This window comes from Camelus dromedarius, chromosome 7 (assembly GCF_036321535.1).
Source record: "Camelus dromedarius isolate mCamDro1 chromosome 7, mCamDro1.pat, whole genome shotgun sequence".
NCBI classification, from domain to species: domain Eukaryota; kingdom Metazoa; phylum Chordata; class Mammalia; order Artiodactyla; family Camelidae; genus Camelus; species Camelus dromedarius.
In genome coordinates, this window is record NC_087442.1 from 16,503,124 (window position 1) to 16,618,451 (window position 115,328).

The window sequence follows — 115,328 nt, forward strand, 5'->3', positions numbered from 1 at the left end:
GGTTGTTTTGTTACAACAGCCTGAGCAGACTAAGACAATGTTCTACAATCCATTATCGTTATTTTCTCTAATCGCAAACTGTCCCAAATTTGGCACTTGAAGCCAATTTTAGTGTCCCACCAGACTTTGGGCATTTTCTCCTTTTCTGCCTCAAGATGCTCTAAGCTCACCTGGAATCAATGATTTTCCCAAACATCCCTGGTTCTGGGGAATAGTGTTGGGAACTAGGTGTGCTCTTTATGACCAGCTTATGGCTTCTAGGCCCTTTCAGAGGACAGAGCCAGCGTGGGAATGGGGGTGGGGTGGTGCTGGGATGAAAGAGAGAGCAAAATACACACACACACACACACACACACACACACACACACAAAACACACACACTCATACAGATATCTCCAGTTCAAAACTAGTAACACAGGGTTCCTTATCTTCCTCTGTTGTCTCTTTTCTCCCATTGAGAGTAACCTAATTTACAGTAACATCAACAAATTTGCTCATTTTTTTAAACCTATGAAATTCAGAGTTACTTCTTAAAAATAGTCTCAGGAACATTTTCATCTTTAAAAACTTGAATTTAACATCAGTGTTACCAAATCATCCCCACTTATCCCACAGAAGTTACACATAACAACTAACAGCCCTCTAAACAGCAACCAGAGATAATGCGACTACACAGAGAACGCGAATTGGACAACTTAGTGATGGCCGTTTCTCCAGAATATCAAAGAGGACAAAGTTCAGAACAGATTACTGTGGCTTCCACATTGACTGGTTGAAGTCTATTTAAGGTGTTTTCCTTCTCAAAATCCTGTCTGATGTTTGGCACTTGTTTGAAAGCGATCCAGTGGGGAGAGTGAGAAGATATACATTAATAGTGGTCTTAAGTTAATGAGGAGGTAGTGGGTGATGGGTACATGAGTGTTCTTTGTGCTATTTACACTCTCAGCTTTTGTGGATGCTTAAAAATTTTTATAATAAAAAGATTTTTTTAATGTATTCCTATCAAATCAGAGCAAGCATAACCTTAAATGGCCCCCTCCAACTCAAATAATTAAGGCAAATAAGATGTGGCTCTATTATGTGAAAATAGAAAGGGATGGTGACAATTAACTTACCTTTAAAAACTTTAAGGAACTTTAGATTTTTTTGTCTAAGGAGCTTTAACTTTTTTTGGCAACTTGAGGTCCCATTGTCTTAAAGGCTAGACTATACAGCTATATTATCTTCCAAATGAGAAAACTTCACAAATTGTGGGAAAAGAGTGATTTTTAACCCTATCATTTTGCCAAATAGCTTTGTCATTAGAGGAGGTTGTATGATTAAAATATTCTTATGGTTTGCATGTTTCATATTCCACTTGGAATCAGTGGTTTAAAGTTCCCTCACGATCTAACGTGGAAGCTCTCAGGCTACAGCGTAATGTGGCACCTGCCAGGGCCAGATCTGCTGAGGCAAGGTGTGATTTCATACAATGGATGGGGTTCTGTAAGTGAGCCCCAAGCTTGCAAAATCCAATTATGCAAAAGACAAAAACAGGAAAGACTATCAGCCTCTGCAGTGTTGAGGCAATTTTGGTGTATTTCTGAGGGGAGAAGAAAATATGAGAGACTTTCCAGGTAAAAGGGAAGCTGAACTTTGAAAAGAGTCTTGCCACTTGGGAAAGCATAAAAACGAATTAAACATGACTCTGAGGGTGATGAATCTTCTGTCTAGTAAAGCTGGTGCCCCTATTTCATTTTGTCATAAACAGAAAGGTGCTAGGAAAATTAAAAAAAAACAACTATAACTACATAGTATGAAGAGGGCAAGTACATGACCTCTGACTTTCTAGACTCTCCTGGGAGTGTCATCATGATTAGGGCAGCTTCTGCTTTTGGCCACCAAGTTGGCCAACTGCTGCCCAGTGGTGACTGGCTTTAACCGACTCACATACTGACCAAAAAAAGCATTTTAGCCACAAAGTTATAGAGCATGGGGAGGCTTCCCAGGCCAGCTAGAAGACAAATGACCACTGCCATTAATGTGCACAGGTAGGGACTGCATTTAAATAAATGTGGTCATGACCCAAGATGAGAAATAATCTGCAAATCTGGGGCAAAAGAATCTGGCTAAGCTTGGAAATAGCCAGATCATGATAAGAAGTCTTCCTTGTATAGCTTATCAGGGAAACATACATGACATAATGTATTCTAACCAAGGATGCTCTGTTAATAAAGTGCTCGGATTAGTACTAGACGATGCAAGAACCTCCATTTTCTGAGGCAGAATCTCTGTTCTTTCAGAAGACAAACTCTCAGTGTGCTGGGATACAGTACTCATCTGAGACATTTAAAAACTAAAACTCTAGGAGTAGCATTTTGCTACAGCCCTTACTGGACTCGCATGGAACAATCATTTCAGTCTGGGCGAAGATGTGTCTGGTTGGCTCCAGGGCAAGTCCAACCTGGCAGCAGAACGGGCTGCCCCCTCCAAGGACCAAATTACTAGATAAGTTACTACCTCTTTAAGGAAAAAAAAAAAAAAACCCTCCTTTTTTTTTTTTGTCCCAGTTAGACATAGTACAGAAGGATTCCAAGATGAGGATATAGGAAGCCTTCAAGATACATACATCCAAAATTCTAAGCCATGCAACAAAAACAGGTTCACTCGGTGGTCTCAAGACTGAAGTGCTGGAGTTGTTAAAAATAATTTTACATAAAAGTTTTCATAAATAGCTCTTCATTTATTTCAGCCAAGATCTCAAAAAACAATGAAACCAAATTGTACCAGAAAGTGTCAGCAAAAATTATCCCTATCTTAGGAAGCCTGTGAGATTCCAAGGTGACTGGGTGTGAGCACAGCTTTGTGCGCAGAAGCACATCATGCTGCCGGGGGTCCTCTGGCGGTGGACGTCTAGATGCAGGACAAGGGAAGGATCCAACTCTAGGATCTTGAGCTGCGTTAAGACATGATCACCACTTGGGCTGGAAAATTCAGAGGCCAATTCCAGAGAGGAAGCTGTCCAAAAATGGTCTGAGTTGCAACTTAGCCATAGGTTTGGAATTCTAGGAAGATCTGGAAGTTGCATTCTTGGTCTTGATCTCTGAATTCTAAAGAGCGTTATTTGGTTAGGCAGCAGGACTGTGAAAAGAAGAACTGCCGTGGAGAAACCAGAAGTCAGTCAGAAATGTAAAGCATCCCCACTCCACGTCCTTATGCATCACAGACGTGGGTGGCTGTGAGCAAACCAGGTTCATCTCTTCTTTTCAGCCATCTTCATCAGCAGATGCTCTAGGTCTTGATTTAAGGATCAGTGGAGACCAAGCAGTAGCAAGCGTTTAAGAATTAGTTTCCTTCTAATGCCAGTTTGACTATAAAATGGATACAAATAAACTAATCCACCAATGGAAAACCGTGAAAAATTGGTGACATCTCTTAACAGCTATTACAGTTGTAAATTGTTTACATGACTTTATCATTGAAATATATTTTACTTGCTTTGAAATAAGGTGAGAGCTTAAAGGAAGGATGACTTACATATCTAAAAACATTCTGCATCATTAAGATTGATAAGCAGCCAATTCTGTCTGTGGCCTACCCTGAATACTCCAGTCTACAAACCATAATGTTATATCTCCAGCAGATAAAGAACAAATGTATGTGACAAGTGAAAAACATTACACTCACTATATCCTACCTTCCCCCTGACCTGACCCTTCAATTTATAGAGAATTAAGAGTATCTGTGTGTTGAAATAAGCACAACTGTTTGTGCTACAGGAAGAGCAGAGGTTAGTTCAGGAGCCTTCATCTAATATTTATGAAACATACGAAAACACTTGGGGGTATCACTTTCAGTCACATTCCTTATTTTTAAACCAATTTTAAGTACCTGAGGATCAAAGTTAAAAAAAAGAGAGAGAGAGAGAACACAAGCAGCTATAGCTGTCTATATGCTGCTGCTTCTAGCAGCCAAAAAGGAATTCCACCAAAAGTCAAACAGGATGTTTCCAGACTAGAGACAAGGCAAAGGGCCTTGTTGTTTGTTGTTGGCTGTCTTGGAGGAATCCATCTATGACTTTCCCATTTAATGGGCCTCTGGTCTTAACTGTCAAAGCATCCCTTTTCCTAGAGGAAAAGACTAGTAATAAATACTTCAGTATAGCATATTATTTAATATCTTCTTACTATCATCCCAGAAAGTCTCAGTACAAGTAAAAGTAATCTACTTATTGGAGTACGTAGTGCCTGTCCATGGTGACTCAATACTGATTTACTGAATGAGGAATACCTTAAACTTTACCTCCACTTGCTGCTCTCCCGTCTCAGAAACTTATGACACTGATTAAGCCCCACTGGTTACTACTTAGTGACTAATTCAAACGGGGCCAGCAGGAGCTAATGCATAAGGCTTATGACATAAGCACTCAGGCATCCTAAACCCTATATCTGGGCCACATAAGTTACCTAGTTACCTATACAAACTCTAGCCCACAGCTTAGATCTGAAAAAATCAGGAAAAATCAGAGGGGGAAAAAAAAAAGAGATCAGCACCCATAACACACTGCATGCTACTCCTTCTGCAGCTATTCGGAGCCCGCACTTGGGAAAGACTTTATTTGTCAGCTCGTTTTACTTTTCCTTGATCGTCTACTTTCTTAATGGCTGCCTGGATAGCTTCTTGGTCACCCAGGAACTGGTGAGGCCCAACAGCATGCAGGTTTGCGTCCAGTTCCAGGAGAATGGGGACTCCAGTAGGAAGAGTAATGTTGATAATGTCTTCATCTGAGATACCTGAAGATGAAGAGAGGAAGGAACAAGGCATTAAAGACAATGCAGGAGGAAGCTCTGTTTAATTGTTTAAGTGCACATTTACTTAGTCCCATATTAACTGCATGTTTGGAACCACAACAGATACTGTGAGGGATTCCAGTTATGGTTGCTGGAAACCAAGGACTTCCCATAAGTTTAAAAAAAAAAAGCTAAGACAAAAATTCACATTACATCAACTCTTTGGACAGTAAATACCTTTTGGGGGCCACCTGTTCTTGGTTGTCTTCTATCTAAATTTTAAAGGAGTGAAAATTATTCTCTCCATAACTACATTTGTAGAACTGGTTTTCCACAGAAATCAATCTTGAAAAATCTGAAAGTGAATTAGGAAGGTTTTCTGGTTTTTTCCTTTTATACATTGTCCCCACCTTGGCTAAAATTAACCTCTGGATGTGGTTCAGGTGATTAGAAAGTTGTTGGTCTTCCAACACTGAGCGAGCATGCAATGCCCTGGGCTAGATCCAGTCAAGGAGGAACACTTCCTAGATGCGTAGGAAGCACAGTCAAGGGGAATTAGGAAAGGACTGATTGGCAGGACTTGGGAACAGGACTTGTTCTCTTGTCATACCTTAACATCCCACCTGCTAGGAGAAGAAGGTATGTGTAATGGACAAGTCACCTTCAATTCTTTTTTAAATAATCTGAATCATAGGTTGTTCAACTTTGACCAGAAGAGTTGGAGTTGTAGTAAGGGTAGTAGCAGCAGTGGTGGTAAGATGTTTATTATCAGTTATGAGTGCTTTTAACAATAAGCAGCCAACACGGACTGAGGACATTCCACATGCCAGGTCCTCTTCTAAGTACTTAATGTGTATGAACTTATCTGATCATCACTGCAATCCTAGGAAGATATGCACTATTATTTTTCCATGTAGCAATTTCTGACACAGAGTGGTTAAACAAGCAACTCAAGATCACACACAGTAAAGAACAAAGCTTGGATTTAAACCCAGGTATCTGTTACTACTGTACAATGTCATGCCTTTCAAGTTTCTCTGAATAAAAAACCAGGAAAGAGAAGAGAGGAGACCTAAAGAGATGAAGTTAAGTTAATTAAAAGGCAACCGAAACTATTCAAATTATCTACTTTAACATACACACTTATTACACAGACTTCTAAATTCTAACCATATGATTCTGCTCTATGTTAACAAAAAAGACCTAGGTAGATCAAGTTCTGAGAGCAGTTCAAGGGTCCATCTTTACTTGGAAGGTGATGATGGCAGAATAAGTTATTAGCAGTTAACTATCAATACACCTTGTCATTTTAATTAACCAATGGTCATAACTATGAACACTAGCCACAGAATCACAGTACTGGGTTCCAACCACTAGGGTGGTTCTTTATTAGAATTTCATTTCTAGGTCCAGAAGAGCTACCTAAGAACTCTTATACACAATCATATACTCAAACAGCTATGAAACGATAGAAGGAATCCTAACTTGGAAGTCAGACCCCTTCCAAGTACACAACCCATCTTCTCCTCTGCCGGTCCCCTTCAATATACTAACTCGTATATAGTTTTAGGCAAGTAACTTCTCTGGGCCTCCATTCCTTCTGTCAAGTTAAGAAAAGAAACACACACTCTTCCTCTACCACCATTACAAAGGGTGTAGGGTAGGAGGAATGGACTTAAAAGAGAACATGCATGGCGGGGGTGGGTATAGCTCCGTGGCAGAACACGTGCTTAGCACGCACGAGGTCCTGGGTTCAATCCCAGTACCTCCATTAAAAAAAAGAAAGAGAACATACACGGAACAGTATAGCACAACAAGTGTTTCTTCTTTCTCTACAAGGAACTCTCTTCTAGGTAGAAGATTTAAAGGGTAGGCTACTAGGGGGTAGGGTATAACTCAGTGGTAGAGTGCATGCTTAGCATGCACAGGTCCTGGGTTCAATCCCCAGTACCTCCATTAAAAAATAATAATAATAAATAAATGAATAAATAAGCCTAATTACCCCACACACACAAAAATAAAATAAAAATAAAGGGTAGGCTACTGAAATACTACTTTGTCCTGCTAAGCCCCTATCCCCACACTGCAACCGTACACAAGATTACCATTCCAAACTAAAGCTGGCAAGAAAAGATAAATTCAGACCAGACAGTCAGCTGTTTAGCTGGGAGATGACTGCCTTGGCTTCTAAGAGCCCTCTGGCTCTGTCAGGTCAGATCTGTCAGCCGGACACATCCCTTGAATACAGCCAGAATGGAATTCAACAGCATGCAGTTCAGAGCGAGGTGACCACCAAGGATATAGAGAAACTGGAATTCTAATACACTGTAAAATTAAGCGTATAAAATGCTGGGGAATCTTTGGAAAAACAATCTGGCAATTCCTCAGTGAAGCACAGAATTACCTACCATGTGACCCAACAATTTCCTAGGTATAAAACCAAGAGAAATGAGTACATGTCCCCACAAAAACCTGTACACGAAGCCTCACATAAGCATTATACGTAACAGACAAAAACTGGAAACAGCCTAAATGTCCGTAAACTGAATGGATAAATTAAAAGCAATATATCCATACAATGCAATAGTATTTATCAATAAAAAGGAATGAAGTGCTGATACATTGCTAAACACTGATGACCCTTGAAAACAGTACGCCAAGTGAAAGGAGGCAGTCACAATGGAGGACATATTGTATGATTCCACTTCTATGAAATGTCCAGAATAGGCAAATCTATAGCGACATAAATAGATCTGTGCTTGCCTAGGGCTGGAGGGAACGGGAGGACTGGGAAGTGACAGCGAGGTATAGGGTTTCTTTTGAGGGTAATGAAAATGTTCTGAAATTGACTGTGGTGATAGATGGACAACTCTCTGAATATACAACTCTGTGAAAAGCCACTGAACTGTACATTTTAAATGGGCGAACTGTATGGCATGTGAATTATATTTCAATAAATCTGTTTTTAAAAAAAACCCCAGAAAACAGATCCAGAGAAGTTAAATAAAACTGCTCAAGTCACAAGACTGTCAAGGTAGTAAATACTGGACTTGTTTTGTTTTTAATTCCCAAATCCCAGGACTTCAACTCTGGTCATCTGACTTGTTGAGAGCTGTTTCCACCACAGCATAAGGAGAGAGGGGAAAGTTTGTGTTCATGCACTGCCCTTGTGAAAGGCTGAGAGCTAACTGGACACCAGCACCCGGTATTCTCATGTTTTCAAGACTAGTAAAGGGAAAAGCAGATTTGTCTGATCCCCTTGAAATAGCTAACACACTGGGATCATGATGGGAGGTTTAGGGGTTGCAGTCTATGACCTCAGAAAAGAGTTCTAGGTCTTTGGGGGACACATGGAACTCATTTGACCATGGCTTCATTTCAAAGCAGATCTAACAAGCCCTTTCTTTAAAAGCACCACTCTCAAGCTCATGTCTATGGCTTAGATAACAACCCACTTTTGTGCAGGATCATATCAAAGAGTCAACTAAACAAAGGCCTATATACGAGAATTGTAACATTTCACCTATAAAGAAAGGAGAGCTCAACAAAAATAGAAATGTTTCCAATAAACAGATTAAAGTTGACATTCCACTTTAATGACTACTCAAGCCATTCACACAGCAGACTAATTACTTATAAATATTTAAGATACTTAGACTAGTTAATAATCAGTCAATAAGACTTAAGCGACTGCAATTTTAAAATAACAAATTAGGAAAAACCACAATGAAGCCATTACTCATTACTGAATTTGGGCATAAGCCACATTCTTTGTCCTCAGAAAGTTAAGCAAGCAGAACTCCTAAGGCTAGAATAATGCATCTGCACTGGATTAAACCAAACTGAATCAATACTATATTATGTAATATCATAGTACAAACTCATTAACTGGAACATCATATAGAAGTTAAAATGAGTGGCCAGATATCACATCCTTCGTCTGATAACTGGCTTAAATTTTTTAATACAGCATCCAAGAATGTTCTGAAGGGAAACATTTACTCCTGCATCAACCCCTCTCCATCACTCCCTCTCTGTAGCTAACCCTTCTCCAACTCCCAACCATTGTCTTTAATTTTTTTTTAATTTTTTAACTTATTTTTGGGGGGAGAGGTAATTTATTTTATTTATTTGTTTGTTTATTTTTAGTGGAGGTACAGGGGATTGAACCCCAGACCTCGTACATGCTAAGCATGCACTCTACCACTTCAGCTATACCCTCCCTCAACATCATCTTTCATTTTTGAAACATCATGTAGAAGCATCTGGGAGTTAACTGCAATCCATTTAAATGACTGGGATATTTCAAGCAAGAAATAATGAAAGTTCAGTGCTAAGTCAAAGGAGTAACTCAAAGCCAACAATTCAGATTTCATTTTCTGCAAACAGAGCTAACTTCAGGAAGTTAAACCTGTACCTAGGATGACTCCCCTGAGTCACTGTAGCAGGAACAGGAACCGTGGTCATTAAGATCATTGCATGTACTCTATGGTAGCATTCCCACTTCACCTTCTGTTAGAGGTAGCTGTGCAAATGCTCACTTCTCCCACCAGGATTATAAGTCCCTTGAGTACAGGGACCACGTTTTCTCCACCCTTGTGTCACCCATGCTCCTAGAATAGTGTCTTACACACTGCAAGAATTGAGTAAATGCTTGTTCAACTGTAAGGAACTCTATCATGTGTTGGCTGCTAGGATCCAGAAATTATTTAGCTTTATGATCCAACAGTCCAACTATATGTATTATATGAATCCACTTCTTATCTATAAATAAAGACTATTAGGAATAAAATATTAACTAAAAACTTTAACCCACGAAGCCTCTATGTGAAAGCACTTGGAGGACTTTGTCAGGGGTATAGGATTGGCTCAGTTTTAGAAAGAGATCAAAATGGAGACGTTTGTGCCTCAGAAATTATGACTGTGTGTGTCCAATTCTAGGTGCTGTATCCGTACCAAAGAATAGTGCAGTTCCTGATTTAATGGCCCCTCAGCACACAGCTGAAATGAACGAATCCGAACTCTCTGAGCTTTCAAATTAAATCTAGTCTTTCACTGTTGAAGCCTTGATTAATGATTGTGTTTCCTTTATTATCTTACTAAGAGAAAAAGAGAAGGTTAAAAAGGCTGGGAAAAAAGGTTATTTGCATTTAGTGCTCATAAAGTAAACAATTCAAAATAAATTTGTCTTCTATATATTTTCTTTGGTTTTCTCCAAATTGTTTGCTCAAAATCTTTTGAGTATCAAGAAACAAGAGAAAAGATGCTCAGGGAGACAGATTTGTTACAGGACAAGAGGAAACTCCAAATCTATAATGTATATTTTGGGGAATTACAGAAAGAGAGAAACAACTCATTTGGGATCAAATCATTCTACTGTGAGTTGCTACCCATGCCCCACTTTCCTTTCCCAATCAAATAAGTCACAATTCAAACCCCCACAATGGGCGATTTGTGGTAAGAATTCTGTATTCCTCTATGGCCAAAATAAGAGTTGACACAAGATTCTGAATTTCATAAATGATTTTCCTATTTGTGATGATAATTCTTTTAGGTCTGAATGTTATATATGCACAACTTCAAGAACAATTGGAAAGAGGTTATTTGAATAGTGTAACATGACAGATAACAACCTCTAATTTAGAATAAGGAAGAGGGAAGAATCCATTGTTCATTGAATTTTATAGTTAAATGGCCTACAACTTTTAAAAATGAAGATTTCTATAAATCATTACACTGACAGTAAGAGAAAACTTAACCATACCACTAGATAAGAACTAGCTTCACAGAAGAGAGGCCTGACTTCGCTGCTTCTGAAAATATCCCAAGATGAAATGCCAAAGGTGACGGACTTGTCAGTCCCCGTCCCCTTGGAAAGTGCTGGCTGACTTTTCCTCCTTGACTTTCTAATTCCACCTCACCACGTCTTTGCCTTCTTATGTGTGCAGCTGCACACAGTTCTTCAGTGGTCAAGTCTGCCCATCCTGCACACCACTCTTATGCTAAACTTGAAACTGCCCAGTCCTGTGCTTGAACCCAGACTAAACAACTGACTTCCGCTGGCGAGATGCAAACTACATCCAATGTTTCAGTTCAGTACCTGGCTGTTCCTTCACTGTGGGCCAGCAGGAAACAAACAGGAAGTGATTATGCCAACCACAGAGAAAGAAACACACGCCCGTCTGGAACACTATGGAACAGGGTGCTGTTAGATGCTAAACCTGGGTTAGGAGTTTTCATGGTGGTGCTTTATGAGAGCTGGGCCCTGCTTTAATCTGGACTTGTGAGTGCAGCAGAGGTTAAGTGTTTCAGTTACCAAAAGTCAGGAAAGCAGTCCTTTAAGTAGGAATTTTCTTACTGTAAAATATTTCTTATGTCTGTTTTAAGTCTCCTTTCTTCTAAAGGGATTAAGAACTACTATCAAGTTAAAAGTAAAGCAATCCATGGGACTACACCAAACTGAAAAGCTTTTGCACAGAGAAGCAAACTATCAACAAAACAAAAAGGTAGCACTCTGAATGGAAAAGTATATTTGCAAACGATACATCCAATAAGGGGTTCATATCCAGAATAAACAGAACTCACACAACTCAATACAAAAAAAACAACCTGATTAAAAAATGGGCAGACGACCTGAATAGACATTTTCCAAAGAAGACATACAATGCCCAACAGATACATGAGAAGATACTAAACAATAACAATCAAATAGGGAAATTCAAATTAAAACCACAATGAGATACTACCTCACAGCTGTCAGAATGGCTACCATCAAAAAGACAACACGTAACAAGTGCTGGCAAGGATGTGGAGAAAACGGAGCCCTGTGCACTGTTGGTGGGATTGTGAATTGGTGCAGCCACTGTGGAAAACAGCATGGAGGTTCTTCGAAAACTTAAAAATAGAACTACCATGTGATCTAGCAATTTCATTTCTGGGTATTTATCCAAAAAAAAACAAAAACACTAATTCAAAAAGAATATATGCACACCAATGTTCACTGCAGCATTAGTTACAATAGCCAAGATATGGAAACAAACTAAGTGTTCATTAATCGATGAATGGATAGAGAAGATACAGTGCATATTATGGAATACTACTCAGCCATAAAAAATTAAACCTTGCCATTCCTGACAACATGGATGGATCTAGAGGATATTAAGATATGTGAAATAAGTCACAGGAAGACAAATACTGTTTGATCTTATATGTGGAATCTAGAAAGCAAAACAAACAAAAGAAAATGAAAACAAACTTACAGATACAGAGAAAAAAATGGGTGGTTGCTAGATGGGAGGGAGGTCGGGGATGACATAGGTAATTAAGAAGTACAAACCTCCAGTTATACAGTAAATAAGCTGTGAGGATGCAATATACAGCATAAGGAAAATGGTCAATAATACTGTAATAACTTTGTATGGGGACAGATGGTTTCTAGACTTAACATTGTGATCATTTCACAATGTATGCAAATACCAAGTCACTATGTAGTACACATGAAGCTAACATAATATTGTACGTCAACTATATTGCAATAAAAACAAATAAATAATAAAATAAATAGAAATAAAGCAATCCCAAAGTTATATATAATTTATAGAGAAAGATATTCTATAATTTGATAGGGTAGAGACCTTCCTCATGAGACAAGAAGCCTATCCCAAGCACTGATGTGTGGTTCCTGTGTTCGCAATTCTTATACATGAGAGTCACTAGCTCCGAATCAGTAACCCTTGCCTCTCACTGTATCATCTCCTGCATTGACTCCAGGAGGTCCTTGCTGACCTGCTCCTAGACTAGGTGATTGTGAGAAGAAAAAAGGACAGATGGAAGACCCAAGTAAGACTACAGAATTTGGGGACAAACAAGCAGAAATAGTTCTGGTGCAGAAAAACCTTTACTGGAGGAGCTCACAACCTGAGTATAAAATTTCACAGTCCGCAGCTGATACATAACTTCTTATGAAGAAGGACTTTAATAGGTAATTCCTTAAACTGTCCACGGTTTAGGTACTCAATAAAGTCAGCACCAGTTACTCCTCCAGAAAGCCCAACAATGCCCTCCAGGTCAGTTTCCAAAGGCAAAGGTACAAAGCAACCCATTTAATTCTACTAATTGACAATCAAACTCATCTAGTCTATTGTTTGTGAAACAAAAGGCAAGGTCCCCATTGGGACAATGGTCATCTCACTGGATAAATGCAGGTCTTTTTAAATTAAGGAATAATTTACATACAGTAAAATTCACCCTTTTTAGTACAGAATAGTCCTACCCTCCCCTCCAATTTCCTTGTGCCTCTTTGCAGCCTCCCCTCCCCCCACTGATCTGTTTTCTGACCAGACAGTCTTGCCTTTTCCTGAATGACATATAAATGGAATCATAAAATGCTTAGGGCTTTTTGTTTTGTTTTGCTTTTAAAAAAATCCCATAAATTTATTTTCTCACAATTCTGTAGATATCAAGGTGGGTTTTTCTGTTTGTTTGTTTTTCTTTCTTTCTTTTTTTTTTTTTTTCCCCTGGGGCCTCTCTCCTTGGCTTGTAGCTGGCTGTCATCTCCTTATGTCTTCACATGGTCTCCTCTCTGCATGTGTCTGTGCCCAAATTTCCTTTTCTTATAAAGACACTAATCATATCAGATTAGGGCCACCCTAATGGCCTCATTACTTCTTTAAAGACCCCATCTCCATATATAGTCATATTCTGAGGCATTGGGGGTAAGGACTTCAACAGGTGAATTTTCAATAAAATGCTTTTTGAGCCTGGTTTCTTTCACTCAGCACAATGCAGTTGAGATTCATCCATGGTGTTGAGTCTATCAGTAGTTTGCTCCTTTTAATTAAAGCAGTTTCTTTATGCAAAATAGCTTAGTGATCAATGATTGCTTAAATGAAAATTTAAGCATATGATCTAGCTACACTAAGCAGCAGAGTAAAACAAAGCAATGAACCACAGCTTTCCAGTGAGTTCAGAGACTTGTTCTGGTTCTTACAAGAAATCAGATATGTATGTAAAATGCCTAGAACTGTGATTAGCACATAGTGTGCACTCAATAAAAAGGGCCACCTTGTATAGCTGTATTAGGGGGTGCCATTCACACACCACAATGTTAGGGTAACAGCAATAATAATTTAAGACTCAATTACTTTTCTATGGTTTACCTGCCAAAGATGCTTTTGACTCAGCTTCTTACCATATAGTATTCCAAACAGAATAGATCAAGGAAGGGCTACTTTTCAGAACAAATTTTAAAACAAAAAAGCCCAGGTGGTAATCGTGTATGGAGACTCCATGAACTGAGTTTGGGTGGAGCTGAAGACTCCAACTAATTATCCGGATCATGGCTAAGCCATCTGAGGTCCACCTGGGTTTCATTTTCCTTCAACAGCACCTGTCGTCTTCTCCACAAATGGAAGATGTGTCAGGAAAGATTTGACTGTCTATAGGGTAAAATCATAGCACCAAATAGTTGAGAAAAAAAAAATAACATCTTAAGAACTAACAGTCTCCGTTATTGAGATATTTAACAATCTAGAGTAGCTGAGTAATTCTAGCATATTCTTAGCAGAAAGATCTTAAGGCACTTGGAGATTTCAGAGTAGGCCAATATCTTAATTAGTTATCTATCATTGTTCCTACCCCAACTCTACAGTCTTTAAACAATAAAGTGTTTTTATGATATAATAGCATGCTGTCATTGATTTGATGAGTTACCACACTTCTTCCCAGCAGAAGGTAAAATACATTAAGTCTATTAAGCAGTTTAAGGAAAAGATGGGAAAAATTGCCCACTTCCTTGGAAGACCTTGTTTAGGGGAGAATTTTACATAGACATACCTAGAAAACACGACTAGGGATCAGATCAATCCACAACACATTTTTAATTTTGTGACAAATGCAAAGAATTTAGCAACTTTTGTATTTATAGGAAATATGGAATCTGGTCACACCCATTTCAAAGATTCAGTCTTAATACAGGTGAAAGCTTTATAATAAGGTGACCAGATAATTTATCATCCAAGCCAGGGCATTTTTGAAAGTGAAAAGAGATGCTATTAATAATCACACTGGGATAACAGGTATTAACCAGAAAATGGGGAGTGTATAGTCATAAAAATTTATAGTAAAAATAAATTGGTAATTAAGATGGAAAATTTTATGACATTTCTTTAATGCAATAAACACATACACACACAAATAAACTGGTCAATAATCCTTCCTATAAAGCAAAAATCTATTATCTTTCCCTTAAAGTAAGAAAGATTTACTGAATTTTTGGAGTCTTAAAAAGTCAGCATCCAAATTCAATAGAATATTTTCTTTTGAATTGGGAATTTATCAAGTACCACATGAAGCCCTCCAACACGAGCTCTGGAAAGCTGGACATGCAAGACAAGAGGACTGATGTTGGAATTCCTACTCCAGTGAGCATTTACATCTAGAATAAATTTTAGAAAAGCTGAAATGTCACTAAATTAACAGAAATGACATGGAAGAAATAACATATACTGTTTCTTCTAATCTTTGGGAAAATCACTTATGCTTAGTTCTTAAAGCTGTGATATGAATACCTGGATCTTATTTTTCAATATACACTCTAAGAGAAATTCCACTAGTAGAGATTAGCATTTAGAGCACTCTTAAGACAAGAAATGATAATTATTTTATGATGTAATCCTAAAATCTAGTGCAGCTGTTGGGGGAGGATATAGCTCAGTGGTAGAGTGCATGCCTAACATGCACAAGGTCCTGGGTTCTCTCCCCAGTACCTCCATTACAAATAAACAAATAAATAAATACCTGATTACCTCCTCCCCCAAAATAAAAAAATATCTAGTGCCGTCTACCTCAGGAACATGAAGTAATTCTTCCATGTTAGGCATGGAAGTTACTATAGGGAATCATAGCAACATCAAAGAACTTGATGAACCATAACAGTAGTACCACCAGGGGGGTACTCTAGACCAAAAAGGAACAAAGTTGTTCTCATATCCAAGATGGGTGAGCCAGGATTGCAAACCACTCTTGTTTTCTTATGGACAAATTGTAATCGTTACTCCTCCTCATTTGTTTCCCCAGCTATTGGCTTGTGTCTAATGGCATATTCTGGCTTTTCTGCCATTTTTACCCCTGAAAGTCTACCATCCTCCCTGGCCACTAACGCTACCATTTCCATTCCCTTTTTCCCTCCATACACCAACCTTCTCCTCTCTTGTAAACATCCGCCAGCCTTACACCTTTCTCTACACATACTTCCTACTCTCTTGGTACAATTCAGCTCTTCTAACGCGAATACCACTATTTTAAATCAATTATTCCCTAAATAAAAATATTTTCTATATATCCTATTTATAGTGATAAGAATAGGAATTATAATTTAAGGTTGCTTCTATTTCACTAATCTCTGAAAGGTAATTTAGTTCTATACATCCAACTTAAAAAAAAAATACATACCTTTAAGAAGTTACATGAAGCTTGAGGACAAGTGCCTGCTAATTTCTCAGCAATCTCCATAAGTCCATTTCTGCCCCAGTGGTTAAAGCTGTGTTTTAATTTTTTTCTTTATTCTATACTGTGCATCCATGCATGACTACTTTGTTATCTATCACTTCCATGTATTTGCCCTAAACTATTGCTTTCTAGGCCAATGTCAAGTCCTTTCATATTTAACCCTCACTGATTAAATTATTTTGTAGCTTTAATGAGATAATTTACATACCATACAATTCACCCACTTAACATGTACTATTCAATGGCTTTTAGTGTATTCAGAGTTGTGCAACCATCACCACAATCAATTTTAGAACATTTTCACCACTCTGACAAGAAACCCTGTACCTACTAGTAATTACTGTTCATCCCACCTCTCTTCCCTCTCCACCCTAGCCCTAGGAAACAATCTATTTTCTTTCTCTATGGATTTGCCTATTCTGGAGATTTTATATAAATATAACACTATAATATGTGACCCTCTGTGACTGGCTTCTTTCATGTAATAATTATTTCAGGGTTCATCCATGTTATAGCATGTGTCAGTACTTCATTTTTTATTGCTGAATAACACTTAATTGTATAGATATACCACATTTAATATATCCAATCACCCGTTGATGGGCATTTGGATTGTTTCCACATTTGGCTATTATGAATAATACTGCTTTGAAGGTTTGTGTACAAGTTTTTGAGTGGATATACGTTTTCATTTCTCTTAAGTATTGTTATGAGTTGAACTGTATCCCCCCCAAAAAAGATATGTTGAAGTTAACCTCCAGGACCTCAGAATATGACCTTGTCTGGAAATGGGTCTTTATAGAGGTAATCAAGTTAAAATGAGGCCCCTGGGGTAGGTCCTAGTCCAGTATTATTGGTGTCCTTATAAAAGGAAAAACAGACAAAAAACAGACACATGCAGAGAGAACACCAAGTGAAGACAGAGGGTTGCACTGATGCATCTGCAAACCAAAGAATGTTAAAGATTTCTGGCAAACAGCAGAAACTACAAGAGGCAAGAAAGGATTCTCTCCTGGAGCCATTAGAGAGCGCAGGACCGTTGATTTAGGACTTCCGGCTCTAAGAACTATGGGAAAATTAACTGTTGGTTCAAGCCACCCAGTTTTTGGTACTTTGTTAAAGTAGACCTAGGCAATGAATATAGGTATGTACCCAGGAGGGGAACTGCTGGATCATATGGTAACCCTATGCTTCACCACAAGGAACTGCCAGATTGTTTTCCAATTTGATTTTTTCAATAAATTATTAATGGTTTCAAAACCTCCCTCAAATATATAGAAAGTCAGCTTTTCTGTGGGTTACCTTGCCCTCCACAGGGAATTCTCCCTCCGTCCCCACATGGTGACAGTCTTCTTCACCACCCTTTGTTAAACCTTCCTCGTTCTTTCAAAAAAGAACAGAAACAAACAGTTAAATCACCAATGCTAGCAGGGGGGATATCTAGAACAGGCTCTGGTTGCGGCTGCAGAATAATCTAAGCGATCTAACCTGAAGACAGGTAAAGAGTAAATGGTACTAAACAGCGTGAAATTGTCCTTGAAAGATTTCCTAGCTGAGATGGGGAAGAAAAGAGGATCCTGAAGGAGACAATGGTATTTTTTTAGGTAACGGAGCCTGGCCGCAAAGAGATCTCAGTCTCATCTCTGGAAAAAAGGTGTTGGCCTGGTGAGATGGAATACATCTTCTAGCAGAAACTTTAAAATTCTGAATTTTAGTGTTGCTGTCTCAGGAGGAGCCTCAACTCCTCTTCAAACAATAACGTACTACCATCCAGCAATGACGAAGTGATGTGTAGATACCTAATCAAATATCTGACTATTCTGAACAAGGAAGAGTAGAACCCTTTATATAGTTGAGTAAATAAAATACACACACACACACACACACTCACACACACAAACAGATCAAGCACTATGTCTGGCCAACAAAGTTTTTAACAGCCAATGAAGTCTGTATATTTTAGATCTCTGCACAACTAATGCATATCAGGTATATGAGTAATGACTGGGCTCTTGGCCATGTTATAAAAATTAGGGGGAAAAACACATACAGAAAGGTTTACATTAAAATCTCATAAAGACCACTTCATTTTGTTAACAATAACCTATTTTCACTTATTTCACAATGTCAACCTTTTCATTTTTTTTCACAGCCTTGAATAGAAAAGTAAAGCAGACTGAAAAGGAATGTTGGAGAAATGCATTCTAATGCATTCTAACTGCTGACAGTGATGACAGACAGGAAAACACCAGACAGAGCAGATCACTCAAAATGCACCACCGTCCAGGATTATTCAGTGAAGGGAGAGAGGGGGGTGAGAAACCCCCAGAAGGCATCAAAGTGCGATCACAGTGTAATCACTGGTGCCCAACATGGCAAGCTCAAGGCCTCAGAAGAGTTCGTTTAGTTCATGTTACTTAAAAGGAAGGTAACAATACAGAACCTTTTAGAATACAACATCAAGGAGTTAAAATAAAATTAAGGCTCCTGATTATCTCCAGTAAGCCATCCTTTTACTTTCCTTCCCCCGAACTTTCTTCCAATCAATGGCTAATGGTCTGGGAAGAGAAGACTGGAACAAACCAACTATTCAGAAAACCTAGGTCTGAAAACACAGCCATGACGGTTTAAAGTTGCAAGAACGTGAACAAAACTCAAGCCTATATAATTTTACTTATCTTGAAAGACTCAAAAAAAAATTCACCTGGGGTACCATTTCTACAGAAATTTTTTCCCTCCCTAGCCTCCTCTTAATCTTGTTACAACAAAAGCCACGTGATCTTTTAGATCAGTGGTTCTCAAAGTGGAGAACCCCACGCAGCAGCATCAGCCGCACCTGAAAACTTCTTAGAAATGCGAATTATCAGGCCATACCCCAGGCCTACTGACTGAGGAACTGCAAGGGTGGGGCCAGCAACCTGTGGTGGTGGGAATGCTCCCTCCCTCCAGGTGATTATGATGCCAATTAAAGTTAAAGAATCACTGCTTCAGATAATACGGGTAAAAGGCCCAGGATTTCTGATTGATAGAACAAAATGATTCTTAAAAGACTTAAAGGACAAAAGGTAACAGGGAAGAAAACTGTGCATTCTTAGCTCAGAAACCGCGTCCTTTCTAGATTAAGGCCCAACCATAACAGCAGCAACCTTTAATAAGCAGTAGCAATAAAGATGGTTACCTTCCAGATGTTTCAGGAGTGCCCTGCTGCTATTCCCATGTGCAGATATCAGAATGGTTTTACCACTTAACACTTCAGGAGCAATCCTTTCATTCCAATAGGGAAGGAGTCTCTCCAGCACATCCTTTAAGCTTTCGGCTCGGGGCAGTCGATCCACAGGCACATCGCACACTTTATACCTCCGGTCGTTGTAGATCTCGTGGTAGTAAGGATGGGTCTCGTCAATGGGCGGCGGGGTCACGTTATAGCTTCTTCTCCACAGCCTCACTTGTTCCTCGCCGTGATTCAAAGCCATCTGCTCCCTGTTGAGACCGATCAGGGCTCCGTAGTGACGCTCATTTAGACGCCAGGAGCTTTCTACAGGAACCCACTCCTGCCCCAGCTCTTCCAGGATCAGCCAGGCTGTGTGGATGGAGCGATTAAGGATGGATGTGAATACAAGATCAAACTCGAAGTTCAGCGCTTTGAGTTGCTTCCCACAGTTCCGAGCTTCCTCCAATCCATCATTGTTGAGTTTCTGATCCACCCAGCTACAGAAACGATTCTCTTTATTCCAAGCACCCTCTCCGTGCCTTAACATAATCAGTTTGTACTTGGACATCCTGACAGCGGAGCTTCCTTAGTGCTTTCAAATAGGCCAGTGTTCAGTGACAGCAATATATCTAGAAAGAGGTGAAACAAAGTCTTAAGTTATAATCTTCATTTGACTGACTACCTGGGAGTGGAAGCACAACTTTACAACAGCCTGTTTCTAAAATAAACCAGAATCATTCCTTGAACAGTTTTGACATCAGACATCTGGCAACTCACACACACTATAGCACACAGGAGCAGAGTCTACAGAGAATTAATTACAGGGAACCTAGATGACTTAAATTTTCTGATGGCTGGATAGGTTAATTGTATGACACAAAACAACAGGACACTTCATTCTAATGGTATGCTGCGCTTCCACCAGATAAAAAGGCAGTTTCTGCTTAGAGAAGAAAGGATTTAATTGAATGAGTTGTGAATGTCTAAAAGGATGACTAGTAGCTGGTAACTCCCAGCTCTTACCAGCTGACTCGAGATTGAAGGCATCCTTTTCACCTTGCTTTTCCTCTGGTGGAGGAATAAATATTTACCAGTCTCACCTTAGTATAGAAATTATTAAACATGTGAATTCAATAAACAACCACGTTCAGCTGGTTCATCATTGATTGGTGGCAACTAGCTCTCCAGTGCCACAGGCTATACCACACATAAGAAAAATCTAAGGTTCAACATTCGAACAAAGAGATTTAAATCGACATTAACACTCAATATGGTACTCACCTAAATAATCACTCACCTGCCTCAAGATAGAGTTTTTGGCAGGAATAAATCCTTAATTTGATAGCAAACAAGCTATCAAATTAAGCAGCTGAGAGATGCCGCCTGTAGAAACAGATTACCAGGAGCTGGAGGAGTGAGAGGAGGCACACTGATAACGGGGTTCTGTCTCCTCCTCCCAGCCCTTCAGCTGTCCTACACATGCAGCCTCATCTCAGCAGAGAAGGCTCTAGTAAAGGGGGGCAGGCAATCCTAAAGTGTTTCTGAACTCCCTCAGTTAAGCCACTGGCCCAGAGATCCGTGGGGCCACTCTGTCCCCTGGAGAATCTGCGGCCTGGCTGCATGGGCCTGGCTCGCTCTCCTTGCAGTGGACAGAGATCTACGCTGACAAGTGTTGCTTGTTTACGAGCCCAGCACTTTTCACCTCCAGTCCAGTGCTTTCCACGCTGGTGAGTACAGATTATGGGAACATCAGGGCCTGGTCTCCTGCCACTCTTGACAACTCCCATTAACCAGAGATTTTCTGTCCACTTAAACTGTGATTCACCCTCACTTATATAACAATCAGTGACAAAGTTAATTGGAATCTAGATCTAGTTACTTCCTTTCTTTAGTAATTCCTAGAGATTCTGGGGAGCAGGGCAGGGGGAAGTCTTTAAAATAAGGCCTCCTATTTCGGTGGAGGGCCAACAGAGGACCTGAGGGAGGGAGCAGATTGAGCTGATTTGCAAGTGGTTGAAAGGCTACAGTGGTTCAGTTTATGACTTCCCTTTCTCGTCAGGCATCAGGTGTGATGCTTTATTTAGTGCACGTGGAGCAGGGAAGCATCAGGTCACTAGAAGTGCCTGGGCTCAGGGCTCAGGTGAAGGTATCTTGCAGAGCTGAGAACTTCCAGAGGCAAAGGAATGCCTCCACCCTCAGCCCAGATGGGGCATCAAGTGGCAGAAGAACAGAGAATGGGATGAAAGACTACTGGGCTGTGTTTTGCTAGGTGATTACTGGTCCCCAGAAGCGGAATAATCATGAAACTAATGAAGCTCAAGCTTCAGGGCCCCTCACCTGAATAGATCCCTTCTGAGGCGCTGGGAGAGACCAAATGATGAATTCACATGGATGTGAGAGACAGAGGGAGAGAGAGTGAGAGGGGGAGAGGGAGAGGGAGAGGGAGAGGGAGTGTGTGTGTGTGTGTGTGTGTGTGTGTGTGTGTGTGTATTTAATCAGCAAAATACATTTCTGTATTGTTTTTTCAAAGAGCCCGCCCCAATCCACCAAGAAGTAGAAGCTTTAGGCCCATCAAAAACTGGATGCACCCCCATGCAACATCTACTGTTTTGGTTTAGTGGTGGTGGAGGAGGGGGATGGAGAAAAGAGAAGCTATCAGTTGTTCCTCTACCTCAGCCCTTACTGTGTCTTAACAAGCAAGACGCTCTTTACACTATACAAAGCTATTTTCCCTTCAAATGAAGAAGCCATGATGGACAGATTCTATAGGCAGAGACCCTTCATCTTCTTTTGATTATGAACTATGTGGAGGGGAAAAAATTGTGTAGCAATAACATCACGAATCCTTGGGTGCCTATCACCCAGCTTTGCAGTATTTAACCTGCTATATTTGCTTATTTGTTTAAGAAATAAAGCATTTTGTTTTTACCACGTGTGTGTATACACACACACACACACACAGGAGCAGAGAAACAATCCTACAGCCACAAAGACTCTACAAATACACACCCTTCCCTCACTCTGGAGTACAGAGGGCTAATACAGGAATAGGTACCAAACTAGTGCATCTGTCTCAGGTCAACAGAAAGTCACTTCCCTCTCTCCTCCTTGCTATCAACTGACTTTTCCCATTTAATTAACTGTGGAATATTTACAAAGGAGCTCTTGCAGTTTACAGTTTGGCGTCTTTATGATTTTAATCATTGTGGAAGCTGGTATAACAAGTATTTATGAAACACACAGTGCTTTCATTTAAAGTTTAAGGCAGGGGCTGCAGGTCTCTGTGGTGCAGTGCCGCTGGGCTACAGAGGTGGTGGGAACACTGGTGAACTGCAGGGAACATACATGCTTTTCCAATGGATGCAACTGGTGTACATGGATGAAGCTTTTGTATAATCTAGCCTCGCTGAGTACAGACCATTCTTAGATCTTTTCTGGAGAACAGAGAGGTGTTGGGACTGCTGAAACTGAAGACAGGCGAGGATGCAAGACTTAGAGTCAGACCACAGAGAACCTATGGATTCTGTTTTGTTTTTAGAGTAAATAAATGTCTTTTTTTAAAAAAGTGATCATTTCAGCTCCTAAAAGCTCATATAAAAAAATAAAAGGAGTAACTGCTACTTAGTTCCAGCCCATTACTCTGTGATACTGATGGACTGGGGTTCTCAGGTCTTCCAATCCTCAAAAAAACTGGAAATGTGAATTTTTGTGATATCCCATATAAATACTAGCAACTAACTTGAATACATTTTAAAAATGTGAGTTAAACCAGACATGTCTGCTAGTGTGTGACCTATGACTTAAAGGGAAAGCTCCTCTGGGCCACAGGTAAATGGGGAGCCTGTCCCCCACCCCACCTCCCCCAGGAGCTGTCGGACGCCGAGCCTCCAGGCTCTAACCCCAGCCTTCCTGTGATGTTGTCCAGCACACTCTTTCAAAGGACAGACCCTTTAATCCCCATAGGTGCCAGACTTCCTTGTCCCTGACTCTCCCTTCACTGAACCTTTGCCAGTGCCCTGCAGAGTCCCTGCTCTGTAATCAAACTCCTACTCAACTTTGGACTCTTCTGGAATGTTTCCTCCAGCTCTCAGCTTTAACCAAGCTGAAAATGAACTGAACACAAAACCATTCCCAGGTGTCTGCTTCTCCCTTTAGTGGGGGTGTTCATGCCTCACCTCCTGGGGCAGAGGTAGCTGATGGGCAGGGTCCTGCCCCCTCTCAGTAGTATTTCCTGACCAAATGCCTCCACCCCCACCATCTTTGGGGCAGGTGGTAGGGAGCTTTGGTTCTGAGAGTCTTGAGATATTCAGCTGCAGCCCTCTTGCTCTCATTTATTAGCTACAAACTTCCTGAAAACTGAGTACCCTACTTAAAACCCTCGAATTATTTTCTGTTGATCTTAGGACACTTCAAAATTCTTAATGTGTCCTGCAAGGCTTCAGTTTTCTTTTGTTTCCTTGCACATGTCGTGTTCTTTCTGGACTCAAGACCCCTGGATCCTACACAGAAGCCTTGCCCGACACCCCTCCCCTCCACTGCCACTTCAGTCCCACCCTGCTTTGGGGAACCACTAGTTATCCTTTAGACCAGCTATGTCTAAGCCAAATGTAAAGCCAGCCACATATGTAATTTTAAAGACTCTAAAAGCCATATTAAGAAGCAAGAACAGGTGAAACTTTTATTATACATTTTATTTAACCCTGTAGGTATCATTCCAACATATGATCTATAGAAAATTCTCAATGAGGTATTCTACCTTCTTTATTCCTTAGTAAGCCTTTGAAATCTGATGTGTATTTTACACTTAAAGCACAAATCAATTTGGACTAACCATATTTTGAGGGCTCAATAGCCACATATCACCAGTGGCTACTATTCTGAATGGCGCAGCTTCAGAGCTCAGCTTAAATGTTATTTCCACTAGGCTAGTGGTTCTCAAACTCTAACGTGAATCAGAATCACCAAGAGAACTGGTTAAAACAGATTGCTGGGCCCCACTTCCAGAGCCTGAATGAGGAGGTCTGGGGCAGGCCTGAGAATCTGCATTTCTAACAAGCTTCCAGGTGATACTGATGTTGCTGGTTTGAGGACGATGCTTTGCGAACCTCTGTGGACATCTCTGCCCTTCCTTCTCATCCACTGGGAAGTGGTCAGGTGCCTCCCATAGCACCCTGCTTCACGACACTGGGTGTTGTTGTGATGGGTCACTCGTGACAGATGGCCAGCTCAACATCCGTGTGCCCTGTTAGGCTGTCAGCTGCATCATGGCTGGTCTGACTCACTGCCCCAGCTCTAGAATCCAGCATGACACTTGACACTTACTAGGTACTTAGTAGGTGTGTTGACAGAATCAAAGTTGGCAAAAATGATTAGATTGTGTTTATACCGCTGAGGCTTGACAGTTTTGGTGGTAATTGCCAAAGCAAAAACAGTCAGTTGGCAGACCTGAGAAGTCAGGAAGCTTTAACTCAAGAATCCCAGTGTATCTGATGGCAAAGTCAGAGCCAAGATAATCATCCATTATAGTTTTGTATCTGTTGTATCTGTTACAGTTCAGGATGTTCATGAATGGCCACAATTATCTCCACAGGGAACAGAGAGACTCTGACTGACTTGTCCAAAAACACAGCCCCTGAGTGGAAATGGAGCTGCGATCCAGGTCCTCTGCCCCTGATACCTGGGCTCTTTCAGTCTCACTACGGAAGATGTGAGAGCCTGGGTCTGAGGATCCAGGCTCACTGGGCTTCACTTACAGGAGCATCTCCAGTGACCGCTCGCCATTCCGATCCGGGCGGCCACTCCATGAAACTCACACAAACAAGGTGAGTATAACGGGGATCTCAGCTTATGCCTGCTCTTGAGAGGAACCTCAAAGTACAAATCAAGTCGGGCAATAGTCACCCCATCACACCGAGAATTATAACAGTTCTTTTTTTAAAAAAATCAAGCTTTGGGTTTTTTGGGTGTTGTTTTTGGTAAAGCTCACCACGCTGGAGTTGGTTTTAAGGGTTCTCGTTTATCCCTTGGCAAGGGTTACTGGCACTTGAATTAAGCACTAATTTTAGTCAATGATTTACTCATGCCCCCAAAGGGCCACAGAGGTCACTGAATTACCATACCCCAGGGGTCCTGCCTTTTTAAAGTATGGTGTGGCTCAAAGAAAAAAGTTACTAAACAAACATATCTTTTACAGGACCCTGCATTGCATCTTTCTGCCTCTTCCTCTTTGCTGTTTTCCCTTTCTTCTGTTCGTTACTTTTTTTAGTCCTCTGACACCTAAATTACACCTGGCCCACTCTCCTGAAATGGTCTCTCAAAAAAGACTGCTGATTAGTTATTTCATACTAAGCAGAGACCATCTTCACTCAGGACTCACGCTGCTTTGGCCCCTCTGAAGCTGACTACTTTCATCAAGGGAAAAAAAATTCTTCTAAGATTTCCGTGCTGCATTTTTCCCAGCTCTTCCATTGTCATGCCAGGCTGTTGAGTCTCTGTATTTTCCACCCGCCGGCAACAGTACTATGATGATGAAGACAGTGCAAGACACTATAGCAGATAACTTTCATGGAGTGCTCACCATGTGCTTGGGGCTATTTGAATCCTCAACCCCCATTCTATGGAGAAGTTACTACAACTAATCCTGTTTTACAGATGCAGAAACCTAGGAGAGGTTAACGTGCCCAAGGTGACACAGATTGTCACTGGCAGAGCTGGAGTTCAAGCTCAGGCAGGCTGGACCCCAAAGCCTACACATATGCCTTGAACCACTCTGCTACAGTGCCACATTGGCACCCAAAGCTCTGTCCTCCGTGCTTGGAAACTCAACTTTTCTCACTACATCAATCACATTAAAATATTTGATTTATACAGTGTCAGCCCCAAATACTCAGTCTGCCCAGTCTGGTCAATTAACTCATTCTTCGAACATGTGTTGCAAACCCTATTTCAACATAGCATAATGCTAGGCCTGTGAGGAATATAGAATCCAACAGGAGTTATGTCTCCAAGGGCCTAATGGGGGAAAGGTGATATGTATGTGTCATTAAAGCAGAAAGTAATTCACACCATGAGAAAGCACTTCATTTATGAGGGAGATGGCAAAGGGGAGATTTGTCTTGAATATGGCTCCAAAGGACATGGCACTATTTAAGCTGGATTTGAAAAGATGTTAAAGATTTAGATTTACAGAAAAAAGAAAAGGAATTATAGCTTAAGAAACAGTGAGTAGAGGCAAGGGATGAGGTGCTTATGGAGAAAGGTGAGCCATCCAAACTGGTTTGCCTAGAACAGTCTTGCTTTAGGCCTGTTTCCCCAGCATAATTATTATAGGGACTCTTTCACACTTGAAGTTCCCATTTGGAAAATTATATGATCACCCTAAACTAAGTATAGGGTATAACAAAGAAGTAGGAGGAGTCTAGTCTGGAAAGATAAGACTGAATAGTGGCCCCAAAAGGGCCTTGTGCCAAAGAACGTAGGTTCTTCTATCAAAGTATTGGGACGTCATTAAAGGTTAAATAATGTGTATTTTAGGAGGATCATGAAGCACTTACGAGTAAGAGATGGGAAAACCAGGGATATGAATATATGTGAGGATTTTGCCACCATTCTGGTAACATCTAATGAAGACCTGAACCAGGATAATGGCTGTTGAGATGGAATGAATGCGATGGATGTGAAAGACACTCCAGCTTAGCTCAGACGTGGGCAACTTTTTCTGTGAAAGGTCAACTAATAAATTTGTTTTAGGCTTTGCTAGCTGTGTGGTTTCTGTTACAATCACTCAATTCTGCCACTGTAGCTGAGAGCAGCCATAAACAATGCATATATGAATAAATCAGGCTGTGTTCCAATGAAACTTGATGTATGGACAAAGAAATTAGAATTTCATATAATTTTCATGCATATGAAATATTGTTATTCTTTGATTTATTTCAACCACTGAAAAATGTAAAATCCATTCACATCTTGTAGGCTGTACAAAAACAGGTAGTGAGCCAGAAGGCCTTAGTTTGCCAATCCCTGGCCTAGCTAGGATTACTAAAATCTACTCAGATCTACTAATCACATTGGCATTTTGCATCCTGTCACGGGATAATCCCAACATTATTAAATCACCTGATTTTATTCTTGGCCAGAACTGCATATACCTTGAATAATGGAATCCCATTCAGAACTGTTTTTATACCTCACAGAAGACAATATTGAGCACATTTAAATCAGTCTGAGCAGTTTATTTTGCGTCATCGAATTATTAAATAATGGGTTCAAGATAGAACAATGAGGAAAAAATCATTTACCTTGCTAACCAACTTCAAAAATATAATGTCATTTTGTCATGCTTTACTTTTATTAGACATCTTTATAAACTGTCACAGTGTTTCACACTTCAGGTGAATATACACTTGCTCATGAATAGGTGCTATGCAACTGCCTTGGCAAAAAAGAAACAAATAGGCGATTCAAAGAAAACACAATTTGCAGGTGACATATTTTCAAACACCGTTTGATGTATATATATATACACATATTTTTCCATATAAATTGGCTATGGGTAAAAAATATTCTTTCCAAAAATGCCATCATAAAATTGAGTTATGTTTTGAGATTAGCATCCTTTTGACGAGGTAGGGATGGATGGAGCGGGTAGGTAGGTGGGAAGGAGACTGGCACACATGCAGGCCATCACATTTACTGAGGTTACTTCTACAATATTTCCAGAATTCCCAGGTAGTTTCAACAAATGTAGCTAACAATCTTGCTGCTGCCTCTTACTCCTGCTGCTCCTCATTAAACCGTATAATTTCACACGTCTCCCTTGCCCACCATAACTGAGGCTTGTCCTGTCTTCCATGCTACTACTCCTGGGACATTGCTTCCTTCTTTCCTCAGGTGTTTGAAAAGTAATAATGTCTAATACTCTAGTGTGGCAACCTATGAACAGGTGGGGAAAATTATAGGATAAAGACCAGCCAAAAAATTTAGTTTGTTTTCTGTTTCCAAAAATGGAGTAAGAAATGTGATCAATGATAGAATGTTGAAGTAATAGGAAATAAGGAATAGAGAGCCAGAGTTGCTTTGATCCAAAGTGTACTCTTAAATGTTAAACATTCAAATGCTACCCCAGACTACTTGGCTTTTTCCCTGGTCCAAATCTTCACTGCATAGCTCTGAACATCTCTTAACATCCACTGCATTGGGGCTGTAACTCTATAGAAGATAGGCTGGCTATATTTGAGGATATAAGAAAAAGAGGTTAACTATGTTTCTGATAAATTAAAAAGGAACAGTTTTTAAGGGAAATGAAATCAGGAGCTCAGTTCTTTAGATTCTTAAAATATGCCTTTCCCCAAATCCAGCTCAATATTAAAAGTCCAAACATGGCTGTACCTAAAACTACCTACTATTCCATCAACTATTACTGTTCCTAAAGCTTTATGGTAACTTTTCCATTTGTATTTGCATTATAAGGACATCTCTTTACCAGAAGCAAATGCTATTACGTACAGGTGTTTTCCAGACCCTGCATTCTTCAACTTTATACCTACTAACAGCTGCGACCGACCATTTGTTACGAAGGTAATAAACCATAGCAGGTAGACCCCTATTCACAGGGAAGAGATATACAAGTGTAATGAGATGTGTGTGTGTGCCTGGGGCATGTGGCTTGTTTCAGCCTGCATGGCATCACTGATGTGCACAACACCCACTCATGACACCTACCTTCCTATCTCTGGTTACTCATTCCCCCACAGTAGTAGCTTTTGTCAACACAGACTGTTTCCACCAAAACTCAAAAGTGTGAAGTCAAGAAACCCAGCCATTCATTAGTCCCAGCTCTGTCATCTTGACCAAGTTATTTAAATTATCTGCTGGACCTCAGGTTCCTTATCCATAAAGATGATGATAATGCAACTACTGTTCTCGAGGGGCTATCAGGAAGACTAAATGAGATTATGGGGAAGCCCTCTACCAAAGAGTGAGAGGTATTCTGAGTTGAAGGGAGCAGACTTTGACTAACACATGAAGACTGACACAGACCTCAGGCCATTGAAAATGATCCTACCCTGCTAATGATATGAGCAGAAGCAAAAGCTGGGAATAAAGTAAAATGAGGGTGGGTAAAGAGAAAAGGTTAAATTAGGTGGAGGAAGGAGGAATGTAATCAAATGTTGTGGGTGTGTTTCATGGCAGGGTGTTGATGGTAAGATACAGTCCTAGAAGCATTCCAAATACTAAGCGATATTCTACAATCCAAATACTTCGGTGAAGTGGCTAACATTTATTTCACACTTTATAAAGTGTGTTTTTTTCCCCTATTTGTGGCCAAATTTCAATGAGAGAGTTTTGTTATCAAGTGATACTCTTAGTCCTATTGCCCCATATAAATATCCCTTCACACCCAATTTCATTTCAAGGATGTTCAAGACCTATCATGGCTCAGACATTTGCGTGTCCTCTGTTCTCCAGGCATCAGACCCACAAAGAAGAAGGCATGGCTGAATTTAAATGTCATCACTTAAAATGAAATGTGCCACTTCATCTCAACCAACTGTAGAAGGAAAAAGAGGAAGAGAGACTGAAAGATCTACCCAAACACCAGCAGCGGCTGCCTCTGAGTGACAGCATAAAGGATGACTTTTTCTGCCACGTTACACTTCTGTACAACGGTCATTCTGGACACTAGCTAAATTTTCTACAATGATCCATTTGGTTTGGTTTAAATATGGACGCAAAAGGACAGGTACTACCCTTGTAGCTGGGAACTTTTATTTACTAACAGATTGGTTAGGAATTTACTGCAATAAGATTTTGCTGATGTACTTGTGGTGGCAAGTGTCTAAAGGATCTTTATTTTAAAACAGACATTGAACACAGGCATGGATCTTGGAAATAATGTAGTCCAACATCTGCTTTCTAAAGATGCAAACATTAGGAGTCAGAGAATTAAAATGGTTTAAGATCACACAAATAGCTTCATGACTAAAATCTAGGTGTCTTGACTTCCAACGCAGAGCTCCTTCCACAACACCATTTGTTTGAATTATGCTTCTCTAAGGTCCACCACAACTGAGTGGCATCTATGATGTGTGAGGTGCTACAGGAATACAAAATTGGATAAAACCTAGTCCCCTGGACTCAGGGGAGACACGTGTTCTGCTTTCATTATAGAAAACCTTAGTAGCTGCTGGTGAAAGATAGCATTTGATTTTTTTTTTTCCCTAAAAGTGTGCATTCAGTCAGTTAACATTCTGGTCCCACGCACAAGCTATAAACCCTCCATAATTTGGAAGGGAGGAGGTAGGGGAATGAGAGTTACAGTAAGTTAGCTAACAACCAATTATTCTTCAAAACTAAACTGTGAACTTTACTTCTGTTATGCATTTCTATTGTCCTTCCCTAGTACCACAGCCCCCATTCCTTTGAAAGGAGAAGAAATAGACTTACTTTTTCATTTGTAGTGGTTCTAAGAACCTGTGATTAAGCTCCTTGTTTGAGCCCTACATGAAACCATTGCATATATTCACCTTTCTCTTTTCATGAAGTTCAAGTTTTTTCCTACCTACTGAGACTTTTAGGGCCAGGTCTGCCATCACCCTAGATAGAGTGGCATGGCCCTGAAAACACACCGAGCTTCCTTCCAGGAGCCCTACTATTGAAGGGGCTCTGTCACCCCGCGCCTCAGGCGTCCAGAGGAGTTGAATACAACGCTCCCTTCAATTCCTATTTATTCTTGCCGTCAAAGACACCACTACCAAGGCGGAACCCCTCTTTCAGCTGACAGGCATGTCACCCCCCAGAGAGGCTTCTTCTGAGACAGGGACAGATGAGAGGGGCCTGGGAAATAAGTGAGGGTCTGACGCGCTAGTGCCCGACTCCCACCGAAGATTGAAACGGGGGAGTGAAGGAACCCGCCCTCCCGCACTCCAAAATAAGCCACCCATCACTGAGAGACGGAAACCTTCGCAACAGTAATATTCCAAAACAAAACCACTCACCTGCAAAAAGGCCACCAGCAGCCGCCTCTCCTCAGAACCTCTAAGCAGCCAGTGCCTCCCAGGACTCATAACTGCTGCCGGCATCGACTCTCTTTTCTAGCCCGGGAGCCAGAAGGGGCAGGACCTACGGCTCTGACTATTGAATGGTCGAGCTGTCATTCATTCACGGCCCCGCCCTAGTCCCAGGAACAGGTCGAGGTCTTTTCCGTTTTCCAAACCCCGGAGTAGAAAGTGAGGCTCTGATTGGCTCGCTGGGGAAATGAGCACACTTTCGGACCAGTGAGGAACTAGCTTTGACGCTTGTGGGCGGGCTTGGGCCTGAGGGAAGTAGGGAAACAAAGCTGGGAGCGTCGCCCGGGCGATAGGAAAACCTTAGGAGCTCTGAGGTGGTTGAGGTGCTGGAAAGCTTCTTGCGTCGTCAAGGAAATACCTGCCAATGTAGAGAAGTGTCGGCGGAATCTTGGAAGTGATGAGGTGACGCCTTCCTTTACTCTTGGGAAGCTGCAACTTGGGGTTGAAGGTGGGCACTCCTCTCAGAGGAAGGCTCCCGCTTTCCTCGTGGTTTTAAGTCTTAAACGGTGATTAAAGCGAAAGCCTTTAAAGTGCCCTATTTATGGGCAGCAACTCGCCCCCTCTCTCAGTACTTTTATAGGGATTCCCCTTAGGCAATTCCCTGACACTGTTTTGGTTAGGGGAAGAAGAGAGCTGCGCGGAATGCACCTGAAGTTTATAGGACAGATGAAGGGAGGATGGAATGAAATGAGTTATAAATTTGGAAGCCGCAATTACTGAGCGAGAGAAACCTCTGAAAATACCCGAAGCTTCTTGGCACGGGACCCAATAAGCTTCTGTGTAGGCTTGAACTACCACACAAGGCTTTGAAGCATTAGTGTCAGAACTTTTGGGTGGGCGAGAAAGACGATAAGGAATGGTACGTTTGCCTGACCACATGGGAAATTCCCCTTCTTGATTTCAAGAAGCTGTCCTACATAGTGTTTAGTGTCCTCTTTCAAAGTTTTCCTATTTCATCCTCATAATAATTCCAGTTAGTATGTGACCGCCAAGCAGGTCCTCAGAATAAACGTAAAGTTTGAAAAGATAATTTCCACATTTTTAATTCTGTGACACACTATGCATTGAATATGTTAAGACCTAAGCATCTGCAGTGAGTTCTATATCTCATTTATCCTTCTTAGAGTGTAACAATTCCTCCTAGGATCTCAAAGAGCAGACCCTTCATTCTGGGAGATCACAAATCCAAGGCCTGACAGATTCCAGCAGGTTGATAGGCCCCATCTAGTGATTGTTGAATCCAGCTTGTACATGATTAACTAGAGTTTAGATCAGTAACTGGAGGAGGGAGCTTCCAAATCATATACATTTATCTACGTCCTTTTCTCTGTACCAGATGAGGACAGAGTGAGGGGAAAGCTTTTCTACTACAGTGTGACATCAAAGCTCCCTGCTTAGAGTGCTCACCATCCATACTCTGGAGGATAAAGATTGTCATTCACAAGGGTCAGAGTCTTAGAGCATTTGACATTTAGGGATACTTACTCTGGGCTTAAGGGCTCATTGGATTTAGTTTTACTGTAGTTATGGATACCCATGGAGCACTAGCTTGTCACATAGAACATTAACAACACCAAGCATCACCTACCTTTTAGAATCTTACTGTACAGGTGAAGAATCTGAAATTTAAGAGATTTATAAAGAATTACTTAGCTGGTTGAGGGCAGAGCCTGGACAAGCATCAAGGTTGCTAATGCATAACTCTGGGAAAAGGCTTCCCTTTCTGCTGCCTCCTCCCCACCAGCCCCCACCCCCCCAAAAAAGCAAGATTAAAGAAAAAATCAAGATGACTAATTTGAAATGTTACTTCCATTAAGACCAATAATGAGAATTTAATTCTGATACAGCAAACAGTATGAATAGTATGAAAATAACTCAGTGTCTTAGTTCACTCCTTCAGACAACTTTTGGCGTAGTCCCACTTTCATCCAAATAAGAAGTGAAAATGCCAGAGAATGTTACAGCCATGTTGTCTTTCTGTTATGTGAGTATATAAAAAAGTCAGTATTAACACCTTTGTTAACACTAATACTTTAAGGATTAGTAGCAGATTGTCTTATTCAAGACTTGAATAAAATACAATTTTATGATAGCATATATACTGGGCCAAAGTAATTTCACAGCTGTTTACACAGAGTCCCTAGCCTTTGCAAGTAGGGTTGAGATGGCCCATCAAGCATCAAAACATCATCTATGGACCTAGGCTATTATGTCTTGGCTCCCTCCTTCTCTCCAGCAAACTCCATAATTAGATTGTCCCATATCTCACGTGCAGGACTGTCTCCTTGTCTTAACAGTCTTAACATCATGATGTGGTTGTTTGCTGCTAGTATCTAGTCTGCCACCACACCCTACCTTCTTCAGGGCCTGGTTAAAAATCTGCTGCCCATAATCTAGTGTAGTAGGCCCATATTTGGCTTCCACCATTGACCTGTTAAGTATACAACCCTTCTACCCTAAAACCAAAAACCAGAAATGCTGTTAGGGATCAGAACCTCAGAAGGGACTTTAAAGCCATCTGTCCCTTCATTTCACAAGTTAAAGCATAGAATGCTCATCTCAGAGAAGTGCAAAGAAAGACGGATGCCATTATGAAATAGTTTTGCAATCTCTGAAGTGCCTTGCATCTGCCCCTTTCTTGCACTGGGAACTTCGACATGTCGTTTGACCTCAGCTTGCATCTTTATCTGTGAAACAGGGATAATCGCTAAGTGGCCATTGTGAAAATTAAATGAGATGATGAAGTATGTACCTGACACATGGAATGTGTTCAGGAAGTGGTAGTTATTCTTAACAACTGCAGTACTAATAGATGTAAAGTGTTTTAACTACTTACAGGTACTCTTGTTTTGAGAACGTCAAGAAAGTCTGGGCCTTGTACTTTCCTCCCCTTTCCTGCTCTCTGCTCAGGTGGAGACCTGGCCTCCTGAAGAGAGTATAGGACAGGAATTTCCTTAGTTATCTTGCTGCCACTCACAGAGGTGACTGTCAGGATGTGAATGCTGAAGAAGGTACAGACCCACTCTAGGGCCAGGAGCCTCTAGTATTGGGAAGCCTGAACTATATGAAATTTCCCTCCTGTACGTGGCAACACTGAACCAGGTTGATTTTTTCCACTTTCAATTCTGGGGAGGGAGGATTAAAAAAAAACCCTTTAAAGTGTAGGACGAAGGAAAAGAGGAGGAAACTTGCAGAAAGTCAAAAGAGGCACTTTTTCCTTTTACAAATTCTTTATCCAGCTGCTCAGGAAAAAAACTACCTTTTTTTAAATGCTTGTTTTCCTGTGGTAGTGAAGAAAGCAGTCAATTTTTGACCCGTAGAGTTGTTTTTCAAATGCTATATCGTATTTACATATTATACTTTATATTAAAAATATTGTTTAGTGTATGAGGCTTAGAAAAAAAATTTAAAACATCCGTAATCCTACCACTCAGAATTTATTGTTAACAATTTTTATTTCCTTCTATTTTCTTCCCTATAAATCAATTATTTAAAAAAGACAGGAACCCATAGCATATACACTGTTTCGTGGCAGTGTTTACTTAATTTATTGTGAACATCTCCCCATTTATTATGAACATGTCATTTAATGTTGTTCTTCAATTACAGTTCCATTATGTGACTGTGCCTTTAGGTATTATGTCTCACAGTTCAACCAGTCTCCAGCTCTGAGGCGTTGAGTTTGCTTCCATTTCTCGAGAAGATTCAGGGACTTAAATGGGCTGCTGCTTTCCTTAAATGACAGGATGCTCTGGGAATGTCTGTTGAACCAAAGGCCCGACTACTGGCCCCAGCCCTCCTCAGAGAGGCTGAGAAAGCAGCCGAGCATTCTCTTCTCTGTGCCTTGGCACTGCAGAGCTAAGAAAGCTGAAGTCAGGGAAGCCTGAAAGCTCCTGGAGGGTTGCCCCTTCACCCTTGCTCCCTCTAGAGTTTCCTGTTCTTTAACCCGAAGAAAAGGTGTGAGGCAAGAGAAATTGGAGCAGGTGCTGAAAGTCAGAGCTCCATTAATAAAACCCCACGAAACTCCTGGTGTATGTGTCTCCATTTTACAGATGAGAAAAGTAGGGCTCAGAGAGAGAATCCTGACCTCTCCCCACCATGCTTCCCACTGCTCTTAAAAACTGGTGGATATAACTTCATTCCTTTTTTTTTTTCTGTGAGAAATTTGTTGTGTCCCCTAAGATTTATTGGCTGTCTGTTAAAAAAAAAAATCTCTCCTGACTGTCCAAGAATTTCTTCTGCCTCTGGATTTCCCGAGTTGGCTTGTTCTTTGTCAAAAGAATATGTCCTCATTCCTTGATGAAGAATCCGATGACTTAGCTTTCTTCCTCCCCACATACTTGCTTGTTTTCTTACAGAAGTGATCTCACTGTATACGTTGGAAGGTCAAACTCATAAAAGGAAGTTAGTATAAACCCTACAACAACTTAACATTACAGATAGTTCCTTAGCTTTTGGGATTTAGGAAGTATGCCTATAGAGAGAGCAATAAGCCCATTTTTCTGGTTCGGTTGTAAACTATTCTGAAGGAAGCTCTAAAAAAGGCTTTCCAGAATTATTTAGGGCCATGAAACATCATTAAAATGGGGGTGTAACTTCCCAGTATGACACTTGGAAGGCAGTAACACTTACTTGTAAGTAAGTTTCTGGAATGTTTTGTTAAAGCCTCTATACATAATCTAGTCAGACTCAGTTTCAATCAAGAAGATACCTTTTTTCCAGCCTCCATCCCCCCTTCCCTCCCCCCCCACCACATACACACACAGTATACCCACACCCTAGCCCAAGCTACCCACCTCTTACCTGGATTTTCTCAGTAGCCTCCTAACAAATCTTCCTGAATCCACTTTTGCTCTCTTTTAGGCAGCCAACGTGATATCGGTATAGTATCTTTGTGATCATGGTACAGCTAATCCCCTCCTTCCCCCAGCTTGCAGCGCTGCAGTGCCTTCCCACTGCCCCTAACAGCCGCCTGCTTTCCACTTCCCGATGGCTGTTAGGCCTTCGCACAAGCATTTTCTCTACCTCGAATGTTCTTCCCTCCCAAGTAGTTAAAGTACAGTACAGGGATTCAATTTTCCTAATTCCCAGGCTGAATCTCTAATGGAAGTGTGTTCCTGGGGGACTCGTAGTTATCCAGCAGGCGGAACACGTGATTTGGAGGTAGTGCAGGGGGTGAGAGTGTGGGCCTCGGGACCCGTCTGCCTGGGCTCCAGTCCTGGCTCTACTCCGTGCTAACCGCATGATCTTGGGCAAGGTTTTTTTTAACACCCTTACCTTCTTTCTCCTGTTGTATAATGGTCCATAGTAAGGGTGCCTACCTCATAAAGTTGTGTCATTGAAATAAGTTAACTCATGGAAAGAGCTCAATACATTTTAACTTTAAAAAGTCTCAACAATAGATTAAGGGCCCAATATAATTTTTTATGTGTAAAGTGAAATCAACCTTGCTAATTTTCTCTTGTTTTCTTGTGGAGAAAAACAGATACAACAAGCAACTGGGAGGCCCTCCTAGGGCAGCGAAAGGCTGGTCCTAACAGATAAGGCTTCAGGGCCTGCACTATGTAGGAAAAGACATACGATTACTTAGTCAAAACAAGTGCCAGGCCACAGATGCTAGTGAGTTAACATGAAGCCTAAGGGGTTTAAAAAAATACACAAGGGGGAAAAATTAAAGAAATCTAAAGTAGTATTTAAAAAATCACAACAGCAAACAAAAGACAATCTATTTAGAGATGAAATCATTTTTAGCTCCTAAACTAAGCCATTATGTAAAATATCCTTTCCTTGTGCTATAAACATTTTGGAGGCTACCTGAGGTCCCAGGATTTTTTACCACAATGCTCTCTAGTAGCTTTGAAAGCTATCATTTCTAGCTACTTCTGGGTACTATTTTGTACCTAAATGACAGAAGCTACTTTACCTTCAATCTGTGACTCCAACACGAGTGAGACGAAGTTCTTTATATTCCCCATTTAAATCCTCACAGAATCCTTATTAAATAGAGAAAATAGTTTGACTGCCTTCATTTACCAGTGAGTTTTCAAGTAAAGAATAATGAGAATATATCATTTGTTACTGATCTATAACCATCAGTGAGTACCAGCACCTGAGTTTTGGTCTCCCTGTGCCAGTTAAGGAGCCTAACTTATCTTTGCTATCATCTCTCTGGGAGGTGTCAGATAAGAGGAATAGGTAAATCACGTGTTGGCAGCCACAGGATGTAAAAATTAACAAGAAAGGCTATTTTATACCTCATAGTAATGACTTAGAAGATGAGTGATGGCAGAAGCTCCAAAGCTTGATGATTCTTGGTGAGGTGACATGCTGAAATTCAGGTGGTTGTGATCCATGATCGTTCAATGACAGCTGAATGCAATGCCAGGTGACCTACATTTCTTCACCTTTGAAACTTTAAGGAAGTATGTAAAGGCCAGGCATCTATAGCTTGCTAAAACTTCCCTACTGGTGAAAATTATTTCTAGGGCCAGTAGGAAAGAACCTGTGTTCTCAGATCCAAACCCAGCTATATCAGGCAAAATATTAATAACAGACCAACTTTTAACAAAATATTAGTTAAAATTTTTTTAACCAAAAAGGGTAACTTTAGCAAATATATGTATGTATTCCATACATATTTCATTATGCTTTGTTGCATCTCTACCTTCTCTAAAAATGGGGGAGAAAGAAGAGCAGACACACAGACACACACAAAGGAAAAGGAAGAATGAGAAAATGAGTCAAACCTTCAGAAATGCACAGGATCTGGTTTCAAGCAGCAAATCAAACCAGAAAGTAGCCAGTTATCCACTGAACGTCTACTAAATGATTAAGCACTTGTATTAAGAAGTTCTTAAACTTCCATTTTGAAGTTTTGAAGAAAGAATTAACAGTATCTTTAGTGCCTACCATAAAGCGTACCAGGAGCAAGAGCATGGCCCAGTAAGAGAGAGACCAACTCACGGACTATTAATTACAGTCCAGTAAATATGACTGCAAGTGCAAGGATTGAGTATTCACAGGGTGTTTTAGTGGATGGGGGGAGGGGGAGTTTTTAAGCGTGTGTAGGGGAGGGGCTGAGGGTGAGAAGAATTTGGCAGGGATGCAAGACATTTATATATATAATGGAAGAGGTGAAGTCTGGGCAGTGTTAAGAAATGAGTAGAATTCCAGTCAAAATCCAAAACTGGATTGTGGTAATAGCTGCACAATTGTATTAAACTTGCTAAAACTCATTTGAAGTCTATGCTAAAAATGGATGAATTTTGTGGTATATAAACTCTACTTCAAGAAAACTTTTTTTTTTTTTTGCAAGAACATTGACTTTAGAAACAGACAAATGTGGACAAATTCCTGGCTCTGCAGTATACTAGCTGTGTGGTCTTGATCAAGTTAGTTAACCTCGTGTAAAATAGGAATAATGATATGGTTATCGGGGTTGTTGGGAAGATTAAATGGGATGGTGTATGTAAAGTGCCTGCTACATTATCACACTCAGTGTGAAATAGTTACTCTCCCTGGGGTGCTTAATGAGTGTTTGTGCTGATCACCAGACACCTCTCTTTGCTGTGTCTTTCAAAGGGTTTGGGAGCAGCTGTAGCTTCTTCTGACTTCCTTTCAGTAGAACTTGACTCTGATGTTCACCCCACCCACCCACCCGAACAGTTACTCTCTATTTCTCTTCTTCCTTTGCTAGCTGAGCACAATGTTACCTACACTTCCAGTGGTATTTCTCTGTGCCTTTGCACATGCTGTTCTTTCCGCCTGCATTGTGTGTATTACTTTCTTCACTTAACTAACCCTTAATCATTCTTTTGTTCATTTTTCAGGATTTTTAAATTATGTAATATTTCAAATGTACAGAAATTAAAGAATAATATATGAACACTGGGCAGCCAACACACAGTTTTAACACATCTTAACATTCTGCCATATTTACTTTAGAACTTTTCATGTAGTCAAGTCTTTGGGTTAGTTTACTTTTTCATTTGGTTTTTTTTTTTTTTTTTGAGATGAGTTGTGTTGGAGTAGGGTCTAGAATCAAAATATAATAATTTCTAAGATGGACTACACATTGGATTATGTGTATCAACTTTTAAATATTAGATTTTCTTTATTCAGCAAAACCTTTTTTGTTAATAGTGATCTCCTATATTTTTTATATCACTTCATTCATAACATTCAGTAAAAGAGTGATCATTTTTCACAAGTTCATCAGGGAGTGGAAGTGGGGGCATTATGTGGACCTGATAGCACCGTCCCATGGCATGAGATCTAAGTTTCTTGGGGACACTTTATGTCACCTTCCATAATACAATTAGGCTTTTATTCCTGATTTCAGTTTTGAAACAAAGTTATTATGGTCAGTCCATCTAAAATGATCCAAGGAACCTGCTAAAGTTATGTCAATTAGTAACTTTTTCTAGAAAGACTGACAGAATTAAATAAAAATGCAGTAGCACTGTAAGGCTTTTTCATATTGTGTGTATGTGTGTGTCTGCACACGTGCGTCTTTCTCATTTTTTATTGTTGTTAAAATATCTACTGAACAACTGTAAAGTCTTTATTTGTCATCCTTCCCTTTAGTCAGAATTTTGTTCTTTCTCTTTCCTGTCTTCTTTTTTAAAGGATACAAGGCTCTCTTTGCTTCAGTTCTGTGTATCTGGTTCTCTTTTCACCATCACATGGCCTTGATTTGACCATACAACTCATTATATAACCTGACCATTTAAATGATACATTTCTTTCTCCATCTTTGTGGGACAGGTTTCCCAATGTTTCTATATTTAGCCACATCTGCAACTTTGCCAGGTAACAGAACATGGCCATGGTTCTAAGGTAAACCTGAAGGTTTTCAGGCTTTGAAAGGGACCTTTCAGAGACTCTCATTGGGAATTTTTAGAGCTGTCCCCTTTCCTATTCTCCTTAGATTGTTTTCTTTTATTCCTTTAGTCACATTTCTTCTTCTTCTTTTTTCCTTGGCTCTCTTGGCTTTCCATTTGCATCTCCATCACTAGCATTTTAGAAGTGAGAGTCATTGTCCTTTGAGTTTTCTCTTGGAAATTTTTTTCTTGTTTTTCTCGGACCTTTCTTCTGAACGCCTAGATAGCTGCTGCTGCAGCATCGCCTCCCCCTATTCCCCTTTCTCTTCCTCTTTCCTCTCTTGAAGTGGGAGCTGAGGTGGTGCTCTTCAGTCTCTACCCGTGTGTGTTCACGAGAATCTGGTTCAGGAGGGTTTAAGGAGAGTCCCCAGGTGCTGGAAGCTCCCACTTCTCCAATCTTCTCCCTCACTAGAGGCTTTCTTCCTGTCTATGAGGTCAAGCCACAGCTTGACACAGCTTGAATAGCCATCGTTGTAGGTGGCAAAAGAGAAGAAGATGCCCCAGGGCCCAGAAGACCACCCTTGCTTCCAGAGAGGGGACAGTGGAGGTGGTTTTCTATGACAGTACATTTGAAGAAAATATAGGTGAAGTGAAAAAGTAAATGAAAACTATGTAACTTACTAAAATTGACTCAGGAAGAAACAGAGGATCTGAACTGTATAATCAGTAAAGGAATGGAATCTGTAGTATAAAATCTTCCCCTGCCAAAAAGAAACAAACACCGGCCAATAAAGTTTTATAGGTGAGGACTGCAGGAAACACTTATTATGCCCAGTGCTTTATACTCCTTTCCACGTGGAAGGAAATGTGTTGGTGTAACACAGCTGGCATCTTTTTAACCTTTTCACTTATCTTCAGGGGAATGGGAAGAGTTTATCTAATTAGTGAGTACAGGAGTAAGCTTTGAGTGCATCTAGCCTCACCCTCCTTTGGAATTGTCTTGTTTCAGAGAGAAAATTCGTGAGTGATCTTATCTGTAAAGCCACTGCCCTGCGGGCGTGTTAGACCTCTGGGTCTCGAGCTGCCTGTCTGGGTGGATGGTCTGTCTAGGTCTGTCTGAAGCTTGCTGTTGCCTCATACTTGAACCACATTATCCAACAACTTTATAGCATACAGCTGTATTCTGCTTTCTACGCTTATGACACCTATCTATTTCTTTCCATACTTAGTTACCAATTCTACAACTTTGGATTGGTGAAAAACTGTTTTGAAAACTTTATGTTGAACTAAATTTAGACGAATAGGAAAGTTGCCAGAATAGTGCAGAATTTCACATATCCTTCCCTCAGCTTCCCCTAATGTTAACATCTGACAGAAGCATACTACAATAGTCAGAACCAAGAGATTAACATTGGTACAGTACCACTGTCACCGGAGAGTACATTCTTGTCTCACACAGGAAAGAATTCAAGAATGAGCCCCAGTTAAGGGAACGTAGATTTATTCAGGGAAATACACACTCCATAGACAGTGAGCCCTCTCACTCAGAAGGGAAAGCAGCCACGAGGTGTGGGGGTGGTTAGTTTTTATGAGCCTGATAATTTCATGTGCTAACAAGTGGGAGGATTATTCCAACTGTTTTGGGGAAGAAGTAGGGATTGTAGGTGTGTCATTTAGCATGCTAATACGTTACAGTGCGCATATAATGAGGCTCAAGATCCACTGGAAGTCAAACCCTCCACTATCTTTGGGCTGAGTTGGTTCTAACCAGTTTATTGCCATCCTCAATGGCTGTGTCATTCTTTTAATGGTTGTGCCCTGCCCCCTTCCCTCCTGTCTCACTGCTAGCTAAACTGAAGACCTCATTAAAATTTTGCCACTAATCTTCCACTAACATCCTTTTCTATCCCAGGATCTTATCTAGGATCTCACACTTTATTTAGCTGTGGTCTGTGGTGGCCCCTTAGCCTTTCCTTGTCCTTCGTGACCTTGATATTCTTGAAGAGTATAGATTATTTTGTCAAGTGTCTCTCAATGTGAGTTGGCCTGATGTTTTTTCATGATTGAACTGAGGTTCTGAGTGTTAGGTGAGAATACCATGAAATGTCATGTTCTCCTCGCTGCATCATATCACAGGGCTCATGATGTTGATGTGTCTTACTATTGACAGTGTTAACCTTGATCACTTGGTTAAGGCAATTTCTGCCAAGTTTCTCCACTGTAAAATTACGTCTTTCCCTTTGTAATTAATAAGTATGGTGGGGGAGATCTTTTGAAATCATGCAAACTTTATCTCTCCTCAAACTTTTACCCACTAATTTTATCATCTATTAATGGAACTTTTCTGCAACTATTATTATTGTGGTATTTCATGGTGATTTTATATTTGTATCTTTCCTTTTACATTTATTAATTCAGATTCTACCATAAGGAAGAAGTGTCCCATCTCTACCATTTATTGATTTAATTGTTTATTTTTATCAGTATGGGCGCATAGATATTTATTATATTTATGGATTAAAATCTAACACTGTAATTATTTATCTTGCTGCTCAAATTGTTCCAGCTCTGGCACTTAGGAACTACTTTGGGTTGGCCTCTGTGTTTTGTTTTAGGGGCATGTTCTTACTTTCTGGCAAAAGATGTTCTAGGCTTATCTTGCATGTATTACCTTCCTTGGCCCTGGAATCACCTATTTCTCCAGGGAACTCTGGTTCCTTTTATTAGTAGTGTTTAGAATCCAAGATCTGAGCACAAGGTATGAAATTGGCTAAAATTTCTGACAATTTCAAATTGATGAAAATGAGGAGTAACTGGAATTCATATGCTTCTGGGAATTGGTACAGTCAGTTTGGAAAACAATTTGGCATTAGCTCCTAAAGCGTAGGGAAGTACATTCCATGAGTCAGTAATTTCATTGGAAAAACCCTTGAACATGTGCAACAAGAGTTGCATGCAGCTTTGTTTGGAATAGCACAAAATGAAAATAACCCCAATGCCCATCAATAGGAGAACAGATGAATAAAGTCTGGTATATTCATAAAACTGAATACTTTAAAGCAGTGAAAATGAGCTACAGCTGAACACATCAACATGAATGAATCTCAGATGCATGATATTGAGCAAAAAAGAATACAGACAGTATGATTTCATTTACAGAAAGTTCATCAACATGCAAAATAGAGCAATGTAGCTATTTATAGGAATGCATAAGTGATAAGATGATAAAACTAGACAGAAAAGGTGACAACAACTCCAGAATCCAGGATAGTAATTACAGGTAGGGAAAGAAATGCGAGGGGTTTCAGAAGTATTGATAGTTATCATATTTCTTAAGCCAAATGGTGAATTAGTGGGCATTCATTTTATTTAGATCAGACATATGTATGTGTGAAATACTGCATAATGAAGAAGAAGAAAAGGAGGGAGGAGCTGGAGGAGGGGAAGAAGAAGATAAAGGGAAAGAAGAAAAGAAAGGAAGAAAAGATGGGAGGGAAGGATATAGAAAGGGAAGGATGGAGGGAGGGAAAGAAAGAAACAAAAGAGCATTCCTGGACACAATGTCTTATGATTCGGGTGGTTGTTCAGATTCTGACACCAAATATGCATTTGGCTTTGAATGAGTCAATAAACTTCTTAGAGCCTGTTTTCACACCAGTTAAATAGAAAAAATGTACTTCACAGTGTTACCAAAAAATGAAATATTTATAGAATAGAACTTCAAAGAAGTAATAAAGCATTCTAAAATATAAAAGAAAAGGAAAGTTAATACCTCAAATTACCTTGCTTCTTAATGCCAGAAACCTCGTGTAGTTCAACATTTATATATAATTTCACATTCAGTGACTATTTAACTTCTATCCAGCTCACTCCTTGCTGAACTAACAAATCAGGAGGAAAGCAGATATCCTGCTTATGCCTTTCAAAAAAGTTGGTTTGCTCTTCTGACAAAATTCATGGAAGAGTGGCTTAACCAGAGCACTTCTGAGGTCTCAGGCTGCAGAACCTAAGGACGTTTCTCACTAGGGAAGGGCAACGTCGATGGGCTCTCTGGGGGTTGGAGGAGAAAGCACATGGGGAGGGGTTGGTGTGATCGGGCCTCAGTTTCAACAAATTCAATAATAATCACTATAAGATGCAGGCTACTACACCTTACTATGTGCCAGGCTCTGTTCTAACTTCTTTATTTTCATTATCCCATTAATTCTCATAACAACCCAGAGAGATATGTCCCATTGTCTCCATTTTACAGATGAGAATATAGACTCTCAGAGAATTGAAGTAAATGACCCACGGTCATCAAATGAGTGACACGGGCAGATTTCCTCCTGAGGACCGTCTGCAGCCAAAGCCCCCACTCAGCATCTAACAAATGTCTGTTGATTGACTGAGCTCTCCTTAGAGAGCTTCACATATCACAGGTATACTCTCTGGGCTGATGAGACTCCTCGTCACCAGCCAACTTCACAAATAAATCTGTGATTTTACTAGAGTTGTCACTATGTTACTTACATCTCTAGCTCTTCTCACCTATATATACACACACCTGTCCTTCAGGGGTCCCTGGTCTACTCAGCCCAGCTACATCCATCCTATACATCCTCCACAACCCGCCTCCATAGCCCACCTCTGGGAGAAGGAAATTAAGGTGCCTTGTACATGTTATTCCTAGCATTGTGTAAAAAAACTGAGCACCCATTTGGTCAAATGGGAGTTCACAGTGCTACAAGCAAACCCTTGACCATGTGGCAACCTTTCACTAAACAAATCACTAAGGAAACTTCAATCCAATTCTACTCAGCCTCACCCTGAAGGGAGGTAGAAAAGTAGACAAAAGACAGTGTACATTGAGTCTTCACCCTTTCAAACCTCACGCCCCAAATCAGCTAAGCATATCCATCTTTTAGAATAGATTCCAACCTGACCCACTTCACACCTCTCTTTCCCTCTTCACCTTTGCTATTTATGTCTCTGTCTGAGACACTTTCATTCTCAAGCAAAAATCACCTGTTTCCAGATCTCTAACTAAAACTCTTATTTCTTGCTTACTTTTTGGCAGTATCCATCCTTAACCACTGATGTTAGGAGTTGAACTTTTACCAAAAAAAAAAAAATTGTCCTAATGGTGCAAATTATTTTTTAAATACACAATAAAGGATTTATATTCATAGAAAATATGTGCTGCTTTCAGCAAACAAGCTTATGTATGAAGTCCAAGCTTATGTATGAAGTCATCAGTTCTGTAAAAGGGAAAGAAGAAAAACAATTAGTTCAAAGAGAGCATTTTCCCCCTTCTTCTTGGTATGCAGTGCCACACACTTGAACAATTCACATTGACTCAATTCCGTGATCTAGTGTGGTGTAATACACAAGCATGACCTGGAGCTAGGAGATGTTGGGTTTACTCCCACAGTCTATTATGCTAGCTGCGTGACCTCAGGACAAATTGCTTAAAACTGTAATCCAAGTTATTTGTCTGAAATTTAAGATGTTAAACTATATAATCTTTAAAGATCTTTTTAACATAGCCGTTTTAGATCCCAAAAAATACATAAGTACTTATCCTATGTTGGAGCCCTGGGTACTATGGGAGAAATATGATCCTTATTCTCAAGAAACATATTCCATGAAAATATGAGTTATTTTTAAGTAGTCAGTTACAAGATGACATTTTTCTTTTTCCCTTTGTAGGGTGAACTTGGTTCAAGCCATTTTGGCCCCATTTATAACTAACTTTTCTTCATTTAGTCTGATTTTCCTCTTCCTAATCCCCAGAAAAAGACACATGGTAGAATCATGGTCCAAGAAACTAAATCCTGTTACTCAACACATCAACATGGCTTATTATTTACTTACCACTTCTTTTTCCTTCCAGTGTTAACACCCTTCAATTGATAGAGATTAAGCTATTTCTTGTGCTTTTCAGAGCTTGGATTATGATGGACTAGGTAGAATGACTCTTCCACTACAATATGACTAGAATCTGGATAAATTTCAAATATAATTTTAACACATTGCTGACATACAAGAAATAAGTGATATCTCATGTACCAAAAACGAAAACTAGTAAATCTGGAATGATGCACAGCTTAAACAAATGAAAAGGCTAGGATTGCTTTGGGGGACAAATGTCAGTACCAGCACTGGGACTAGAAGATTAAACCTTGGGCTTTCTGCAAAGTGGACAGTGAGACTCTCTTATTAAACCAGGATCTTTGAAGGGGACCAAAGTGGTTTCAGATCAGCAGTACCCCCAGATCCACAAAGAAACAAATACAAATCCCCAGTTGAGTCTTTCTGATTTGCAAAGATTAAATACAATTGAATATAATAAGAAACTTTATAGCATACCATAAATGGAAGTCAGGAGAACACAATAACATCATATTTAAATTCCTGAGAATTTAGATATTGAAATTATCAGAGAATTTAAAATAATTATGCATCAGAAGTTTTAAGAAATTAAAGATGGAATAAAAACTGAAAAAGATCAAAATAGAGATCTAATAAAAATACCAGGCATATTTGAAAAAAATCAATTAGAACATTTTTATAAATAAAGTATATTATTGAAATTAATAATTCAGTAGATGAATTATACAGCAGAAAATATGCAGTTGAAGAGAGAATTAAATCTGAAGGAAGTGTTCAGACTATAATACATAGAGACAATCCCTGGGAATCCCAGCCCCTTCCCCAGGGCAGTTGGAATGATCCCACCTGTAGGCGTGTGAAGCTACTGAGCCCATAAAAACTGGCAACACTATGCCTAGTGGCCTTTTTTGCTCCTTCCTTTTTGGAGATGGCCTGCACTCTTGTCTATGGAATGTGTACCTACTTTTACTTTAATCTGAGCACCCAATTCCCACAGCTCTTTCCTTGCCTTTCTCTTGCCTTACACTCTATGCAGTATGTATCTGTATAAATAAATCTACCTTTACTCAACAGTGGCTCGCACTTGAATTCTTTCCTGCGCGAAGCCAAGGACTCACATTTGTTGGGGCACATACCAGGGGCTCAACCGAGACCTAAGACACGACCCTCCTTACGCCCCACATCCGTTTTCCTGCATCACAGCCACTGTGCAAAAAAGTTTGGTGGTTCTTCAAAAAGTTAAACATAGACTTACCATATGACCCACTAATTCCACTTCTAGGTATATAACCCCCAAAACTGAAAACAAGCATTCAAACAGATACTTGTACACAAATGTTCATAGTAGCACTATTCACAATAGCCAAAAGGTAAAAACAACCCAAATGTCCATCAATGGATGATGGATAAATAGATCTGGTATACTTACACAATGAAATATTATGCACCCACAAAAAAGGAATTAAGTACTGATACTTGCTACAACATGACTGACTCAAACACATGCCAAGTGAAAGAGGTCAGACACAAAAGGTCACATATTATATGATTCCATTTGAAATATCCAAAGTAGGCAAATCCATAGAGACAGCAGATTACTGGCTGCCAGAGGCTGGGGAGAAGAAGGAATGGAGAGTAACTGCTTAATTGGTGTGGATTTTCCTTTTGGAGTAATGAAAATGTTCTGGAACCAGATAGTGGTGATGGTTGCAGATTGTTGTGAATGCACTAAATACCGTAGAATGTACACTGGAAAGTGGTTGAAACTGTGAATTTTATGTAAGTTTTACCATAATAAAAAAAAAGTTCACAGATATAAAGAAATTTAGCAAACGTGGATAAATCCAGATATTACATATTATGATAAATGATTATTTGTGTTATTCCAAACATGAAGTAAAAGTAATACACAACAAACATGTGAGTTGAGAAAGGGGTGATCAGAGTTAAAGCATTTTAAAATCCCTGTGAGACCCTGAGAGCCACGGACTTTCAAATGATTTTGACTGTAATCCACAGTTAGAAAATGTTTACGTTGTCACCCAGTGTGCACACATATGTGTATGACTGAAACGAAAATTTCACAAAATAATACTTGCCCTGGGTGTTATATGCTGAAGTTTTCTAATCAATTGAATTCCAATTTTAAAATGCTGATTGTGTCCCATTAAGTTGGTTTCAAGATCCACTAATGGACTGTAACCCACCACTTGAAGAAACTGGTGTGAAGAGCAGGTGGTGGCACCCAAATAAAGATGTGGGTTAAGAAGAGAAAATAAACAGAAGGGTCTGAGCAGTTCAGTGTCCACGCTAATGCTGTGTCCACAAGCATCTCCAAGTGGTGAATTGGCAGGATTTTCAAAAATTTTTTGAGCTATCACCCTGTTCCACGGGGCAAAACATTTCTATTGGTGCACTGGAAACAGTATTCTCTGAATTGCCAAGATAAAATTCTCTTGAGTTATTCAGTATGGATGTAGCTAATGGTAGGCATTTCATATTCATGCACATTGCAGAGTTGTGTACCCCAATTTGAAGAAATCAGAAGATCTGAGTGATGGTCTTACCCCTTGTTACCTTGGGCAACTCCCTTCATTTCTCCTGGTTTTGTTTCCCTTATCTGTAAAATTAAAGGGAACTTTACATTTTTCCTAAAAAATCTGTAATTCACTCTAACAAGGTTACAGAGACCCCTGATTTCACACACTTAAACACATGTACATACACAGATGCATTGCATCAAGATGAAGGAAATTTAATGTAGGCCCTTAGGAAACACCCACAGCATTGGCATTAATCTTTTCAAATAGAAAGTGATGAGAATTGATGATTTATTGAACATATTTTTATTTTCAGACATAATTTTAAAATTTAGAAGATAATTTTTTAAGTTAAAAATTTTAAATGTTTTAAATTAATTTTTTTTTAATTTTTAAAAATTTAAATTAGTGTTTGATTGGGTGTGGTGTGGTTTAGTTACTGCAACTTCAGGAACATTACCAAGTTAAGAAGGGATTAAACTGGTCTGAGCTTGTACCAGTAAACATGTCCATATTCCATGGTAGCTAAATGGCTCATGTTTAAATTCTTGTTCCAATTGCTGTAAGGTACCTCAGGGAACAGTCTTTGTAAGCGATGTTTACACATGAGCTATAGATGTCTGTGTTTCCCAGCATAATTATTTGTTTATGTTAGCTAGTCATTGTAACTGACCATGCCTTGGGATGAAGTGTGACTAAGAGATTTGGTATCTTCAGTCCACCACTGTCTGGGAAGATTCCTAGGAAATGAAAGAGTGGAAAAGACACTCTCCACTCCAGCCATACTGAACTATTTTTAGTTTCCTGAAAACCTTTTGATGATACTTGCTTATTGTCTTTTTTTTTTTAACTCATTTTCTGTGGAAAATTTCAAACATAGATAAATAGAATAGTGTAATAAACCACACTCACTCATCACTCAACTTCAGCTATTACTATTCTACCACTCTTGTTTCATCTATACCATCCACTCCCCATATGCCCTCCATTTGATTATCATTATGTTTACAGCTTTTAAGGTAAGCTTTACATACATTGAAACACACAAGTCTAAACTGAACAGTTTTGACAGAGGTACGCCTGGGTACCTACACCTTTCCATCTTACGAGAGAGAGTCCTCCTCCCTTCCCAGGTGGCCCCCCAGCCTCCCAGAAGCAACCACGGATTTTTTTTTTTCACCTTAGATTAGCTTTGCTTATTCTAGAACATCATACAAACTGAAACATATGACTTTTATATACCCTTTTGTGTCTAGCTTCTTTTCTCAGCATTATGTTTGTGAGATTCAGTCGTGCTGTTGCATGTATCAGTACACTAATTCATCCTTTTTTCTTGCCAGGTGGTAATATACCACAACCTGTTTACCCGTCCTCTCGTTGATGGCCTTTTTGATTGTTTTCAGTTTAGGGCTATTGTGAGTAAAGCTGCTATGAAAATTCTTTGTACAAGTCACATGATTTGTTAACATATATTTTCCCTTATCTTAGATAATTACCTGGGACTGCAGTTACTGGATCATAAGGTAAGTATGTGTTTAACTTTATAAGAAACCTCCACACTCTTTGCCCAAGTGGTTATACGGTTTTACACTCCCATCAGCAATATATATGACTTCTAATTGTTCCACATTCGTATCAGTATTTGATAGTGTCAGTCTTCAATTTTAGCTGTTCTATGAGTGTAAAGTAGTATCTCAATGTAGTATTAATTTGCATTTCCTTAGTAACTAAAGCTGTTGAGCACGTTCTCACGTGCTTATTACTTGGGCCTAATGTGTTTTCACATGCGGTTCCCTTGCCCAAAACACTTACTACCACCCTTGCCTAGTTAACTACTTACTCCCTATCTTGTTCTTTTCCACTATTGAAAGGAATCCTCCCTCCAGTGAAGCTGAGAGAGAAGGAAATCAGCCTAAAACCTACATGAGAATGAGTTTTCTAGAATCAGCACCAACCATTGTCTTTTTTTGAGTGCCCTGGAACGTTAGGGCAGGGGAAACTCTCCTTTCCTGCACCACCCGTCCCCCCATTTCCCAATTTAGTAACTACAAACAGCCCAAGTCTTAGTTACTCCTTGAACTTGATGTTAAGAGGTAAAAAAGCTTGTAAGACTGGGACTTAAGTGGAGACTGGGGCATACCATCATGTCTGAGAGGAGAGTACTATGTGGAAATTTTATTGAACAGTAAGCACCTCAGCTTCAATATTTCCCTTTGAAGGGATAATCCTGTGGTTTTCAAGCCTGTAGAGAATTAGAATGACTAAAATTTACAGCAGGAGAAAGAAATATTATTTTCTTGGAATATAGACGCTAAGTTTCCATTAACTAGAAAGGCACAGCATTCTCTTGCTGCCTGTGCTCTGTAAAGCTCCTCCCCTGACCTGTTTCCAATGTCTTCTAAGAAGATAAGGAGAAATTTTCTCAAGCCTCCCTTAACCTGACCTTCAGTGACTGCCTGGGGGTTGAGGAGAAGCATGCAAAGATCCTCTGTGGGAAGAAAATAGGGCTGCTGTCACAAAGATTAGTGATACTTTCCATATCTTGCCATCTTGGTTGCTAGCCTTCTGGTTTTCTCCTGTTAAGGAGGAAGCTCAGTAGTATGTTTGTAATCAGTTATGCCTCTGAAGTAGATGCTTTTGGCGCACCATTCCCCTTGGCACCAAACACTAAGATACACACTGACGGCTTTCTATCGCCAATGCCTGTATCCCTTAGCCTGAGAGTTGTCAATGGCCACAGGAGCATGCTGGGTGTCAGGCTGACTGGAAGTGCCAAGGAGTCAACATCTCTGGGAACAGCCCCCAAACTAATGACAGGTGGAAGTTAGTAGCCAAATTCTCTTTCTCATCCTTTAGGTGGGACAATTCTCAGGGATGCTCTACACCACCTCCCAGGGTTGCACAGTTGAAATGAGCCCCAGCTCCCCACAGCAGTAACAGCAGTAATGTACTCGGGAATGCATCCTCTCCTGGCTTCCTTCCCATGCCTGGCTCACTGTCGTTCCCCACCCCTCCCCAAGCCATCAGTGCGTCCTGAGATCGCCTTCCAAATAAACCAGCCTCAGTCCTAGTCTCAGGGTCTGTTCTGGAGAAACCTAGTCTAGGCTAGTTTAATATCAAGCAAACTCACTAATATTAGGAGGAACATATTGTTAACAAATCTTCTGACACTCTAAATGCTTCACTTCACATCCAGCAATCCTAAGACCTGGAATTCACTTCCTTTGGTCTTACCTGCTGTTATCCCTGAAGTATTATTGTTAGAATTCTTCTCAGGCAAAGATCAAGTTTAAGGAAGAACCACAAAACCAAGGAAGTGCATCTCACATATTCGAGATCAGATGGATAATCAGCTACTTGCTTTCTCAAAGCAAAGTGATATAATGTATAATATTATTTCCCAGCACATTAGGATACTTCTATGTAAAATAAAAGATATTCTTAATGTATTGTGTTGATGTTTTGGTTTTACTCACCTTTGCCCATTTTGGGGAGCAAAATGAAAAGCCAAGGGTAATTTTGCTGAAGAAAGAGAAGTGGCTGATGCTGGTGTATTGGCATGTACGTGTGTGTGTGGACCCAAGAGTCCTCAGCGTTCTTTGCCCTCCACACTCTCCTCCTCCAAAAATATTAACACAACAAAAATATTCTGGCAAGTTTGGGTTTATGGATATGCCATGGGTTGATAAGTTTGGTAAATAGCTCCACTTGATATTTTTGTAGATCAAGAATCAGAAGAGTATCACAAAATTGAAACAATGTCAGGGTCCCACAGCTCAAGATGCTAGAAGTCTTCTAGTACCAAGCTATATTTTGTTTTCCTGTCCATTAAAATATTTCTTCTTAAATCCCAATCCCAAATCCAGAGATTCAACCCTGAAGCTTAGTTCCATAGCTCCCTCCAAATAACTGTCTTCCAGGTAACTTAATATTAATTTCATTGTTCTTAAAAAAAAAAAAACAACATAATTGCTACTTGATAAGGACAGAATCTTATTCTAGGTTCATGTTTAATTAAATTAAATATACTCTATGGTTTATATGTAGAAGAAGAAGAGAAACCTAGTGCACAGATTTGTCTCATGATGCTTTTAGCGAAATCCTTGAGGTCAGCGTAGTGCAATGCAAAGATACCTACTGGTCCAGTAACAGATTCTCTAATTCTCCATCTTTTTGCTCATCAGTTCACAACGAAAGACTTTGTATATTTCCTGTAACCAATATCCTTATAAAAATAATACCTTTTTCATCCTCCCCCCGCCCATGCTTTCTTTCCTGAGGAAACTGGGGCAAGTGTTAATAAACATCTGTTCTGGTTATTCTTTGATTTTCCCCAGATCCATTCTCTGTTCTCCTCTGCTATGTTCTTTGTCTTGGGAGGCTGGCCTCTAAGGACTGTCACCCTCTGGCCAGTGGGAGGCACCAGCAGAAGACCAGATTGTGGGAGAAGAGAGATGCCAGGGTGTTTATTCCTTACTAGTCACTCTCTGCTTCACCGTGGTTCTATCAGTGGCCTCATCACCAAAACTACATTTATGTTGGGGCAGTCCCCCTGACTCTAGTTCTCAACCAGGCCCTAGCAATAGGGTTGTCTCCCCCTGCTGTTCAGGCCGGGGACTGCAACAGCTTCCTGCAGCCCCTGGTCTCCAGGGGTCTCAACATCCCTATATCCCTCACTGGCTCCTCTAACTCTGCGTATATTTCTATAAATAGTTCCTTTGTCAAAAAGCCTCTACACAACAAAGCTGAGTATGCTCTCTATTTCTTGCTGAGCCCCCAGCTAATAGAGCCTCCTACCTTCAAGTTTTTAGCAGTCCATGCCACAGTGACAGACTTAGGGATCACAGTCATTTCTCTGAGCCTGGAATCAAGTAAGTACTTGGGCACATAGAGGCGTCATATTTCTCTCAGGGCACTCCCAACACTCAGAGGAAAACATGATGTCAGAAATTTTTTTAAAAGGAAAATAGAAGTGTTTGTCTGAAGCACACTGTACCATTTGAACTAGATGCTCATAGGAAAATATATTTGTATATTTTACAGTCAAGAATGGGTATTTTCTGGGAACTGAAACAGAACTTGGGAAAATCTGGTCTTTTGTGGAGCTATTCATATGTATATCAGCTAGTTGTTGCTCCCAAAAGTCTGTGTAACAAACCGCCCCCAAACTCAGTACCTTAAAATCACAATCATTTAATCTCACAACCTGCAGGTCAGCTGGGCGGCCCTTCACCCTCCTTGGACAGGTGACCAGTCAAGACATGGCTCTTCTCATGGCGATGACAGAGGTGCAAGAGGCAAGCTCACTCAAACATATTTCAGGACCCTGTTTATGTCACATCTGCTAAAGCAAGTCACATCGCCAAACCCAAGGTCAGGATGTGGGAGAAAGATATTCCCTTCATGGAGGTGAAAGGGAGAAGGTGTAAGCACTTTTGACAATAATCTACCACAGTGGGTAAACTACAAAAAAGTCATTCAAAGGCAGGCTGCTGCTTATTCAATTAAAGAGAGAAGAATTTTTTGTTTCCATTTTCCTCTCATTCATCACAAGTGAACTAAAGTGACTTTTACAAATATCAGGCTAAATTTCTTGTCATCTAGAAAGTTTCTTAATAAAGAGATGATATTGCTCTAGAAATAGAGGCATTTTGAGGTTTCAGACATCAGGCAAAAGTTATTGTTATAGAGAGTCTAATATCCGTTCATGACTAAACTGAGATTGCCAGACTTGGGACCTGAATCTAGCCTTGTTCACTTTGGGGTTTTTTTGTTTTTGTTTTTGTTTTTGTTTTCCTGTGAGGGTCAGATCCCAAAGGAATTACTCTCATTCTGAATTCTGGGGTGAGAATCAACACATACCACTGAAGATGCCTGTTACTGATTCCACAATCTGGATATCCAAAGAGTAGTCAAAGTGTCCAAAGGAATGCTTCCTTATCTGCACAGACTTTCCTTAATTAGTGACTGATTTGAACTTTAACTGAGGTTTATTCGGTTTGGAAGGGGTTGAGTTGAAGATTCCAGTAGCTCTCGCCAGTTTAGTATCCACCAATTCTTTCTTAGTCCAAGGAGCCGGGGGAAAGTGATTCCCTTGTACAGAATTTAAGGAGGAGCAAAAAGTCCTTAGTTATCTTGGTCATCTTTGAGAGGAAAAGAATTGTTTAAAATGGTGAACCCAGCAAAGAAAACAGCTAGAAGATCAGCAAGAAATGTCCATTATTCTCCCTGCACAGTGTGTAAACCCAATAAGTGTTCATAAATGATGGATTGATTTCAAAAGAAACATTAGCTTGGGATTCTAACTGTTTAGTAACAGAGTAGAAATTCAGAGAAGAGATACCAGTATGATTTGCAGTCATGACAAACCGCACAGATTAGATGATACTGGACAGGACTTGAAGAATAAATTGGCTTGACTAGATAAAGAAAAAGGAAAATGCACTGGGAGACAGTGTGAGTAAAGTTTGGAGATATGAATGAACATGATATATGGGGTAGTATGTAGGGGTAATGAAAAGACCATCTTGACCAAAAGGGGGAAGTGATCACAAATTAGGTGGGATGGAGATTGTAGTGCCAGATTATGAGGGTCTCAATAGGTGAAGGAATTTAGATGTTATGTGGTGGATGTTAGAAGCTGTTGGAGTTTCTTGGTGGGGAGATTATTTACTGAAAACATCTCTGGTTATCACAACTGGCTGGTTTTCCTTATGACTTAGGCAGCTTTTGACTTGAGAGTAATGATTGTGGTGAATGAAAGAGGAGATGATTCATGTGTATTTTGACTTCTTTACAAATTTGTTTTTAGCCTGAATCATAGGAAGAGTCTGTAGCCTTTTCCATGGTGTTGTTGGCAGCAGCTGTAGGTTCCCATGGGAACACACATACTCACCCAAACCTTCCTCTTGTATTTATGCCCTCAGTTTCTGTTCACTTGGATGTTTTCATCTTTTCTATAGCACATACTCACATACAAGCTTAGAGCACAGTCTGTTTTTCTCTTATAACTAAGGATTCATTCTGAATATTTTCAAATACATAAAACTCCAAACCAAATGTGATGGAAGGAGGCATTTGGATAGACCATGAAGTGATAACATCACATTGAACACCATCCACTGTAAACATTTTAGCTTTCTGCAGTGACCAGATGCAGGGAAGATGGCTCAATGTGCTTCTTCAGTGGCTAATTCTGGAAAGCCTTGGCTAAATTCTAATCCAAAATAGGAAGAACCTCCCTCCCTCCCTCATGTTCAGAAGCTTGGCAGTCCTGGGGGTGACATTGCCCATTTCATCTCATGGAAGGAAGTTCTCCTCTGATCATAACAGCAAATCAGCAAATATTAACTGAACTCTTTACTCGTAGAAGACACACTTTCTATGTTACTTTGTTCCTTTGCCAAATTCCAGTGACTTGAAATCCAAAGTAGATGAAATTAAATAAGAGCAGTGGTATGTTTTTGAGAAACTCTGAGTTTGGTTACTGTAGATTTTCTAAGACACTGCTTCCCTTAGTTTATACAAGAAGTATTTATTGAGCTAGCTTCTAGACTAAGTGCTGGTGATTCAGACATGAATAACACTTCCTCTGGAGTGTTTCAGGTAAGACAAATACATGAAACAAATGAGCTGTAATAAAATGTAATAAGTCCTTTAAGAGAAGTGTACAAGTTCTGTGGGAAAGTTGAAGAGAACAATCCCGTGGTTCCATGGAGGCCTTCACAGAGCAGAAGGCATCTGGGCATGTCTCAGAGGATGAGCAGGGGCTCCCTAAGTGGGGTAAGAGCTCTTAAGGCAGAGAGCAGAATGCATGAAAGCACTGGTACATCAAAGTGCAGGCTGGCTGGGACTTCTTTTCATCCCAGTTGACACAAGTCAGAAATCCAGGGAGAGACCAGTGTGTGGGAAGCAGCTGTCCTCAAGTGTGGTCTTCTCAGCTCAGACCTGCTGCAAGCAGACATTTCAGGACTGCAGAATCAGGCTGATTCAGTCATAAGGGTAGGACTTCCTGGGGAGCAAACTGTTTGCAAACACTTTCATGGAAATGAGACTGTGGACTCAAAATAATGGCAGGTTTTCCAGACTATCAGGAAACACGATTTCTGGAGGAGGAGCCGTATTCTTCTAGAGGGAGCCCAAGGGAAACACCCCAAGGTTTCAGGAATTTCCAGTGGTCCCAGGCTCCTTCCAGAGTCCCAAGAATGCGCCCTCATGGTTTTCCTCACCACGCACACTTCACTTTACTAAAATATGAATTCACCCCCTAAGTTGGTTTCCTAGGACTAACATAACGAATTACCACGAACGTGGCCTGAAACAACAGAAATTTATTCTCCTGCAGGCCGGTAGGCCAGAAGTCTGAAATCAAGTCAGCAAGGTTGGTTTCTTCCTGCTATGGCTGCCCACCTGTCTCCCTTCAAGGCTCATCTCTACACACAGAAGGCTGCTTGATGGGGAGGAGGGGGCCCTTCTTCTGATTCTCTGCCTGGGGTGGAGCTTTTTATTGGCCCGGGGAGGAAGGAGCTCTCCAGTAAAGAAGCTGGAAGTGCTGGAGAGTAACATCCCAGAGTGGTCCTCAACCAAAGATAGATGGCAGTTTGGTGGATAACTAACCTAGCTCTCTGATCCCTCAGTTAGGATGCCTTTGAAGTTTATTCTGCACTCTCTCCCAGAATTCCAAAATGCAACAATGTTCAGTTGCCAACAGGGATAACTTATTCCATAATATACCTTTTATTCACTTTCTTCCTTTTCCCATCTCACTTCTCTACTGGTAATTCTTGAACTCTCTTCCCAAGTAAATTACTTGCACTCAAATTCTTGTCAGGGTCTGCTTCAAGGGGAATCCAAACTAAGACAAATACTATTTATATGCCAGTAACTCCCAGATTTATATCTCCAGTCCAAACACCTCTCAGATTCCAGAATCATTTATCCAACAGCTCTCCCAGCATCTCTGCATGGATGTCTAATATCCATTTCAAATTTAATTGTGTCCATAAGCGAGATCCTGCTTTCCCCTTCAAATCTGCACTTCTCAAGTTGAAGTCCTTTTGACTCCACTCTTTCTTGCACGTGCACAGATAGCCCTACATCAAAATCTGTTGGCTCCATCTTCAACTGTGTTCAACTCTTACCTCTTCTTATCTACCTGTTGGGCCCTCACCCAAGCTGCATTGCCTAGATTGTTGAGAAAATTTCCAAACTGTTTTCCCTCTGGGTCTCTTGCCCCATTAAGATTTCTTTTCTTCATAGCAGCCACAAGGATCCTTTTAAACCATAGTCAGATCATGTCACTCCTCTGCTCAGAACTGGCCGCTGACTTCATCTCAGAGCAAAAGCTAAAGTCCGTTGTATGGCATATAAAGCCCAATACAATCTGCTGCCTGTCTTCCCCTCTAATCTCATTTCCTACCACTCTCCTGCTCTTTTTGTTGTAGGACGTTGGTTCTATGTGCTCCTAAGCATGATACTTCCTAGAGCCTTTGCACTTACCCCCTGCAACCTGGAACGTTCTTATTCCAAATATCTGCATGCTTTGCTTCTTTACTTATTTAAAGTCTCCACTGAAATGTCACCTTATTTAGAAGAGTCTTCTTTGTGGGATATGAGGTGCATGTTCTCTGATCATTCCCTTGCCCGACTCTGCTTTCTTCTGCATGCTGCTTTCCTCAGATGCCTGTGTCGGCTGGCTCCTGGTTGGATTCAGTCAACAGGAATTCCATGAGATTGGAGAGTTGGAGGAGGGAAAAGGGAGGGAAGGATGTTTTCTCCTGTCTCAGGCTGCACCTCCAGGTAGCAGCAGATCTAGTTCCCTTTGAACTAGCTTCTAGCTTCTTCCAGGTCACTGCAGCCTCCTGGATATGATAATACAGTATTTTTCCTTTGTCCCTCCAGCATAGGAATGGTGGTGGCTGCCAGGTGTTGCTGATCTCTGGGTTCCTTTGCTGCCACTTATTTGGCCTCTCAGGTCTTCCAATATCAATGTAACCAATTCTCTCCATTAAATTCCTCTCTTTGAAAATACTCAGCTCTATTTTGGTTTTATTCACTGGGTCCTGATTTGACAACTTGTATCAGTTTCAGTCCTAAAAGGAAATTTGTAATTTGAGGAGAGTTTAATAAAAGAACTATTTACATAGGTATTAGTTCGGTTTTGGAAAAACAGCAAGGGTTTGTGCACTAACTTTTGGGCAATAACAGGATCCAATACATAGAAAATCCCAAAGAAATCACACACACACACACACACACAACCTTTACTAGATCCAACAAATGAAGCAAAGTTGCAAGGTATAAAATCAACATTCAAAAATTAGTTGTGTTTCTATACACCAGCAAAAAATAAAATTAAGAAAACAATTTCATTTACTATAGCATCCTAAATAAATAAATAAAGCACGTAGGGACAAATTTAACCAGGGAAGTTAAAGACTTGCACACCAAAAACTACAAAACATTGAGAAAAATTAAAGAATATCTAAATAAATGGAAATACATGTCCTGTGTTCACTAATAGATGACTTAATGTTGTTAAGATGGAAAAATTACCCAAAGCCATCTCTATCAAAATTTCAATGACCATTTTTGCAAAAATGTAAAATCCAATTCTCAAATTTATATGAAAATTAAAAGGCCTAAAATAGCCAAAGTAATATTGGAAGAGAACAATGAAGTTGGAGAATTCACATTTCCCAATTTCCAGACTTATTACAAAGCTACAGTAATCAAAACAGTGTGTTATTGTTACCAAGTCCAAACTCTTTCTGCTCGCTGCAGGACAGACCAGAAAATCAGGAGACAATGTGTTGGGGCAAGGAATAACAACTACTCATAAAGCTGGCAGACCAAGAAGGTAGAAGACTGATGTCCTGGAGAGCCATCTTCCCCAGGTCAGAATTCAGGTTCTTTTTATACTAAAAGGGGAGGAGGTGTGGATAGTTGTTGCAAACTTCTTGGTGTCAGAATCCTAGGTCAGGTCACAATGTTTCTGTAAACCTCCAACAAGACAAATGTTATTCTCTGCTCTGTAACTTTTTTCTCTATATAAATGGAAAAGTGTTAATACCCTTAAAGGCCAGAGCCTTGAGAATGGGCTAATCTTGTATACTTCAGGTTATAGATAACATTCTTTTACCAAAGGTGCAGAACCCCTATGACTAAGCGCAGGAAACAGAGCAGTGTCAGAGCCAAAGGAACAGATCGAATATGGAGTCAGATTTGTTCTTCTCTACTACATTACTGGCATAAATATAGACATAGGGACCAATGGAACAGAATTAAGGGTCCTTAATAAAACCCATACATGTATGGCCAATTAATTTTGGACAAAGGTTACCAAGGTCATTCAGTGGGGAAGGAATAATCACTTCAACAAGTGGTAGTGGAGCAATTTGATATCCACACGCAAAAGATTGAAGTGCGACCTCACAATATATACAAAAAATTAACTCAAAATCGACGAACAATCTAAGCATTAGAGTTAAATCCATAAAACTGTTAACAAGAAAACATGGATACAAATCTTCATGACCTTAAGTTTGACTATGGATTTTGGGTATGACACCAAAAGAATAAGCAATAAAAGAAAAAGTAGATAAATTGGACCTCATCAAATTTAAAAACCTTTGTGCATCGAAGGACATTATTGAGAAAGTGAAAAGACAACCTCCAGACTGGGATAATTTATTTTGCAATCATATAAATGATAAGAGTCTAATATCCAGAATATACAAAGAACTTTTACAACTCAACAAAAAGACAACCCAATTTAAAAATAGGCAAAGGACTTGAATAGACATTTCTCCAGAGAAGTTATACAAATGGACAACTAGCAAATGAAAAGATGGTAAATATCATTAGTCATTAGGGAAATACAAATCAAAACTGCAATGAGATACCACTAGGAGGGCTATAATTTAAAAATGTAAAATAGTGTTGGCAAGGATGTGGAGAAATTGGAACCCTCTTACAGTGCTGTTGGGAATTTTAAATGGTGTAGCCACTGTAGAAAATGGTTTGGTGTTTCCTCAAAAAATTAAACATAGAATTACCACATGAACCAGCAATTCCACTGCTCGGTATATACCCAAAAGAATTAAAAACAAGTACTCAAATACATGTGCGTGCATGTTCATAGCAGCACTGTTCACAATTACCAAAAGGTGGAAGAACTCAAATTCCATTAGTGAATGATAAATTGTGGATGAACAAGTTGTGGTATAATGGAATATTATTCAGCCATAAAAAGAATGAAGTTGATACAAGTTATGACATGAATTGTACCTCAGAAACATTATGCTCAGTGAAAGAAGCCAGGCACAACAGGCCACCTATTATATGATTCCATTTATATGACATACTCGGGGTGGGTACATCCACAGAGGCAGGAAGCAGATCGGTGGTTGCCAGGGCCTAGGAGAAATGGGTGGGTGGGGAGTAACTGCTTAATGGTTATGGAGTTTTCTTCTGGGGTCATGAAAATGTTTTGGAACCAGATAGAGGTGATGATTGCATCATGGATGTACTAAAATGACACTGAATTATTCACTTTAAAATGGTGAATTTTATGTTATGTGAATTTTACCTCAATCTAAAAAAGCCAGGTATAAAATGCTTAGGAACTTAAGCTACTCTGGTTTTATATGGATTTTTGGGGTGGGGGGGTAGAAAAGAAAAGTAATAAAAGGCATTAAATTATGTATTTATTATTTGGTACTAATTACTGTATTAAAATGATTTGGAAGAAGAAAGTATATGTTTGTTAATACAAGATACATATGTGAATGCTGGACTATAAGAAGAAATCATATGTTCTGGAGATATATTCTCATAAAAAAATGTTTGAGTCTAAAATACTGAGAAGTGAACAGAGTCTCTAACGCTGGTGAGTTATGTGGCTCATGGGTTATTTTTGTCAAGAAAACTACAGCATATATGTTTGCTACGGTGTCCTGTTGCTATATTCTGCTACTAGAGGGGTTTCCCTGATTTGACATGTCGGGCCTTTGTCTGACATCTGTATACCAATGCACTGCATTTCTTTTGTCACTTACTTAACAAGAATTTTTATGGTGTGATGACTAGAATGGAGAAAATTAATCTAACCAGATGGAATTTAACAAACATGAGAAGTCCTTTACTCAGATCTAGAAAAACAAACAACTGTCCAAGATCTGGGTGGAGGAGACATGGTTTAACAGTATCACATGGAAGGGAGAAAAAAAAATGCTCAGGGGTTTCTGTTTGCTGGAAGCTAAACATGAGTCAACAGCAAGTTTGGCTTCTTAACAAAACAGAGCAAAACAAAACCCTAAAGAAATCTTAGCTTGGAAAAACAGCATTGTGGTATCTAGGTGAAGAAACCCTTTGTCTCTCCTTCACTCATCAGCCCATACCGGGGGGGGGGGGGGGGGGGGGGGACTGAGTTCTGCTCCAGGTGTTACATAACAGAGGGGGCAGCATCAAGCCTCAGGGGTCTGGAGGGAGGGGATGGGCAGGGGCAAGGCTGAAACCATCCACGTGAGGAATGTCTGCAGGAATGGGGAATATAGTGCGGGGTATAATATATCTTTAACTATCTGTGCTGGGCAGGCAGGTTCACAGAGGGAGTTTGTAAGAGATAAATGACTTACTCTGTGCCACTCCCTTCTATAGAAAAAGGAACTTAATATCGAGTGTCTACTCTGTGCCAGGAAGTGCTACCCACCTTACATTGTGTTGTTACGTTACTTGCCTACAGCAGCTCTCGGAGACGGTTCTTGATGTGTTTCTAACACCTTAGCAGCGTTCTAATAACTCTCTTCCATCTGAGGATCAAGCCAGGAGAAAGTGTTTGTGTATTAATGTAAACACAGTATTTTGATACTGGGCTCCAGTATTCAACTTGAAGGTTAAGCAGTCAGCTTCAGAAGAAGGCCCTTTCCTCCCCGGATCTGACGCAATGGTGTACCATTCACTTCACACACGCAGTGTTGTCTGTCCTCTTTGCGCCATGGTTGTAGGCCAAGTAGGAAACACTGCTGGGAAAACTGGGCTCCCTGGTGTCAGTGGGGATGATAGGATTCTGGAGTAGCAGCAAGTTGACAGCATGTAGTTGTCAGAGCGAAGGAGGATTGGTAGAATTAATTTGCTGCGTGAATTGCCACAATAAGCCTATCGGAAGACAAGTTGATGCAGTTATCCTAATGGAAAACAAGACCAGAACAACAGCCAGGGGGCCTTGGCCCACAGGAATCCAGGCCAAAGACTAATAAACCGTGGTATCCTAGGAGCAAGATAGAAGGGCAGGCAATTGCTTGGTTTATATATCCAAAAAGATCTTGAGTCGGTCAGCATCACAAAGGGTAATCACAGTCTCTAGTCTAGTTTCAAGAGTTGAGGTGATTTTCAGACTCAGAATCCACTGACCTAAGGGCCATGTCCCCTTGAAGAAAGTCCCTGAAACACCATAGCGAGTAGTCATCATAGCTATTAACAGTCCTCCCTCAAAAGGAGCTACAGACGTTTACCAGGTTACCTACCCACTGCGGAAAGTGAATATTCGGGTATTTTGAAGGCTGTGGATAAGCTGACATGGATACCAAACAACCCAAAAATAGCATTGGCCTCCTTATTACAGTGGGGACATTTAGAGGCCAACTGATAAACAGAGGCCAGCCCCCCAAGTCAGGGGTCTGTGGGGTATTTAGCAACTGGAATAACCCTCACATTGGTTCTCTGTGTAGTATTCACTTATGGTAGGAAAGGCTAAGTAAGTAGAAACCCCTAAATGTTCTCCTTGATCCTATCCCTGGGATATATAGCTAATTTTTTTCTTACCCTCATCATGAACTCAAGACCCCTCAAATACTCACATCCAAGTATTCAGCTCTGTCTTGGTTTCCCTTGCCTCTTTCCTAGCTTGGATACCATGGACATCTGAGTGACCAAGGACCACTAGGTGGCAGCAGAATCTCAACTGACTGTCCACCAACTTGGGCACCAAGTCAGATAGGATACATGTTATCTATAATGGGAGCCTCAAGTTTGAAGGGGCAGTGGAATTAAACAAAGGATAGAGCATACAGGGAGATCAGCCATCAAGGGACGAGAAGACCTTGAGCCTCATGTAAGTGTAAACCAGGAAAGTGCCTAGACTTAAGCAGTGGGGGAGGTAGCAGGTTCCCCGGGTTCGCTGTCTGTGCCGCTTCATACCTGTGCATGTGGGGAGTCTCCTCCTGCTCTGAAACATCCCTGCGCAAATACTCTGAAGCTCTTTCTAGTTAAAGGTTCGTTACTTAATGCCAACAAGCCTCCTGGAATCCTTTGTTCTTAACTACCTTGCCAATCCCCAGTTCTAGATGGAATCAACCCTCTTGTCTGTCTCCTTCTGGGCAGCCAGATGCTCCTGCAGACAGTTACAAAAGTCTACACATTGGATCAACTCTAAATCCACGAAATGTAACCTCAGTGAGTCCCTGAATGTCTCAGAGCTGAGACTGTGAAAGTTGTGATGTGCACAAGTTCAACCTGCACATCACGTCCAGGGGAGCCAAACGGAGGTTATGGGGTGGGCCATATGGCTAAGGGCTCTGTGGGAACAAGGACATCTTGGATGACTGCACCGTAGGATGATCATACCTAAGGACCAGTGATATGAGTCACATCTCAGGGGAAGCCAATGTACAGACAGTGACCCACACCAGGTACCATTCTCACACACAGAATTTTCAAGTCTCCAGTCAAACCTGCTCTTACCTACTGAGAAGGAATCCTGAATGTAGTAGCTTTTAATCCTGAAATACATGGAAGTAAAAGTGAGGTAAAAGGAAAAGCCAGTGTAAGCTGGGAGTGTGACAGAAAATTTTCAGAAGTGGGTTATCATCAGTCAGAAGCAGTTGCATGCAGCCCTCCCCCCACCATGGCATCAAAAATTAATTTCTATTTCATTTATTTAAAAAGTAAGTTTTGGTTCCATGATGAACTGTGAAGTATCTGGTTTAGAATTGATCTCACAGGAAGAATAATCCAGGCACAAGTCTTACCCAGCTTAAAACAAACAAAAGAAGCCTTCATTATCAGAGGAGGAGAGGCATGATCTTGAGTCCAGCACATTCTGCTTATGGTCTATTATTATTGTTACTGCTACTACTACTACTACTAAGAGGCCTGTGCTACGTAATACTACATGTATTGACACATTTCCTCATCTACTCTTTAAAGATCCTCGTGAGTTAGGTACTGTTATTTCCCATTTCATAGATGAGGAACTGATGCCTAGAGATGTTAAGTAATTTGTTCAGGGTAAATGGTGGAGCTGAAATTTGGATACAGTCTCTCTGGCTCTAGAACGATTTATTTGTTTGCAGTTAGATGCTGTGCTAAGTGACCTATATGGATTCCCCAACTCAATTGTCATAGTGCTATAAGGAAGATATGCTTATTAATCCCATTTTACACAGAGGAGAAAACAAACTGAGAATCAAAGAGGTACAAGGCAAGTGGCAAAGCCAAGATGCAAACAGGCACTCAGAGTCGAGAGGCTCCATGACCAACTCCTGTGCTGTTCTCCTACCCTCCCACCCCAAGCCCTGTATTCCACTTATTTGTGACCCTTATAAACAAACACCAAAGGAGGAGAGAGACTGCAGCATCTGGTAGGGGGTGGTAGTGGTAATTCTTGGGGATACTGATAACCAGTGGAAGTGGCTGATATGCCCAGAAATGGTGCCAACGCCTGCAGGTTTTACGTGATCATTGGGAGGAGTGGTGGTGCCTGGCAGATGACAGATGATGGCCAATAGGTTGTGTCCAAGACCAAGTGAGGGCTGTTCCCTGGTGTATTAGTTATCTATCGCTGCATGATAAATTATCCCTAAACCTGATGGTCTAAACAACAAACATTTACTTTCTCATGGTTGAGAGAAGGCTCTCAAGTTTCATTACTGTTGCCCAGAAAACCATGTTCTCACAAGAGAGGGTCCTCAGGAATGGTGGTCCTCATAGTGCAGGAGGAAATCAGCTATATTGGATTCCTGAGCTTTTGTCTTTGTCTCCTTAAAAAATACACATTTCTAAATGTGAGTTTGTATATTTACTCATTCATGTATTTATTCTGCATCAGGTGCATGAACCGACTCCATCCCTGACCTATGCACATCATTGTTTGATACAAAGCCCTCTCTGTCTGTTTGTTGTGTGGATTTATGTATTTATCCTGTTTTATTTCTATTCCTCATGCTCAGACCATCATGCTAGCATGTTTGGTGGATGCTTTCGTAATGTTTAGCAGTATTAACTACGAATGTATTTTGAATTTATATAAACTGTTGTGTTATGCACATTTAGTCCACGTGTTCCACACGGTGCCCTACGCTGTGCATTCACCACATTCTGCCTGCAATCTCCATTTTTATTCAGGCAAAGACACCCTTCCTTCCCAAGGAGGAAGACAGTTCATAGAGTAGAGGGTCCCCCAAGAAAGTCTGTCCAGCGAGGGAGAGATCAGGTAGAAGAGGAGACACACTGGAGAAGAAGAGAGGGAAGGAAGGATGATGTCTGCATAATGCCTAGTGCTTTTGTGTGCTTTTCCCATTTAACATCCAAAGCAGCTTTACTGAATAGATATCATTCTCTGAGCCTCCTCCTATGATAGAGGGGGAGGCTCAGAGAAGTTAGGTAAATTGTCCATGTCAGTCAATTTATCTGAGGAGACAACTGGTCACCTTAAAGGTCACACAATTGATACGTGAAAGAGCTTTGCTATAGACCCAGATTAGGCTTCTTCTAGAGCAGTGGTTCTCAGCCTTAGCTGTACATTAGCACCACCTGGGGAACTTCTTAATGCTGATGCATGAAGATGCTTCTCATAATACGGTCTTCCAGTCACTGACCCCTAAACCAGCTCAGGTTCTTGTTAAAAATGCAGATTCCTGTATCCACAGAACCAGAATGAGGAAGGGGAAGGGGAAGGTGGTCCTTGGGAATTTATCCTTTTAAAACCCCCTAGGTAATTCTTACACACACCTCAGTTGGAGAACCACTGCATTGTGTCACATCGCAAAGAAAAAGTCACTTCACATCCAGTAGTATTTCTCCATCCAGGATCTTTTGAAACTGATGAAACACAACTACTAAAGGGGCTGATGATTTTTTGCCTTCCATGAGGGTTTATGGGTAAGACCCACTCCTCTCAGGCATCGTTAATTTTGAAAGAGTATTACAAGAATGGAGATCACTTAAAGACGTTTATAGAATTCTGTAACTCGTGAAAGCGCTCTTTGGGGCTGATAAATTAAGTTTCATTTACTCATATAAAATGAGAGGCATGAGATGGATCTAAGTCAAGGCCGTAGAATTCTTATCGTTGATGGACTAAGAACACACACAAAAACCTGAACGTGAACGTTTACAGCAGCTTTATTCATAACTGCCAAAACTTGGAAGCAACCAAGATGCCCTTCAATAGGTGAATGGATATGCAAACTGTGATACATCCATACAATAAATACTGATCAGTGAAAAAAGAAATGAGCTATCAAACCATGAAAGACATGGAAGAAACTTAAATGCTTATTGTTAAGTGGAAGAAGCCAATCTGAAAAGGCTTTGGGGTAACTACCAAGGAGGACTATTGCTGGATCATATGGCAACAGAGTATCCTTGATTTTGTTTTTAAAACATTTTTCTTTCTGAAATCTTGTGTTTACTTTTTACACTCCCAGCCTACCTGTCTAAGATATCTAAAAACCCACTGCGATTTTCTCTGAAAAGTGTGTTCTCGCTCCCGCAATGAGAAGGCCTTCCCCCTAGCCCCAGTGTTTCTTTTCCCCTGCATCCTGCTGACAAGTCCACGAGGCTTCTAGTTACATGGCATCTTTATTGCTCTCCAGTGGGTGCTCTTTTCTCTGATGAAAACAGGGGAGAAACAAGCCTTAAAGGGTCCTTTTCTGTTGGGTCAATTTTCTGCTAATAGACCTGAATTAAGTTACAGAGGCCTGGATCACAAGTGTAATAGAAGTTTCTGTTCACAGTGAGGCAACAAACTCAACACATCTGAAAGTCAGAAAGCTGGACTTCTCTTGTGTAAAAGATCTCAGCTAGAGGAGAAAGGAAAGAAAGGGAGGAAGGAAGGGAGGGAGGGAGGGAGGGAGGGGAGGAGGGAGGGAGGAAGGGAGGGAGGGAGGGAGGAAGTAAAGGGAAAGGGAAAGAGAAAGAGAAAGAGAAAGAGAAATGGAACCTTCTTGCCTGTGATTGTTTCTGTTGTGAAATTGTAACCGAGCAGGACCCTACAAGCCTTCCCAGGACAGACCCCTCCTCACGTCCTTCACTGTAGCTCTTCTCTGATTATAGTATCTCACACACATTTCCTGAGTTTTTCAGATGCTAAAAACCACCTCCAAATGAAAGAAATTAACTACTTGATGAGCACGAGCAGGAGCATGGCAACCCCAGACCTTCTGGCACCTAAGGACTGATCGCATTAAGCTGCCCGGTTACCTCAGCATCAGCCAGTCAGAGAATTGTGCACATGCTGATCACATACCCTGAAACCCCCTCCCTTAGCTAGCCTTTCAAAATGCTTTGCTGAAACCCTTCAAGGAGTTCGGGGGTTTGGGGGGCCAAGCCACCCGTTCTCCTTGCTTGACACAGCGATACACCTCACTCTGCTCCGAACTCTGACCTTTCATTTTGTTTGGCCCCACGGTGTACTGGGCACATGAACTTGCGTTCAGTAACAAAATGGGGTCCAGGAGAGGGGAGCAGCAGTACCTCAGTGTTGGCGGTTGCATTCCAGGATTAGTTGGGAGACGGACGTCTACTGACCTGATTCAAGTCAGCTGGAACTAGTTGAGTAGTCGGCAACACAGAGGTTGTGAGAGAGACTTATGGCATAGATTTCAGCCTGCAGGTAGTGGCTATTTCTGTCCATGTTCTCACTTGTTTGTGAGTTGGCTTTGATTGACTCTTGAAGTGAACATTAACCTCTAGACTGTGGATTACAACATAGTTTGTTGGGGTCAATGGGCTTGATATTTTGCATCTATGAATGGAAAATCTTAACACACTTCATTACTGTTTGTTAATTATCTACTTCAATGTGAGGTAACATATGCATGTCTCATAGCTGTGTGGCCACTAGGTTGTAGTAGAAAGTCTCGTGAATCTACAGGAGGCATCTTATTGTCCCAGCATATACTGATGACAAGGCAGTACAGTATTATTGAATTAGTAAGTTCTCTGTGACTCACAGAATACAGAAAAGTGTATTATCCCTCATCGTATTTCTTCTAGAACCACTTAAACTATGAACTAGTGAAAAGGGAGAAGATCTTTATTGGATAACTGGGATTAGGCAGGTGTATCAGTTAGCTGTTTCTGCATAACAAATGATCTCATTATAATAACAACCATTTATGTGCTCATGATCTTGTGTGTTGGCAACTGGGTCTGGAATCTGTCAGTAAGCTTGCCTCTGCTCTACATGGTGTCCTCTGGGCTCAGCAAGAAACTGGTTAGAACCTGACAGCCACAACTGCGCAGGAGCAAGAAGGACATAACCAGACATGACCCAATGCTCATTGAAATATAATTAGCATTACAGTTTAGCACCCCACCCCTTGCCACCATGGGTTTTTCTGTGTGCATCACAGGTAAGAACATGAGCAAAGAGGACGAACATGACTAAGCATTCCAGAGGCAAGAGCCGTCAATCAAACAAAAGACCACCTCTAAGTGAGGGTATAGGAGAATGGGCAAACAAAGATCTCTGTTTTTCCTCCCTTGGATCAGCCCACCTCCTGTTCTTGGAGGTGCACTTTTCCTAAATAAATCCTTTAAAATCTTTCACTACACAATGCTCCATCTCCCATCTGAATTCTTATCTTTCTTGTCATGTCTTTCGGGTATGACAAGAACTGGGTCTTTTCCCTTCCCCTGTTGGGGTAATACTTTTAATAGCTTCTCCCTATTTCCCCCACCCCCAGCCCCTGGCAACCATCATTCTATTTGGTTTCTATGAGTCTGGCTTTTTGTGTAGATTCCATATACAAGTGATGCCATGCAGAATTTGTCTTTGTCTTATTTCACTTAGAATAATGCCCACAGGATCCACTCATGTTGTCACAAGTAGCAAGATTTCCTTCTTTAAAGCTGAATAATATTCCATTGTATGTATATACCACATCTTTACCCACTCATCTGTTGACATACACTTAAGTTGTTTTTGTATGTTGGCTATTGTGAATAATTCTGCAATAAATATGGGGGTACAGATATGTTTTTGAGATCCTGTTTCCATTATCTTTGGATATATATCCAGAAGTGAGATTGCTGGATCATATGATCTATTTGTAATTTTGGAGGAACCTCCATACCACTTTCCATCTGGCTTGAACCTACCTATATTACCACCAACAGTGTTCAAGGGGTCCCTTTCCTCCATATCCTCGCCTTGTCTCCTGTCTTCTTGATGATAGCCATTGTCTTTTTATCTTTGATTTTTGACAGGTTCATTACAATGTGTCTTGGAGAAGGTCATTTTGCTTTGAAATAAAGGGGTGATTTATTAGCTTCATGACCTTGTAAGTCCAAGTCTCTCCTCAGGGTTGGGAAGTCCTCAGCTATTATTTATTTAAATAAACTTTCTGCTTCCTTCTCCCTCTCTTCTCCCTCTGGAAACCTGATTATTCTAACAGTTGTACATTTCATTGAGTTTCATGGATCAGGTAGGATTTCTTCATTCTTTTTTATTCACTTTCTTTGTACCCCTCTGACTGGGTTATTTCAAGGTTCCTGTCCTCTAAGGTAACTTATTCTGTCTTCTGTCTGATCTTCTCCGGTGCAAATTCTCTCTATTGAATTTTTCGTTTCATTCATTGAATTCTTCAGCTCCAGATTTCTATCTGGCTCTTTTTTATGATTTATATCTCTCAGTGAAATTTCTCGCTTTGTTCATGTATTTTTTTCCTGACATCATTGAATTGCCTTTCTGTGTTTTCTTGTAGCTTACGGACTTTCCTCAAAACAGCTGTTTTTAATTCTTTATCAGCTAGATTAAAAGAGTCTGTGCTTTTGAGCTCGGTTATTGGAGAATTAATGCTGTCTTCTGGTGACGGTGTTTCTTTGGTTCATGTTCCTTACAGTTCTGATTGCTGCATTCACATTTGAAGTAGCAGACTCCTCCTCAAAACTGTCCTAGCTGCCTTCAGGTGGGCTCTTCTTCCTGCCTTTGTGTGGCTCTACCTGCTCCACGTGTCTTGCTTTCTTTTGTGGCAGGATCTTAAGCTTTGAAGTCTTCCATGGTTCTTAACAACTCACCCGGATGGCTGCTAGAAACCTCTCTTGTTTTCCAGAAGGGGGCGCTAGAGTACAAGTTTGTGTTTCTCCTCCGCCCACAGATCCTGGTCTGTTTTTCTGAGAATGCTCCTTTAACCAGACTCTGAGCTCCTGCCACTGCACTCAGAGCCGGCTATGGAGTCGGGGGAGGTGTGTGTTTAGTCCTGGGGCATTGGGGGTGCCTGCAGTGTGGTGGGGAGACACTCAGGAGAGGTTCTCCCAGTGGCTTGTGGGCAGGCTTCCTGCTGGAGTCCTGAGCTCAGTCTGCAGGATCTGTGTCCCTTTAATGGCCTTTGACATTTTTCTGTGCTCCTTTCCTGATCTTCTTCCCACCCATCATGAGGGTCCTGCCTTGGTGTCCCAGGCGCTGCTGGAAGAAATGGATTTCTCTGGCAGTGCTCTGCACAGCTGGGGGTAGATGGGCATTCACTCACTACTCTCCTTTTTCCCTGTGGGAGAGGTCACTGCGGAATAGCTCAGCCCCTCACTGTCATTGTTGGGGAGAAGCAGTGCTTGCAAAGTTCCCCTGACCCTCTCCACTGTGTGCACAAATATTTATTTTAATGGCACGCTGGAATCTCCCCTTAGGAAAGCTGGACTTTACAAATTCTCTTTCATCATTGGATATTTGCCTAAGTCAGCACTCCCCAGACTTGCCTTGGCTGCAGCCAAGAGGGTTTGGGGCAGGTTTGCTGGCTCTGGTGGTCCCATAGCACTGACTGAGGTCTGTCTGCCTATTACCAGATGTACAGGTGGGCACGACTCCTCTTGGGTCCCTTGGCGTATAGTGCTGGACCCCACAACTACCACAAGGCATTTTTATTCATGGATGAATGCCTAATTAGTTGTTTAAAAAGGGACAAAACGGAGGGACATCCTGTGCTACCATGATGCTCACGTGAGAACTGTAATTTTTAAACAGATGTCCGTACATAACCTAAGTCTGAAAAGACATTCAGGTCTCAGTTTTACCACTTTAATTTGAACCTTTTTATTTGTGACTTTAAAATATTTAAAAGAAAAATAAAATCATGTTGAAAGAAAGTTGAGAGAATTTCTTTGCAAACTTTAGAGTAGAATTTAGTTAGGAATGATACCAGTTTTTCTTCTTTACATGACTGTAAATGCTTTTTATAGATTAGCTGACTGACTCCCTCTCAACCTCCTTTCCATTGACGCTGCACCACCACGTCCATCCATGTCCACCCAGATCCCTGAAGTAGCTCCTACTTTGTCTCCAGGGACCTAGTCTTGGTGCTCTCAGAGCAGCGGTTCTCAGCAGACTGGACCCAGCCCAGTGTCAGCCTCCCCTGACATCTTAGTCAGCTCAGGCTGCCATAGCAAAGTGCCACAGACCTGGTGGCTTAAACAACAGAAATTTATTTCTCACAATTCAGGTGGATGGCAGCCCAAGATCAAGGTGCCAGCATGATTGGGTTCTGATAAGGGCTCGCTTCCTGGCTTATAGGCAGCTGCCTCCTCACTGTGTCCTTATATGGCAAAGAAAGTGAAAGAGAGCAAGTCTCTGATGTCTCTTCTTATCAGGGCACTAATCGTCTCATGGGGACCCCACCTTCATGACCTCATGGAAACTTAATTACCTCCCAACCCCCCATGTCTTAATACCATCACATTGTGGGGTTAGGGCTTCAATGTATGTATTTGGGAGGGACATGATTCAGTCCATGGCTAGGACTAGTTAGAAATGCAAATTCTCAGGCCTCACTCCAGATCTGCTGATTCAGGAACACTGGATGTGGAGCCCAGCAGTATGTGTTTTAACAGGTGCTCCAGGTGGTTCTGATGCATGGAGAACCATGGCTACAAACCATTCTCTCTTTTCTTAATTATATTTTATTAATTTTATTGAAGTGTAGTCAGTTTACAATGTATCTATTTCTGGTGTACAGCGTAATGCATCAGTCATTCATGAACATACATATATTCATTTTCATATTTTTCACCATAAGTTACTACAAGATATTGAATATAGTTCCCTGTGCTATACAGTATAAACTTGTTGTTTATCTATTTTATATATATTAGTTAATATCTGTAAATCTCGAACTCCCAATTTATCTCTTCCCACTCCCTTGGTAACCATAAGTTTGTTTTCTATGTCTGTGAGTCTGTTTCTGTTTTGTAAATAAGTTTGTTTTTCCTTTTTTTTTTTAGATTCTACATATAAGTGATATCATATGGTATTTTTCTTTCTCTTTCTGGCTTACTTAACTTAGAATGACATTCTCCAGGTCCATCCATGTTGCTGCAAATGGCATTATTTTATTATTTTTATGGCTGAGTAGTATTCCATTTTATAAATATACCACAGCTTCTTTATCCAGTCATCTCCCAGTGGACATCCAGTTGTCTCCATGCCCTGGCCACTGCAGATAGTGCTGCTATGAACATTGGGGTGCATGTACCCTCCTGAGCCAAGGTTCCTTCTGGATAAATGCCCAGGAATGGGATTGCTGGATCATATGGTAAGTCGATTTTCAGTCTTTTGAGGAATCTCCATACTGTTTTCCATAATGGCTGCACCAAACTGCATTCCCACCAACAGTGTATGAGGGTTCCCTTTTCTCCACAGCCTCTCCAGCATTTATTGTACAAACTGTTCTCTTCACTGTACCTCTTTAACAGTGAAAATGGATCATGTTACCCCTTGCTTAAAAAAATCCATCAAGGAGTTCCCACTACACTCACAGCGAAATACCAACATCTAGAGAGGTGTCAAAGCCTCTGCCCTTTGTCCCTTTAATGCGTCTCCTACCTCATCTTGTAACTCCCTTTGCTTATCATGTGTCACACTTGCAGGCTCCCTTGCTGTTCCTCAGAGATTCCCCATTTTTCCTGTCCCAGGTGTAAAGAAAAGAATGTTACCCGTCATTCCAGGACGACAAAGATCAAACCTTTACCCTCTGCCGTTGCCCTCAGGGGATTTCAGGATGGAGAAAACTAGGAAACATTCTGTGCTTTGGATATAAGGGGCCCCTAGATAGTTAAGATGCATATCTAAGGAAAAATTTCAAATGACCCCAGATTCTTCCATTTCCCCATACATAGAAAAGCACTGAAATCATTAACTTGAGATGTCTGTTCTTTGTGATTAGCAGTAATCTTGATGCCTGTCTACTTGTTTTTCCAAGCAAAGTTCACAGACATCCTGGCTCCTCTCTGGCCTCTTCAGAGCAGTTCCTCAGAGCTATCTGAGAGGGTGTCTTCCAGGCTTTAGTCCTCAATAAAGTTCTCGGATAAAGCTTAACTCACAACTTTTACGTTGTGTGTTTTTTTTTTTTGTCAACGCAGGTCATAGGCACTTGCTTTCCCCTCTGCCTGAAATCCTCTTCTCTGGCTCTTAGCCAAGCTGACATCTCTCTTCGCGTCTCAGCAAAAATGTCTCCTCTGAACTGATGTATCTCTCCCTGACCAGCCTGCATAAAGTGGCAGGAACTACCTGCTTCCCCAGCTACCCTCTGCTTTGCCATTCAGTTTGTTTCTTGTATTAGGTTACTACAGCCCGAATTAGTGTGCATTTACTTGTTGATTTCTTTCCCCGTCACAAGCATGTAAACTCCATGTGGAGGAAATTTTGTCTGTCTTGTTCACCACTGTCATTGCCTGGAGGGTACCTGGTACACAGGAGTTGTTCAATACACACTTCACGTGTGAATGAATGAATGAATGATTGTGGCTGGTGAACGTCCTGATCTTCAAGGGAGCGAGCTACACAGCCAGTCATAGTTCTTAAAAGTTTGAATCTGTGCAATTTTTTTAATAGCCCGCAGCTCTGTCTCCCTGCTGCTGTTATTTATCGACGTTGCTATAATCAGAGGGACCTATCCACCCCCCGGAGCTAGTGCTCCCATTTCTTTCCGGTATGCAGCCGCCATCACCCAAGGTGGTTGACAGTGGAAAGTTCCCAGAGGATAAATTTGGGATAAAAGGTGAAGGAAGGGGTATCCAAGAAAGAGTAAATAATAATTGAATGAGTGAATGGACTACAGAACATCCAGACCAAGAGAAAGAGAAACCAACAGGATTAAAGGAAATTTTTTCAATCTGAAAGAAGTCAGGAAGGCAGGACAAAAATAAAATAAGATTAGATAATAGAAACTTGAAAAGACGTATCCTTGTTAACAATAATTTGACTATCTTAGATTTACCTATTAAAAGTCACAGAAAGCTGTTATCCTTATATGGACAGGAATGCTGTCTTATTCACAATTTATTTTTACACAGAATGACCCTTTACAAGCACCTTTGATTTTTATGGAACTGTGCTCATGCTGGTGAAACAAGTAATCTTTACAACAATCCTCTGGTATCCCTTGAGGATTACGTATAATAAATATTTATTAAATGAGTATGATAAATTCAGGACATGATCAAAGTCTATCCAATTGGATAAAAAAGCTAAATTTATGTAACATGTTTTTAAGAAACAAATAAGGATGAGTTACAATAACAAAAAGGCAACACCTCCCACTAGATTAATGAAGAAAATGACAAGGAAGTCATAAATACTTGTCCCCCGGAATAAATATACCAAAATAGCCACAGATACAGGGGAATGTTTTTGAATTTTACATAATTCCATACAAATAAATTTTGAAATGTGAAATAAGTAAGCCAGAAAGAGGGAGAGAAATATCATATGATATCACTTATATGTAGAATCTAAAAAAAGACACAAATGAACTTATTTACAAGACAGAAACAGACTCACATTCATAGAAAACAAACTTATGGTTACCCGGGGAGAAAAGGGGTGTGGAGACATAAATTGGGAGTTTGAGATTTGCAGATACTAACTACTATATATAAAATAGATAAACAACAAGTTTCTACTGTATAGCACAGGGAACTATAATCAATATTTTGTAGTAACCTAAAATGAAAAAGAATATGAAAAAGAATACATGTATGTATATGTATGACTATAACATTATGCTGTACACCAGAAATTGACACACCATTGTAAAATGACTATACTTCAATTTAAAATCAAATAAAATGTGCCATATTTGTATGCAGAAGCTGCTAAAATGTACTAAAAAAAAAAAAAGGCAGAAAACCTAAACCTATAAATACAATGGAAAAGATAATAACAAAGAACAGTAACTCCCTCCTTCCCACTCCCTAAAAAATGACAGGTCAAAGTGGGTTTATAGGTCAACTGTCTTCACACCTTTAACAAACGAACAATTCCTCTATGTTTTAACTTTACCAGAGCCAGAGAAGGAATAAAATCTTCAGTCTCTATTAGCAAAACTCCACAAAGATAGTTCACTAAAAGAAAACTGTAAGTTCTGTGACAGCATGGATGGACCCTGCGGCATTCTGCTAAGTGAGCTAAGTCAGAGAAAGACAAGTACGGTATGATCTCACTTACATGTGGAATCTAAAAAAAACCCAAACTCGTAGAAAAGAAGATCGGATTTGTGGTTGCTAGTGGCAGAAGGCGGTGGGTGGGGAAACCGGTAAAGGTGGTTGCAAGATACAAACTTTCAGTTATAAGAAAAATAAATCCTGGGGATGTAAGTTACAATATTGTAACTGTAGCTAACATTGTTTTTGGTATATTTGAAAGCTGCTAAGAGAGTAGATCCTAAACGTTCTCATCACAAGGAGAAATTTTTTTGGTGGGTAACTAGAGAGGTGATGGATGTTAACTAAACTTATCATAGTACTCATTTCACGACACATTCGTATGTCCAGTCATTATGTTGTACACCTTAAACTTCGTGTTGGATGTCAGTTATACCTCAATAAGACTAGAAGAAAGAAAGAATTACAAACCAATACCCTAGTGCATATTGCTGTAAAAATCTTAGTGATATTAAAATAAAGAATCTAACACCTCTTTTTAGAAAGTGTGCCTTATGATCAAAAGAAATCTCTTTCTTAGATTTTTCCTGTCCCAGGTGTAAAGAAAAGAATGTTACCCGTCATTCCAGGATGACAAAGATCAAGCCTTTAGCCTCTGCCGCTTAAAGGAGAAAAAACAGTATGATCTAGTGGTTACTAGTAGGGGGGCCAGGAAGGCTGACAGGGCACTGGGACGAGGCCCCCAGAGCTCTGAGAGGACCCTGCAGTATTAACTAGGGAAAAAGCAAAATTCTCTCTCAGGCTTGCGGCAGCCTGAAGAAATGGGAACAACTCCAGTCTGGGAGCAGCAAGATAATGCCATGCTCAGGTGCTGATGGCCCATGGCTTTTGATATATTCCATAAAAACCCTGCCACCCTGATAGTGTTAACACAGGAGGTGAGGGAGGATGATCAGAGTCAGAGGGTAAGTCGGTAGCTATAGTAGGACTGCTGGAGAAGACCCGGATGGGGGAAATGGAGCAGGCAGAGAAATCGAATGTTGCTCAGACTGCCCCCTCTACCCACCCCCGTAACACTTAGTAATGATCAAACATTTCTTTTGCTGAGTATCTGCATTCAATTAAGGAAAGTCTCATTTTAACCAAATTAAAATAAATAGAGCACTTAGCACAAAGACCACCCTTTTGAAGATGCCAATCCCCTTGCCCCCTTTACAAATCATTATTGCCTTGTAATAAGGTAGATCTACAGATGTCTGGGTGTTAGAGCTTTCTGTAATAGTCGCTGGTCTTGTGGTATAAGAATTCCTTCCTGCTCCTGTCCGCATCTCTTTCTGCCAGCCTTCAGATGATCTGATTTCACCATAAACTCCCATTGAATCTGATTCTGCTGTTTTGACTTCAAAGAATAAGTTGCTTAATCAAAGTTGTGAACAATCTACAAGGCCACACAGCAAACATGCACCTTCATTCTTACAGTTCCACCACCCCGGCCCTTTTTTTTTTTTTTTTTTTTTTTGAAGTATAGTCAATTTGCAATGTTGTGTTAGACTTTGGTGTACAGCATAGTGATTCAGTATACATATATATTCTTTTTCATTTTCTTTTTCACTATAGGTTACTACAAAATATTGACTCTAGTTCCCTGTGCTGTACAGTAGAACCTTGTTGTTTATCTATTTTATATATAGCAGTTAGTGTCTGTAAATCCCAAACTCCCAGTTTATCCCTCCCACACCTTTCCTCCCTGGTAACCAAAAGTTTGTTTTCTATGTCTGTGAGTCTGTTGCTGTTTTGTAAATAAGTTCATTTGTGTCACTTATTTTTTTTTAGATTCCACATATAAGTGATATCATATGGTATTTGTTTTTGTCTGACTTACTTCACTTAGTATGATAATCTCTGGGTCCATCCACATTGCTGCAAATGGCATTATTCATTCTTTTTATGGCTGAGTAGTATTCCATTGTATATGTACACCACATCTTCTTTATCCACGCATCTGTGATGGACATTTAGGTTGCTTCCATGTATTGGCTATTGTGCCCTGGCCCTTCTCCTTCCCGCCTTCCACTTCCTGTCCTTTTCTGCTCACCCAGTGAAGGATGAGACAGGCCTACAAGGGATGAAGGACTACCATGTCTGCCACTCTCATCAATTCACTTTTGCTTGACAAACATTTGTTAAACCACTAAGTGCTGCCACATGCCAGCCACTGTGCTCCATGCTGGGCTGAAGACCCACATGGCCCTCTAGAAAGTTGTGGTTCCCAGCATGGGTAGGGGAGGTGGCCGGAGAGCTGGGGGCCCATCCCCCAGCACAGACCACAGGCTTTGGCACCTCAAGGGCTGGAGGCCATGAAGAGCAGAGCAGTGATGTCAGGACAGAATTCTCACAGAACAGACCAGCCTGGACAGGCCAGGGAGGCCAGGGCAGGAGGCCAGGGCCGCCCACCTCGGGGAGAGTAGGAGCAGGTCCACACTCCAGGCTGGTGAAGCCTTGAAGTTTAGGCCACGTGATTTAGTGCAGTCTAAGTGAAAACATGGCTTTAACTAAGCTGTCATTTTGTTAAGAATCTCCAAAGCAGATATTCTTTACAAATGGTGCAGGGACAATCTTCAAGTCAGAAGAAAATAAGTGAAAAGGTTATATGTAGGAAAGATTAGACGGCTCCACGGGACAGGGGTCAGCTGTAGGGCTGCCATAGTGCTTGTCTTGAGGGCAGGAAGGGGGACCCGGGCAGGAGGGGGACCCAGTCCCGAGGACAGGCTTGATAGGGCTTCCCTGCAGATGTCTCACCCGCCAGGGCCAGAGAGGGCCACGTGCACTTTTTTTTTTGGTTCTTTTTTTCTCCCTCTCACAGTTTTGCCCTTACCTCATTCCTCGATTTTGTTCAGTTTCAGGCTCACTGAACATATCAAGGCTAATTTAGAGCCCAAGAGTCAGGAATCACCCCTCCCTTGCAACATTCTGCTCAGAAACAAAGCACAAACACGAGCCTTGTCCCCTGCCACGACACACGAGCCCATTGGAAGGAAATTCCTCGGCTGCCCCATTCTGTCATGACAGTAACTGAAATGCTGTGATGAACCAAAGCAGAGCATGCTTGAGGATAGGGTTCATGAGGAACTCATCTAAAGAGCCAGTTAGCTTTGCCCTCTCTCCTGTGAGAAGAGGAGGAAGGTGGTTCTATTTTGCGATAAACTCACGTGGATCTGCTACAATTCTGGTTCAGCTCCCTCTCTGCTTTTCCCTGAAGGGCAAGAACATGTGCAGCAGGCACTTAGTCAGCTCCACTGGTGGACTGGCCCAGCCTCCAGCACCACAGTCTTCTCCCCTTCTGCTGTCCCCAGTCACTCCGATGAGAAAGTGTGTGGAACGGTCACGCTCTATCTCCCTACCTCCTTCCTCATACTCAAACATAGTTCCAGCCTTACTGACTCTTTCTTTAAAATGCTTCCTGTTTCAGTCCATACTGTTCTGTATGGACTGGACTAAAGCTTTAGTTCAGAGCCTTATAAAATCACCCAAGCCCATTGCCACGGCCTTTTGCTTCCCGTGGGCTCTCTCCTCCTCCTACCCACTGCCATTGGTTTCTTAGACGGCTGCCAAAAGTGTGGTCCAAGGAATAGATGTTATGTCGGGGAAAAAAGGGATGTATTCAAACAAGTTTGGAAAAATTCTGGGTTAAACAAAATGTAAACAGGTCACTTTTCCTGCAGGACTTATCAGAGCCTTTAATACATTAATCATGTGCATTGTGAACCTTGAAATAGAGAGATAAGATGTGGTTTTTCTAGACTTCTTTTACCTTGAAATACCATCCTCCCCCTCCCACTTGCTTTTGTTAGTAGATTATCCTTGATATGAATAAACTGCAGAGCACACAATAAGAAACAATAGTCCCAGGGAGCTCTGATTACCTCCCTAAGAATTTTGCACTATATGGAAATAGAAAGTACTCTTTGATTATTTTATATTCATTAAAAATGTATACCGTATTTCATACCTACAAAAGAATAAACCTAATATATGGATAAACTATAGAGAATATTATAAAGGACACATGTGGCCCCAGCATACAGCCACTGAACTAAACATGGGCACAGGAAATCTTTTCTGTAAAAAGTCAAAACTTGTCAAACGAGCAAATTAGCTGGGCTCTCTTTCTTGTGAGAAGAAGAGAATGAAGGGTTGCAGACCGTGTGGTATCCAAATATTCACTCTGCTGTGTAGCATGAAGGCAGCTGTGAGCAGTGTGTAAATGAATCCGTGTGTTCCAATAATGTGTTATTTACAGAACAGGTAACAGGCTAAATTTGGTCCGTGGGCTGTAGTTTGCCAGCAGCGGCTCTGGACCAGTTCCATTGGAGAGCCTGTGTACGCCTGCCCTTTGGCATATTTTGCTCGTGCCAAAAGTTAATCCTATTAATAGACATTTGGTTTGTTTATACTTAAAAAAATTTTTTTTTGCTATTTCAAAAATGCTACTGTGAAAAAATTTGACAGTCCTCCTAATATACTTAAGTACATTTCTTTAGGTCAATGACTTCCGATTTTTTGCACATTTTCAAAAGGGATTTGGAAAAAAATATGAAACTCCTCACACTCTTTACATTGAAATCTAATATTTTTGTCCAAAGAAATGTTGCAAACTATAATTTTTGAAAGAGTTGCAAAGGACGTAATCCCAGTAGATGATCAATACTGACATTTTAGAATAAAAACATCACTCCTAAATGTAAGATTTTCTTTAGCATTTAGAAAAATTTACATTTTGCCTTTTGGTGCTTTAACTTGTAATTCCAGGCTTCCCCCTCATAGAATTTTATCCTAATGTAGTGCCTTTTTATGCTCGAAGTATTTTTCTTGTTCACTAGATCATATTTCTCTCCAATGAAAATATACAGAGATTTAAAATTTTAATGTTTTATCTCCTGTGACCATAAGGTTTGAAAGGTTAGGAAACTTTTCTTCTGAATCCAGTTATCATTAGCATTAATATTAATACAAAAATGATTTTTTTTAAAAAAGCACAAATAAACTTTTGATAAATTACTAAACATCTATAAATTTTCACTGGAAATGAATCTCTAAAATGGAGATATTTTTAAAAGCAGTTTATATAGCCAGGTGTGCTGTGAGAGTTAACTGTATAGTCCTGAACTACATAAAATAGCCTGGACCACATAAAATAATAAATGTGGCCATGTGGCACGTGGCTACGTGGCACAGGCATGAAACATAATGACTTAATAGCTTTGCTTTATAACCTTGAGTCTGAGGACTTTCAAGACGTTGTGTACTGGCAACAACGAAATGGATGATTTGCACCTCAGTGCAAACTCGCAGAGGGCTCTCCCTTCACTGCAGGTTCTGTCAACAAGAAAACGCTGATGTAGCCAGTGAGGTAGAAGAAACACTGGCGGAAGCCCCACTTGGAGCCCCTCGTTCCAAGGGATTCTGTACAGAAGTTGGAGGTTCCTGATTTAAGAGACAAAGTGTACCCTGGTACAGCCCTTACAGGGGGAGGAAACCTGGAGCTCAGCAGGAGTGTCTCCGGACCCTTCGCTGTGAGGCAGCCTTGGGCTGTGCTGTGTGTTCTTACTTCAGTGCTAGTTTATATTGTGTCGTGTTCCGACAATAACCTGCAGACTTGTGCATTGCCATTTTGGATCCTGTGAGCATTTGAACCCCATCTGGCTGTGGAGACCCGAGGTCTTTTACAAACATGAGGGTAAATTAGCCTGGGAGTGGACAGGACACTCTTTCAGGTCCCTTAGATGCCAGGGCACACCACACATTCCTGCCTGAGCCTCACAATGAGCTGTCTGGGGAGACAGAATTCATCTAGAGAGACACAGGGGGGATGTTAATTAATTGTGGCAGGGACCATTAATTGTGATAATGAAGGTTTAAGAAAGGTATTGGAATATAATGGTAGATGGTTGTCCACTGCCTGTCTTATCTTCTAGAACATTGCGTGTAAAAATAGCCATTTGTGGGTAAGAAATCCATGCAGAGTTAGAGCTACAATTAGCGTACTCAGATTGCTGACAAAGGAAGATAATTAGTTACAACTTGATGGCCTACATTCCTTAGGATGGAAAGACTAAATTTCAACACGGATGGCTATGAGAAGCACTACAGTAACACAAACCAAAATTCACTTAGGGGTCAGTGCTACTCATACAAGGAACTCAGCATTTTGGGGTCTCCACTTTATTTCCTAAATGGACTAAAGCAGTGGTACTCACCAGCAACAACATGTGTGGAGGATCAGACAGCATTTGGCCCACTCAAAATAAGAGACCTTAAAAGAATTAGGAGCTGGTCTAGGGGAAATGGGCTGAGCTGAATCAATTTTTCGTCAGGAAAGACATATTGCAGGAGAAGACCTTATAACATAAGTAGGACACCTGGAAGGCATCCTAGTCCAAGGAGAAGGGGCAGACATAGCTGGAACGATAACTCAGCATCGATAAAATGGGCCCTGCAATTAGGGCAGATATTAGGATGACATGCCCAAACCCAGCAACCGGAATGAGCAAGCAGGCCCACACAAGCCAAGTTGTTTGATGTCTTTACGTGAATATAGTCAGAGGTATCCCAGGCACAGTGGCCAGGGGTGCTCACAGCAGAAGCCCAAGTTAATACTTGTGGGGAACTTACAGGCCCCCCAGTCTATGAAAATCTGTAACTGGGGAATGCACCCTGTTGGGATGTCTTTCCCAGCGTCAGGACCACCACTGAGCACTAACCTTTCTTTTCCTCGTGCTGCAACTCATGTTAATTGGACATTTTATTTATTTTTTTAATTTATTTATGAATACTATTGCGCACGATTTTTTGCAACTTTTTAGCTGAACAATATCTTGGACATCTGAACATAATAGTACATGTAATATATCAAGATGAATACTGGAAAAGTAGTTGTAAAAAAATTTTGCATCTACATTCATGTATAAGATTAGCCAATAGTTTTCTTGCCCTATGATACATTTTTTTTTTACAGAATGTCATTTATGAAATTTAAAAACCCAAGCATACAGAACCCATTTTACAAGGTTGCAAATACACCAGAGTGCTGGCCCATGACAAGGGCTGGGGAAGGGACAGGGTGCAGGCAGCAGGGTTGAAGGGCAAAGGGAAAAAAGTGGAAGTGAGAACAAATGACACACTGAGGGGCCTTGAATGGGCTGGTGGGTGTATGCAGGGCACTGAATAATAGTTATTCAATACAGGGTTTGCTAGTCTGATGAAACAACTGGGTGGCTTCTCTCCATCTTTCTTTTTTCTTCCCTATGTTTTGGAACCATTTTTATGACATGAAAATGATCTGTTCCTTTAAAGTTTGTAAAATGCAACCTTAACATTGTCTAGACCTGTGCCCTTTTTGTAGGTAATTATAGGTAATTGTTTTTTTGCTCTTTTTTTTTTGTAGGTAATTGTTTTATTACTCTTTCAAGTGGACACATTTTAAACACGACTAGAGTGCCTCCCATAGACCCTGTTGTGGACTTTTCTCATCGGAAATCAATATTTATTTAAGCCATAAAACCAGAGGAATTTGGCTGGGTACTCAAGACTTCTTATTTCTCTACTCAGACATTTTGAGTCCTGGAATAACAGAGACTTGGCCTCAAGTTTATACTCTGCTGAGAAATAATATATAGGATATGGTAGGAAAATAATATCGAAATCCCCCCAAAGATATTCATGTCCTAATCCCTGGAACCTGTGGACTATGTTAGGTTACTTGGCACAGGAGAATTAAGATTGCAGAGGAAATTGTTTGCTAATACGTTGACTTTGAGATGGGGAGAGGATCGTGGATTATTCAAGTGGGCCCATGTGATGACACTGGAAGGGGTTAGGAAGAGAGGTGAGGAGAGAGGGAATCAGAGAGGCAGCATGAGAAGGACTCAGCGATCATGGCTGGCTTTGAGCATGGAGGAAGGGGCCACAGCCCAGGACGTGGGCAGCCTCCAGAGGCTGGAAAAAGCAAGGAAGCGAAATGTCCCCTAGAACCTCTACACGAGGAAGCAGGCCTGCCAACACCTTGACCTTAGCCCGGTGAGAATCATGTCAGACTTCTGACCTTTAGCAGTGTAAAACACCAAATTGGCGTTGTTTTAAGCCATTCAGTTTGTAGCCGTTTATTACAGCAGCAGTAGGAAAGTAATTCGTACCGTGTACACAGAGGTGGATTTTTGTTGAGAGGGAAAAAGTTAGTTATACTGTAGTTGTGTCTGATTCACGTTGTAACCATCTGCCCAGAGTACTACTTGCTGTAATTTAGAAAGCATGGATAAAAGTAATGTTGTTGAAGCTAGTGAAACTCATGATAGTACTGATGTTGATAATCACATTTATTAGGAAATAGAATTAAAGCCCCTCCAGGACATTATTTTTATGGAAAAGAGTTGGTCTGAAGATGGAGATTTAATTAATGATCGATTATGGTTCTTAACTACACAACAGATCTATAGCATAAACTGTATGCACGTAGAGATCAGGGAAGCAAAAGATTTGTAAAGTTACTACAAAAACATGAGAGAGTTTGTGCTGGAAACACTGAGTGCTTCAGCTCTTTGTTTAAATCTAAAACAGCCTCTCCCTGGCTATTGAAAATGTTTGGAATCTGCATGTACAGTTTGATGTCTGTCTGATTAGGCAATGTTACAAGGCGAGTAAGTACTGTCAAACTAAGAGTGTTTTCTTTCATCGTAAAAAGGCTTTGACTACAGATCGGGGGTGGACTGCACCCCTGCAGGCCTGGAACTAGCTGAAACTGTCTTACGAAATAAGAAATGTCATTCCCTGGTGATAGCCATGCTTTGCCCCTGGTATTGGTGAGGGCCCCCCCACCAGAGGAGTCCAGCCCTGGGGCTGGTTACGTAACAAGAATGTCTACATGACCAGCAGGGTGTAAGAGGCCCCAGCTTAGACCACTTTTGGGCTCCATGAGGATCTGGGAACTGATTCCCTTAAACTCTCCTTGTTTTCTCATCCTCTAGAAAGTCCTCATTAGGACCACAGTCATGTCTCCTTTTCTAACTGGAGGGAAGCTTCTCGTGGGTGCAAGACGGCAGAGGCAGGAGGTGGTGGACTTGACAGCAGAGGAATGAGCTGGTGCTTGTCCATTTTCTCTGCGTATCAGTGTCTCTAAACATGCATTGAGATCATCAGCTAAATTTGAAGGGAAACGTGTTGGCGACTTTAGGAGAAAGGAGAAGGCATAAAACAGTTCTGAAGGAGGGTAAGCAGTAAAAGACAGAGAGCAGAATTGGCCTCTTGGATTTTTCCCCACCAATCAATTTTCTTTTTTTCTCTTTTCTCTTTGGCTGCTAGAAACCATGTTGTCCTTTGATTTTCTTTCTGGCCCTTTTCCCCACCATCAGTTAATACGCCACCTAGTGTGGCCTGCTAGTGAGTCTCTCTGTTAACTGGGTTACTGCACAAACCATAAGCTGAAGTTGCCTCCATTGTAAGATGAGAGTTGGAAGGATATTATTTGTGTTATTCACAAGAAGAGGGGTTTCTCATCCCTTCCATCCCTGTTTTCCACAGTAATCTTTAAAGGAAAGTCCTGGAGCTTAAATTCCCAATTCTAGGGTTTTTCAGGGGTCATTACAAGCATTGTCCTTGACAAAGGAAGCCTGGAGACAGCCACAGCTGGGCTATTACCAGAGCTGTTGTATTAAAAATAATTCGTAGAGGCTGCCCCACTGCCCTCTCTCCCCTCCTTCTGACCAAACTGACTCATTGGGCAGGAAGGGTTGGTGATGCTCTGAAGAGTCACCCATCCTAGTCTCGAGGGAGACTGTCCAGCTCCCACACAGAGCCATGACCTGGGACTCAGGACCTGGGATCCCAGGACTCAGGTTCTAGGACCAGCTTTTCCACTGTCAGTGTGCCCTGTCACTTAGCCTTTCTGAGCCCTCAGTTTCTTCATATGAAAAATAATTAACACTGTGGTGGTTCTCAGCAGAGAGAAGGGACTGCCTACCAGAGTAGCTTGGAATGCCTTTACAGGACACATATTCCTTCTTGTCTCTTGTGACCAAAACTCCAGTCATTCTGACACACCCACCACCCAGTACTAAATGAGCACGAAGGGCGCCTGACAGATCTAACACGTAGTCTGGAGAACCAGATCTGCAGTCATAACCTGTATTAAAGCTTTAAAAATATGGATATCAAGGTGCTTGTTATAGTATGAGCCTATGAGTTTGGAGGAATTAATCTAATGTCTTTCCAGACCCCAAAAAGCTCCATCCAGTGGGATGTGTGTGCCAGGCTATGACCAGCAGGGGGCAGCACATACCTACATACCTAGCTCTCCAGACAAATCTAACAGAAAACTGGCCGTCAGGCATTGTATCTGGGGAAAGACGAGCAACTTTAACAAAGTCTCCTTGGGCATATAAATGAAAAGCCATTTGGAACACAATCTGGAACTCAAACCCAAGTACAGAAGCGGGAAAATTTTGTCTTTGAATCCTCACCACCTCCTATTTTTTTCTTTACCAGTTTTTGCTTTATAAAGTATGGTTGGGGGACTGACAGCATGGGCCTGAACTGAGAGTTTGTCAGAAATGCAGAATTTCAGGCCCCACCCCAGATCCACTGAGTCAGAATCTGCATTTTCACAAGATTCCCAGATGATTCGTGTTCACACTAAATTTTGAAAACCATTAAGGTAACCACCTCTTGTCTACAGACACATGCCACCCAGAAACCCACCCTGTTCCTGGTCCCCAGCCTCCCTCCCACCCCCACCTGCTCCCCCTGCAACACCACAGGGGTTTCCTGCTGGTTTCAGGCTGGAGGAGGGCAGGTAGCATAGCCTGGAGTGCGCAGCTGTGAGATTTGCTCTTCAGGACCTGAGAGACATTCCACCCATCCTGCTGCCTTTGACTCTGGGTAATTGCCCAGCGGGGGAACATGAGGCCAGATGCCCCAAAGAGACTGAAAACTATTAACATCCACAGCCCACAGCCCAGAGCTGGTTTGCATAAATATAGAAATATATGAATCTCAAGTGCAAAACAATTGCTTTAGGTATTAGCATTGGGTACTTAATTCCTTGAAACAGTGAAAAGAAACAAGCCAGCACCTTTCTATTTCTTCTGTCGCCACAGGGAGCGTGTTCACACCTCAGGCTTCTCCCTGGGTACTCAACGCCTCACTGAGGAAGGAGCTTTGTCCAGAAGATTCCTCACCCTGTCCAGAGCGTACGTGCTGGCTGGGAAGCTGCTGTTTGCTTGCCATGGAGGAGAAAGCAAACAGGAAGCACATTTCTCTTGAGGGGTGAGTGCTTGTCAGGAGCTGCTTTGGGGGAGATTCGTCTTTCTGCAGGAGAAGGGGGTTCTGAGTATTTTGGGGACAGAGGGCTTCCCCAGGAGCCTCAGAGGGGCACCTGGAGATGGGTATCTGGCACCAGGGCCATGCAGGAGGCCCTCCTGGGGGGCGTTTACCTGCACCCAGGCTGGAGGCTGAGGCTTTTGTTGCCAGAATGCAAGATGCCTTTCTGATAGAAACCTCACAACACCCTTGCGGTGCCTGACAGCCAACTCCTGCGGGAAGACCAGCCTGGCCTAGGGAGACACTGTCCCCAAAGAGATGGCCAAGCTTTGTTCACTGGGGATTGTTCGAGATGTAGGATAAAGGTTCAAAACTTAGCCAAAGCCAGCTCCGAGTGATAAGGGCACAGGGAAAAGGAGGTGATAGCCTGCATCCTCCCCAGTGGCCAGCCCTCCACAGCCCCTCGAGACTGCTCCCCAGGTCAGGGTAGGCCCCATCGGAGAGGCCCAAGTATAGTTTCTTAGTATCCAGAAGCTGAGAGAGGTAAACAGAAAAAAACAGAGTTGAGAAATCAAAACAGTCCCGTGTTTATGGCGGAATAAAGAAACAGCTCATTCCTGTTCCCTCGGGAGAGTCAGCAAATAACCAATGCAGGGTCTCTGTAATTCCAGCATCTCTCTTTAGCAGATTATCACATAAATGGTATGAGCAAAACAAGGTTAGGCTTAGAGTAGAAATCGCTTTATCCTTATAGTAACACCATGAAAACTGTGTCGGTGCAACTAAGCCAGGCTCTTGGGCATCATTACAGGTATTTATAGATGCTGTATGCAGTGGGCTCCTGAGGAAGCATGATCTGCACATCTGGGGACCCAGGTAAGTGCGGGGCCCTCAGGAGCCTCTGTGTGGGGTTATGACCTATCGGCCGGATGAAGCCATAAGGGGACATTTGGAACCAACCATCAGTCCATAAATAAGACTTCTGACTTGGATATGGAAATGTTATGGAAACGACAGGCCAGCCAAGAAACAAGGGTGGGAGGGTTGGAGTACTCAGATTTATTTCGCCGGTGGGCTCAGAGGGGCTTCTGCTCCGAAGCTCTGAGCACCTCCAAAACGTATGTATGAGGTTTTATAGGGTTAATTACAAGCTTGGGGTATTCGGCCAATAGGCATGGAACAGCTTTAGCAGCATCATTATCACAAAAGCAGAGACAGGGAGGCAGCAAACCAACATTCCAAGGCCAGAAATGTCTCTCTGAAAATCCAGCTGGCTAGCAAAAACAAACATGAGCAGGGAATCAGCAAACCGACACTTATTAACTTAGATTTACGAGTTAGCCCAGCAGAACTCAGATCAGTAATCTGACACTTGTTAAACTTAGATTTATGAGTAGGCCCAACCCGGCTTTTCCTTCTCAATAAGAGAAGGAAAGGCCACTCCTCATCTTTTGGGGCAGTGTGTGGGGTGGGCAGGGAACTTTCCTGGGGTAGAGATGACTTGAGGTGTCAAAGCTTAGGCACACTGACTTGATCACATATAGAAAGCATATGTGACTGGGGCGGGAGAAATGAACTCCTGGGCGTCCTCCACCCAGACCAAAACTCACCCCAAGTTGTAGGAGAGAAGTCGTTGTATGACACTGAGGGATGAGCTAAAGAGAAATCATTTTAACAGACTAAGAGGGAAAGTCCAACAAGAAGAGGTTTAACAATGGCAGCAAGAGGACCTTGGTGAGCATGGCCAGGGAGTGACCTGGTCAGCATGGTGGTGGCGACTTTGGCAGGAAGCACACTGGAGGGAAAATCAGGCCCACAATTGCCAAAGTCCTAGCAGCGGAGCCCCAGCGACACTGTGCGGACAAGAGCACCCCACACAGAAGCTGCAGGCAGGTGGGTGTCAGAAAATCAGCAGAGCCTGGGCCTGACCTAGAGGTCCCAGCAAAACGGAGAGAACACAGAAAATCCTGGAGACATTGCGAGAGACGCCAGGGTGCTTGTCATAGATGGCATCTCAATTTGATGTTGTCCCCAGCAAGCAAGAAGCCATAGAAACAGTAGCCACTATTATTATAGACATGACTGTTGCAATGCTTAACCGCCATGGGATGTTAAGGTGTGTAAATTTAGCTGCCCACATCTCTCCAGGCTCAGTTTGATCATCTGTAGATCAATGAGTTTGACCAGAAAATATCTAAGTTTCCTTCCAACTCTAATGAACGATGATGCTTAGAATTTGGAAAGAAAGGGGGAAATTTATCGAAACCGAGTAAAACTGGATACAATGAAAAAAAAGTGACAAGAAGCAGAAAAGAAGAGATAAGCTTAAAATTCTTGAATAAATACATTAAGGCCAATTGTCAGGAATAACCTTTAGTAAGGTGACCAGCCATCCCTGGGACTGCGGGTGTTCCGGATCACAGGACTTTCAGTTTTAAAATCAGGAAAGGCCCAGGTAAACTGAGACGAATTGGCCACCACGAATGAATTAGGACCTCAGATACCCCCAAAATAATATTGCATGAAGTAAACATAGGAATGAGAACACGATAGTTCGATACACATAAATTGGGATTTGATAAATGAAGGATGTGTGTTCTTGTAAGGAAGCACACTTAATATAAAGATAACACTGTGCACTAAAGAAGGAAAAAGCACACCTGAACAATGAATCTATGACTCTTGGAGAATACTTGGGGAAAATAAAACAAGAAAGAAATCAATGTTGTATTATTTAGGGAGCATGCTTCCAAAACCCAGCCAGGCATATAATATGTGTGATGATTTACCAAGGCAAATCGAGAGCTTAAACAAATTCTGAGATTATTAGGCAAATTTTAACAATTCTGAGAGTGAGTGCCTTTTGTTTGAGTCGAAGGGAGAGGAAAGTAGGTTTTACTTCTTTTGTCTGGGGATGAGGATCAGGGTTTTTCATGGGCTAGTTTAAGAGAATGGCACTGCTCATGTCCTCACCACCCCGCCTTCCTCCCTGCCACCTCCTGTCACATGGGGCTGGTTTGAGCCCCCTTGGAGGAAGAGATTAGATGTAAAAGTGGAAGAAGCTGTTTTGGTGAGAAACCTTGTAAGACTTGGGGCTTCAACAGTGATGCTTCAGCACGCAAGTGACAAAGTACAAGATGACGTGGTCAGGGAACTCTCTCCCCACTTCAGTGTGGAGCCCAGTTTCAGGCTGGCTCCCTCAGGACTGGCAGCTTTGGGACCATCAGGAGATGGCAGGCTCCCCAAGGACATGGATATGGTCGGCAGTGCAGGGGTGAGATGCCCACAAGGGACTCTATGAAAAATGCCATTAAGAATATATGTGTTAAATTGACACAACATTGTAAACTGACTATAACTCAATAATAATTTAAAAAAAAGAATATATGTGTGGTGGGGAGGGTATAGCTCAAGTGGTAGAGCGCATGCTTAGCATGCATGAGGTCCTGGGTTCAATCCTCAGTACCTCCTTTAAAAATAAATAAACCTCATTACCTCGCCCCTGCCAAGAACAAAAAAAGAATATATGTAGGAATATTAAGAAACATACATTGAAAGATGAGATTCATTTCATTCGTGTTCTCATAACTGTGATTTGTTTATGTTACCTTTGCCTTGGTATTCCACTTTATAAATATGCTGCGATGTGATTCTCAGTCTGTTGTTGATACATATTTGAATTGTTTCTAGCCTTTTACTGTTACAACCAATGCTGCTAGGAACATCTTTGTACACCCAGGCACCAGGATACATGTATGTGTAAGACCTTTTCTCAGACAGAAATTGCTGAGGTGCAAAAGTACATATTTTCAGCTTTACTAGATAATAGCAAATCGTATTCCAAAGTTATTGCACCAATGTGCCTTCCCCAGCTATATATGAAAAATCATGTTGCTCACGAACATTAAATACCATTGGTCTCTTTCATTTGGCCATTTTGTAATGGTATCTGGTTGTGAGTTTAATTTGTATTTTACTGATTACTAAGGAGGTTGACTATTTTTTCATATGTTTATTGGCCACTGGGATCTTCATCTGTTATCTGTAAAGAGTCTTTCCCCCCGTTTTTTTTTTTCTGTTTGGTTGATTTTTTCCTAATGATTTGTAGGTGTCCTTTATGTAGTCTAGATACCAGTCCTTTGCTGCTTATACGTGTATTGCAGATGTAACCGGCTGGGGGCCTGGATTTGCATGCCCTTTATGATATGTTTATATGCAGAGAGTTTCTTAATCTTAATGTGATCAAATGAATCAGCCTTTCCTTTGGTCCTTTTTGTATCTTCTCTGAGAAACTGTTTTCTATGCTGAGATCAGGAAGATGTTCTCTTTTCTTATTATACCACTGTGAGCTGAAAGAAAATGCACAACCTTAAAGCTAGGAATTAGATTATATTTTATTTGGGGACTTGCTGAGGACTTGCGCTTGGGAGGCAGCCTCTCAGATAGCTCTGAGGGACTGTTCTAATGAGGTAAGGGAGGAGCCAGGATATATATAGGAGTTTTTGCAACAAAAATTAGGTTGGAAACTCAAAGATTGGAAACTCAAAAGATCACTCTTAAAGAAAACCAGACATCCCAAGTTAATGAATTTGGTGCTTTTCTGTGTATGGGGAGATGCAAGCATCTGGGCTCATTGAAATCATTCCTTTGATATGCACCTTAACTATCTAGGGATAGTGTCCTTTGTGTGTGTGTGTGTTTTTTTTTCCATCCTGAATCTTCTCAGGGTGCACAGTCAGGGGCGACTGCAGTGGCTGATGACTTGACGGCCGAGATGACCGCAACATCCTTTGTTTACTGATATGGCAGGCGACATTTTTCATCCACAGTGCCTCCTCTTGGTCATACATTCAACCCACGTATGGGAGATATTTCATGACCAATTTTGTCCTATGGCATAGGAAGGCTCATTCCTAGATCAGGCGAGAATTCTGTTGATAGGCCACTCAAAGTGCTAATTTTTTTGGATCAGGCCCTGTTGATAATCCAAAATGCCCTGGATCACCTGTCTTACTAGTCTGTTATGCTGCAGGGAATGTTTTCCCTTGTTGCTTCTTCCCATATCTAGAATTGCACTATTACAATTATTCTATGTAGTTGTAGATAAGATCAATTGACTCAAGGTATTTAGCCATCATTAATTTTGTTGGAGGCCTGGTTACACACTGGGTGATACAAGAGACAACAATTTTATAAAATTGACAGTATAGAAGTAATACGGCTAGTAACACTAATAAAGTCATAGTACAGCAGAGAGAGACATGAAGCATAAATAATTTGAAAACAAAGAGAACAAGTTAAAACAAAGATTAGTATAATTATTTGTAATCTGGTTACAGTAAACCATCAAGCCCACAAGAGAGCAAGCTGGAAAAGCAAAATTCTGGAGCAATCAGGTAGAGAGAAAAAGATAAATGTTTCATGTTTATTTACAAAAGTATACTTTATCAATTTATTATAGGTCATAGTTAGCATAAGAGGAAAAGTTTTCTGGAAAACAAAGGTTAAAACCCAGTATATATCAGGAAAAAAGGCCTAAAATTGTAAATCATATTTATCAGTTCATTCAGACCCACGTAATTAATTCCTGTTGATCCAGATTAAATCATCAGTTTTTCCATTAGTTTTGTAACTTTTTACCCAGTTTGGTGGTATGAGCTGAAATTTATCAGAACTTATATTTGTCAAAAAAAAAAAAAAGTCCTTTTAATGAATCTTCTTGAAGATCTTCATGTTATAAAAGCATCAGAGTAAAAAACTGGTTATCCATGAACGGCAAATGACAAAATGACATGGTTAAAGATCTGATTATAATGTAATTGATAAGACACTTGGATATTTCTGTGATATACAGCATTTTAAGATAAGATAATAACTAGAATTATGACTGATAACATACCAGGACATATCAGATTTTCAGGAATTCCATATAAATTTTGAAATACTTATCTTAATGACAATTACCCAAACTATATAACCTAAGGTTTATCTCCAATCACTTGACAATACTTCTCAAGTAATTTCGCATACCAAATAAGCCCTCATTAGTTTAGCATTCCTCTCTGAGATGCCTCAGGATTTCTTTGAAGCATCCCAGAGTTAGCTGGAGGTCAAAAGAACTTTAGTTAAAATGTAATATTTGGGAAGTTTGTCAAAAATATCAAAAAGGTTTCAAAACATTTGGTCGAATAGGATCATATGTCACTGGGAGAAAATACTTATTAACTTAACCAAAGTGACAAAAGATTTCAAAAGCAAATCCAGATCACTTAAAGGTAGAGAAACTCACGCAATCTGTTATCAAAAAAGCAATATTCCAAGAAAACTTTGTTCTCTTAACAGAGAAAGGATCCAAGACCAGTCCTGCACCAGCCTGCTTTTAATAAAATTCAATTACCTAGTTAATTATGTATATTACAATTTAACCCTTAAAACCCTTAATCTTTAGCAAAAACCAACAAGCAGCAAGTAATTGTGAACTGTTTGTCATATCAGCATTTCCTGGTAGGCAAATTTAAGACTATTCCATAACCCTAGGCACATACGTCTTCTCATAGCATAATTTCTTTCCTCAATGTGGCACAAGACATGTATCTAATAAACCTAAACATCTTTATTTTTCCTTTTGTGCAGAGACAAAGGTGGGCAAATGTAGACATGTTTAGCAATTAATGTTCCAGTATTTTATGTTACTTAAAATGACCTGGATATTCAGTGAATTCCCACGATTTAATTTAACTTAGCAAAACTCAAAAAATCTGGAGAAACTATTTTAGATAGACATACCCAAAACATAATTATTCCTAAAGAGTTCACCTGAAAACTCTTTTCTCATTTACCTTTATTTTATAACTTATGAAAATATTACCATACCACATTAGTTTTTTTTCTTGCTGACAAAAACTCTGTAACAGAAATAACATGAACTTACTGACCTTCAGTAAATCTAGGTACAATAAAAGTAAGACAGCTCTATATGGATTAAACCAGCAAGTTTAAGCTAGATTTAGATATTAATTTAATACTGACTATTTCCTAGATCATGTGAACCTGAAAATAATTCTGGCCAGTTTATTTTATATTTAGAAATAATTTGTAGGCACCTACTTTTAAGTCAATTAAATAAAGCTCTTTAATAAGTTTGGTTTTGATAATATTTCCTGGAGGTAGAGACGTCTGATATCCACGTGTACACAGACATACAAACAGACAAAGCTAGAGATCTCGTACTTTGAGTTTAAAAACTTAGTTATGAATCAGGTATTATAATGTAAAGTTACTAGTGTATAAATAACAGTTGGAATAAATTAAATTTGCTTGCTCAGATAACTAAGGTTTTACTGTTTGTGGAAAAGACTTTTAAGATTTATATTTGTCCTTGATAAATATTTAAGAAGTCTATGAATTAGATTTTGGGTGAGGGAGCCTTTCCAGCGGTTTGAGCTTAAAAAGGTCTTTTTTCCCTTTTTCTTTTTCTTTGGTTTCAAGCTTTACCTGATAGAGCCAATTAGGCTCAGTCTTAAGTCCTTGTGGGCTATATTTACATTTCTGGTTTATTGAGATTTGCAAGACAAAGACTGTTATCTTTAATTATCCAAAGGATTGGCCTGTCATCTAAATGATATTAAAAGATTGACTTGCCCAGCTATATTATATTAATTTGCTTTTTATGTTGGTGAGACAATTTTGACCTAAACTGAAAATCAAGTTCCATGTTCTAGAATTTTAGGGTTCAACATATCATACTTTCAAAGTCTTGCATAAGGTGTTCAACAAAGGCCCTCTTTCTGAGTGCACAGAGCAAAATCTCTATTATTTTTTTCATTAGCCCCTGAATATTAGCTCTCAGTTTTTGTTTATATTGTATGAGCTCAGGCAACCCTATTGGTTTCCTTTAGCGTGTTTAATGAATATTACCTGAAAGGCAGATTCATATGCCCTGTCTTATAATACTGAGCAGGGGAAGAATTCCCCAGTGAAATATGTCTATCCCACAATATAATTAGGCAAAAGTGATATAACCATCTTCTAAAAAGCTCATTTAAATATTCCAATTTTTATAAACTTTCATCTCAATTCTATCAACTTTCATACCTTTAACTTTAGTGTCCCATTAGGACCCAATCGGCAAGCCTTGGTCTTACAAGGAGTCCTAGAATTTTTCCGTACTTTTTATCCCCTGACCATTTAATCTGTTTTGTATAAAAGGCTCTGGAATCCCCAGTGAAGGGTTGAGCCAAGGGACTCAGGACCTTTTGTTAATCTTTTAACTTGATTGACTGACCTAAGCAATTGTTGGTCAGGTACCTCAATGCAATTTTTTCCAGCCTTTTACATTATATATATATATATAAATTATAATTCATATATATAGAACTGGGGGAAATAGAGCAGACTTGTTTGGAGCCCTTTAATGTTGGGGACCAATAGGGGGTCCTTTTGGCCCATCCAACCTTAGATAGCATTGTATCAAACCTTTTATTTAATCCCATTAACACTCGTTTTATTTATCGCAGTTTAAAATAACCATCTAAAGATTTTTTATTCATTTGGAACAAGTCCCTTTAAAATTTCCACCGTGTTGGGAAAAAGTCTCTAGACTTCCCCTTCAGTTTTTTTCTTATTTCTCTGTTAATCGACATAATTAACATTAATTATTCTGAGAAGAAGCAGAGATCCCAAGTAAGGCTTCCCAAACCCATTTTTGTTTTTATTTTTGTTTTGGTTTGTTTTAAACTGAAGGAGTTCTTAGGTTAATCATTATATATATATATATATATTTTCCACATTCTAATTTGGTTTATTTTTTCATAGGTACCAATAAAACAGCTGTTTATAATGAGATCTCTCTAAAATTTTACCAATTTAGAAGTTTCTCCAATTTGAAGGATCCATCATCTGGCCACTAATGAAATATATCTTAATAGTGACTCAAACCAATAAGATGCAAGAGGCATCCCCACAAGAGGGTAAAGGATGCCACCTAAGCAAGATGCAGAAAGTTTACTCACAAAAATAGTCTGAGAAAGGAAAGGCCTTCATTGTACAGGCTGACACAACAAAGGTTAAGATGGGAAAGTACACCTGAGAATTGGCACAGTCAGACAGAAGACTGCTCAGAGTCCCAGGCTATTAGATTGGCTGCCAAATGTGCACCATACGTGCACCTTCTGGATGGCAGAGACCATGTTCTCAAAACACATACACACTCTAGACACACATACACACACAACACTAAAGAAGATCAGGTAGAACATTTACATCTCAAAGACAGAGAAAGAGAAATGCAAGCCCCCGCTAGAAGGGTTTTTGTGTCTTTAAGGTCAGAATTCTGAAAAGATGTTTTATCAAGCTGGCTTCCTCTAACTTAACTGCTGTGCAATAGAAGAGCCCCATCTTACTCATTTTCAGGGCAAGATTTCCTTAATTCCCAATTAAGTAACTACTTGGAAGTATGAGTCTTACATGTACGGAAACCTGGCTAGGGGTATTAGTTGGAGGCAAAGATGTGAGGCCAGCCTCTCACCTAACCACTCAGCCCCGACCGCTCAGTTGTCTCCCAACTGAGCAACTCCCAGTGTCTTTCAACCAGGTCTCCCCAGTATCTTTCAACTGGAGAGCCAGATACCTGTTAGACACCACCAGATAAAATTCAGTATCATCAACCAATAATTGGGAAATCCGAGAACCAGGAAAGACTCACCCAGATTCCTCTGGATTCTTAAAAGATGCAACAATCTGGGGTTATTGATATTCTTTCTGAGACACATCTAACTATCTAAGGCCTGTTTATCCAAAAGCACTAAGACCATAAAGGGAATGCTTCTGGGAGTTTTATGGGGCACACAATACATCATGACATTTAAGACTGTCTGACAAATTGGCAAGCTGCCCCCTAAATCTCTAAACTCATCATTTTTTCCTGGTTTGGGAGGCCAACTGTTGGGGATACTGTAAATGATTCCTCATTGAATGGGGAATAGTGGTAGAACTTGATGGCAGTGATTCTCGAACTTTTTGGTTTCAGGACCCCTTCATAATCTTAAAAATTATTGAGGCCCCTAAAGAGCTTTAGTTTAAATATGGGCTACATTAACTAACATTTGCTATAGAAAGTAAAACTGAGAAATTTAAGAAATATTGGTGTATTAGTTCATTAAAAATAACAATAGTAAATCCATTACATATTATACAAATAACATGTCTTTATGCAAAAGTGGCTATTTTCCATTACAAAAATTGGGTGAGAAGAGTGGCATTATTTTGCATTTTTGCAAACTCTTTAATATATGGTTTAAAAGAAGACAGCCAAATTGTCATATCTTCTGCATTCACTCTGTTGCAATACTGCATTTCACATAGGCTCAGGAAACACCACTGTATGCTTGTGAGAGAATGACTATCCAAAAGAAAAATGCTGTCTTAGTAGTATTAGGAAATAGTTTTGGCCTTGTGAACCCCGTAAAAACATCTTGCGCATTCCTTTAACCCTTTTATAGTCTAATAACATCAACCCAATTTATTGAACTAATAATACTACATGAACAAGCCAGGCTCTCTTCTTTCAGTGCAGGACTGAGAGGAGTCAACTCTGGAAGAAAGGATCGCCACATGAATTCATCAAAATCCAAATGGCTTGGTTTTGGTTTTGTTGTTTGTTTGTTTGTTTGTGTGCCATAATCAAGATGTATCAGTCTTCAACCAGAAGAAGTTCAGTACTCTTGATAGCATCTTATGATTGGCTATTATAAATTTAAATGATTAACCAGCAAAGAAACTATCTTAAAAAAATTTTACAACTGAGTCATGTCAAAGTTTACAAATTTGGGAGGAAATTTAAATTTGAAGTTGTCCAAAAAAGTAATTTTGTGAGTCGTAAATCTAAAATCAAAGTGGATTTTCAATTTACAAGTAGTTTTCTCAGTTCCACATAAGCTTTATTACAATTATGCTGTGAACAGTTTGGGATAAATACAAAGTTAAATTACAATTGAAAGAAGACACTCCAGCTTGCACTAAATATTTTAAACTAAATTTATACTTACATGTTTTTACAACACTAAAAATTTTCAGATCATATTTATGAGAATGCATTTGTTTATGCATAACCAAATTTATATCTTTATAAACTTGCAAAAACACATACTTACACATTATGTGTTAAACCTCCGGCAGATTGAGATCAAAATGTTGTGCTAATTTATAAACAACAGAAGCTTATTGCCACCGAAACTATTAAATTGACTGGTCTAGATATTTACTTTTGCGGTACCATACTACAAAAGCCCAATAACCAAACAAAATCCATTTCTCTGCTTTTTAGTACTGCTATAATGTTTAGCTTATTCTCAAAACAAGCCTAGTTAATGGCCTAGTCCACAGCTTATTCTTAGTAATTAAATAATAATTACAATTTTGGTTAGTAAGAGGTGAAGCTGTCTAATCATTTTCCAAAAGGCTCTAACTTCCTAAACTCATTTTGCCTTTTCTCATTTGTTCCTAACAAATTCCTGTTTCTATGTATCTCTTCCCACCCCCTTTTTTTTTTTTTTTTTAACCTAGCCATCTGATTTTTCCTACTATTGTGCTTTGACTCCTAGGTAAAGCTGCACTTCAGTCAATTCAACTACTTAAAGATTTTTCCCACATAAATTTTTCCAACTCAAGCACTCATATTTCTATTAATATAAAAGAAAGCTTTCTTTGGAATGCTAGTTCTCCAAAATAACACAAAAAAACACCCTGCGGATAAGAGGGTGCTGACCTGACCAAGGTAAGGGAGAATGCCACCTCTAAGGGGTCTCAGCACCTCGGAGGGCGACAGGCACCACTGTAATAGTTATCGACACTTTTGAAGTCTGGTGTTTTTGAAGGAAAGGGGGGCAGAAGTGGAGCTTGATTAGGAATGGTGAAGAATCAGGATGTAGCAGACTAGGACTGCTGGCTCCAGCAAGGTAAAGATTGTGAGGATAGGGTTCAAAGACTCTTGGAGTGTCAACTGTCATCTAACGCTTTGTATTGAAGAGTTGATGGGTCTTTCACTGTCCTGAAATGAACAGTAAAGCTATCTGCAATTTTTAGCTTCCTAGATAAGAATCTCCCAGAGGAGTATGCTGATGAAGACAGTAAACTCATGTTAATATAGACATAGACAGTGAACTGCATGTGGTATAGATGGCTTCAGTTCTCAGTGTGATTCTCATTAAAAGAAAACAGAGAACCACACAATTTTTGTGGAGAAGAGGATGCCTAGTTTAGAAATATTTTAAATAAATTTTACATATAAATATACATATTATTTGTATAAATAATATGCATTATAAAAATAAATATTTTTATAAATATGTATTTAGTGAATGAATGAATGAAAATTCCAGGTAAGGAGGAGAAACTGACCAAGCAGCCCGATTCTGTCCCCTAGGTTTCTCCTTCCTCTTTGAGTTGTAACATTAAATGTCTTTGTCACCACCATACCCAGATTTCCCTGAATACAGTTTACAATGCTAGCCAATTTGGAACAAAATTATCCTTTCTTTTGAATTCCCTTGGCATAGCTAAGTTAGGGAAGAATTGTAGAAATTATTAACTACTAAGAAAACATTGAGAGACATGAACAAAGAAATAACCCTAACATTCAAACAGAAGAATGACATTTACAGTAACCAATGGTATGTCCGCTCACACCAATCAGTGCTGAGTAAACAGAACCACCTATTTACTAGTGAAAATTCCACAGTTGTTTCTTCAAGGCAACACTGCTGATACGACTTTAAATCACTGCTTAGCAATGATTGGCACTCTGATTTCCTGAGACAATTCCCATAATAGTTCACATCTACAAGATGAAGTCCAAGTTTCTTTGCTTGGCACTCAAGACCTACACAGTCTGGACCAGTCTACCTTTCTGGCCAAATTGTCTTTCCCCAATGCCTCCCTGCCCATCTATACAGAGATACTTGCCGTTTCCTGGATTCAGCGTCTTCATTTATGTCGAGGTGCATTAGTTCCTGCTGTAACCACTTCTTAGAATGCCCTTCCCAAACTCGCAGCATGATGTTGCCCAAGTTCAAAACGTAGTACAAATAGGACGCCCTCTGTGAAAACTTTCCCGTCCTCTCTCCTCTGCATCTGCTGCCCTTGCCCTGCCATCTCACGGTTAATTCTGTATGTTTGCTCTGAACATGTGGCTGGTGCATGGTTCAAAACACACCGGTTGAACTGCATTGATTTGACTTGGTTTGCTTTCCTTTAGCTTTATGTAAGTTTGCCACTCTGCACACTTCTGTGGTTTTACTAAACTTTTAACCCCTGCGGTGGTTTCCTTATTGCATTACAGTGTGCACAGATGCATAAGAGAAATGGAAAAAGAACAAGAACATCCAAGAAGTTTAACTCTGTGTTCCATGAGACCTACTCCCTATCAAAGTTGTGTTTCTCTTGCATCTGTTTTCCAAGCAGGAGGCAAACAGAATCTTATTTAAAAATAGATATTTTAAATTATTACTCTTTCTTTTAACTTAAAGTATGTATAACTACGTCCTACCTACAGAATGTTAGAAATCCTGAATGTTAGAAATTGATCCAAGGATGGAGAGCAGATTCCATTTGATGTGGTCTGAGACCCAAGAATGACTCCCTGCCTGCTCCCTCCAGAGAGCTGACTGGGGTTGGGAAGGCATGTCAGGCAAGAGGGTAGCTTCATAGGCTGATCCTGGTGTTTCTTATTATTTAAAAAAAAAAAAAAAAGGTTTTCCCATATCTCTCATTTCCCCCACCATCTTTGGGAAACATTGCCTGCCTTCCTGGGTCCTAGACCTAGTACTTACAAAAGCCACACCCCAAACCCCTTAGCTCATAAGTATATTAAGTATCATCTGGTCAGTGCACCTGCCACATTGGGCAGCCCTGGAAGAGGGTCCACAGGTACACAGGGAGGAGTACATATATATTTTTATAGTGCTTTGTCTCGACTGTGGCAGACATGGGATTGGGGAGAGGGCTCCCCATTGCCCTGCCAACTCCACTGGCCCAGACAGAGGCGGGCCTTCACTGGGGTCAGTCAAACCTTGAATCCCAGAAAGAATATGTGCCCCATTGAGGCTGAGAGTCTCCATCTCATGTTACACCCATTGCTTTGCAGAATTCCTTCTTCCAACGAGTGAGAGTGGGAAGCTTTCTCCTCAGTCCCATTTCCTACATAGGCAAGAAAGCTTACAATCTGAGTAAAATGCAGAGTTAAATAACAGTCTGGAAAGGGATGCGTTATTCCTCTGTATTGTTTATATTGATAAAGGGACACTTCTTTTCACTGAGAAATAAATACTATAACTTAATGACTTTTATATTAACCATTATTACTTTCACGAGTAATACCCTACGATTATTGTACGTATCCAGATTTTACCCTTTATCTTTATTCTTTTAGTTGTCAGCCTGACTTTCCTTAATCTTTATTCCATTACTTACGGATTCTGCCAATTTTCAAGGTCTACTCCTTTGTTAATCCTGGTAGAAAAAAGAAAACCTTGAGTTTCTTCTTGCATAGGCTAGATCAAAGAGATGATGTCTGAGGTCTGGAATGCTTAAGTGACTCACGTCCTAAGTGGGAAGTGAAGCCTAGAGGAGTGTTGGCTCTAGACATAAGGAGACCTGGTTAGAATCTCAGCGCAGTCACACAACAGCTTTGCGGCCTTGGTCAACCTTCTGAACCTCTATCTTTTCATTAGTAAAATGTAGGTGATGAGAACCTATTTCACTATGGCTTTGTGAGAGCTATATGAGATACTGCGTATCATCCACTTTATCGTTATCACATGAGTCCACATGAAATTGATACTTCTGTATTTTAAAAAGCTGAATATTTATAAATTTATATCATTCATTCTTATGTTAGCTAGTAAGATGCAAAGCTGGAATCCAAACTCAAGTCTTCTGGGTCCCAGCCCCTCAAACTTACATTCTTTGCTAACTTTAGTTGTCCATGAAACTTATTTTTTGTTGGACATGTAAAGAAAAAAATGTGGCCTGTCATTCCAGTTCTACAAGAATCAAGCCATCAGCCACTGCAATCGCCCTGAGGGGAATTCAGGATGGAGGAAGTCAGGAAGCATTCTGTGCTTTGGATACACCAGCCCCTAGATAGTTAAGATGCGTATCTAAGGAAGAATTTCAAATAACCCCAGGGTCTTGCATCTTCCTATACATAAAAAAACACTAAAGTTAGAGATGTCTGTTCTTTGTGATTAGCAGTAATCTTGTGATGTTTAACTACATATTTTTTCCAGCCAAAAAGAAAAAATCATATTTATCTTGACTGCTCCCTGACCTCTTCAGAGCAATTCCTCAGAGCTATCCGAGAGGCCTTCTCTGGGCCACAGGCTTCAGTCAGTTCTCCAGATAAAACAACTCACAACTTTTACTTTGTGCATTTTCGTTCCAGTTGACAGACAAGTGGTACCAAGTGAAATTATGGGGCAGCTAAATATAGCAGATGTATGAAGAGAACAAATAGAGTGGGAGAGAAAAAAAGTTAAGTAATTGGTGCAAACTTCTGGACTCTACAAATGTAATAATTGTCCAGTTATTCTGCCTCTCATCAGAACAATGACGTATGTGTGGTACTTCTACCACATATCTGTTATCTTTCTTAACGTCCATGTCATTGGTTAGGTAGTGTGATGGTTAATTTTATACGTTATCCATGGGGTACCCAGACATTTGATAAACATTATTTTGGGTGTGTCTGTGAGGGTGTTTGTGGATGAGATTACATTTGAACTGGTAGACTGAGTAAAGCAGATGACCCTCCCCAATGTGGGTGGGCCTCGTCCAATCAGTTAAAGACTTGAATAGAAAAAAAGGGCTGAGTAAGACAGAATTTACCTCCCTGACTACTGGAGCTGAGACACCGGCCTAGTCCGCTGACTAGAACTTACACCATCAGCTCTCCTGGGCTTCCAGTTTGCTAACTGCAGACCTTGGGACTTCTGCATAGCCTCCATAATCACATGAAACAATTCCTTATAATAAATCCCCTCCATCTATCTAAACAGATTAATATAGAGATAGGTATGTAGATATATAGATATCCTTGTGAGGATTAAAGAGGATCTCTTTCTATATAACTCCTTCTGTTGATCCTGCTAAAGTTAAAAAAGAGAGAGAGATTATAGCCTAGTTTTTCAGGTTCTTGTGAGGATTAAAGGGGATTAATATTAAATAAGATTAAATATACAATCTATATTATATCCATATAGAGAGAGCAAGACAGAGACAGAAAGAGAATGTATATCTATCTATAGAGAGAGATCTATATGTATATCCTGTTGGTTCTGTTCTTAGGAGAACACGGCTAATACAGGGATGGATGCTAAAGGTTCTAATTTCCTTTAACAATGCACTCTGGAGCAGCCATTCATGATTGTACCTAAAGGGTTTTTTTTTTTAAAGATAATGGTGTTAGCCATCACTTTTAGATTTAGATTTTTGAGGTCTAAGCACCTGAACCTCCCCCAACCAAGTCCGTCATTAGGCAGCCAGCTTTGTCCTGCCTTTGAGGTCATGACTCAAACAGAAAGCCTTCCTGCGGGTTAAGAGGAATGCGTCTCCGATTTCAGTGGGGCCCGAGTCCTGGGCAGGGTTTGAGATTGTGTGTCAGAAGACCCGCGTTTGAATTCCAACTCTGCTATTTATTGGCTGTAAAAAGTAACTTTTTTGAGCCTTAGCTTTTTCGCCTGCAAAGTAAGCATAACAAAGATGTGTTCAAAGGGGTCTGGGGAAGACTTAAGAAGATAGTGTATGTGTACTGCTCATTGTAACTATAGCATTTTAAGAATATTAGTTTCACATGCATTGTAGCATGTGAAAGGAGTTTAGGTTTTAGACTTGGGTACTGAGATTACTTAATCTTTCTGAGCCTAAGGATCTCCATGTGCTAAAGATCAAAGAGAGAGAGAGATTAGAGCCTATTTTTGTGGGTTCTTTTGAGGATTAAAGAGGATGATATACGAACCACCTTAGTAAAAGTTCTCGCAATGCATGTGCTTCCTTCTTCCTATAAAAATATAACTCTTTATTAAATTAACAAACCATTAGTTACTTTAATGTTACTCTAAGAGTATATTTTTAAATAAATGAATAAATCAAAGAGCTGCCCACACCAAAGTTCTGACAAGTGATATCTGCACGTATCTTCCACTGCTAGTCACCATATCGCCTCTTCCAGCTCAACAGAGCTCATCCTGAACCCTTCTTGGCCCATCAAGAACCTGTAACTGTAAAACACAATGCCCCCAAGCTTGACTCACAAGACAAATGTAATTTATGGCTGATAGCTATGTATTATCTCTGCTACCTGGTACTCAAGGCTGTCACATAGTTATGAACTTTCCTTCTGAAGTATTCACAAGAAAGAGAAACAGATTTCTGCCTGAACACTTAGATGAGCCAGAAAAAGAAATTCTAAACTCATCACATGTTCACTCCTCTCTCGCCATGGTCCTCCTGTATTTACAGATCGGATAACTCCTCCTGCTGAGAGATCTTCAGATATAAACGAGTTAATATCATACTCCTCAACTGGTTCAAGCTCTTGAGTGATCATTTTCTCCCTGGCAGTGAGATAAGAGGGAAAGTGAAGGGGCTTTCTAAAGTATTCAATCCTGGTTGCATGTTCTTTTTAGCTCTCTGTGGTCTTGGGCAAGTTACTTAAGTTCGCTGAGCCTTAAAAGAGCTTATACTACCTGTAAGGTAGGACTAATGCCCACCAACAGGCTGGATTAATAAAACCTGGATGTAAATAGGCTGCACAGAGTAGGAGATTCTACACATACACACACACACATATACACACATCCTTCATTTTAGAACATCTTTGCTCAGATACCCACCTTAAGGGTGGAGAGAATGATGCATACTTACGACTGAACAATGATGTGAATGTGACACTCCTTTGATGAGACGGGCCCCCTGATCCAAGCTGCTCTACTTCACGCACTGGAAATGCCCGTGCAGTGTGGGGCTTCTGTAGTCACGCTGCCTCACTACCTGTCACCTTGTCATGTAAAACTCTGAGCACATTGTCGTTTACTTAAGTCATCTTAGCAGGACCTCTTTGTTGCATTTCTCTAGATTTTACGTTGTCCCCATAGACTGGGACATTCTGCTCTCAGGGAATTCTTTAAAGGACAACATTCATTCTCTTTCACCCGCCTCCTCACTTACTCTTCTCTAAGGATGCTGGAGTGACTTAGTGAGTTCAGGACTTTCCCTGAATTTGAATTGTGCACACTTGGAACAGCCTTTTCCAGATCTTCTCTCTCTCTGTACCTCAGAGAAAGAAAGCCTGTCTTCAAGTTGCAGACATTTTCCACCAGGTAAATGACCAACCTCTAAAAGGGAGACATGGTGGTCCAGCTTTGCATGGTGCTGGTGGGCACCTTTAATCCAGGGGGGCACATGATGGAGCTTGTCTGCAAAGTTCAAACCATATTCTTCAACTCAGGCTTGTCAGAAACAAAGCTGATATTTTGATCTCTATGTGCCTGATTCTTGTGTCTATGGTTCAATTTATTCATAACTCAGGAAATGAAAAGCAGTCACCCTCAAACTCCAATAGAATGTGACTAATACATACTGATGATTACTATGACTTTTGGTTGCCCGAGGATTTCCATACTAGGAATGTATGTTATGCAATTTTTCTGAATATCATGTAGTGTTCACTTGTCAAGCAAGTTCTGAGAGTCTTAAAATGGAGAAATTGAACTTCCGTGTGTGAGGGTATTATATCAGTTTATGATTTGGGTAAATAGCTTTCTAAGCTCTACTACAAGAGTAGCTCTCTCTGAGGTTTTTTTAAATGACTACTGAAGGGAGTTTTTTTTGTGCAAATATTGGCTTTTGTTTCCGCCTCTTGAAAATTAACATCTATATATAGTCTTGGCATTGGCAATTCTACAAGGCTGATGCCTCTTCAATGCCAGAGTTAAATCAGGGCCAGCTCTGGGCACATGGCCCTAAATCAGCTTTATGCAGATGACTGATGCCTGTTCATTGGACAAAAGCAGCCCTCTGAGAAAGGCCATATCGCAGAGGGTTGAACAGTGAATCTCAGAGTCAGACAGATACCTGCCTTAGACCCTGGCTCCATCTCACTCACTGTGATTTGTGGCACCTTTTAACCTTCTGTGCCTCACTTTTTTTTTTTTTTACACATTGAAGGAATAATAGTAACTATCTTCTAAGTTTCCTGTAGGGATTACTTAAAATAACATTTGTTATGTGCTTGGACTAATGCTAGCATGAAGTAAAAACATTGGTTCTGGAGCCAGATTGCCTAACTCAACCTGCCACCTACTCAACGTCTGTAGGTTTTGGTTTCCTCATCTTTAAAACTGGTATAATAATATTTCTTTGGCTGATTAGGGTGCATAAGTGAGAACACCTGTGCAGAGTGCCAGCAAGTAACATAAATAAGATGGAAGTTTACCTTTTTCAATCATGAAAAGATGATTGGAGGAAAGCAGTCCAGACAGTTGCACTCTTCGAAGAATCTAGGCTCCTTCTATCCTGCTGCTCTATCCATGCTGTCTCACGATTCCAGCTGGCTGCTTGGGCTCCAGCCATTATATCCACATTCCAGGCAGCAGAAAGGAAGACGGGGCAAAGAAGGCATGGTATAACCCTTTGCTTAGCCGCTAAGTTTACCAAGAAATGTTCTCTTAGAAAATTCAATTCCCTTTGCTTGGTTAGCATGGAGCGAGAACATTTTCTCAACTATAATTTTACTTCCTATAAAATTTGCTGGGCATTTTTTTGCATTAATAATCAGAACAAATCACATAGTTTCAGAAAACATCTTCCCCCAAGCTGCATGTGTGTTTAGGCACATTACAGTCTATGGGTTTATAGTGTACATATTTGTCATTTACATCCTGTGGCGACTGCTTTCTGATAACCTTAACCTTGTGGGGGTCAGAAACCCATTTTGAGGAACTAAAAGAAAGCTTTAAACCCTCTCCTGGAAAAATTCACATAAAAACATACACTCCTAACTAAGCATGTAATGGATTTGTATTGCATAGAAAATGTATTTCTTTCTCGGAAATAGTATAAAAATATGTACCATTATTTATGACTCATTCGCTTTCATAAATGTTCAAGCTGGCAAATTGTTTGGACAATGGGTTTCCCTTTTCTCTTAACAAAAGAAAAAACTGCCTCGAGTTTTCATCATGTGCTTCCAGAAGGCCTCTGCAAAGTCAGTGAGTTTCTTGGGAGCGGTGCTCGCGTTTCCTAACAAAATCTTGTGATTCCGATGGTGATTCAAAGCCCTGATTCTGATGAAACTGATGATGCCTGCAGCAGTAGACAAGACTTCTTTCAGGATTTTCGCAGAGTACTTGAAATTTATAATGAAATGTGGGGCCTCCTCAGAGACTAAAGGAGTCCCTCCCCCAGACACTCTCCATCCCACTATTCTGTTTTAACTCTTTCGATGTATAATCGCTATAGGAAATCATCATATTCGTGTTTAATGAACTTATCCCTTTTAAAAATATCATATTAAAATCTTACTCATCATGATTACTGAGTTTTTTGGCACCGCGTTAAATTTTGAGCCTGAGGCAAGTGCCTCACTGGACTCACCCTAATCTTGGCCCTGGCAGTCAGGCAGTTTGAAATAGGTTGGAGGGTGGTAGGCAGGGAGTAGGAACTGGTTATTAAACATTATTAACAGATCACTGCCAACAATCCTCATTGCCACAAACCCCTTGAGTTTTATCCTCCATCTCTTCTGTGAATGTTGGTAGGGTTCAGGAACTTGCCGTAAGCGAAAACATGCGCCCCCTGGAGGACAATGCTTCCCCTGCAGCTCTCCTAAGAAGTGGCTATTTTTTCTCTGCCAGTTCTCACTCCACAGAGCCTAAAAGTAAGGTAAATATCCTCCTGGGGTATTGCAGCTTTTAGTTTCCTTCCTCTCTCAACATCTCAGATATTTTGAAGTACATGTCATCAAACTGTAAGCCCCACTCTCCCTTCTACTGGCCTCAGGGTCACTCTTCCTCTCACGTGGGAGATTTTACCACTTGTCACTACCCCTTCTGTAACCATTCTCGGTGACTTTCAATATCCATAGAATTCTTGGGGCCCCTGATAGCTCAGTTAGTTGACACCCTCAATTGTTATGGACTTTCTCTCTCTTTACTGTTACTAACAATAAATCTACCATTAAATCTCAAATTTTAGCATTGCATCTTGACCAATACCTCTTACCCCATTTATTTCCTCTAACACTCATCCTTCATTAATTCTTTGATACCATGAAGACCTCTAATCCACTATCCTTGTCTCATATCACCGTCCATCACCCCCACCTGCCCTTGACAGTCAACATCCTCGCGTCTTCAGTTTCCTCTTCATCCAGCATAGAATCCAAGGTCTATCACAATCATTGCTCCGTGCATTTATGTTTAGTTGGCCAAAGGATTTTTTTCTGTTCCCACCAATAAGGAAGATCAAAGGCATTTTGCATTCAAACAGAACAGACGAAAGTATGCAGTTACAGATTTTCCCTGGGGCTAAGTTAACTGGCTTGTGTTTTGTCATAGTTCAAAGATATCCAGACCTCTGGACATTCCACATTGATCCACTCTACCAATAAAAGCATGCCAGTTGGGCTGTCTGAACAAGAAACGGCTAGCACATTGGAGACCCTGGAAAGAAACATGCACTCCAGAGGGTGGGAAATAAACCCCACCAAGACTCAGGGTGCATGCCACATGAGTAAAATTTTTTGGGTCCAGTGGTTAGGGCATTCTGGGACATTCCATCTAAGTAAAGGAAAGGATAAATTATTGCACCTTGCAACTACCATAACAAAGGCGCTTTTTCCAGGGGAAAAAGCAAGAGTGACATTAAATTATAAGCTCTGACTGTTGTCTGGGTAATTGGGGCATCTCATGCCAGAGGACCAGCAAGCAAGAAGAGTTATCGTCCTGGCAGTTGTAACTGACCTTGATCAGTGAGAGGAGGTAGGGTACTCCCTTGTCCCATTATAACTGAGTGGCTATGTGCGGCAACCCCAGAATGAGGAGGATATGATTATCAAGGTGTGGGTCACACCACTATGTAAGTCCTCAAGACCTTCTGAGTTCCTGCTGGGAGTGAGGGGAATTTCAAATAGAAAGTGGAGGAGGGAGAGGGTGAGATCCAGTTGTGGCCCTGACACCAATGGCAGCACAGTGGCTGCAGTCCGCCCTATTAACGAGTGCAGGTGCCTGGGCGAAGGGCGTGCTGCCCCAGCACATAGTCCTGTTGGCATATGGCCTTCAGCAATCAGACCCTTCAGATACTATCTCAGCTATGGACCACCACCTTGTCCAACATCACACCCCTTCCAGGGGTGACACACATCCAATTCCTGATTGATTTTTGTGGTATGGTTTGAATATCTGGCCATCTCAGTGCAACTGGGGACACCTCCGATGGGCCATTATAGCACCAGAGCTCCCTGGAGGGTTGGCCAAGGCTGCTGTTGGGCCTGCATGGAAACCTGACTTCTCCCTCGGCCCACTCCTACTCCAGTCCCTTCTCTTTCACAAGTGTTCATCCTGCAGGCTCAATTCCATCCCAGGGTCTGATTCCTGGAGAACCCAACCTGTGACACCAGCCAAGGTCAAGCCACCATCTTATCCCCCTAGACCAGTTCAGTAGGGCCACTAACTGGGCTCCTTCCTTCCCTTCTGACACTCCTGAATCTATTCCACACACTGCAGCAAGAACAAGCCTTTTAACGTGTACATCAGATCATGACACTCCACTGTTAAAGACCTTCCAATGACTTCCTGTCACATTCGGAAAAAAACTTGACACTTTGTAATGACCCTTCGAGGCTCTACATAATCTGACCCGTGGCTGCCTCTCCCATTTTCGCTCCAGCTCACTCTCTCTGCTTTACCCACACAGGCTTCCTTGCTTCTCTACCACTACCTCCCCTCCATCTGGTTCCCCTCCCCCGCCCCACCTATATACACTCAAAGCAACTCGACCACCCTCCGGGGCCACACAGACCTCTTCTCACCTGCTGGAATGTGTCTGTCTGGGTGTGCACAGGGCTCACACTCTCTCCATCACCTCCTTATCACCTCCTTTGTTTTCATCATGTGGTTTATCATTACCTGGCCAGATAGTACATTAACGTGTTTACTATCTGTCTCTCTGGCTAGAAAGGATGCTGCATATGATCAGAGACTTCCTGTTTACTTCTGTAATCCCAGGACCTAAAACAATACCTGTTGGCATCAAATATCAGTAAATATTTAGTGGATATATGAATGAATTTGTTGAATAAATACACCTCCTCCATAAAGGTGTCAAACTTGCTAATACCACATGTGCTTTATCTGTGCACAGAGATGTTTTCTTTTAGTAGATCTTCTAGAAAAGGTATGGGTCTGGCCTTTGAGGATGAAACCGGGCCTGGCAGCAAGGATTTTATCAGTCATCTCATCCAAGTCCGTGCAGATGGGGTATGACAAGCTACCTGAAAATACCAGAACCTGTAACAGCAATTCTGTAGGTTCACTGATCTGCCCCCTCCCGCTGCCTCCAAAACCAGGACCCCAGATAAATGAGGAGACCCCTCAGTCTCACCAGTAACCTATTTCTAAATCAGAGTATAGGAGACTCATTTATTTGCACTATGAGGTCAGAATTCCCCTGCAGGGCTGTATGGGTAAGTCTCTCCTCTTGCCACATGCATCAAGTCCTCTCGCTCAGAAAGGAGAAGCCACAGGCAGCAGAGGTCCTCAGCCACAGAGCCACCACCCTTCAGTGTGCTCCAACAGCTGTGAGCGGTGTCACAGTCATTGGCATCTAGTGACAAAGAATTCATTAATGCTGTAGGCATTTCTTACAAAGTTATCTCTGTTAGACTGCCTCCCTCACACATCTGCTCTCTCTTAGGTGTTTTGACTGGAAGAAAAAGGATGGGGTCACTGCTACAGGGGCGAGGAATTGTGCAGGAGCCCACAGACCCTCGCACACCTGCTCTCAAGCATGCGCAGTCAGAGTGTGGCCGACACAGATAATCGCGGTGTGGGTGATGATTATTCTGTGCAAATAATTCCACCTCTGTGGGCTGGTTCCTTTTTATTTTGAGGCTCTTAGGCAGTGTGAGGTGAGTGAGGCTGCCTCTATGCAGAATTTAAAAGAGGAGGGCACCAGAAATCTCAGTAATTGAGACTGGTTATACTTTAATGCAACATTTAAAAAATCTAAATGCAAAAAAAAAAATCCATGATGAACAAAATGTCGAAATTTTAAAAGAAGGCCACTTATTAACTTCTTGGTCTTAGGCAAGTTAATATTACCAAACCTCAGTTTCTTAAAATGCCCCAAATGGGAAAGGAATGGAATCTGTTGTCTTCATCAGGAGGGTATAAGGATCAAGTCAGACAATGGGTTTAAACAGTTTGATACATGGAAGACACACAGAAAAGAGTGGATGATACAATTCACAAGAATTTACTAAACAGCTGTGCTAAAAGTGACAAAATGTTCGCTTATCTCTCTCCTCTTTTTGCTATTCTGCAATATCTGTGAAGAAGGTTTATATTGACAGTTCTCCCCCAATGATGTTTGCCATCTAAACTTCATCTCACAAACAAACATAAATAAATATTGACACTGCTTCCCAGTAGATCAATTCCCTGAGTCTCCATGGTCCATCCCACTCTGTGACCGGGGCTGAAGCCTCTGTCCTCTTCATATGATTCCACACTCCTTCCCTTTTGCCTCTCTCTGCTTCCTGCGGCCAAAGGATCAACCACAGGTGTTCTCATTTCAAAAAGATGATTGCTCATCCGAGGGGACCGAAGGATGGAGCAGGCAGAGGTGGGGAGAAGGATGCTTTTGACGGCACTATAGGAATGCTCGCCCTGTGGGTTTCTCCTGGCACTGCTGTCATCAGGTGCCTGGTGTGTGGTTCTCACGGTTTTCCTGCTACCTGAAATGAGGAGTAGTGGTGAGGCCACGGGGTGGGTGGAGGGCGGAGTCTTCCAAACTGGAGGCCATGACCCAAGAGTGGATCACAAAATCATTTATCATGGAACCATGAGTGAATCAGGGTAGAAATCCATACTAGAAAAAGAAAACAAAACAGAACATGCAATATCAGAGTATGCCACACATAATTAGGATGAGAATTATCTTGTAGATCTTTTGTTTCTGTCATATATTCATATAGGTCACAGGTAACCTACTTCTTACTGTTAAGTCACAATAAAATAACTTGAAAGCTGGGGGGGGGAAGGGTATAGCTCAGTGGTAAAGTGCATGCTTAGCATGCACGAGGTCCTGGGTTCAATCTCCAGTACATCAATTAATAAATAAATAAATAGCTTAACCCCCCCCCCACAAAACCGCATAACTTGAAAGCCACCGGTGTAGTCATTTGGGTGCTACAGTCAAACTCCTTGGGTTTAAATCTCGACCATGCCACTTACTTGTTATGAGACCTTAGCAATTTACTTCTCTTCTCTGTGCCTTGGTTTCCTCGTCGGTAAAACTGATGAATAATATTATCCACGGCAAAGAATGGTTATGCAAATTAAATTATTTAACACATGTAATGCTTGTAGAATAGCGCCAGGCACCCAGTAAGCTCACCAGAAGTTAGCTATTTTATTATCATTATCAGCAGCAGCACCTTCATATGATGTATGTAAAGGGCCTAAAATGGTGCCTGAAACATCATGAGGGCTCAATAGCTGTTTGTGGTTGTGGAAGAGACTTCTGTTGCTTACTATGTTCAGCTGTGTTCTGTCCTCCTCTGCTTTCTGGCACACAGGAAGAAGACACGTCCCCATCTCAGTGAAGACAGAGGCAGGGCTTTGCAACTAGGTCTGCCCAATAAATTGTAGATGGAAGTGATGTGTGCCACCTCCAGGTCTGAGCAATTCATTGCTCACTGGAGACTCTCCATTGCTCTCTTGCTCCCCTGAGGCAAACCCTGAAGACTTGGGTTAGGGCAACAGTGGAAAAATGTGGTCGCTCTAGCCTGGGGTCCTTGAGAGACTCTGAATCCTAGCCTACTGCCTCCTTTCACCTCCACCAGCCTGTGTGGACAGGTAGCATGTAACCTTTGTATGTCTGTTGACAACAGCTTTATTGAGACATAATTCATGTGCCATAATATTCATCCTATTAAAGTGTACAATTTGGTAGTTTTTCATATATTTCCAGTTATACCAGATTTCATAGGACCTTGAATTCCAAGCTAAAGAGTTTAAGTTTTATCCTATAGAAATTGAAGAGTTCATAGGAAACAGTCTTTTAATTGCAAAATGTGTTCATTAATGAAATAATCTGACAAATAGTATTCCCCATTACCTTTGGCTTCTTCCTACCTTTCCCATATGTTACATGTTGTTTTTTCATGTTTGTAATCATGTCCCATTTATGACTTTGTTTTCTACTTTCACCTTAGCATTATTTCATAGACATATTTCTCTATATCTAGATTGTCTTTATTTTTAATGGCTATACCTTATCTCTTGCTATCGTTGGACAGTTACAGTTTTACTTTCTCTGTATAGTACTGTTTTTCGTATATACACCTGAGTGTGTGTGTGGGCACACGTGTGTGTGTTCCTTTTAAATTATTTCCTCAGGATGAGATTATTGGTTCTTATGGCAGGATTACTGGTTCAGGGTACATTAAGATTCTTATTGCTCTTGATAGGAATTGATAGAATGTTTCTGAGAAGAATTTCATTGATTTTTTTTCTCAGCATAATTTTGATATGTGCACAATGGCATTTTACAAAGATGACAGAGGCACTGGGGCAGTTAGGAGACTACCACAAAAGTACGTCCCAACTGTAGTACTTCCATTGCTGTAGAAAATACACAGATCTGACTTTTCATATTTGATAACCCAGTTAGAATATGCCATTTTTAGCCAGGTACACCTTCATGCAGTCAACTCCTAAACTCAATCATCGTAGACACAACTTCAAAACCATTCATACTGAATCTATGTCCCTAACAAATGAGCAACCTGGTCATTCAAGGTATATAATTTTTCCACGAGACTAACCCTTTGGAGCAATCTCTATGTCAGTAGAGATCTTATATGTGGTGGCTTGCTGCTATTTTGCCACAAATCAAGGTCCCAGCTTTAGGCTCAAATTAAAATTCTACTTTTGGGGACAAATAGTATCAGAATTTGCCTACTAACCACAGTTTTTATAAAAGTCAAATGGAAAAATCTCTGGGCTAGTTTGTTTTGTACAAATTTTTCCTAGGGGGAGCACTTTTTAGAAGTCACTAAATGGAAAACTACCAGAATGGAGTTTAGGGAGGTCTGGTTCCTGAGTCATTACAGGGTAGATATAGTTTCTTGCATAATTAGGTGAAAGATTGGAGGGTGATGGAGCAGAAAAAGCAAGTTTGGGGTAGGGTACAGGATTCTGGAGAGAGGTTGTTGGAAAGAAACCAAAATTGTCTTCAAAGCTCTTCCAGCGACTTTCCTTTGGTTATACTGGAAAACACTGCGTTTTCCT

General features: G+C 40.7%; 1 protein-coding gene and 1 long non-coding RNA gene across 4 annotated transcripts; one reads left to right on the top strand and one right to left on the bottom strand.

Annotated features, from left to right (window-relative positions):
* Nucleotides 1-2,701: 2,701 nt before the first annotated feature.
* On the bottom strand, nt 2,702-31,586 carry BPGM (bisphosphoglycerate mutase). The gene is made up of 3 exons (XM_010975681.3): nt 31,488-31,586; nt 19,456-20,117; nt 2,702-4,772 (listed from the first exon to the last, which is right to left on the bottom strand). The coding sequence occupies exons 2-3, from the start codon at nt 20,054-20,056 to the stop codon at nt 4,594-4,596; spliced, it is 780 nt and encodes a 259-aa protein (XP_010973983.1). The 5' UTR covers nt 20,057-20,117; nt 31,488-31,586; the 3' UTR covers nt 2,702-4,593.
* Nucleotides 31,587-31,813: 227 nt separating this feature from the next.
* On the top strand, nt 31,814-88,722 carry LOC105085403 (uncharacterized). 3 transcript variants are annotated; one of them, XR_010381763.1, is made up of 8 exons: nt 31,814-31,961; nt 50,284-50,318; nt 54,008-54,168; nt 59,578-59,690; nt 83,894-84,027; nt 85,470-85,711; nt 87,597-87,765; nt 88,571-88,722. It is a non-coding gene; the product is annotated as an uncharacterized LOC105085403 (long non-coding RNA). The 3 variants fall into 3 exon arrangements; XR_010381762.1 differs by lacking the exons at nt 83,894-84,027; nt 85,470-85,711; XR_010381764.1 differs by lacking the exons at nt 83,894-84,027; nt 85,470-85,711 and having other exon boundaries at nt 54,008-54,092.
* The last annotated feature ends 26,606 nt before the right edge of the window (nt 88,723-115,328 follow it).

Bases quoted from the DNA above. Each gene is read 5' to 3' on its own strand.
- BPGM (XM_010975681.3), bottom strand. From the start codon at position 20,056: ATGTCCAAGTACAAACTGATTATGTTAAGGCACGGAGAGGGTGCTTGG. The intron at 4,773-19,455 runs GTAACCATCTTT...CTTCATCTTCAG, and splicing joins ACTCCTGAAACATCTGGAAG to GTATCTCAGATGAAGACATT.